Source organism: Phyllobates terribilis, unplaced genomic scaffold (assembly GCF_046119375.1).
Source record: "Phyllobates terribilis strain yellow unplaced genomic scaffold, ASM4611937v1 Scaffold_65__1_contigs__length_7625178, whole genome shotgun sequence".
Lineage (NCBI taxonomy): Eukaryota > Metazoa > Chordata > Amphibia > Anura > Dendrobatidae > Phyllobates > Phyllobates terribilis.
In genome coordinates this window covers 1260-145438 of record NW_027362825.1, presented here as the reverse complement: position 1 = coordinate 145438, position 144179 = coordinate 1260, and the positions used below count along the sequence as shown (strand labels likewise).

At 42.1% G+C, this 144179-nt stretch overlaps 19 non-coding genes across 19 annotated transcripts; all 19 read right to left on the bottom strand.

Annotated features, from left to right (window-relative positions):
* Positions 1-11905: 11905 nt before the first annotated feature.
* TRNAL-CAG (transfer RNA leucine (anticodon CAG)) lies at positions 11906-11988 on the bottom strand. The gene has a single exon. It is a non-coding gene; the product is annotated as a tRNA-Leu (tRNA).
* A 39907-nt stretch (positions 11989-51895) lies between these two features.
* Positions 51896-51969, bottom strand: TRNAF-GAA (transfer RNA phenylalanine (anticodon GAA)). The gene has a single exon. It is a non-coding gene; the product is annotated as a tRNA-Phe (tRNA).
* Positions 51970-52903: 934 nt separating this feature from the next.
* Positions 52904-52986, bottom strand: TRNAL-CAG (transfer RNA leucine (anticodon CAG)). Its single transcript has one exon. It is a non-coding gene; the product is annotated as a tRNA-Leu (tRNA).
* Positions 52987-81291: 28305 nt separating this feature from the next.
* Positions 81292-81364, bottom strand: TRNAF-GAA (transfer RNA phenylalanine (anticodon GAA)). Its single transcript has one exon. It is a non-coding gene; the product is annotated as a tRNA-Phe (tRNA).
* Positions 81365-82255: 891 nt separating this feature from the next.
* Positions 82256-82338, bottom strand: TRNAL-CAG (transfer RNA leucine (anticodon CAG)). Its single transcript has one exon. It is a non-coding gene; the product is annotated as a tRNA-Leu (tRNA).
* Positions 82339-83522: 1184 nt separating this feature from the next.
* Positions 83523-83595, bottom strand: TRNAF-GAA (transfer RNA phenylalanine (anticodon GAA)). Its single transcript has one exon. It is a non-coding gene; the product is annotated as a tRNA-Phe (tRNA).
* Positions 83596-84523: 928 nt separating this feature from the next.
* On the bottom strand, positions 84524-84606 carry TRNAL-CAG (transfer RNA leucine (anticodon CAG)). Its single transcript has one exon. It is a non-coding gene; the product is annotated as a tRNA-Leu (tRNA).
* Positions 84607-85919: 1313 nt separating this feature from the next.
* Positions 85920-86002, bottom strand: TRNAL-CAG (transfer RNA leucine (anticodon CAG)). Its single transcript has one exon. It is a non-coding gene; the product is annotated as a tRNA-Leu (tRNA).
* Positions 86003-87314: 1312 nt separating this feature from the next.
* TRNAL-CAG (transfer RNA leucine (anticodon CAG)) lies at positions 87315-87397 on the bottom strand. The gene has a single exon. It is a non-coding gene; the product is annotated as a tRNA-Leu (tRNA).
* A 1309-nt stretch (positions 87398-88706) lies between these two features.
* On the bottom strand, positions 88707-88789 carry TRNAL-CAG (transfer RNA leucine (anticodon CAG)). Its single transcript has one exon. It is a non-coding gene; the product is annotated as a tRNA-Leu (tRNA).
* A 1313-nt stretch (positions 88790-90102) lies between these two features.
* Positions 90103-90185, bottom strand: TRNAL-CAG (transfer RNA leucine (anticodon CAG)). Its single transcript has one exon. It is a non-coding gene; the product is annotated as a tRNA-Leu (tRNA).
* A 1313-nt stretch (positions 90186-91498) lies between these two features.
* TRNAL-CAG (transfer RNA leucine (anticodon CAG)) lies at positions 91499-91581 on the bottom strand. Its single transcript has one exon. It is a non-coding gene; the product is annotated as a tRNA-Leu (tRNA).
* Positions 91582-92765: 1184 nt separating this feature from the next.
* TRNAF-GAA (transfer RNA phenylalanine (anticodon GAA)) lies at positions 92766-92838 on the bottom strand. The gene has a single exon. It is a non-coding gene; the product is annotated as a tRNA-Phe (tRNA).
* Positions 92839-93774: 936 nt separating this feature from the next.
* On the bottom strand, positions 93775-93857 carry TRNAL-CAG (transfer RNA leucine (anticodon CAG)). Its single transcript has one exon. It is a non-coding gene; the product is annotated as a tRNA-Leu (tRNA).
* Positions 93858-95042: 1185 nt separating this feature from the next.
* On the bottom strand, positions 95043-95115 carry TRNAF-GAA (transfer RNA phenylalanine (anticodon GAA)). The gene has a single exon. It is a non-coding gene; the product is annotated as a tRNA-Phe (tRNA).
* Positions 95116-96050: 935 nt separating this feature from the next.
* TRNAL-CAG (transfer RNA leucine (anticodon CAG)) lies at positions 96051-96133 on the bottom strand. The gene has a single exon. It is a non-coding gene; the product is annotated as a tRNA-Leu (tRNA).
* A 1184-nt stretch (positions 96134-97317) lies between these two features.
* On the bottom strand, positions 97318-97390 carry TRNAF-GAA (transfer RNA phenylalanine (anticodon GAA)). Its single transcript has one exon. It is a non-coding gene; the product is annotated as a tRNA-Phe (tRNA).
* A 910-nt stretch (positions 97391-98300) lies between these two features.
* TRNAL-CAG (transfer RNA leucine (anticodon CAG)) lies at positions 98301-98383 on the bottom strand. Its single transcript has one exon. It is a non-coding gene; the product is annotated as a tRNA-Leu (tRNA).
* A 39167-nt stretch (positions 98384-137550) lies between these two features.
* On the bottom strand, positions 137551-137623 carry TRNAF-GAA (transfer RNA phenylalanine (anticodon GAA)). Its single transcript has one exon. It is a non-coding gene; the product is annotated as a tRNA-Phe (tRNA).
* Between the last annotated feature and the right edge of the window lie 6556 nt (positions 137624-144179).

Here is a 144179-nt window from a genome sequence, read left to right as displayed (position 1 = left end):
TGCGCCTGATCCGGCGAAATTGACTGGATGGAATGTTATGTTTCCATCTGGGGTAATGAGCGCTGGAGAAATCTAAATAACCATTGGTGTCAACTGGTTTAAAATGGGTTTTGCTCTGAATGGTTTGATCTTTAGTAAATAATTCCAAGTCCAGAAAAATAATTCTTTCTCTGGACATATTGCTTGTGAATGAGATTCCCCAGTTGTTCTGATTTAGTTCGTTGATGAAGGAAGACGCTTCCTCTTCTGTACCATTCCATATGAGGAATAAATCGTCGATGTATCGATGATAATAACATATATGTTCGGTATATTTTGGAGATGTAATAGGCGATAGGGACTCGAATCGCCCGATAAAAAGATTTCAAAACTGGGTGCGACCCGAGTCCCCATCGCGGTCCCGAACTGCTGGAGGTACATCTTATCTTGAAAGGAGAAAAGGTTATGCTCCAAAATGAATCTTAGACCTTTCAACAGGAATGTTTTTTGTTCCGGTGGTATATTTTTGTCCCCTGATAGAAAGTGGTCTACTGCATCAAGACCTAAACTGTGTTCTATGTTGGAATATAGAGCACATACATCTAGGGTGAGAAACATATAGTTTTCTCCCCATTGTAGATCCTTTGTCTCCAGAATGAGTTGGGATGAGTCTCTTAAAAAGGATGGTAAGTTAAGGACATAAGTCTGAAGAAAAAGATCAATAAAATGGGATAGAGAGCTAGTGAGAGAGCCTATCCCTGATATGATGGGTCTTCCGGGGGGATTCTTTGTGTCTTTGAGTATTTTTGGTAGGTGGTAAAAGAAAGCTTGATTTGGGCTATTATTTGTTAGATAACGCTTTTCTCTTTTATTCAATATCTTAGCTTGAAAGGCTTCATGTATCAGCTTATTATATTCTTTTTCAAAGACATCAGTGGGGTCAGATGTAATTGGTTTGTAATATTTGGTGTCAGACAGTATGTTATAGGCTTCCTTTATGAAGGCTCTATGAGCAGAAACGCGTTGTGTGATCCTTTTTAAAGACTTCCTTCTCCCTTTCCCTTTTGTACATCCACGTCCCTTATGTGTATTCATGGTTTTATGATTTTTTTAATAAACCTACAAATATTAATCCCTGGATAAAAAAATATGGTGGAATATCCTCCATGTGATTGCACCACAATTGGAAGATTCAACAATTTTTTTTGGTTACTAAACCTTCCATGGGAGCGCCTCCAGAATCCATTTGTCTCAATTAGTAAACATTATCTGTTAATCTTTTTAATTCCATGTAGATTACCATAAATATAAAAGCATCTGAGACCACCCTCTTCATATTCTCTACTTATAGCACATGCTCCAGTGGGATAAACCTGTCAATAAAGACAATACAGAAGTGCCCAACTACCTTGCACTATTGATTTAGTTTTATATTACATAGTTACATAGATTGAAAAAATACTAAGGTCCATCAAGTTCCACCTTTCTCCACCAGTTATACATTCTGTATCACTAGATTATTTATATAGGTGTAGCATGTAATTCGTGGACCCACTATGCCACAAAGCAGATTTGCCCTGGAGGGGCGTAACTATGCAGCTACCTTGATGTTCGCAGGAGCCTGTAGTGGTGAGGTCAGGCTTGCGCGGCTGATAGCTGTAAGGTGACACTTCAGGGCGGCTTTCTGCAGTAGCAGCTGACCCCAAGGGTAAATAACATTAATTCAGATTCTCAACAGGGCAGGACGGCCACTTGGGACAGGTTCAAACTGTTCAGAGAGGACAGCCACTGGGACAGGTTCAAACTGTGCAGACAGGACAGCCACTTGGGACAGGTTCAAACTGTTCAGAGAGGACTGCCACTGGGACAGGTTCAAACTGTGCAGACAGTACAGCCACTGGGACAGGTTCTAACTGTGCAGACAGGACAGCCACTTGGGACAGGTTCAAACTGTGCAGACAGGACAGCTACTGGGACAGGTACAAACTGTTCAGAGAGGACTGCCACTGGGACAGGTTCAAACTGTGCAGACAGGACAGCCACTTGGGACAGGTTCAAACTGTGCAGACAGGACAGCTGCTGGGACAGGTTCTGCTGTGCAGACAGGATGGCCACTGGGACAGGTTCTGCTGTGCAGACAGGACAGCCACTGGGACAGATTCAGACTGCAGACACGATGGCCACTGGGACAGGTTCAGACTGTGCAGACAGGACGGCCACTGGGACATATTCAGACTGTGCAGACAAGATGGCCACTGGGACAGGTTAAGGGTTCAGGCCTGGGTATTGAGCCTTCAGGCCCCAGAGTAGCAGACAGGTACTGCATAGTCATTTTCAGGATATGGACACCGCCGAAGCGGTGACAGGAACACGGACAAACTATACTGGACTAAAGGGACACAGGATACAGGAATAGTTTTAACAGAATAAGGACGAAGGACCTGGCAACATACAGTTACACACACCAAACCACCTACCATAACTATAGGGGTTGCTCAGGCACCTCCCAATTGGGGATGGTGGCTTTTATACAAGATGCCTCTTAGCTAATGGCTGGGAGACACCTTGCAGGTAATCACATTAACTAAATGCCTCCCAGCTGATAGCTGGGGACATTTACGATGTGCGCACGCTGCCTCTTTAAGAGCAGGGGAGCGCATACTAGGTGTGCCTCTGAGACACAGTGCGGCACACACAGAAGCAGGAGCATGCTAGAGTCCATGCTGAGGACCTGGCAGTGATTGAGTCAGCGTCCCTGCATGGAAGGGGAAGGGACACCATGCAGGGAATCTGGCAGTAGCCCTACAACCACAATATTATTTGTACTGAGGGAATCATCCAGCCCTTTTTTAAAAGCTGTTATAGTGTCTGCCATTACTACCTCTTGTGGTCGGCATTCCACATTCTGACTTCTCTAACTGTAAAGAACCCTTTCCTATTTAGCTGCCGGAATTGCCTTTCTTCCACCCTTAATGAGTGCCCCCTGGTCCTTTGTAAGGTTTTTGGAAGGAATAAGTCATGTGCCAGTCCTCTCTATTGACCACAAATGTATTTATACATATAAATGAAATCTCCCCTGAGACGTCTTTTTTCTAAGCAAAACAAGCCCAACTTTTCCAACCTCTCATCATATGAGAGGCCTTCCGTCCCTTGTAATAATCCAGTTGCCCGTCTTTGAACTGACTTTAACTTCTGAATATCCTTTTTAAAATGTGAGGACCAAAACTGGATCCCATATTCTAGATGTGGCCTCACCAGTGATTTATAAAGGGGTAACAATACACTTGGATCGCTGGATTTTCTCTCTCTGTTTATACATCTTAAAATCTTGTTTGCTTTTGCAGCTGCAGCCTGACATTGAGTACTGCTGCTCAGCTTACTTGTAATCAGAATACCCAAGTCCTTGCCCTGTTCTATAGTCCTGAGTATATTTACCTTTAACATATATGCAGCAATAGGATTACTCCGGCCGAGGTACATTACTCTACACTTATCAACATTAAACCTCGTCTGTCAAGTGTTTGCCCATGCAGACATCTTATTCAGTCAGTCTGGTCATCTCATCCATTTCACTGGTGTTTTCAGTCAACTGGGAGATATATCTCTGATGGCATATTTAGAAAAAGAGAAAAACATACTCACATTTTGCCCCCCAGCTAATTCCCAGGTGTAATTGCCATATTGGTAGACCATGCATCGGGACCGCTCTTTGAAATGCATTGCAGAGAAGTTACTCCACCAATCAAACATATTTCCGTCCTTGTCAAAATTCCTTCCTGTTAAATAACAACCATCATTGAGCATAATCCATATACATGATGCTGAGCTTCACTGACTATAACTGTTAGAGCTCATTCAGAGGTCAGAGTTTTTTATCGTATGAAAAAAAACGGTGCAAGTTTCATCAATGATTTTGATCTGTGTTTGATCAGTATTTGGTTAAAGTGTCAGTTTTTGCCATCAGAGTTTCATCAGCTTTTGAAAGTTGTATATAGGCTGTGGATGGGCGTCAGATTCGTGTAGACCAGGCTGGCAAGTCGTCTGGTGAAAGACGTGGGGTTTACAGAGGAGGCTCTTCAGGTGGCAGAGGATTCTTCCATGGTGGTAGAGGACGTGGTGGTGGAGACCGAGGTTATGGAAACAGCAGACACCCGATCAGGTCAAAAAAGTATAGATGCACAAATTCGATAAAAAGATTTTGAAACTTTTATTGAATTATTTTAAAAGAAATTTAAAAAACACACATAAAGGAGAAGTGAACCAATGAAGGTGCCTGCAGTGCTAATAACAAGGGTAATCAATCATTTATTCTGTTTAACAAGACTAACAAAAGGAGATCATATCAATGAACCCAGTGATAAATATATGAAGAATTAAATAAATAAATAAATAAATAAAGGATCAGTATCCAAAATTCATTCATCTAGTAAGCATTAGTGGATTACAAGTACCCACCTTAAAGTATCCAGCATAAAAAATGTAGTCAAAATGTCGTAAAGGTATATATCTATAAATATGTCAATAGGTCATATAGAAAGAAGCCATAAAGCCCACAAATGGTAGAGAAGTGACAATGTAGGGCAAAGTCAATCATGGCCCACAAAATATAGATGGTATCACCAAGCATGGAAATAAACAGATGTTATCATCAGGCATAGAGATAAACAGAATGTAAATAGAGACAATACAACCTTTCAACTGCAGTTAAGGACTGCCCCAATGCGCATTTCGCAATCAGCTTCTTCAGGGACAGTAGTGTTTCTTTTAAAATAATTCAATAAAAGTTTCAAAATCTTTTTATCGAATTTGTGCATCTATACTTTTTTGACCTGATCGGGTGTTTGTTGAATAGAAGTATTGTCCCAAATAGGCTTTTCACTTTTTGGATTAATATGGAAACAGCAGGTTTGACAACAGGAGTGGAGGATATGGTGGTGGATCTTGTGACTACTATGGAAGTGGCAGAAGCCAAGGCAGTTACGGGGATAGGTCCGGAGGCTCATACAGAGACAGCTATGACAGTTATGAATAACGGCTAATTTCTGAATCTAGACCTGTTTGTCCAACGTGACTAACAGAAACTCCTTTGTATCTACCCCTTAGAGCTGGCCTCAAGGATGTGGAAGACTTGTTTTTGTTTTTCTTATTTTTGCAATAAAGTTTCTATAAAAGGAAAAAAAAAACATACAGAACTACTATTTACTTATTCCATAAATGTACCACTGGAACCTCAATGACGTAGTAGTAAAGCATCAGTTACTTCTCATCATTACCATTATCATCAAAGCCGTGAGTGATTTCGTGACCAATGACCATACCGATTCCACCAAAGTTCAATCCTTGCGGCTGTTGTTTGCTGAAAAATGGAGGCTGAAGGATCCCAGCAGGAAATACTGTAAAGCACAGAATAAAATAGTTATTAGCTGTAATTGATCTAATGATATAGACAAGAGATGAATTGGGTGAGTAACATTGGGTTTGGCATACCTGACACTATGGTAACCCAACCAAAACTATAGTTCATCACCAATTTGAACCCTTTTTCTGAGTAACTCACCAATCTGATTGCAATTAGGGGAATAGAAGGCATCAGCCACTGCTGCACCAATTATCCAACTATAAAAGAGTAACACAGGGACAGTTATTACAACAGTAATCTGGAGGTAATCTCTACATTCAGGTGGAAAATTGTGTAAAGTAAATATCATATATTGGGTCAATCAGATGCAAGTTTTGTCACAGCTCCCCCAACCTAACATGTGTCATTCATAATACTTGTGTTTAATGTGTGTAAAAGATGGGTTATTGTGACCATAAACATATATATGCCCTGAAAAGTTAATGGTTGGCATGTCTGTAGATACGCCCTTGGTGGTAGTTGGCCTTGATGTTTTTGTGCTCTTGGTCGTAGTTCACCTTGATGTTTATACACCATTGGAGGTAATTGGCCTTGATATTCATACACCCTTGTTGGTAGCAGTTGACCTTGATGTTTTTATGCCCTTGGTGGTAGTTTGCCTTAGATATTTTTATACCCTTGGCGGTAGTTGGCCTTGATGTTTTTATGCCCTTGGTGGTAGTTGGCCTTAGATATTTTATACCCTTGGTTGCAGTTGGCCTTGATGGTGATACACCCTTGGTGGTAGTTGGCCTTGATGTTTATACGCTCTTAGCTATAGTTGATCTTGATGATTTTGATTATATTTTTCAATGAGTTTTGGTAGAACATTTTTTTCTATTGGTCACTTTTGTGTTTGCCCATGTAGAAAGTAGACATCCATTGACTGATAGAGAAATATTAAAGGGTTTTTCTAATTTTCAATATGCTGTTAGGACATTTCCTGTTATTTGAGGGGAGTCCCTTGCTTGATTCTCATCTATTTGCCAAAGAAAACAGCACCTACAAAACATCTCTAGAAGACGCAATACAATCTGTTTAATACAAATGCAGTCCATTGATGTCAATAGGTGAAAATCTTTAAATGTTCCTTGTGATGACTCTGCAGTAGTGAGGAGCGAGCATGCTCATTTAACGCTTTCGCCGAGCACTCTTGGGTGCTTCCGTGTATCTTTGGCATGCTCGTTTATTAAGTTGCCTGCATGATTTGTGACTGATAATCAGCCTCAACAAGTGAGGATTCCCTAACAAACAGGCAATCTCTGCATGTGGTGAAGCTGACTAACAGCCATAAATCATGCAGACGCCCGGGACTTGAACTTAATATACGAGCTTGCAGAAGATACTAGGTAAGCACCCGAGCGAGCTCGGCGAAAGGGTTAAACGAGCACGCTCACTCATCACTACCCTGCAGTTAAAGTTAAAGGGGTTGTCCGCTACTGAATGAAAACATTTGTCCCAAAATGTGGTGAAACTTTGATGTCAGTATCACATGCGCATTTCAGACTTGTTATACTATGTTCATCTGCTCTTTTAGCTTTTGTTTATTAAGTATATTTATAGTCTATTGATGCCTGAGGTAGAAAAATCTGAAATTGGACATACTGGTAATTCGGTTTCTAGGAATCTTCCACGACAGCACCTTTGGAGGTTCACTCTCTGCCCTAATAGGGACAGAGAACTTATAGAGATGAAATAGTCCCTCCCATTTTCCTATCCACAGTATTTTTCCGATGCCAAAGCAACAACTAACATATGCACAAAGAAACTATTTGATGTTCCCAGAAATCTTTTGTGAAAGCACAAATTCAGGACATTTAAGATTTGCCTCAAGGACCCCAGGAATACTGCCAAAGTGCCAACGTTAGGAATTGGTTTTGCTAAGCCCCATCACTTTTAGTTTTCGATTTGATATTGCCACCAATAGAGTGGAACCCCAACTGATCAGTAACAGGAGTGAAGCTGTACAATTTCTTGAAAGAAAATGCTAATGTCAGAAATGGGATTCGAACCCACGCCTACAGGAGAGACTGTGAACTAAACGCAGCACTTTGGACCGCTCAGCCATCCTGACTTCTTCTGGCTTTTGTAATTTAACTCTTTCTAAGCTAAGCAGTAGAAAGATGAGCATTAGTTGTGATGAAAGGAAATATACAATGATTTCTTTTATTTTAATATTGATTTGTAACCTTTTAGTTACAGCTAATTTTGAGCTTCATGACCAAGCACCATTTTTTAAATCTGACATGTATCACTTTATGTGGCAATAACACTGGAATGCTTAACATATCCCCATGATTCTGATAGTGTTATTTTGTAACACATTGTACTTTATATTAATGGTAAATTTAGGTCAATATATAATTAGTTTTTCTTGTGAAAATATCTAAAGTTGCACAATTTCATTGAAATGCGGTGATGCCCCATAAGTCTTCAGAAACTACTGTTTGGTCACACAGCAGGGCTTTGAAAGTAAGAGCACTATTTGGGTTTTGGGAATGCAGATTTTGCAAGAATATTTTGAGGGTGACATTTGCTTAGTTCCAAAAGTACCAAAACAGCAGAAACCCCTCCAAAGTGATCCCATTTTATAAATTACTCCTCACAATGAATTCATCAACACCGGCAATTACTATTTTTGTCCAACAGGTGTTTTCACTCTGCAACATCCAGAATTGCAAATAAGCCAGTTTAGTGCCCAGCTTGCGCTTATGGAGACAAGCAACCCATACATTTTAAGTGGGCTCTCCTCGCTAGAGAAATGCCAAATCTGTGGATTCTTTGTCTTACCATTAACGTGGAAACCCCTATTTTTAGAATGAAAGATGACGGTCTTGAGTTGGTGCTTGTGTTTTTTGCCTTCCTGGCTTTTTCCCTAAACAGCTTTGTTCCTGGCATATTTTTGAAGCATATTTGTCTCAGTAATGCCACAGCGATTCATAGTCAAACATAAATGGCTGAAATCATTCAGCTAGTGTCTGATACATGCTGCCCGTATTAGCAATCAGGTTTCCTTTAAATTCTAATACAGCTAAGTCAAACTAAAATAAAACAAAGTGATGACGTCCAGAATGAAGGAAAAATTACAAAAAATATTATTTTCCTCAAAAGTTAAAAGTGTTCAGTTCTCAAGTTTCTATCATTTTATTTCCTGTAGATAGTTATAATGATTAGGACTTTTACATTCTCTGTAAACAGTCAGTCCATATGCTTTGTTTATTTTCTGCTGAAAATTTAATGGGTGAAGAAAAAAACTTTTGCCGAAGCCCAGGGACCTTTAGATCTTCAGTCTAACGCTCTCCCAACAGAGCTATTTCGGCATGACACGTTTAGATTCAGGAATGTTCAACACACTGTAGATGTCACAACTGGATGTACTTATTTTTACTTTGACTTGTTTTTGCAAGATTATCTATATTTGAAAGTACCGCTATTTTGCGCACATATTTAAGAACTTACATTAATTCTTTGTGAATGAATAGAAAAAAACAGCAATTCTGCATTTTTTTTACATTTTCAAATTTACTCAATTTGCCAGATTAATTCTGACTGTGTCTCTGTAGGACAGGTGATGATTGAGTATAAAACACAATTTGTAAGCATAATGTTACATCAAGCTTTATTTTTTCATAGGTGCAAACAATTGGAGTGAAGAAAGGAGATGTAAATTTAGAGGAAATATTCTACTGATTGTTAATGTTGAAAGTGAAAACATTTGTCCCAAAATGTGGTGAAACTTTGATGTCAGTATCACATCCGCATTTCAGACTTGTTAAACTATGTTCATCTGCTCTTTTAGCTTTTGTTTATTAAGTATATTTATAGTCTATTGATGCCTGAGGTAGAAAAATCTGAAATCAGACTTACTGGTAATTCGGTTTCTAGGAATCTTCGACGACAGCACCTTAGGAGGTTCACTCTCTGCCCTAATAGGGACAGAGAACACATAGAGATGAAATAGTCCCTCCCATTTTCCTATCAACAGTATTTTTCCGATGCCAAAGCAACAACTAACATATGCACAAAGAAACAATTTGATGTTCCCAGAAGTCTTTTGTGAAAGCACAAATTCAGGACATTAAAGATTTGCCTCAAGGACCCACAGGAATACTGCCAAAGTGCCGACATTGTGAATTGTTTTTGCTAAGCCCCCCATCACTTTTAGTTTTCGATTTGAGATTGCCACCAATAGAGCGGAACCCCAACTGATCAGTAACAGGAGTGAAGCTGAACAATTTCTTGAAAGAAAATGCTAATGTCAGAAGTTGGATTCAAACCCACTCCTTCAGAAGAGACAGTGACCTGAACGCAGCGCCTTAGACAGCTCGATCATCCAGACTTCTCCTGGCTTTTGTAATTTAACTCTTTCTAAGCTAAGCAGTAGAAAGATGAGCATTACTTGTGATGAAAGGAAATATACCATAATTTCATTTATTTTAATATTGATTTGTAACCTATTAGTTACAGCCAATTTTGAGCTTCATGACCACGCACCGTTTTTTAAATCTGACATGTATCACTTTATGTGGCAATAGCACTGGAATCCTTAACATATCCCCGTGATTCTGATAGTGTTATTTTGTAACACATTGTACTTTATATTAATGGTAAATTTAGGTCAATATATATTTAGTTTTTCTTGTGAAAATATCTAAAGTTGCACAATTTCATTGAAATGCGGTGATGCCCCATATGTCTTCAGAAACTACTGTTTGGTCAACAGCAGGGCTTTGAAAGTAAGAGCGCTATTTGGGTTTTGGTAATGCAGATTTTGCAAGAATATTTTGAGGGTGACATTTGCGGAGTTCCAAAAGTACCAAAACAGCAGAAACCGCTCCAAAGTGATCCCATTTTATAAATTACTCCTCACAATGAATTCATCAACACCGGCAATTACTATTTTTGTCCAACAGGTGTTTTCACTCTGCAACATCCAGAATTGCAAATAAGCCAGTTTAGTGCCCAGCTTCCGCGTATGGAGACAAGCACCCCATACATTTTAAGTGGGCTCTTCTCGCTAGAGAAATGCCAAATCTGTGGATTCTTTGTCTTACCATTAACGTGGAAACCCCTTTTTTTAGAATGAAAGATTATGGTCCTGAGTTGGGGCTTGTGTTTTTTTGCCTTCCTGGCTTTTTCCCCAAACAGCTTTGTTCCTGGCATATTTTTGAAGCATATTTGTCTCAGTAATGCCACAGCGTTTCATAGTCAAACATAAATGGCTGAAATCATTCAGCTAGTGTCTGATACATGCTGCCCGTATTAGCTATCAGGTTTCCTTTAAATCCTCATACAGCTAAGTCAAACTAAAATAAAACAAAGTGATGACGTCCAGAATGAAGGAAAAATTACAAAAAAATATTATTTTCCTCAAAAGTTAAAAGTGTTCAGTTCTCAAGTTTCTATCATTTTATTTCCTGTAGATAGTTATAATGATTATGACTTTTACATTCTCTGTAAACAGTCAGTCACTATGCTTTGTTTATTTTCTGCTTAAAATTTAATGGGTGAAGAAAAAAACTTTTGCCAAAACCCAGGATTGACCCTAGGACCTTTAGATCTTCAGGCTAACACTCTCCCAACTGACCTATTTCAGCAGGACACATTTAGATTCAGGAATGTTAAACACACTGTAGATGTCACAACTGGATGTATTTATTTTTACTTTGACTTGTTTTTGCAAGATTATCTATATTTGAAAGTCCCGCTATTTTGCGTACATATTTAAGAACTTACATTAATTCTTTGTGAATGAATAGAAAAAACAGCAATTCTGCATTTTTTTTATATTTTCAAATTTACTCAATTCGCCAGGGTAATTCTGAATGTGTCTTTGTAGGACAGGTGATGATTGAGCATAAAACACAATTTGTAAGCATAATGTTGCATCAAGCTTTATTTTTTCTTAGGTGCAAACAATTGGAGTGAAGAAAGGAGATGCAAATTTAGAGAAAATATTCTACTGATTGTTAATGTTGAAAGTGAAAACATTTGTCCCAAAATGTAGAGAAACTTTGATGTCAGTATCACATGCACATTTCAGACTTCTTAAACTATGTTCATCTGCTCTTTTAGCTTTTGTTTATTAAGTATATTTATAGTCAATTGATGCCTGAGGTAGAAAAATCTGAAATTAGACTTACTGGTAATTCGGTTTCTAGGAATCCTCCACGACAGCACATTAGGAGGTTCACTCTCTGCCCTAATAGGGACAGAGAACACATAGAGATGAAATAGTCCCTCTCATTTTCCTATCCACAGTATTTTTCCAATGCCAAAACAACAACTAATATATGCACAAAAACTATTTGATGTTCCCAGAAGTCTTTTGTGAAAGCACAAATTCAGGACATTAAAGATTTGCCTCAAGGACCCCCAGGAATACTGCCAAAGTGCCAACGTTGAGAATTGGTTTTGCTTAGTCCGATTGCTTTTAGTTTTCGATTTGAGATTGCCACCAATGGAGCGGAACCCCAACTGATCAGTAACAGGAGTGAAGCTGTACAATTTCTTGAAAGAAAATGATAATGTCAGAAGTGAGATTCGAACCCACGCCTCCAGCAGAGACTGCGACCTGAACGCAGCGCCTTAGACCGCTCGGCCATCCTGACTTCTTCTGGCTTTTGTAATTTAACTCTTTCTAAGCTAAGCAGTAGAAAGATGAGCATTACTTGTGATGAAAGGAAATATACCATGATTTCTTTTATTCCAATATTGATTTGTATCCTATAAGTTACAGCCAATTTTGAGCTTCATGACCAAGCACCGTTTTTTAAATCTGACATGTATCACTTTATGTGGCAATAACACTGGAATGCTTAACATATCCCCGTGATTATGATAGTGTTATTTTGTAACACATTGTACTTTATATTAATGGTAAATATAGGTCAATATATATTTAGTTTTTCTTGTGAAAATATCTAAAGTTGCACAATTTCATTGAAAAGCGGTGAAGCCCCATAGGTCTTCAGAAACTACTGTTTGGTCACACAGCAGGGCTTTGAAAGTAAGAGCACTATTTGGGTTTTGGGAATGCAGATTTTGCAAGAATATTTTGAGGCTGACATTTGCGGAGTTCCAAAAGTACCAAAACAGCAGAAACCTCTCCAAAGGGATCCCATTTTATAAATTACTCCTCACAATGAATTCATCAACACCGACAATTACTATTTTTGTCCAACAGGTGTTTTCACTCTGCAACATCCAGAATTGCAAATAAGCCAGTTTAGTGCCCAGCTTGCGCTTATGGAGACAAGCACCCCATACATTTTAAGTGGGCTCTCCTTGCTAGAGAAATGCCAAATCTGTGGATTCTTTGTCTTACCATTAACGTAGAAACCCCTATTTTTAGAATGAAAGATGACGGTCCTGAGTTGGGGCTTGTGTTTTTTGCCTTCCTGGCTTTTTCCCCAAACAGCTTTGTTCCTGGCATATTATTTAAGCATATTTGTCTCAGTAATGCCACAGCGATTCATAGTCAAACATAAATGGCTGAAATCATTCAGCTAGTGTCTGATACATGCTGCCCGTATTAGCTATCAGGTTTCCTTTAAATCCTCATACAGCTAAGTCAAACTAAAATAAAACAAAGTGATGATGTCCAGAATGAAGGAAAAATTACAAAAAATATTATTTTCCTCAAAAGTTAAAAGTGTTCAGTTCTCAAGTTTCTATCATTTTATTTCCTGTAGATAGTTATAATGATTAGGACTTTTACATTCTCTGTAAACAGTCAGTCCATATGCTTTGTTTATTTTCTGCTTATAATTTAATGGGTGAAGAAAAAAACGTTTGCCGAAACCCGGGACCTTTAGATCTTCAGTCTAACGCTCTCCCAACTGAGCTATTTCGGCAGGACATGTTTAGATTCAGGAATGTTCAACACACTGTAAATGTCACAACTGGATGCATTTTTTTTTACTTTGACTTGTTTTTGCAAGATTATCTATATTTGAAAGTACCGCTATTTTGCGCACATATTTAAGAACTTACATTTATTCTTTGTGAATGAATAGAAAAAACAGCAATTCTGCATTTTTTTGACATTTTCAAATTTACTTAATTCGCCAGGGTAATTCTGACTGTGTCTTTGTAGGACAGGTGATGATTAGAGATGAGCGGTGTTCGACTAGAACTGTTCGCCAATCTCAAATTCGAGCTGTTTTGGGCGGTGTTCGAGTTGTTCGACGAACCCGAACGATTTGCAAAAAATTCGGCTGTTCGAGGTTATGTTCGATAACTGTTCGTGCACCAAAAGCTTGTCCTGCATGTCTGGCGCTATTTAGAGCACCAATCATGCAGGGATTGTCTGCCACTCACTGTAATGCCACAGCCATGGTGGTTGTGGCATTACAGTGATTGCCCAAATCGATGGGAACAGTGCCAACAGTGAAACATGAAAAACCGGCAATTCAGCAGCGGCATACACCGGTACCGGACAATTTAGAACAGACAGAATAGAGCTTCACACATAGATTAGATAGATAGAAACATGTCAGTCACATATATACGAAGTACAGTGAAAGTGCTGCTTACTGTACTTGTCATTTAGCGTAAAGGATTTATCAAAAAAAATAATAGTGTTTTCATGCACCGTCTCTTTAAAAAAGCCGGCCGGCAATTCAGCAGGGTACCCGACAATTTATAACAGACAGAATAGAGCATCACACATAGATTAGATAGATAGAAACATGTCAGTCACATATATATGAAGTACAGTGACAGTGTTGATTACTGTACTTGTCATTTAGTGTAAAGGATTTATTAAAAAAAATAATAGTGTTTTCACGCACCGTCTCTTTAAGAAAGCCGGCCGGCAATTCAGCATCTGTACCCGACAATTTATAACAGACAGAATAGAGCTTCACACATAGATTAGATAGATAGAAACATGTCAGTCACATATATATGATGTACAGTGATAGTGTTGGTTACTGTACTTGTCATTTAGTATTAAAATAAAGGATTTATTATTAAAAAAATTGGCGTGGGGTTCCCCTTAATTTTAGGCTCTAGCGGAGGTTAAGCAGACAGCTGGGGCAGATGTTTGAAGCCTGGGAAGGGGGTAATACCCACGGAGCTACCCAGGCTACTAATATCAGCCCCCAGCTGAATACATAGCCTTTACTAGCTATTAAAATGGGGGACCCCCCCAAAAAAAATGACGTGGGGTCCCCCCTAATTTAATAGCTAGCAAAGGCTAGGCAGACAGCTGGGGGCTGATATTAATAGCCCAGGAAGGGAGCCATGAATATTGGCCCCCTCCCAGGCTAGAAACACCAGCCGTCAGCCGCCCCAGAAATGGCGCATTCATAGGATGCGCCAATTCTGGCACTTAGCCTCGCTCTTCCAAGCTGCCCTGGTGCGGTGGCAGGGGGTAATAGAGTTGGGGTTGATGTCAGCTTATAATGCCAGCTGACATCAAGCCCAGGTTAGTAATGGAGAGGCGTCTATAAGACACCCCCATTACTAACCCCATAGTCAAAGTTAAAAAAAACACAAACACCCAGAATAAAGTCCTTTAATTGAAATAAAGACACAATCCTTTATTGTTCTAAATTAAACCATACTTACCGTCACGCCCATTCCAGCTGAAGCCAACGATCTCCTGCAATAAAAGAAAAATAATAAAGCAACCTCATCCTTACCTTTCCATGGTTCCCACGACAGCTTCAGCTCTGCTACATCGAGATGACAGGCTGGACCGCAGCAGAACGCTGCCATCCAGCCTGTCATCCCGCAGACACTGAGAAGCGCAGGCTTGCTTGTGCTGCTCAGCGTCTCTCTGTGACGGCATCCAGATGAGCCGAGTTCATGTCCAATGAACTCGGCTCACCTAATGCACGTCACTGAGAGCGTGGGAAAATTCTCACGCTGAAGCGGTGAGTGCAGGAGAATTCTCCCACGCTGTCAGTGACGTGCATAAGGTGAGCTCATGTCCAATGAACTCAGCTCACCTCCTGCACGTCACTGACAGCGTGGGAGAATTCTCCTGCACTCAGCGCTTCGGCGTGAGAATTCTCCCACGCTGAAGCGCTGAGTGCAGGAGAATTTTCCCACGCTGTCAGTGACGTGCATAAGGTGAGCTCATGTCCAATGAACTCAGCTCACCTCCTGCACGTCACTGACAGAGTGGGAGAATTCTCCTGCACTCAGCGCTTCAGTGTGAGAATTCTCCCACGCTGAAGCGCTGAGTGCAGGAGAATTTTCCCACGCTGTCAGTGACGTGCATGAGGTGAGCCGAGTTCATTGGACATTAACTCGGCTCATCTGGATGCCCTCACAGAGAGACACTGAGGAGCGCAAGCAAGCCTGCGCTTCTCAGTGTCTGCGGGATGACAGGCTGGATGGCAGCGTTCTGCTGCGGTCCAGCCTGTCATCTCGATGTAGCAGAGCTGAAGCTGTCATGGGAACCATGGAAAGGTAAGGATGATGTTGCTTTATTATTTTTCTTTTATTTCAGGAGATCGTTGGCTTCAGCTGGAATGGGCGTGATGGTAAGTATGGTTCAATTTAGAACAATAAAGAATTTTGTGTTTATTTCAATTAAAGGACTTTTTTCTGGGTGTTGTGTTTTTTTTAAATACTTTACTAGAATTTCATGGTGGTCATGTCTAATATTGGCGTGACCCCATGAATTTCGGGCTTAGGGCCAGATGATAATGCCAAGCTGGCCCTAACCCCTTTATTACCCAGTGAGTCACCGCATCAGGGCCCTGGATGAGTTGGGTACAGCGCCAGAAGATGGCGCTTCTATGAACGCGCCATTTTCCGGGGTGGCTGCGGACTGCAATTTGCAGCGGGGGTGGCCCAGAAAGCTTGGGCCTCCCTGCGCTGCGGATTCCAGCACCCAGCTGCCTAGTTGTACCTGGCTGGACACAAAAACAGGGCGAAGCCCCACGTCAATTTTCTTTAAATTATTTCATGAAATAATTAAGAAAAAAAGGGCTTCCCTATATTGTTGTGTCCGTCCAGGTACAAATAGGCAGCTGGTGGTTAGGGGCAGCCCGTTCCTGCCTGCTGCACCTGACTGGACACAAATATAGTGCGAAGCCCCACGTCAATTTTTTTTTAATTATTTCATGAATTTCCTGAAATTATTTAAAAAAATTGAAGTGGGGCATCGCACTATATTTGTGTCCAGCCAGGTACAGCAGGCAGGAACGGGCTGCCCCCAACCACCAGCTGCCTATTTGTACCTGGCCGGACACAACAATATAGGGAAGGCCTTTTTTTCTTAATTATTTCATGAATTTCATGAAATAATTAAAAAAAATTGAAGTGGGGCTTCGCACTATATTTGTGTCCAGCCAGGTACAGCAGGCAGGAACGGGCTGCCCCCAACCACCAGCTGCCTATTTGTACCTGGCCGGACACAACAATATAGGGAAGGCCTTTTTTTCTTAATTATTTCATGAATTTCATGAAATAATTAAAAAAAATTGAAGTGGGGCTTCGCACTATATTTGTGTCCAGCCAGGTACAGCAGGCAGGAACGGGCTGCCCCCAACCACCAGCTGACTATTTGTACCTGGCCGGACACAACAATATAGGGAAGGCCTTTTTTTCTTAATTATTTCATGAATTTCATGAAATAATTAAAAAAAAAATACGTGGGGCTTCGCCCTATTTTTGTGTCCAGCCAGGTACAACTAGGCAGCTGGGGGCTGGAATCTGCAGCGCAGGGAAACCCAAGCTTTCTGGGCGCCCCCCCCCCGCAGCAAATTGCAGTCCGCAGCCACACCGGAAAATGGCGCGTTCATAGAAGCGCCATCTTCTGGCGCTGTACCCAACTCATCCAGGGCCCTGGTGCGGTGGCTCACTGGGTAATAAAGGGGTTAGGGCCAGCTTGGTATTATCAGCTGGCCCCAAGCCCAAAATTCATGGGGTCACGCCAGTATTAGACATGACCGCCATGAATTTCTAGTAAAGTATTTAAAAAAAACACAACACCCAGAATAAAGTCCTTTAATTGAAATAAACACACAATTCTTTATTGTTCTAAATTAAACCATACTTACCATCACGCCCATTCCAGATGAAGCCAACGATCTCCTGTAATAAAAATAAAATAATAAACCAACATCATCCTTACCTTTCCATGGTTTCCAGGACAGCTCCAGCTCTGCTACATCGAGATGACTGGCTGGACCGCAGCAGAACGCTGCCATCCAGCCTGTCATCCCGCGGACACTGAGAAGCGCAGGCATGCTTGCGCTCCTCACTGTCTCGCTGTGACGGCATCCAGATGAGCCGAGGTCATGTCCAATGAACTCGGCTCACCTCATGCACGTCACTGACAGCGTGGGAAAATTCTCACGCTGAAGTGCTGAGTGCAGGAGAATTCTCCCACGCTGTCAGTGACGTGCATGAGGTGAGCTCATGTCCAATGAACTCAGCTCACCTCATGCACCTCACTGACAGCGTGGGAAAATTCTCCTGCACTCAGCGCTTCAGCGTGAGAATTTTCCCACGCTGTCAGTGACATGCATGAGGTGAGCCGAGATCATTGGACATGACCTCGGCTCATCTGGATGCCGTCACAGCGAGACAGTGAGGAGCGCAAGCATGCCTGCGCTTCTCAGTGTCTGCGGGATAACAGGCTGGATGGCAGCGTTCTGCTGCGGTCCAGCCAGTCATCTCGATGTAGCAGAGCTGGAGCTGTCCTGGGAACCATGGAAAGGTCAGGATGATGTTGGTTTATTATTTTATTTTTATTACAGGAGATCGTTGTCTTCAGCTGGAATGGGCGTGACGGTAAGTATGGTTTAATTTAGAACAATAAAGAATTGTGTGTTTATTTCAATTAAAGGACTTTATTCTGGGTGTTTGTGTTTTTTTTAACTTTGACTATGGGGTTAGTAATGGGGGTGTCTTATAGACGCCTCTCCATTACTAACCTGGGCTTGATGTCAGCTGGCATTATAAGCTGACATCAACCCCAGCCCTATTACCCCACTGCCACCGCTACAGGGCAGTGGGAAGAGCGAGGCTAAGTGCCAGAATTGGCGCATCCTATGGATGCGCCATTTCTGGGGCGGCTGACGGCTGGTGTTTCTAGCCTGGGAGGGGGCCAATATTCATGGCACCCTTCCTGGGCTATTAATATCAGCCCCCAGCTGTCTGCCTAGCCTTTGCTAGCTATTAAAATAGGGGGGACCCCACGTCATTTTTTTTGGGGGGTCCCCCATTTTAATAGCTAGTAAAGGCTAAGTATTCAGCTGGGGGCTGATATTAGTAGCCTGGGAAGCTCCGTGGGTATTACCCCATTCCGAGGCTTCAAACATCTGCCCCAGCCGTCTGCTTAACCTCCGCTAGAGCCTAAAATTATGGGGGATCCCATGCCAATTTTTATTTTAATAAATCCTTTATTTTAACACTAAATGACAAGTACAGTAACCAACACTATCACTGTACTTATTATAAATGTGACTGACATGTTTCTATCTATCTAATCTATGTGTGATGCTCTATCTTTCTGTTCTAAATTGTCGGGTACCGCTGCTGAATTGCCGGCCGGCTTTTTTAAAGAGACAGTGCATGAAAACACTATTATTTTTTTAAATAAATCCTTTACACTAAATGACAAGTACAGTAAGCAACACTGTCACTGTACTTATTATATATGTGACTGACATGTTTCTATCTATCTAATCTATGTGTGAAGCTCTCTTCTTTCTGTTCTAAATTGTCGGGTACAGATGCTGAATTGCCGGCCGGCTTTTTTAAAGAGACGGTGCATGAAAACACTAATATTTTTTTTAATAAATCCTTTACACTAAATGACAAGTGCAGTAACCAACACTGTCACTGTGCTTCTTATATGTGTGACTGACATGTTTCTATCTATCTAATCTATGTGTGATGCTCTATTCCTTCTTGTCTAAATTGTCGGGTACCGGTGTATGCCGCTGCTGAATTTGCCGGCCGGCTTTTTTAAAGAGAGTGTCTTCTGAGCAGTTTGTCAGCTTTTGGACACCTTTGCAGGTGTTTTCTATGTGTTTCTATGTGTTTTTGTTTGCCTGCCATTGGTTTTAACGGTGTTCGACGGTGTTCTAAGGTGTTCGACGAACAGTTCGACGAACAGTTCCTCGAACATCCCGGTGTTCGACGAACCGAACCGAACCCGAACACTACGGGGGTGGCTCAACACTAGTGATGATTGAGCATAAAACACAATTTGTAAGCATAATGTTGCATCAAGCTTTATTTTTTCTTAGGTGCAAGCAATTGGAGTGAAGAAAGGAGATGCAAATTTAGCGGAAATATTCTACTGATTGTTAATGTTGAAAGTGAAAACATTTGTCCCAAAATGTGGTGAAACTTTGATGTCAGTATTACATCCGCATTTCAGACTTGTTAAACTATGTTCATCTGCTCTTTTAGCTTTTGTTTATTAAGTATATTTATAGTCTATTGATGCGTGAGGTAGAAAAATCTGAAATCAGACTTACTGGTAATTCGGTTTCTAGGAATCTTCGATGACAGCACCTTAGGAGGTTCACTCTCTTGCCTAATACAGACCGAGAACGCATAGAGATGAAATAGTCCCTCCCATTTTCCTATCCACAGTATTTTTCCAATGTCAAAGCAACAACTAACATATGCACAAAGAAACTATTTGATGTTCCCAGAAGTCTTTTGTGAAAGCACAAATTCAGGACAATTAAGATTTGCCTCAAGGACCCACAGGAATACTGCCAAAGTGCCGACATTGTGAATTGGATTTGCTAAGCCCCCCATCACTTTTAGTTTTCGATTTGAGATTGCCACCAATAGAGCAGAACCCCAACTGATCAGTAACAGGAGTGAAGTTGTACAATTTCTTGAAAGAAAATACTAATGTCAGAAGTGGGATTCGAACCTACGTCTTCAGGAGAAACTGTGAACTGAACGCAGCGCCTTAGTCCGCTCAGCCATCCTGACTTCTTCTGGCTTTTGTAATTTAACTCTTTCTAAGCTAAGCAGTAGAAAGATGAGCATTACTTGTGATGAAAGGAAATATACCATGATTTATTTTATTTTAATATTGATTTGTAACCTATTAGTTACAGACAATTTTGAGCTTCATGACCAAGCACCGTTTTTTAAATCTGACATGTATCACTTTATGTGGCAATAACACTGGAATGCTTAACATATCCCCGTGATTCTGATAGTGTTATTTTGTAACACATTGTACTTTATATTAATGGTAAATTTAGGTCAATATATATTTAGTTTTTCTTGTGAAAATATCTAAAGTTGCACAATTTCATTGAAATGCGGTGATGCCCCATATGTCTTCAGAAACTACTGTTTGGTCACACAGCATAGCTTTGAAAGTAAGAGCGCTATTTGGGTTTTGGGAATGCAGATTTTGCAAGAATATTTTGAGGGTGACATTTGCGGAGTTCCAAAAGTACCAAAACAGCAGAAACCCCTCCAAAGTGATCCCATTTTATAAATTACTCATCACAATGAATTCATCAATAGTGTTGAGCCACCCCCATAGTGTTCGGGTTCGGTTCGGTTCGTCGAACACCGGGATGTTCGAGGAACTGTTCGTCGAACTGTTCGTCGAACACCTTAGAACACCGTCGAACACCGTTAAAACCAATGGCAGGCAAACAAAAACACATAGAAACACATAGAAAACACCTTCAAAGGTGTCCAAAAGCTGACAAACTGCTCAGAAGACGCTTTCTTTAAAAAAGCCGGCCGGCAATTCAGCAGCGGCATACACCGGTACCCGACAATTTAGACAAGAAGGAATAGAGCCTCACACATAGATTAGATAGATAGAAACATGTCAGTCACATATATATGAAGTACAGTGACAATGTTGCTTACTGTACTTGTCATTTAGTGTAAAGGATTTATTAAAAAATATAATAGTGTTTTCATGCACTGTCTCTTTAAAAAAGCCGGCCGGCAATTCAGCATCTGTACCCGACAATTTATAACAGACAGAATAGAGCTTCACACATAGATTAGATAGATAGAAACATGTCAGTCACATATATATGAAGTACAGTGACAGTGTTGATTACTGTACTTGTCATTTAGTATTAAAATAAAGGATTTATTATTAAAAAAAATTGGCGTGGGGTTCCCCTTAATTTTAGTCTCTAGCGGAGGTTAAGCAGACAGCTGGGGCAGATGTTTGAAGCCTGGGAAGGGGGTAATACCCACTGAGCTTCCCAGGCTACTAATATGAGCCCCCAGCTGAATACATAGCCTTTACTAGCTATTAAAATGGGGGACCCCCCCAAAAAAATGACGTGGGGTCCCCCCTAATTTAATAGCTAGCAAAGGCTAGGCAGACAGCTGGGGGCTGATATTAATAGCCCAGGAAGGGTGCCATGAATATTGGCCCCCTCCCAGGCTAGAAACACCAGCCGTCAGCCGCCCCAGAAATGGCGCATTCATAGGATGCGTCAATTCTGGCACTTAGCCTCGCTCTTCCACGCTGCCCTGTAGCGGTGGCAGGGGGTAATAGGGCTGGGGTTGATGTCAGCTTATAATGCCAGCTGACATCAAGCCCAGGTTAGTAATGGAGAGGCGTCTATAAGACACCCCCATTACTAACCCCATAGTCAAAGTTAAAAGAAAACACAAACACCCAGAATAAAGTCCTTTAATTGAAATAAAGACACAATCCTTTATTGTTCTAAATTAAACCATACTTACCGTCACGCCCATTCCAGCTGAAGCCAACGATCTCCTGCAATAAAAGAAAAATAATAAAGCAACCTCATCCTTACCTTTCCATGGTTCCCACGACAGCTTCAGCTCTGCTACATCGAGATGACAGGCTGGACCGCAGCAGAACGCTGCCATCCAGCCTGTCATCCCGCAGACACTGAGAAGCGCAGGCATGCTTGCGCTCTGCAGTGTCTGGCTGTGACGGCATAAAGATGAGACGAGTTCATGTCCAATGAACTCGGCGCACCTCATGCACGTCACTGACAGAGTGGGAAAATTCTCATGCTGAAGCGCTGAGTGCAGGAGAATTCTCCCACGCTGTCAGTGACGTGCATAAGGTGAGCTCATGTCCAATGAACTCAGCTCACCTCCTGCACGTCACTGACAGCGTGGGAGAATTCTCCTGCACTCAGCGCTTCAGCGTGAGAATTCTCCCACGCTGAAGTGCTGAGTGCAGGAGAATTTTCCCACGCTGTCAGTGACGTGCATAAGGTGAGCTCATGTCCAATGAACTCAGCTCACCTCCTGCACGTCACTGACAGCGTGGGAGAATTCTCCTGCACTCAGCGCTTCAGTGTGAGAATTCTCCTACGCTGAAGCGCTGAGTGCAGGAGAATTTTCCCACGCTGTCAGTGACGTGCATGAGATGAGCCGAGTTCATTGGACATTAACTCGGCTCATCTGGATGCCGTCACAGAGAGACACTGAGGAGCGCAAGCATGCCTGCGCTTCTCAGTGTCTGCGGGATGACAGGCTGGATGGCAGCGTTCTGCTGCGGTCCAGCCTGTCATCTCGATGTAGCAGAGCTGAAGCTGTCGTGGGAACCATGGAAAGGTAAGGATGAGGTTGCTTTATTATTTTATTTTTATTACAGGAGATCGTTGGCTTCAGCTGGAATGGGTGTGATGGTAAGTATGGTTTAATTTAGAACAATAAAGAATTGTGTCTTTATTTCAATTAAAGGACTTTATTCTGGGTGTTTGTGTTTTTTTTAACTTTGACTATGGGGTTAGTAATGGGGGTGTCTTATAGACGCCTCTCCATTACTAACCTGGGCTTGATGTCAGCTGGCATTATAAGCTGACATCAACCCCAGCCCTATTACCCCCTGCCACCGCACCAGGGCAGCGTGGAAGAGCGAGGCTAAGTGCCAGAACTGGCGCATCCTATGGATGCGCCATTTCTGGGGCGGCTGACGGCTGGTGTTTCTAGCCTGGGAGGGGGCCAATATTCATGGCTCCCTTCCTGGGCTATTAATATCAGCCCCCAGCTGTCTGCCTAGCCTTTGCTAGCTATTAAATTAGGGGGGACCCCACGTCATTTTTTTTGGGGGGGTCCCCCATTTTAATAGCTAGTAAAGGCTATGTATTCAGCTGGGGGCTGATATTAGTAGCCTGGGAAGCTCCGTGGGTATTACCCCCTTCCCAGGCTTCAAACATCTGCCCCAGCTGTCTGCTTAACCTCCGCTAGAGCCTAAAATTAAGGGGAACCCCACGCCAATTTTTTTAATAATAAATCCTTTATTTTAATACTAAATGACAAGTACAGTAACCAACACTATCACTGTACTTCATATATATGTGACTGACATGTTTCTATCTATCTAATCTATGTGTGAAGCTCTATTCTGTCTGTTATAAATTGTCGGGTACAGATGCAGAATTGCCGGCCGGCTTTTTTAAAAAGACAGTGCATGAAAACACTATTATTTTTTTTAATAAATCCTTTACACTAAATGACAAGTACAGTAAGCAACACTGTCACTGTACTTCATATATATGTGACTGACATGTTTCTATCTATCTAATCTATGTGTGATTCTCTATTCCTTCTATTCTAAATTGTCGGGTACCGCTGCTGAATTGCCGGCCGGCTTTTTTAAAGAGACGGTGCATGAAAACACTATTATTTTTTTTGATAAATCCTTTACGCTAAATGACAAGTACAGTAAGCAACACTGTCACTGTACTTCTTATATATGTGGCTGACATGTTTATATCTATCTAATCTATGTGTGAAGCTCTATTCTTTCGGTTCCAAATTGTCGGGTACCGGTGTATGCCGCTGCTGAATTGCCGGCTTTTCATGTTTCACTGTTGGCACTGTTCCCATCGATTTGGGCAATCACTGTAATGCCACAACCACCATGGCTGTGGCATTACAGTGAGTGGCAGACAATCCCTGCATGATTGGTGCTCTAAATAGCACCAGACATGCAGGACACGCTTTTGGTGCACGAACAGTTATCGAACATAACCTCGAACAGCCGAATTTTTTGCAAATCGTTCGGGTTCGTCGAACAACTCGAACACCGCCCAAAACAGCTCGAATTTGAGATTGGCGAACAGTTCTAGTCGAACAACGCTCATCTCTATTCATCAACACCGACAATTACTATTTTTGTCCAACAGGTGTTTTCACTCTGCAACATCCAGAATTACAAATAAGCCAGTTTAGTGCCCAGCTTGCGCTTATGGAGACAAGCACCAAATACATTTTAAGTGGGCTCTCCTTGCTAGAGAAATGCCAAATCTGTGGATTCTTTGTCTTACCATTAACGTGGAAACCCCTATTTTTAGAATGAAAGATGACGGTCTTGAGTTGGGGCTTGTGTTTTATGACTTCCTGGCTTTTTCCCCAAACAGCTTTGTTCCTGGCATATTTTTGAAGCATATTTGTCTCAGTAATGCCACAGCGATTCATAGTCAAACATAAATGGCTGAAATCATTCAGCTAGTGTCTGATACATGCTGCCCGTATTAGCTATCAGGTTTCCTTTAAATCCTCATACAGCTATGTCAAACTAAAATAAAACAAAGTGATGATGTCCAGAATGAAGGAAAAATTACAAAAAATATTATTTTCCTCAAAAGTTAAAAGTGTTCAGTTCTCAAGTTTCTATCATTTTATTTCCTGTAGATAGTTATAATGATTAGGACTTTTACATTCTCTGTAAACAGTCAGTCCATATGCTTTGTTTATTTTCTGCTTATAATTTAATGGGTGAAGAAAAAAACTTTTGCCGAAACCCGGGACCTTTAGATCTTCAGTCTAACGCTCTCCCAACTGAGCTATTTCGGCAGGACACATTAAGATTCAGGAATGTTCAACACACTGTAGATGTCACAACTGGATGTATTTATTTTTACTTTGACTTGTTTTTGCAAGATTATCTATATTTGAAAGTCCCGCTATTTTGCGTACATATTTAAGAACTTACATTAATTCTTTGTGAATGAATAGAAAAAAACAGCAATTCTGCATTTTTTTTAAGATTTTCAAATTTAATCAATTCGCCAGGGTAATTCTTACTGTGTCTCTGTAGGACAGATGATGATTGAGCATAAAACACAATTTGTAAGCATAATGTTGCATCAAGCTTTATTTTTTCTTAGGTGCAAACAATTGGAGTGAAGAAAGAAGATGCAAATTTAGAGAAAATATTCTACTGATTGTTAATGTTGAAAGTGAAAACATTTGTCCCAAAATGTGGTGAAATTTTGATGTCAGTATCACATGCGGATTTCAGACTTGATAAACTATGTTCATCTGCTCTTTTAGCTTTTGTTTATTAAGTATATTTATAGTCTATTGATGCCTGAGGTAGAAACATCTGAAATTAGACTTATTGGTAATTCGGTTTCTAGGAATCTTCCACGACAGCACCTTAGGAGTAGTGTTGAGCCAACCCCGTAGTGTTCGAGTTCGGTTCGGTTCGTTGAACACCCGTGTGTTCGCCGAACTGTTCATCGAACTGTTCGTCGAACACCTTCGAACACCGTTAAAACCAATGGCAGGCAAACAAAAACACATAGAAGCACATAGAAAACACCTTCAAAGGTGTCCAAAAGCTGACAAACTGCTCAGAAGACACAACTAACACAAGCTTTTATAAGGATCGAGCTCGGCTGTCCACCGCAAGGCATCCTACTGACAGTCCCAGCCCCTATGCCTTGGGGTGCCTCCTGATGCTCTTCACTGAGTATCCCGTTGTCCTGAAGCATTTCCTTTAAAAAAATTAAGTGTCCAAACTACAGGTGGTGTAGCTTGCTTTACAGCTGGGATAATCCGCTGACTAGCAGACACTGCTACTAGGCACAAAGTATTTCCTGGGCTAGATGCAGTTAAAAATTTGTAATTAGATACTCTCGTTGGATGCTGAGAAAGCATTCCATAGAGTCTTCTGGCACGCCATATATGATTCTCTTAAAAAGCTTGGGGTAGGGGTCTAGGGGACCCTTTTATAGCCAAAATCATGGCCCTGTATCACAATACGTCACCTAGGCTGAAGATAAAGGGAACTGTAGCACCCTGAGGGCTCGGTTGCTACAGAGTTATTGCACCTCACCCAGAGGTGTGATATCTCACTCTCAGGTAAAGATGGAGTGTGGATCAGGACCCGACACCTGCATGCATTACACCACATTGCCGTGGGGCAGGGCGACCAATATGCCTCTGAGATGGGCACGACAGTCCCTGTCCCTGGCTGGAGTGGGGGGAGGGAACACTGAGGAAGGGGAACCCTGTAGTGTAGGAGCAGGGAGGAAGCAGTTCCTCGGTACATTGAGAAGGGAGTATAAAAGGTGGGCACCATCTTAGTTCAGTGCAGAGAAGTCTGAGCAGAAGTGGCAGGGAGCAGGGGCTCTGCATGAGCTCTGCTCCGGAGGCGGGCCTAGTAACAGAGGCCCAGGCCTGGAAGAGGGAGAAGGAAGGAAGAGGAGCGGAGAAGGCTCCAGGAACGAGGAATGAAGGGATCACAGGGGTGCGGACGGGCGAGTCGCCACCGCACGCCCGAATCCACCTGCGTGGAGGGGTCAGGCCAAAGGGGGAGACCGGTCCCCGAAACTAGTGGAGGCAGGAAACGACCCTCAGCTAGAAACCGGAGGCTGTGACATTTTATGTGGCGCAGCCCCTCGCTACACCCGCTAGGAAGGCACCACATAGGGTCAGGGAAACTGGCGCCAATTTTACCAAGAGGAGGCCCGAGGCAGCCGGACAGAAGGGTTGGTAAGAAAGGCCAGACAAAGGACACACAAAGGGGGTCCTGTGAAGCGCTCCAAAGTTATCTGGGAGTTGTCTGAGCCCCTCACCTGGTGAGCACAGTACGACGTGGGCAGCCGTTACCTGCAGACGTGGTCTGGATAATAAGAACTGTGAGTAAAGGCCCTGGACTGCATCACTGACTCTGTGTCGTTACTGCTGCTGCCCTGCACCATCACCCCTATCCTCCGCATACATTGCCCTGAGGCTATACTCCTCCTGTGGGGAGTTATGCTACGCTCTGCTGCACCCACAACACCAGCCTCAGCGGTCTGCCCTGCAGCGGCGGTTCACTCTGACCGCAATCCACGGGTGGCGTAGTCGGACATTTAAACATCAAAACCACATAAATAGTTCCGCCACTGGTTTGACCACCCTGAGCCACGGAACCGGGTCGCCGCCACGAAGACTACAACCACCAGCATCCACCAAAAAGGGTCCGGCTCCGGGTGTCCCAAGGCCCAGGGGGTGAATCAGAACATTTTCATCACCTTTCACAATCACCAATGGGACAAGGCAGGGATGTCCTCTGTCCCCTCTCTTATACATCCTAGTGACGGAGCACCTGCTCTCATCAATTAGCCATAACCCCAATATTAGGTGGATTGAGGTGGGAAGCACCGAGTACAAGTGCTCTCTATTTGCTGATGATGTCCTAGTATATATCACTCAATCACATATATCCATCCATGCTGTTATGGCTGAAATAGATCACTTTGTTACATGGTCAAATTTTAAAATCAATGCAGCGAAGTCTGAGGCCCTCGATGTCTCCCTCCCCAAATCCATATAGGATTCCATCCAGTCCAACTTTCCCTTTGCCTGGCCCTCACAGGGTATCAAATACTTAGGAATTCCTATTCATAGAGACCTCTCCCATCTATGTTATCTTAATTTTGGGCCCTTTATTGAACAACTCCATACAGACCACGGTTGGCAAGTTAGAACTGTAAGATTCACTGCGTGAACCACTGGTGTTTTGTGGAAAAGCACATGAACACTGTGCTCCAAATTATTATGCAAAAAGTGTTTAGGAGTGATAAAGGAAGAATTTGTTTGTTTGTCAGTTAAACTCATTGATGGTGATGTGTGTCAGGGCTCTTTATATCACTGTAAGCAATTGCAGACACCTGTGCTAATTAGTTTGGCAGGTGTGTCCAATGAAAGGCAAGACTACTTAAGAAGGCTGTCTCACATTATTAAGCAGCCTACATTTTCTGCCAAAATGGGAAAGAAAAAGGATGTGTCGGCTGCTGAGAAGCAACAAATTGTGGAGTGTTTAGGTCAAGGCATGACTACAATCAACATTGTGCGATGATCAGGATGAAGTGTCTTGGCAATCAAGAAGTATGTAGCTGATTCACAGTACACACGTGTGCGTGCTGATAAGGGCAAATTGAGGACTCTTTCCTACAGGCAATTACGTCAGGTTAAAAGAGCAGCGGCAAAAAAGCCTTGTCATAGCAGCAGACAAGTTTTTGAAGCTGCTGGTGCCTCCAACGTGCCCCGAACAACAAGATGCAGGGTCCTTCAGAGGTTTGCAGCTGTGCATATGCCATCCTGTCGACCTCCTCTATCCACTTCACACAAGCAGAAACGGCTCCAGTGGGCCAAACATTACATGAAGACTGATTTCAAAACTGTTTTGTTCACGGATGAGTGCCGTGCAGCGCTCGATGGTCCAGATGGATGGAGTGGAGAATGGCTGGTTGATGGACACCCCACGCAAACACAGCTACAGCGCCAACAAGGAGGAGGTGGAGTAATGTTTTGGGCTGGAATCATGGGGAGAGAGATTGTCGGCCCCTTTAGGATCCCTGAAGGCGCTAAAGATGAACTCCATAATGTATGTGGATTTTCTCAAACAGCACTTCCTGCCATGGTTCAAGAAGAAGAACCGTGTATTTCACAGCAAGATCATTTTTTTGCATGATAATGCACCATCTCATGCTGCACATAAAACATCTGCATCTCTGGCTGATATGGGCATAAAAGGGGACAAACTTATGGTGTGACCCCCATGCTCCCCTGACCTCTACCCCATTCAGAACCTCTGGAGCATCATCAAAAGGAGTGAATATGATGGCGGGAGGCAGTTCACATCTAAGCAACAGCTCTGGGAGGGTATTCTGTCCTCATGCAAAACAATTGAAGCAGAAACCATCCAAAACCTGACAAATTCAATGGACGAGAGAGTTCAGAAGCTCCTTTCGAACAAGGGGTCCTATGTGAAAATGTAACATCACCTAGAATAAAGTTTTCAGTTGAAAACTGTTTGATTTCAGTTTCTAATAACCTGCTAATGCTTATAATTTCAAAAATGACCATTTTTTTGGTCTTTATTAAAATGAAAAGGTTGATCGAAAAGTTTGGGGGATCTAAGAGTGTGGCAACCCAGTAGTCATGATTACTTCGAATTCTGACAATATGAGGGTCATGTTGCAGGTAGTGCAGCAAGAAGGCACTTATGTTTCTTGCGCATCTCGGAGCCCCAAAATTATTTTCCGGCCTAGATGCAGCTAAAAATTATTATTAATTTTAAATCTGGTGGAGCTTAGTATAGATGGCCTAATAGAATCAGTGCTGCACACTGCTACAAAACCCAAATTATTTTCCAGCCAAGATACAGATAAACATGATTAGTAATTTGAAAGCTTAAAATGGTTGGTAGGGTGATTTTAACCAATCATCAAGCTTTTACTCTCCCCAGGATGACACAGGGGTAGAAAAGTCGTTTCGGATCCATGATTTGTTCATCTTTATGAACGTGAGTCTGTCTACATTATCAGTGGAGAGCCGCGTGCGCTTATCTGTCAGCACACCACCAGCAGCGCTGAACACACGTTCAGACAGAACGCTGGCTGCGGGGCATGACAAGATCTCCAAGGCGTAAGTGGTTAGCTCCGGCCATTTATCCAGATTGGAAGCCCAAAAAGAGCAAGGGTCCAGTGACACAGTCATGGCTTCAATGTTTACTTGGAGATACTCCTGTACCATCGTCTCTAGGCGTTGACTATGTGTCAGACTTCTTGTCTCCTGTGGTCTTGCAAAGGATGGGCTAAAAAAGTGGTGAAATGATTCCGCAAAATTGATGTTACCAGCAGATACTGTGGTTCTGTTACGGTTTGAGTGCTGAACACTTGACTGTCCCACAGTTGGCAAGTTGGAACTGTGAGATTCACTACATGCACCACTGGTGTTTTGTGGAAAAGCACATGTAAGATTCTGCAACAGTCTCTGCTGATACTCCTGCATGCGTGCATCCCTTTCTATGGCAGGAATAATTTCTGCAAATTTACTTTTGTACCGGGGATCTAACAGTGTGGCAACCCAGTAGTCAGGATTATTTCTAATTCTCACAATTTGAGGGTCATGTTGCAGGTAGTGCAGCAAGAAGGCACTCATGTGTGTTGCGCATCCAGGAGCATCAAGTCCCTGTTGTGTTGGTGGCAAGGTAACAATCATGCTTCCTTCCTCTGTCCTCTCCCCCCAACCTCGCACAACAGAAATGTGATCAAGGTCTCCCTCATCTGATGAGTCTTCCATCAGTTCGTCCTCCACTTCTTCCTGGGCTCCTGCACCTTCCTCACTAGTTTGGCTGCTACCATGCGCCCTGGTAAAACCATCTCCCCCACCCTCACATGCCTGCCGCCTTGGTGCTGCCGACCTACTGGACCTTGCAGATGTTAGCCCTTCCGCATACAACTCCTCCTCCTCTACTTCCTCCACCTCCTCTTGTGCCACCACCTGACTCCGAATTCTGTTTAACATGTGCCCAGCATGTAAATCACCGGAATAGTCATGCTGATAATGGCATCGTCAGCACTAAACATCTTCGTCGCCATTTCAAAACTGTGCAGAAGGGTGCATAGGTCCCTGATCTGAGACCACTCCTCCAGCGTGATTTGCCCCACCTCTGGATCTCGTTGGCCCAGGCTATACGTCAGAACGTATTGCACCAGGGCTTGTCGGTGCTGCCACAGTCGCTGCAACATGTGCAGAGTTGAATTCCACCGGGTAGGCACATCGCATTTCAGCCGGTGAAGGGGCAGGCCCAACGACTTCTGTAGAGATGTAAGTTGCTGAGCTGCGGGATGCGAACGGCGGAAGTGAGCACACAGCGACCGTGCCCTCTGCAGAAGGCCATCTAGTCCGGGAGAGTGGGCTAAAAATTGCTGGACAACCAGGTTCAACACGTGAGCCATACAAGGCACGTGTATGACATTGCCCCGGCGAAGGGCCGCACCCAGGTTTGCAGCATTGTCGCACACGGCCTTCCCTGGTTTCAGGTCCAGTGGAGACAACCATTCATGAAATTGGTTCTCCAGAGCTGACCACAACTCCTCAGCTGTGTGACTCACATTTCCCAGACATTTCAAAGTAAAAACCGCCTGATGACGTTGAGCCCTACTGCCAGCATAGTAAGGAGGTGTGCAGGATCCCTTCTGCGCAGTTAGAAAGCTTGTGGCATGACCAGACAGGCTTTGGGTGCAGGTGGAAGACCGAGAGGAGGTTGAGGAGGCAGAAGCATTGGAGGAACTTTGACATAAAGAGGATTGACGCACAACTCGTGGGGACGGCAAGACTTGGACAGCAGCCCCTTGTCCTGCTGTCACCATAGTTACCCAGTGCCCAGTCAGATACATGTAACGCCCCTGTCCATGCCTACTCGTTCAAGTGTCTGTGGTGAAATGCACCCTGTCACACACAGAGTTTCTCAAAGAAGCGGTGATGTTGTGTGCGACATGCTGGTGGAGCGCAGGCACACCTTTCTTTGAGAAGTAGTGCCGACTGGGCATCTGGTACTGGGGCACTGCGACGGACATAAGGTCTCGAAAATCCTCTGTGTCCACCAGGCGGAAAGGCAGCATTTCTGTAGCCAAGAGCTTGCAGATGGTGAAATTCAACCTCTTAGCTTTCTCATGGCTAGGAGGAAATGGTCTTTTACTTGTCCACATCTGAGGGACCGAGGGCTGGCTATTGTGCTTAGACGGGGTTGATAAGGGTGTCCCCGGCAAACTGCCGGTCTGTGAGGAAGATGCAGGCGGACATGTTAGGTTGCCTTGATCCAAAGGTGGTGCTATCGATGTCGGAAAGCGCTCAACACCAGCTGGTGTTACCACCTCCAAAGAAAATGATGACCTGCCAATCACGCTGGCTGTTGCGGGTAAAGAGGTGGCAGGTCTGCGCCCCCAAACAGGTGTGACTGCTGTCCCCCCAGTCACAGAGGATAAAGAGGCCGCGGATGCACAAGATATGGCAGACGGTGGTTGGCCCGGCCGGCTAGGCCGCATTGTAGCACACTGAGCTTCCCACTGCAACTTATGCTTCATGTCCATGCGCCGGTTCATGCATGAAGTACTCAAACTGTGTATTTTTTGGCCTCTACTTAGCTTTTGCTGACAAATGTTACAGATAACACGAGTTGGGTCATCTTTATCGATCTGAAAAAATGCCCAGGCTATGCAAGGCTTAGCACCGATGCGACCTGAAGAGCCACCACGACTTGTGGTGAGAGGCAGAGTTGTGTTTGAGGATGCAGTTGTTGACGTGCTTCCAGTACTACGTCTCTGTCCAGGAAGGCGCAACCTGACCTCGTCGTCACTAGCATCTTCCTCCATCTCCTCTGCTGACCTCATCTCTTCGCTGACTGTGGGTTGACAGTAAGTGGGATCTCCAACCTCATCATCATCACCCGGTGCGTTATCACACCCGTCGTCCTCAGAGCCAACCTGTTCCTGCCCTGACAAAACACTAAAGTTGTCGCTCCAATCAGGTATTTGAGTCTCATCATCGTCTTCCTCATTGTCTCCACCAACAGGAGTTACAGTTTGGGAATGAGGGTCTACATTATGGTCAGAACCTTCTGCGTCTGGTCCTGGATCCGACTCATAAAGATTCTGGGCATCAGTGCGGATCATTTCCAGAAGCGCTGGAGTCGACCTCTGATTCCCAGGCTATAGTATGAGTAAACAGCTCTGCAGACTCAACCATCTGTTCTACCTCATACTCAGACGGGCAGCTGGAGCTTTGGGAGCTGTGAGGAAGCAAGTGCGATTGGGGTGACACCTTTGAGGACTGGAGTATTTGTGATGTTGAAGTTGATGTGGAGGAGAGCCCACTTAAAGGAGCACTTGATATCCATTGAAGCACCTGCTGTTTTTGTGCCTCATCTGGAATTTGTAGCGATTGGCGTGGCCGTAAGAAAGGGATCTTATCACATTGTCCGCTAAAAGAAGTAGACATTTTAGTTTGGCTGGAAGATGGTCTTTCTTCTGCAGATGTTACTGTTGCTTTAACACCTACCCCACGGACACAGCCTTTTTTCCCCTACCCAACACGCCTATTCCCCTTTCCACCAGCAGCAGGCCTTTTTCCACTCATTTTGGTGGTTAACCAATTCACAACTCTGGAGTTGTTTGAACAAAAAAACAATGGATGGGAACCGAGCAGAGCTGAGTGGCCAAACTGTGGTATTAGGCCAAAACTATTGGCTGGGTTAGATGCAGAAAAAAATTATATTCAATTTGCAACCTGATGGAGGTCAGTATAGTTGAACTAATAGAACAAGTCCCACACACAGCTAGAAGCCCAAATATTTTTTCAGAGGTAGATGCAGAAAAAAATTGTATTCAGTTTGCAACCTGATGGAGGTCAGTATAGATGGACTAATAGAGAAAGTCCCACACACCGCTAGAAGGCCAAATATTTTTTCAGAGCTAGATGCAGACAAAAAATTATTTTGAATTTGCAACCTGATGGAGGTCAGTATAGGTGGACTAATAGAACAAGTCCCACACACTGCTAGAAGGCCAAATATTTTTTCAGAGCTAGATGCAGAAAAAAATTATATTCAGTTTGCAACCTGATGGAGGTCAGTATAGATGGACTAATAGAACAAATCTCACACACAGCTAGAAGACCAAATTTTTTTTCAGAGCTAGATGCAGACAAAAAATTATTTTGAATTTGCAACCTGATGGAGGTCAGTATAGATGGACTAATAGAGAAAGCCCCACACACTGCTAGAAGGCCAAATATTTTTCAGAGCTAGATGCAGATAAAAATTATTTTTAATTTGCAACCTGATGGTGGTTAGTATAGATGGACTAATAGAGAAAGTCCCACACACTGCTAGAAGGCCAAATATTTTTTCAGAGCTACATGCAGAAAAAAATTATATTCAGTTTGCAACCTGATGGAGGTCAGTATAGATGGACTAATAGAACAAGTCCCACACACTGCTAGAAGCCCAAATATTTTTTCAGAGCTAGATGCAGAAAAAAATTATATTCAATTTGCAACCTGATGGAGGTCAGTATAGATGGACTAATAGAATGATGCTATGCCCAAAAGATTCTACTTCACTAGGTTCAGTAAAAAAATTGGTATTCTATACACAGGTGGTATATCTTGCAACACAGATAGGCTACTCCACTGACTAACACACTCTGCAATAGGCCAAAAAGGATTCGCTTTGCTAGATTCAGCCAAATGCTGTGAAAAAAACTTGCACAGCACTGGCACAGACCTGCCTGGCAAAAACTGATAGGAACTGATGTAACCTAGTCCTGAAAAGGACTGCAATTACAATTAGTCTTTACTCCCACAATCTATCTATTTAAGAGCACAGACCTGCCTGATAAAAGTCGTAGGAAATGCTGTAACCTAGTCCTTAAAAGGACTGCAATCACAACTATTCCCTACTCCCAAGCTATCTGTAGATTTGTGCTAAAATTGGCTTGAAATTAACAAGGTATAGCGCACACAGCAACAGCGATGCCGTCTAACACGCAGCTGCAGCAGTGAGAAAATGGTGGCGACGGGGAAAATGGCTTGATCTTATAGGGCAAGGACATGTGACATACACTGCCAATGACACATGCCCTTGCTTGTGTGAAAAAAAGCACTTCGCTCCTTGTTTGCGCTGCTGATAGGCTGACAGATTGCACCTCCCCACTGTAAATGCGGGAAAGAGAAAAAAAAATGGAGATCTTCATTATTCCTGCAGAGATCCATCCCCTGCCCTTCCCCCCACCCCGCTGTACACTCAAACTGCGTATTAACATTAATTTTCATCATTAATGAGAAAAAATCCAGTTATGATTTTGGTGCACGAACAGTTATCGAACATAACCTCGAGCAGCCGAATTTTTCTCAAATCGTTCGTGTTCGCCGAACTGCTCGAACACCGCCCAAAACAGCTCGAATTTGAGATTGGCGAACAGTTCGAGTCGAACAACGCTCATCTCTACTTAGGAGGTTCACTCTATGCCCCAATAGGGACAGAGAACACATAGAGATGAAATAGTCCCTCCCATTTACCTATCCACAGTATTTTTCTGATGCCATAGTAACAACTAACATATGCAAAAAGAAACTATTTGATGTTCCCAAAAGTTTTTTGTGAAAGCACAAATTCAGGACATTTAAGATTTGCCTCAAGGACCCCCAGGAATACTGTCAACGTTGAGAATTGGTTTTGCTAAGTCCCATCGCTTTTAGTTTTCGATTTGAGATTGCCACCAATGGAGCGGAACCCCAACTGATCAGTAACAGGAGTGAAGCTGTACAATTTCCTGAAAGAAAATTCTAATGTCAGAAGTGAGACTGCGAACTTAACACAGCGCCTTAGACCGCTCGGCCATCCTGAGGTCTTCTGGCTTTTGTAATTTAACTCTTTCTAAGCTAAGCAGTAGAAAGATGAGCATTACTTGTGATGAAAGGAAATATACCATGATTTATTTTATTTTAATATTGATATGTAACCTATTAGTTACAGCCAATTTTGAGCTTCATGACCAAGCACTGTTTTTTAAATCTGACATGTATCACTTTATGTGGCAATAAAACTGGAATGCCTAACATATCCCCGTGATTCTGATAGTGTTATTTTGTAACACATTGTACTTTATATTAATGGTAAATTCAGGTCAATATATATTTAGTTTTTCTTGTGAAAATATCTAAAGTTGCACAATTTCATTGAAATGCGGTGATGCCCCATATGTCTTCAGAAACTACTGTTTGGTCACACAGCAGGGCTTTGAAAGTAAGAGCGCTATTTGGGTTTTGGGAATGCAGATTTTGCAAGAATATTTTGAGGGTGACATTTGCGGAGCTCCAAAAGTACCAAAACAGCAGAAACCCCTCCAAAGTGATCCCATTTTATAAATTACTCCTCACAATGAATTCATCAACACCGGCAATTACTAATTTTGTCCAACAGGTGTTTTCACTCTGCAACATCCAGAATTGCAAATAAGCCAGTTTAGTGCCCAGCTTGCGCTCATATAGACTAGCACCCCATACATTTTAAGTGGGCTCTCCTCGCTAGAGAAATGCCAAATATGTGGATTCATTGTCTTACCATTAACGTGGCATCCCCTATTTTTAGAATGAAAGATGACGGTCCTGAGTTGGGGCTTGTGTTTTTTGCCTTCCTGGCTTTTTCCCCAAACAGCTTTGTTCCTGGCATATTTTTGAAGCATATTTGTCTCAGTAATGCCACAGCGATTAATAGTCAAACATAAATGGCTGAAATCATTCAGCTAGTGTCTGATACATGCTGCCCGTATTAGCTATCAGGTTTCCTTTAAATCCTCATACAGCTAAGTCAAACTAAAATAAAAAAAAGTGATGACATCCAGAATGAAGGAAAAATTACAAAAAATATTATTTTCCTCAAAAGTTAAAAGTGTTCGGCTCTCAAGTTTCTATCATTTTATTTCCTGTAGATAGTTATAATGATTAGGACTTTCACATTTTCTGTAAAAAGTCAGTCCATATGCTTTGTTTATTTTCTGCTTAAAATTTAATGGGTGAAGAAAAAAACTTTTGCCAAAACCAGGGAACTTTAGATCTTCAGTCTAACACTCTCCCAACTGAGCTATTTCAACTGGACACATTTAGATTCAGGAATGTTCAACACACTGTAGATGTCACAACTGGATGTATTTATTTTTACTTTGACTTGTTTTTGCAAGATTATCTATATTTGAAAGTACCGCTATTTTGCGCACATATTTAAGAACTTACATTAATTCTTTGTGAATGAATAGAAAAAACAGCAATTCTGCATTTTTTTTACATTTTCAAATTTACTCAATTTGCCAAGGTCATTCTGACTGTGCCTCTGTAGGACAGGTGATGATTGAGCATAAAACACAATTTGTAAGCATAATGTTGCATCAAGCTTTGTTTTTTCTTAAGTGCAAACAATTGGAGTGAAGAAAGGAGATGCAAATTTAGAGAAAATATACTACTGATTGTTAATGTTGAAAGTGAAAACATTTGTCCCAAAATGTGGTGAAACTTTGATGTCAGTATCACATGCGCATTTCAGACTTGTTAAACTATGTTCATCTGCTCTTTTAGCTTTTGTTTATTAAGTATATTTATAGTCTATTGATGCCTGAGGTAGAAAAATCTGAAATTAGACATAGTGGTAATTCGGTTTCTAGGAATCTTCCACGGCAGCACCTTAGGAGGTTCACTCTCTGCCCTAATAGGGACAGAGAACACATAGAGATGAAATAGTCCCTCCCATTTTCCTATCCACAGTATTTTTCCGATGCCAAAGCAACAACTAACATATGCACAAAGAAACTATTTGATGTTCCCAGAAGTCTTTTGTGAAAGCACAAATTCAGGACATTTAAGATTTGCCTCAAGGACCCCCAGGAATACTGCCAAAGTGCCAACGTTGAGAATTGGCTTTGCTAAGCCCCATCACTTTTAGTTTTCGATTTGAGATTGCCACCAATGGAGCGGAACCCCAACTGATCAGTAACAGGAGTGAAGCTGTACAATTTCTTGAAAGAAAATGCTAATGTCAGAAGTAGGATTCGAACCCACGCCTCCAGGTGAGGCTGCGAACTGAACGCAGCACCTTAGACCGCTCCGCCATCCTGACTTCTTCTGGCTTTTGTAATTTAACTCTTTCTAAGCTAAGCAGTAGAAAGATGAGCATTACTTGTGTTGAAAGGAAATATACCATGATTTATTTTATTTTAATATTGATTTGTAACCTATTAGTTACAGCCAATTTTGAGCTTCATGACCAAGCACCGTTTTTTAAATCTGACATGTATCACTTTATGTGGCAATAACACTTGAAAGCTTAACATATCCCCGTGATTCTGATAGTGTTATTTTGTAACACATTGTACTTTATATTAATGGTAAATTTAGGTCAATATATATTTAGTTTTTCTTGTGAAAATATCTAAAGTTGCACAATTTCATTGAAATACGGTGATGCTTCATATGTCTTCAGAAACTACTGTTTGGTCACACAGCAGTGCTTTGAAAGTAAGAGTGCTATTTGGGTTTTGTGAATGGAGATTTTGCAAGAATATTTTGAGGGTGACATTTGCGGAGTTCCAAAAGTACCAAAACAGCAGAAACCCCTCCAAAGTGATCCCATTTTATAAATTACTCCTCACAATGAATTCATCAACACCGGCAATTACTATTAATGTCCAACAGGTGTTTTCACTCTGCAACATCCAGAATTGCAAATAAGCCAGTTTAGTGCCCAGCTTGCGCTTATGGAGACAAGCACCCCATACATTTTAAGTGGGTTCTCCTCGCTAGAGAAATGCCAAATCTGTGGATTCTTTGTCTTACCATTAATGTGGAAACCCCTATTTTTAGAATGAAAGATGACGATCATGAGTTGGGGCTTGTGTTTTTTGCCTTCCTAGCTTTTTCCCTAAACAGCTTTGTTCCTGGCATATTTTTGAGGCATATTTGTCTCAGTAATGCCACAGCGATTCATAGTCACACATAAATGGCTGAAATCATTCAGCTAGTGTCTGATACATGCTGCCCGTATTAGCTATCAGGTTTCCTTTAAATCCTTATACAGCTAAGTCAAACTAAAATAAAACAAAGTGATGACGTCCAGAATGAAGGAAAAATTACAAAAAATATTATTTTCCTCAAAAGTTAAAAGTGTTCGGTTCTCAAGTTTCTATCATTTTATTTCCTGTAGATAGTTAAAATGATTAGGATTTTTACATTCCCTGTAAACAGTCAGTCCATATGCTTTGTTTATTTTCTGCTTAAAATTTAATGGGTGAAGAAAAAAACTTTTGCCGAAACCCGGGATTGAACTAGGGACCTTTACATCTTCAGCCTAACACTCTCCCAACTGAGATTTTTCAGCAGGACACATTTAGATTCAGGAATGTTCAACACACTGTAGATGTCACAACTGGATGTATTTATTTTTACTTTGACCTGTTTTTGCAAGATTATCTATATTTGAAAGTCCCGCTATTTTGCGTACATATTTAAGAACTTACATTAATTCTTTGTGAATGAATAGAAAAAAACAGCAATTCTGCATTTTTTTTACATTTTCAAATTTACTCAATTCGCCAGGGTAATTCTGACTGTGTCTCTGTAGGACAGGTGATGATTGAGCATAAAACACAATTTGTAAGCATAATGTTGCATCAAGCTGTATTATTTTCTTAGGTGCAAACAATTGGAGTGAAGAAAGGAGATGCAAATTTAAAGAAAATATTCTACTGATTGTTAATGTTGAAAGTGAAAACATTTGTCCCAAAATGTGGTGAAACTTTGATGTCAGTATCACATGCGCATTTCAGACTTGTTAAACTATGTTCATCTGCTCTTTTAGCTTTTGTTTATTAAGTATATTTAAAGTCTATTGATGCCTGAGGTAAAAAAATCTGAAATTAGACTTAATGGTAGTGTTGAGCCACCCCCGTAGTGTTCGAGTTCTGTTCGGTTCGACGAACACCCGTGTGTTCATCGAACTGTTCGTCGAACACCTTCGAACACCGTTAAAACCAATGGCAGGCAAACAAAAACACATAGAAACACATAGAAAACACCTTCAAAGGTGTCCAAAAGCTGACAAACTGCGCAGAAGACACAACTAACACATGGAAAAGTGACAAGTACATATAGTCATGCGAAAAGAAAAGAGGTGGAGGAGTAAAAGGAGGGGGAGACACAGATATAGGCATGTCATGCCCTTCTAAAATCCAAAAAGTGAGAAGCCGACACGTTCAGTCCGCTCCTGCCCGTGCCACCTCCGTGTCGCCGGGTTTCTGCCAGAGCCGCGGTGAACCCTGACGGCCAGCCCCCCTCTCCCAATACTGGTGCCTGTCCGCTGGTGGGTCGAGCGAGCCCCCCTGTGGTGGAGGCAGCTCTAAGCTTTTTAATTTAAATTGTCTCTCTAATTTGAATGAATACACTTTAAATCCATTTACAAGGATCTATTGGAGGGCAAGTCTCATGCCAGCAGCCGCGTAATTCCAGCTCCAGTAGCGTCCACTAAAGCTGCTGCAGTTAAAAAGCTTTTATAAGGATCGAGCTCGGCTGTCCACCGCAAGGCATCCTACTGCCAGTCCCAGCCCCTATGCCTTGGGGTGCCTCCTGATGCTCTTCACTGAGTATCCCGTGGTCCCGAAGCATTTCCTTTGAAAAAATTAAGTGTCCAAACTACAGGTGGTGTAGCTTGCTTAACAGCCGGGATAATCCGCTGACTAGCAGACACTGCTACTAGGCACAAAGTATTTCCTGGGCTAGATGCAGTTAAAAATTTGTAATTACATACTCTCGTTGGATGCTGAGAAAACATTCCATAGAGTCTCCTGGCACACCATATATTATTCTCTTAAAAAGCTTGGGGTAGGGGTCTAGGGGTCCCTTTTATAGCCAAATCACGGCCCTGTATTGCAATACGTCACCTAGGCTGAAGATAAATGGAACTGTAGCACCCTGAGGGCTCGGTTGCTACAGAGGTATTGCACCTCTCCCAGAGGTGTGATATCTCACTCTCAGGTAAGGATGGAGTGTGGATCAGGACCCGACACCTGCATGCATTACACCACATTGCCGTGGGGCAGGGCGACCAATATGCCCCTGAGATGGGCACGACAGTCCCTGTCTCTGGCTGGAGTGGGGGGAGGGAACACTGAGGACAGGGAACCCTGTAGTGTAGGAGCAGGGAGGAAGCAGTTCATGGGTGCATTGAGAAGGGAGTATAAAAGGTGGGCACCATCTTAGTTCAGTGCAGAGAAGTCTGAGCAGAAGTGGCATGGAGCAGGAGCTCTGCATGAGCTCTGCTCCGGAGGCAGGCCTAGTAACAGAGGCCCAGGCATGGAAGGGGGAGAAGGAAGGAAGAGGAGCGGAGAAGGCTCCAGGAACGAGGAACGAAGGGATCCCAGGGGTGCGGACGTGCGAGTCGCCATTGCACGCCCGAATCCACCTGCGTGGAGGGGTCAGGCCAAAGGGGGAGACCGGTCCCCGAAACTAGTGGAGGCAGGAAACGACCCTCAGCTAGAAACCGGAGGCTGTGACATTTTATGTGGCGCAGCCCCTCGCTACACCCGCTAGGAAGGCACCACATAGGGTCAGGGAAACTGGCGCCAAGTTTACCAAGAGGAGGCCCGAGGCAGTCGGACAGAAGGGTTGGTAAGAAAGGCAAGACAAAGGACACACAAAAGGGGTCCTGTGAAGCGCTCCAAAGTTATCTGGGAGTTGTCTGAGCCCCTCACCTGGTGAGCACAGTACGACGTGGGCAGCCGTTACCTGCAGACATGATCTGGATAATAAGAACTGTGAGTAAAAGCCCTGGACTGCATCACTGACTCTGTGTCGTTACTGCTGCTGCCCTGCACCATCACCCCCATCCTCTGCATACATTGCCCTGAGGCTATACTCCTCCCGTGGGGAGTTATGCTACGCTCTGCTGCACCCACAACACCAGCCTCAGCGGTCTGCCCTGCAGCGGCGGTTCACTCTGACCGCAATCCACGGGTGGCGTAGTCGGACATTTAAACATCAAAACAACATAAATAGTTCCGCCGCTGGTTTGACCGCCCTGAGCCACGGAACCGGTTTGCCGCCATGGAGACTACAACCACCAGCATCCACCAAAAAGGGTCCGGTTCCGGGTGTCCCAAGGCCCAGGGGGTGCATCAGAACATTTTCATCACCTTTCACAATCACCAATGGGACAAGGCAGGGATGTCCTCTGTCCCCTCTCTTATACATCCTAGTGACGGAGCACCTGCTCTCATCAATTCGCCATAACCCCAATATTAGGTGGATTGAGGTGGGAGGCACCGAGTACAAGTGCTCTCTATTTGCTGATGATGTCCTAGTATATATCACTCAATCACATATATCCATCCATGCTGTTATGGCTGAAATAGATCACTTTGTTACATGGTCAAATTTTAAAATCAATGCAGCGAAGTCTGAGGCCCTCGATGTCTCCCTCCCCAAATCCATACAGGATTCCATCCAGTCCAACTTTCCCTTTGTCTGGCCCTCACAGGGTATCAAATACTTAGGAATTCCTATTCATAGAGACCTCTCCCATCTATGTTATCTTCATTTTGGGCCCTTTATTGAACAACTCCATACAGACCACGGATGGCAAGTTAGACCTGTAAGATTCACTACGGGAACCACTGGTGTTTTGTGGAAAAGCACATGTACACTGTGTTCCAAATTATTATGCAAAAAGTGTTTAGGAGTGATAAGGGAAGAATTTATTTGTTTGTCAGTTAAACTCATTGATGGTGATGTGTGTCAGGGCTCTTTATATCACTGTAAGCAATTGCAGACACCTGTGCTAATTGGTTTGACAGGTGTGTCCAATGAAAGGCAAGACTACTTAAGAAGGCTGTCTCACATTATTAAGCAGCCTACATTTTCTGCCAAAATGGGAAAGAAAAAGGATGTGTCGGCTGCTGAGAAGCAACAAATTGTGGAGTGTTTAGGTCAAGGCATGACTACAATCAACATTGTGCGATGATCAGGATGAAGTGTCTTGGCAATCAAGAAGTATGTAGCTGATTCACAGTACACACGTGTGCGTGCTGATAAGGGCAAATTGAGGACTCTTTCCTACAGGCAATTACGTCAGGTTAAAAGAGCAGTGGCAAAAAAGCCTTGTCATAGCAGCAGACAAGTAAGTTTTTGAAGCTTCTGGTGCCTCCAACGTCCCCCGAACAACAAGATGCAGGGTCCTTCAGAGGTTCGCAGCTGTGCATACGCCATCCTATCGACCTCCTCTATCCACTTCACACAAGCAGAAACGGCTCCAGTGGGCCAAACATTACATGAAGACTGATTTCAAAACTGTTTTGTTCACGGATGAGTGCCGTGCAGCGCTCGATGGTCCAGATGGATGGAGTGGAGGATGGCTGGTTGATGGACACCCCACGCAAACACGGCTACAGCGCCAACAAGGAGGAGGTGGAGTAATGTTTTGGGCTAGAATCATGGGGAGAGAGATTGTCGCCCCCTTTCGGATCCCTGAAGGGGTAAAGATGAATTCCATAATGTATGTGGATTTTCTCAAACAGCACTTCCTGCCATGGTTCAAGAAGAAGAACAGTGTATTCCACAGCAAGATCATTTTTATGCATGATAATGCACCATCTCATGCTGCACATAACACATCTTCATCTCTGGCTGATATGGGCATAAAAGGGGACAAACTTATGGTGTGACCCCCATGCTCCCCTGACCTCTACCCCATTCAGAACCTCTGGAGCATCATCAAAAGGAGTGTCTATGATGGCGGGAGGCAGTTCACATCTAAGCAACAGCTCTGGGAGGGTATTCTGTCCTCATGCAAAACAATTGAAGCAGAACCATCCAAAACCTGACAAATTCAATGGACGAGAGAGTTCAGAAGCTCCTTTCGAACAAGGGGTCCTATGTGAAAATGTAACATCACCTAGAATAAAGTTTTGAGTTGAAAACTGTTTGATTTCAGTTTCTAATAACCTGCTAATGCTTATAATTTCAAAAATGACCATTTTTTTGGTCTTTATTAAAATGAAAAGGTTGATCGAAAAGTTTGGGGGATCTAAGAGTGTGGCAACCCAGTAATCATGATTACTTCGAATTCTGACAATATGAGGGTCATGTTGCAGGTAGTGCAGCAAGAAGGCACTTATGTGTCTTGCGCATCTCGGAGCCCCAAAATTATTTTCCGGGCTAGATGCAGCTAAAAATTATTATTAATTTTAAATCTGGTGGAGTTTAGTATAGATGGCCTAATAGGATCAGTGCTGCACACTACTACAAAGCCCAAATTATTTTCCAGCCAAGATACAGATAAACATGATTAGTAATTTTAAATCTGGTGGAGCTTATTATAGATGGCCTAATAGAATCAGTGCTGCACACTGCTACAAAGCCCAAATTATTTTCCAGCCAAGATACAGATAAACATGATTAGTAATTTGAAAGCTTTAAATGGTTGGTGAGGTGATTTTAACCAATCATCAAGCTTTTACTCTCCCCAGGATGACACAGGGGTAGAAAAGTCGTTTCGGATCCATGATTTGTTCATCTTTATGAACGTGAGTCTGTCTACATTATCAGTGGAGAGCCGCGTGCGCTTATCTGTCAGCACACCACCAGCAGCGCTGAACACACGTTCAGACAGTACGCTGGCTGCGGGGCATGACAAGATCTCCAAGGCGTAAGTGGCTAGCTCCGGCCATTTATCCAGATTGGAAGCCCAAAAAGAGCAAGGGTCCAGTGACACAGTCATGGCTTCAATGTTTACTTGGAGATACTCCTGTACCATCGTCTCTAGGCGTTGACTATGTGTCAGACTTCTTGTCTCCTGTGGCCTTGCAAAGGATGGGCTAAAAAAGTGGTGAAATGATTCCGCAAAATTGATGTTACCAGCAGATACTGTGGTTCTGTTACGGTTTGAGTGCTGAACACTTGACGGTCCCACGGTTGGCAAGTTGGAACTGTGAGATTTACTACGTGCACCACTGGTGTTTTGTGGAAAAGCACATGTAAGATTCTGCAACAGTCTCTGCTGATACTCCTGCATGCGTGCATCCCTTTCTATGGCAGGAATAATTTCTGCAAATTTACTTTTGTACCGGGGATCTAACAGTGTGGCAACCCAGTAGTCAGGATTATTTCTAATTCTCACAATTCGAGGGTCATGTTGCAGGTAGTGCAGCAAGAAGGCACTCATGTGTGTTGCGCATCCAGGAGCACCAAGTCCCTGTTGTGTTGGTGGCGAGGTAACAATCATGCTTCCTTCCTCTGTCCTCTCCCCCCAACCTCGCACAACAGAAATGTGATCAAGTTCTCCCTCATCTGATGAGTCTTCCATCAGTTCGTCCTCCACTTCTTCCTGGGCTCCTGCACCTTCCTCACTAGTTTGGCTGCTACCATGCGCCCTGGTAAAACCATCTCCCCCACCCTCACATGCCTGCCGCCTTGGTGCTGCCGACCGTCTGGACCTTGCAGATGTTAGCCCTTCCGCATACAACTCCTCCTCCTCTACTTCCTCCACCTCCTCTTGTGCCACCACCTGACTCCGAATTCTGTTTAACATGTGCTCCAGCATGTAAATCACCGGAATAGTCATGCTGATAATGGCATCGTCAGCACTAAACATCTTCGTCGCCATTTCAAAACTGTGCAGAAGGGTGCATAGGTCCCTGATCTGAGACCACTCCTCCAGCGTGATTTGCCCCACCTCTGGATCCCGTTGGCCCAGGCTATACGTCAGAATGTATTGCACCAGGGCTTGTCGGTGCTGCCACAGTCGCTGCAACATGTGCAGAGTTGAATTCCACCGGGTAGGCACATCGCATTTTAGCCGGTGAAGTGGCAGGCCCAACAACTTCTGTAGAGATGTAAGTCGCTGAGCTGCGGGATGCGAACGGCGGAAGTGAGCACACAGCGACCGTGCCCTCTGCAGAAGGCCATCTAGTCTGGGATAGTGGGCTAAAAATTGCTGGACAACCAGGTTCAACACGTGAGCCATACAAGGCATGTGTGTGACATTGCCCCGGCGAAGGGCCGCACCCAGGTTTGCAGCATTGTCGCACACGGCCTTCCCTGGTTTCAGGTCCAGTGGAGACAACCATTCATGAAATTGGTTCTCCAGAGCTGACCACAACTCCTCAGCTGTGTGACTCACATTTCCCAGACATTTCAAAGTAAAAACCGCCTGATGACGTTGAGCCCTACTGCCAGCATAGTAAGGAGGTGTGCAGGATGCCTTCTGCGCAGTTAGAAAGCTTGTGGCATGACCAGACAGGCTTTGGGTGCAGGTGGAAGACCGAGAGGAGGTTGAGGAGGCAGAAGCAGTGGAGGAACTTTGACATAAAGAGGATTGACGCACAACTCGTGGGGACGGCAAGACTTGGACAGCAGCCCCTTGTCCTGCTGTCACCATAGTTACCCAGTGCCCAGTCAGCGACATGTAACGCCCCTGTCCATGCCTACTCGTCCAAGTGTCTGTGGTGAAATGCACCCTGTCACACACAGAGTTTCTCAAAGAAGCGGTGATGTTGTGTGCGACATGCTGGTGGAGCGCAGGCACACCTTTCTTTGAGAAGTAGTGCCGACTGGGCATCTGGTACTGGGGCACTGCGACGGACATAAGGTTTCGAAAATCCTCTGTGTCCACCAGGCGGAAAGGCAGCATTTCCGTAGCCAAGAGCTTGCAGATGGTGAAATTCAACCTCTTAGCTTTCTCATGGCTAGGAGGAAATGGTCTTTTACTTGTCAACATCTGAGGGACCGAGGGCTGGCTATTTTGCTTAGACGGGGTTGATAAGGGTGTCCCCGTCAAACTGCCGGTCTGTGAGGAAGATGCAGGCGGACATGTTAGGTTGCCTTGATCCAAAGGTGGTGCTATCGATGTCGGACAGCGCTCAACACCAGCTGGTGTTACCATCTCCAAAGAAAATGATGACCTGCCAATCACGCTGGCTGTTGCGGGTAAAGAGGTGGCAGGTCTGCGCCCCAAAACAGGTGTGACTGCTGTCCCCCCAGTCACAGAGGATGAAGAGGCCGCGGATGCACAAGATATGGCAGACGGTGGTTGGCCCGGCCGGCTAGGCCGCATTGTAGCACACTGAGCTTCCCACTGCAACTTATGCTTCATGTCCATGTGCCGGTTCATGCATGAAGTACTCAAACTATGTATTTTTTGGCCTCTACTTAGCTTTTGCTGACAAATGTTACAGATAACACGAGTTGGGTCATCTTTATCGATCTGAAAAAATGCCCAGGCTATGCAAGGCTTAGCACCCATGCGACCTGAAGAGCCACCACGACTTGTGGTGAGAGGCAGAGTTGTGTTTGAGGATGCAGTTGTTGACGTGCTTCCAGTACTACGTCTCTGTCCAGGAAGGCGCAACCTGACCTCGTTGTCACTAGCATCTTCCTCCACCTCTTCTGCTGACCTCATTTCTTGGCTGACTGTGGGTTGACAGTAAGTGGGATCTCCAACCTCATCATCATCACCCTGTGCGTTATCACACCCGTCGTCCTCAGAGCCAACCTGTTCCTGCCCTGACAAAAAAATAAAGTTGTCGCTCCAATCAGGTATTTGAGTCTCATCATCGTCTTCCTCATTGTCTCCACCAACAGGAGTTACAGTTTGGGAATGAGGGTCTACATTATGGTCAGAACCTTCTGCGTCTGGTCTTGGGTCCGACTCATAAAGATTCTGGGCATCAGTGCAGATCATTTCCTCGTCTGGATTCACAGAAGCGCTGGAGTCGACCTCTGATTCCCAGGCTATAGTATGAGTAAACAGCTCTGCAGACTCAACCATCTGTTCTACCTCATATTCAGACGGACAGCTGGAGATTTGGGAGCTGTGAGGAAGCAAGTGCGATTGGGGTGACACCTTTGAGGACTGGAGTATTTGTGATGTTGAAGTTGATGTGGAGGAGAGCCCACTTAAAGGAGCACTTGATATCCGTTGAAGCACCTGCTGTTTTTGTGCCTCATCTGGAATTTGTAGCGATTGGTGTGGCCGTAAGAAAGGGATCTTATCACATTGTCCGCTAAAAGAAGTAGACATTTTAGTTTGGCTGGAAGATGGTCTTTCTTCTGCAGATGTTACTGTTGCTTTAACACCTACCCCACGGACACAACCTTTTTTCCCCTTCCCAACACGCCTATTCCCCTTTCCACCAGCAGCAGGCCTTTTTCCACTCATTTTGGTGGTTAACTAATTCACAACTCTGGAGTTGTTTGCACAAAAAAACAATGGATGGGAACAAAGCAGAGCTGAGTGGCCAAATTGTGGTATTAGGCCAAAACTATTGGCTGGGTTAGATGCAGAAAAAAATTATATTCAATTTGCAACCTGATGGAGGTCAGTATAGATGGACTAATAGAACAAGTCCCACACACAGCTAGAAGCCCAAATATTTTTTCAGAGGTAGATGCAGAAAAAAATTGTATTCAGTTTGCAACCTGATGGAGGTCAGTATAGATGGACTAATAGAACAAGTCCTACACACAGTTAGAAGCCCAAAAATTTTTTCAGAGGTAGATGCAGAAAAAAAATATTTTAATTTGCAGCCTGATGGAGGTCAGTATAGATGGACTAATAGAGAAAGTCCCACACACTGCTAGAAGGCCAAATATTTTTTCAGAGCTAGATGCAGACAAAAAAATATTTTGAATTTGCAACCTGATGGAGGTCAGTATAGATGGACTAATAGAGAAAGTCCCACACACTGCTAGAAGGCCAAATATTTTTTCAGAGCTAGATGCAGACAAAAAATTATTTTAAATTTGCAACCTGATGGAGGTCAGTATAGATGGACTAATAGAGAAAGTCCCACACACTGCTAGAAGGCCAAATATTTTTTCAGAGCTAGATACAGATATAAATTATTTTTAATTTGCAACCTGATGGAGGTCAGTATAGAAGGACTAATAGAGAAAGTCCCACACACTGCTAGAAGGCCAAATATTTTTTCAGAGCTAGATGCAGAAAAAAATTATATTCAGTTTGCAACCTGATGGAGGTCAGTATAGATGGACTAATAGAACAAGTCCCACACACTGCTAGAAGGCCAAATATTTTTTCACAGGTAGATGCAGATAAAAATTATTTTTAATTTGCAGCCTGATGGAGGTCAGTATAAATGGACTAATAGAGAAAGTCCCACACACTGCTAGAAGGCCAAATATTTTTTCAGAGCTAGATGCAGACAAAAAATTATTTTGAATTTGCAACCTGATGGAGGTCAGTATAGATGGAATAATAGAGAAAGTCCCACACACTGCTAGAAGGCCAAATATTTTTTCAGAGCTAGATGCAGACAAAAAATTATTTTTAATTTGCAACCTGATGGAGGTCAGTAAAGATGGACTAATAGAGAAAGTCCCACACACTGCTAGAAGGCCAAATATTTTTTCAGAGCTAGATGCCGATATAAATTATTTTTAATTTGCAACCTGATGGAGGTCAGTATAGATGGACTAATAGAGAAAGTCCCACACACTGCTAGAAGGCCAAATATTTTTTCAGAGCTAGATGCAGAAAAAAATTATATTCAGTTTGCAACCTGATGGAGGTCAGTATAGATGGACTAATAGAACAAGTCCCACACACAGCTAGAAGCCCAAATATTTTTTCAGAGGTAGATGCAGATAAAAATTATTTTTAATTTGCAACCTGATGGAGGTCAATATAGATGGACTAACAGAGAAAGTCCCACACACTGCTAGAAGCCCAAATATTTTTTTCAGAGCTAGATGCAGAAAAATATTATATTCAGTTTGCAACCTGATGGAGGTCAGTATAGATGGACTAATAGAACAAGTCCCACACACTGCTAGAAGCCCAAATATTTTTTCAGAGCTAGATGCAGAAAAAAATTATGTTCAATTTGCAACCTGATGGAGGTCAGTATAGATGGACTAATAGAATGATGCTATGCCCAAAAGATTTTACTTCACTAGGTGCAGTAAAAAAATTGGTATTCTATATACAGGTGGTATATCTTGCAACACCGATAGGCTACTCCACTGACTAACACACTCTGCAGTAGGCCAAAAAGGATTAGCTTTGCTAGATTCAGCCAAATGCTGTGAAAAAAACTTGCACAGCACTGGCACAGACCTGCCTGGCAAAAACTGATAGGAACTGATGTAACCTAGTCCTGAAAAGGACTGCAATTACAATTAGTCTTTACTCCCACAATCTACCTATTTAAGAGCACAGACCTGCCTGATAAAAGTCGCAGGAAATGCTGTAACCTAGTCCTTAAAAGGACTGCAATCACAACTATTCCCTACTCCCAATCTATCTGTAGATTTGTGCGAAAATTGGCTTGAAATTAACAAGGTATAGCGCACACAGCAACAGCGGTGCCGTCTAACACGCAGCTGCAGCAGTGAGAAAATGGTGGCGACGGGGAAAATGGCTTGGTCTTATAGGGCAAGGACATGTGACATACACTGCCAATGACACATGCCCTTGCTTGTGTGAAAAAAAGCACTTCATTCCTTGTGTGCGCTGCTGATAGGCTGACAGATTGCACCTCCCCACTGTAAATGCGGGAAAGAGAAAAAAAAATGGAGATCTTCATTGTTCCTGCAGAGATCCATCCCCTGCCCCTCCCCCCACCCCGCTGTACACTCAAACTGCGTATTAACATTAATTTTCATCATTACTGAGAAAAAATCCAGTTATGATTTTGGTGCACGAACAGTTATCGAACATAACCTCGAACAGCCGAATTTTTCTCAAATTGTTCGTGTTCGCCGAACGGCTCGAACACCGCCCAAAACAGCTCGAATTTGAGATTGGCGAACAGTTCGAGTAGAACAACGCTCATCTCTACTTACTGGTAATTCGGTTTCTAGGAATCTTCCACGACAGCACCTTAGGAGGTTCACTCTCTGCCCTAATAGGGACAGAGAACACATAGAGATGAAATTGTCCCTCCCATTTTCCTATCCACAGTATTTTTCCGATGCCAAAGCAACAACTAACATATGCACAAAGAAACTATTTGATGTTCCCAGACCGCTCGGCCATCCTGACTTCTTCTGGCTTTTGTAATTTAACTCTTTCTAAGCTAAGCAGTAGAAAGATGAGCATTACTTGTGATTAAAGGAAATATACCAGGATTTCTTTTATTTTAATATTGATTTGTAACCTATTAGTTACAGCCAATTTTGAGCTTCATGACCAAGCACCGTAAGAGCGCTATTTGGGTTTTGCGAATGCAGATTTTGCAAGAATATTTTGAGGGTGACATTTGCGGTGTTCCAAAAGTACCAAAACAGGAGAAACCCCTCCAAAGTGATCCCATTTTATAAATTACTCCTCACAATGAATTCATCAACACCAGCAATTACTATTATTGTCCAACAGGTGTTTTCACTCTGCAACATCCAGAATTGCAAATAAGCCAGTTTAGTGCCCAGCTTGCGCTTATGGAGACAAGCACCCCATACATTTTAACTGGGCTTTCCTCGCTAGAGGAATGCCAAATCTGTGGATTCTTTGTCTTACCATTAACGTAGAAACCCCTATTTTTAGAATGAAAGATGACGGTCCTGAGTTGGGGCTTGTGTTTTTTGCCTTCCTGGCTTTTTCCCCAAACAGCTTTGTTCCTGGCATATTTTTGAAGCATATTTGTCTCAGTAATGCCACAGCGATTCATAGTCAAACATAAATGGCTGAAATCATTCAGCTAGTGTCTGATACATGCTGCCCGTTTTAGCTATCAGGTTTCCTTTAAATCCTCATACAGCTAAGTCAAACTAAAATAAAACAAAGTGATGACGTCCAGAATGAAGGAAAAATTACAAAAAATATTATTTTCCTCAAAAGTTAAAAGTGTTCAGTTCTCAAGTTTCTATCATTTTATTTCCTGTAGATAGTTATAATGATTAGGATTTTTACATTTTCTGTAAACAGTCAGTCCATATGCTTTGTTTACTTTCTGCTTAAAATTTAATGGGTGAAGAAAAAAACTTTTGCCAAACCAGGGATTGAACCAGGAATCTTCAGATCTTCAGTCTAACACTCTCCCAACTGAGCTATTTCGACAGGACACATTTAGATTCAGGAATGTTCAACACACTGTAGATGTCACAACTGGATGTTTTTATTTTTACTTTGACTTCTTTTTGCAAGATTATCTATGTTTGAAAGTCCCGCTATTTTGCGTACATATTTAACAACTTACATTAATTCTTTGTGAATGAATAGAAAAAACAGCAATTCAGCATTTTTTTTACATTTTCAAATTTACTCAATTCGCCAGGGTAATTCTGACTGTGTCTCTGTAGGACAGGTGATGATTGAGCATAAAACACAATTTGTAAGCATAATGTTGCATCAAGCTTTATTTTTTTCTTAGGTGCAAACAATTGGAGTGAAGATAGGAGATGCAAATTTAGAGAAAATATTCTACTGATTGTTAATGTTGAAAGTGAAAACATTTGTCCCAAAATGTGGTGAAACTTTGATGTCAGTATCACATGCGCATTTCAGACTTGTTAAACTATGTTCATCTGCTCTTTTAGCTTTTGTTTATTAAGCATATATATAGTCTATTGATGCCTTGAGGTAAAAAAATCTGAAATTAGACTTACTGGTAATTCGGTTTCTAGGAATCTTCCACGACAGCACCTTAGGAGGTTCACTCTCTGCCCTAATAGGGACAGAGAACACATAGAGATGAAATAGTCCCTCCCATTTTCCTATCAAAAGTATTTTTCCGATGCCAAAGCAACAACTAACATATGCACAAAGAAACTATTTGATGTTCCCTGAAGTCTTTTGTGAAAGCACAAATTCCGAACATTTAAGATTTGCCTCAAGGACCCCAAGGAAAACTGCCAAAGTGCCAACGTTGAGAATTGGTTTTGCTAAGCCCCATCACTTTTAGTTATCGATTTGAGATTGCCACCAATAGAGCGGACCCCCAACTAATCAGTAACAGGAGTGAAGCTGTAAAATTTCTTGAAAGAAAATTCTAATGTCAGAAGAGGGATTCGAACCCACGCCTCCAGAAGAGACTGCGACCTGAACGCAGCGCCTTAGACCGCTCGGCCATCCTGACTACTTCTGGCTTTTGTAATTTAACTCTTTCTAAGCTAAGCAGTAGAAAGATGAGCACTACTTGTGATGAAAGGAAATATGCCATGATTTCTTTTATTTTAATATTGATTTGTAACCTATTAGTTACAGCCAATTTTGAGCTTCATGACCAAGCACCGTTTTTTAAATCTGACATGTATCAATTTATGTGGCAATAACACTGGAATGCTTAACATATCCCCGTGATTCTGATAGTGTTATTTTGTAACACATTGTACTTTATATTAATGGTAAATTTAGGTCAATATATATTTAGTTTTTCTTGTGAAAATATCAAAAGTTGCACAATTTCATTGAAATGCGGTGATGCCCCATATGTCTTCAGAAACTACTGTTTGGTCACACAGCAGGGCTTTGATAGTAAGAGCGCTATTTGGGTTTTGGGAATGCAGATTTTGCAAGAATATTTTGAGGGTGACATTTGCGGAGTTCCAAAAGAACCAAAACAGCAGAAACCCCTCCAAAGTGATCCCATTTTATAAATTACTCCTCACAATGAATTCATCAACACCAGCAATTACTATTATTGTCCAACATATGTTTTCACTCTGCAACATCCAGAATTGCAAATAAGCCAGTTTAGTGCCCAGCTTGCGCTTATGGAGACAAGCACCCCATACATTTTAAGTGGGCTCTCCTCGCTAGAGAAATGCCAAATCTGTGGATACTTTGTCTTACCATTAACGTAGAAACCCCTATTTTTAGAATGAAAGATGACGGTCCTGAGTTGGGGCTTGTGTTTTTTGCCTTCCTGGCTTTTTCCCCAAACAGCTTTGTTCCTGGCATATTATTTAAGCATATTTGTCTCAGTAATGCCACAGCGATTCATAGTCAAACATAAATGGCTGAAATCATTCAGCTAGTGTCTGATACATGCTGCCCGTATTAGCTATCAGGTTTCCTTTAAATCCTCATACAGCTAAGTCAAACTAAAATAAAACAAAGTGATGACGTCCAGAATGAAGGAAAAATTACAAAAAATATTATTTTCCTCAAAAGTTAAAAGTGTTCAGTAGTGTTGAGCCACCCCCGTAGTGTTCGAGTTCGGTTCGGTTCATCGAACACCCGTGTGTTCGTCGAACTGTTCGTCGAACACCTTCGAACACCGTTAAAACCAATGGCAGGCAAACAAAAACACATAGAAACACATAGAAAACACCTTCAAAGGTGTCCAAAAGCTGACAAACTGCTCAGAAGACATAACTAACACATGGAAAAGTGACAAGTACATATAGTCATGCGAAAATAAAAGAGATGGAGGAGTAAAAGGAGGGGGAGACACAGATATAGGCATGTCATGCCCTTCTAAAATCCAAAAAGTGAGAAGCCGACACGGCCAGTCCGCTCCTGCCCGTGCCACCTCCGTGTCGCCGGGTTTGTGCCAGAGCCGCGGTGAACCCTGACGGCCAGCCCCCCTCTCCCAATACTGGTGCCTGTCCGCTGGTGGGTCGAGCGAGCCCCCCTGTGGTGGAGTCAGCTCTAAGCTTTTTAATTTAAATTGTCTCTCTAATTTGAATGAATACACTTTAAATCCATTTACAAGGATCTATTGGAGGGCAAGTCTCATGCCAGCAGCCGCGGTAATTCCAGCTCCAGTAGCGTCCACTAACGCTGCTGCAGTTAAAAAGCTTTTATAAGGATCGAGCTCGGCTGTCCACCGCAAGGCATCCTACTGCCAGTCCCAGCCCCTATGCCTTGGGGTGCCTCCTGATGCTCTTCACTAAGTATCCCATGGTCCCGAAGCATTTCCTTTGAAAAAATTAAGTGTCTAAACTACAGGTGGTGCAGCTTGCTTAACAGCCGGGATAATCCGCTGACTAGCAGACACTGCTACTAGGCACAAAGTATTTCCTGGGCTAGATGCAGTTAAAAATTTGTAATTAGATACTCTCGTTGGATGCTGAGAAAGCATTCCATAGAGTCTCCTGGCACGCCATATATGATTCTCTTAAAAAGCTTGGGGTAGGGGTCTAGGGGACCCTTTTATAGCCCAAATCACGGCCCTGTATCGCAGTACGTTACCTAGGCTGAAGATAAATGGAACTGTAGCACCCTGAGGGCTCGGTTGCTACAGACATATTGCACCTCACCCAGAGGTGTGATATCTCACTCTCAGGTAAGGATGGAGTGTGGATCAGGACCCGACACCTGCATGCATTACACCACATTGCCGTGGGGCAGGGCGACCAATATGCCCCTGAGATGGGCACGACAGTCCCTGTCCCTGGCTGGAGTGGGGGGAGGAAACACTGAGGAAGGGGAACCCTGTAGTGCAGGAGCAGGGAGGAAGCAGTTCCTGGGTGCATTGAGAAGGGAGTATAAAAGGTGGGCACCATCTTAGTTCAGTGCAGAGAAGTCTGAGCAGAAGTGGCAGGGAGCAGGGGCTCTGCATGAGCTCTGCTCCGGAGGCGGACCTAGTAACAGAGGCCCAGGCCTGGAAGAGGGAGAAGGAAGGAAGAGGAGCGGAGAAGGCTCCAGGAACGAGGAATGAAGGGATCCCAGGGGTGCGGACGGGCGAGTCGCCACCGCACGCCCGAATCCACCTGCGTGGAGGGGTCAGGCCAAAGGGGGAGACCGGTCCCCGAACTAGTGGAGGCAGGAAACGACCCTCAGCTAGAAACCGGAGGCTCTGACATTTTATGTGGCGCAGCCCCTCGCTACACCCGCTAGGAAGGCACCACATAGGGTCAGGGAAACTGGCGCCAAGTTTACCAAGAGGAGGACCTAGGCAGCCGGACAGAAGTGTTGGTAAGAAAGGCCAGACAAAGGACACACAAAGGGGGTCCTGTGAAGTGCTCCAAAGTTATCTGGGAGTTGTCTGAGCCCCTCACCTGGTGAGCACAGTATGACGTGGGCAGCCGTTACCTGCAGACATGGTCTGGATAATAAGAACTGTGAGTAAAGGCCCTGAACTGCATCACTGACTCCGTGTCGTTACTGCTGCTGCCCTGCACCATCACCACCATCCTCCGCATACACTGCCCTGAGGCTATACTCCTCCCGTGGGGAGTTATGCTACGCTCTGCTGCACCCACAACACCAGCCTCAGCGGTCTGCCCTGTAGCGGCGGTTCACTCTGACCGCAATCCACGGGTGGCGTAGTCGGACATTTAAACATCAAAACCACATAAATAGTTCCGCCACTGGTTTGACCGCCCTGAGCCACGGAACCGGGTCGCCGCCACGAAGACTACAACCACCAGCATCCACCAAAAAGGGTCCGGCTCCTGGTGTCCCAAGGCCAAGGGGATGCGTCAGAACATTTTCATCACCTTTCACAATCACCAATGGGACAAGGCAGGGATGTCCTCTGTCCCCTCTCTTATACATCCTAGTGACGGATCACCTGCTCTCATCAATTCTCCATAACCCCAATATTAGGTGGATTGAGGTGGGAGGCACCGAGTACAAGTGCTCTCTATTTGCTGATGATGTCCTAGTATATATCACTCAATCACATATATCCATCCCTGCTGTTATGGCTGAAATAGATCACTTTGTTACATGGTAAAATTTTAAAATCAATGCAGCGAAGTCTGAGGCCCTCGATGTCTCCCTCCCCAAATCCATATAGGATTCCATCCAGTCCAACTTTCCCTTTGCCTGGCCCTCACAGGGTATCAAATACTTAGGAATTCCTATTCATAGAGACCTCTCCCATCTATGTTATCTTAATTTTGGGCCCTTTATTGAACAATTCCATATAGACCACGGTTGGCAAGTTAGAACTGTAAGATTCACTACGTGAACCGCTGGTGTTTTGTGGAAAAGCACATGTACACCGCGTTCCAAATTATTATGCAAAAAGTGTTTAGGAGTGATAAGGGAAGAATTTGTTTGTTTGTCAGTTAAACTCATTGATGGTGATGTGTGTCAGGGCTCTTTATATCACTGTAAGCAATTGCAGACACCTGTGCTAATTAGTTTGGCAGGTGTGTCCAATGAAAGGCAAGACTACTTAAGAAGGCTCTCTCACATTATTAAGCAGCCTACATTTTCTGCCAAAATGGGAAAGAAAAAGGATGTGTCGGCTGCTGAGAAGCAACAAATTGTGGAGTGTTTAGGTCAAGGCATGACTACAATCAACATTGTGCGATGATCAGGATGAAGTGTCTTGGCAATCAAGAAGTATGTAGCTGATTCACAGTACACACGTGTGCGTGCTGATAAGGGCAAATTGAGGACTCTTTCCTACAGGCAATTACGTCAGGTTGAAAGAGCAGCGGCAAAAAAGCCTTGTCATAGCAGCAGATAAGTTTTTGAAGCTGCTTGTGCCTCCAACGTCCCCCGAACAACAAGATGCAGGGTCCTTCAGAGGTTTGCAGCTGTGCATACGCCATCCTGTCGACCTCCTCTATCCACTTCACACAAGCAGAAACGGCTCCAGTGGGCCAAACATTACATGAAGACTGATTTCAAAACTGTTTTGTTCACGGATGAGTGCCGTGAAGCGCTCGATGGTCCAGATGGATGGAGTGGAGGATGGCTGGTTGATGGACACCCCACGCAAACACGGCTACAGCGCCAACAAGGAGGAGGTGGAGTAATGTTTTGGGCTGGAATCATTGGGAGAGAGATTGTCGGCCCCTTTAGGATCCCTGAAGGCGCTAAAGATGAACTCCATAATGTATGTGGATTTTCTCAAACAGCACTTCCTGCCATGGTTCAAGAAGAAGAACCGTGTATTTCACAGCAAGATCATTTTTTTGCATGATAATGCACCATCTCATGCTGCACATAAAACATCTGCATCTCTGGCTGATATGGGCATAAAAGAGGACAAACTTATGGTGTGACCCCCATGCTCCCCTGACCTCTACCCCATTCAGAACCTTTGGAGCATCATTAAAAGGAGTGTCTATGATGGCGGGAGGCAGTTCACATCTAAGCAACAGCTCTGGGAGGGTATTCTGTCCTCATGCAAAACAATTGAAGCAGAAACCATCCAAAACCTGACAAATTCAATGGACGAGAGAGTTCAGAAGCTCCTTTCGAACAAGGGGTCCTATGTGAAAATGTAACATCACCTAGAATAAAGTTTTGAGTTGAAAACTGTTTGATTTCAGTTTCTAACAACCTGCTAATGCTTATAATTTCAAAAATGACCATTTTTTTGGTCTTTATTAAAATGAAAAGGTTGATCGAAAAGTTTGGGGGATCTAAGAGTGTGGCAACCCAGTAGTCATGATTACTTCGAATTCTGACAATATGAGGGTCATGCTGCAGGTAGTCCAGCAAGAAGGCACTTATGTGTCTTGCGCATCTCGGAGCCCCAAAATTATTTTCCGGGCTAGATGCAGCTAAAAATTATTTTAAATTTTAAATCTGGTGGAGCTTATTATAGATGGCCTAATAGGATCAGTGCTGCACACTGCTACAAAGCTCAAATTATTTTCCAGTCAAGATACAGATAAACATGATTAGTAATTTGAAAGCTTAAAACGTTTGGTAGGGTGATTTTAACCAATGATCAAGCTTTTACTCTCCCCGGGATGACACAGGGGTAGAAAAGTCGTTTCGGATCCATGATTTGTTCATCTTTATGAACGTGAGTCTGTCTACATTATCAGTGGAGAGCCGCGTGCGCTTATCTGTCAGCACACCACCAGCAGCGCTGAACACACGTTCAGACAGAACGCTGGCTGCGGGGCATGACAAGATCTCCAAAGCGTAAGTGGCTAGCTCCGGCCATTTATCCAGATAGGAAGCCCAAAAAGAGCAAGGGTCCAGTGACACAGTCGTGGTTTCATTGTTTACTTGGAGATACTCCTGTTCCATCGTCTCTAGGCGTTGACTATGTGTCAGACTTCTTGTCTCCTGTGGCCTTGCAAAGGATGGGCTAAAAAAGTGGTGAAATGATTCCGCAAAATTGATGTTACCACCAGATACTGTGGTTCTGTTACGGTTTGAGTGCTGAACACTTGACGGTCCCACGGTTGGCAAGTTGGAACTGTGAGATTCACTACGTGCACCACTGGTATTTTGTGGAAAAGCACATGTAAGATTCTGCAACAGTCTCTGCTGATACTCCTGCATGCGTGCATCCCTTTCTATGGCAGGAATAATTTCTGCAAATTTACTTTTGTACCGGGGATCTAACAGTGTGGCAACCCAGTAGTCAGGATTATTTCTAATTCTCACAATTCGAGGGTCATGTTGCAGGTAGTGCAGCAAGAAGGCACTCATGTGTGTTGCGCATCCAGGAGCACCAAGTCCCTGTTGTGTTGGTGGCGAGGTAACAATCATGCTTCCTTCCTCTGTCCTCTCCCCCCAACCTCGCACAACAGAAATGTGATCAAGGTCTCCCTCATCTGATGAGTCTTCCATCAGTTCGTCCTCCACTTCTTCCTGGGCTCCTGCACCTTCCTCAATAGTTTGGCTGCTACCATGCGCCCTGGTAAAACCATCTCCCCCACCCTCACATGCCTGCCGCCTTGGTGCTGCCGACCGTCTGGACCTTGCAGATGTTAGCCCTTCCGCATACAACTCCTCCTCCTCTACTTCCTCCACCTCCTCTTGTGCCACCACCTGACTCCGAATTCTGTTTAACATGTGCTCCAGCATGTAAATCACCGGAATAGTCATGCTGATAATGGCATTGTCAGCACTAAACATCTTCGTCGCCATTAGTGTTGAGCCACCCCCGTAGTGTTCGAGCTCGGTTCGGTTCGTCGAACACCCGTGTGTTCGCCGAACTGTTCGTCGAACTGTTCGTCGAACACCTTCGAACACCGTTAAAACCAATGGCAGGCAAACAAAAACACATAGAAACACATAGAAAACACCTTCAAAGGTGTCCAAAAGCTGACAAACTGCTCAGAAGACACAACTAACACATGGAAAAGTGACAAGTACATATAGTCATGCGAAAAGGAAAGAGGTGGAGGAGTAAAAGGAGGGGGAGACACAGATATAGGCATGTCATGCCCTTCTAAAATCCAAAAAGTGAGAAGCCGACACGGCCAGTCCGCTCCTGCCCGTGCCACCTCCGTGTCGCCGGGTTTGTGCCAGAGCCGCGGTGAACCCTGACGGCCAGCCCCCCTCTCCCAATACTGGTGCCTGTCCGCTGGTGGGTCGAGAGAGCCCCCCTGTGGTGGAGGCAGCTCTAAGCTTTTTAATTTAAATTGTCCCTCTTATTTGAATGAATACACTTTAAATCCATTTACAAGGATCTATTGGAGGGCAAGTCTCATGCCAGCAGCCGCGTAATTCCAGCTCCAGTAGCGTCCACTAAAGCAGCTGCAGTTAAAAAGCTTTTATAAGGATCGAGCTCGGCTGTCCACCGCAAGGCATCCTAGTGCCAGTCCCAGCCCCTATGCCTTGGGGTGCCTCCTGATGCTCTTCACTGAGTATCCCGTGGTCCCGAAGCATTTCCTTTAAAAAAATTAAGTGTCCAAACTACAGGTGGTGTAGCTTGCTTAACAGCCGGGATAATCCGCTGACTAGCAGACACTGCTACTAGGCACAAAGTATTTCCTGGGCTAGATGCAGTTAAAAATTTGTAAGTAGATACTCTCGTTGGATGCTGAGAAAGCATTCCATAGAGTCTCCTGGCACGCCATATATGATTCTCTTAAAAAGCTTGGGGTAGGGGTCTAGGGGACCCTTTAATAGCCAAAATCACGGCCCTGTATCACAATACGTCACCTAGGCTGAAGATAAATGGAACTGTAGCACCGAGGGCTCAGTTGCTACAGACGTATTGCACCTCACCCAGAGGTGTGATATCTCACTCTCAGATAAGGATGGAGTGTGGATCAGGACCCGACACCTGCATGCATTACACCACATTGCCGTGGGGCAGGGCGACCAATATGCCCCTGAGATGGGCACGACAGTCCCTGTCCCTGGCTGGAGTGGGGGGAGGGAACACTGAGGAAGGGGAACCCTGCAGTGCAGGAGCAGGGAGGAAGCAGTTCCTGGGTGCATTGAGAAGGGAGTATAAAAGGTGGGCACCATCTTAGTTCAGTGCAGAGAAGTCTGAGCAGAAGTGGCAGGGAGCAGGGGCTCTGCATGAGCTCTGCTCCGGAGGCGGGCCTAGTAACAGAGGCCCAGGCCTGCAAGAGGGAGAAGGAAGGAAGAGGAGCGGAGAAGGCTCCAGGAACGAGGAATGAAGGGATCCCAGGGGTGCGGACGGGCGAGTCGCCACCGCACGCCCGAATCCACCTGCGTGGAGGGGTCAGGCCAAAGGGGGAGACCGGTCCCCGAACTAGTGGAGGCAGGAAACGACCCTCAGCTAGAAACCGGAGGCTCTGACATTTTATGTGGCGCAGCCCCTTGCTCCACCCGCTAGGAAGGCACCACATAGGGTCAGGGAAACTGGCTCCAAGTTTACCAAGAAGAGGCCCGAGGCAGCCGGACAGAAGTGTTTGTAAGAAAGGCCAGACAAAGGACACACAAAGGGGGTCCTGTGAAGCGCTCCAAAGTTATCTGGGAGTTGTCTGAGCCCCTCACCTGGTGAGCACAGTACGACGTGGGCAGCCGTTACCTGCAGACGTGGTCTGGATAATAAGAACTGTGAGTAAAGGCCCTGAACTGCATCACTGACTCCGTGTCGTTACTGCTGCTGCCCTGCACCATCACCCCCATCCTCCGCATACACTGCCCTGAGGCTATACTCCTCCCGTGGGGAGTTATGCTACGCTCTGCTGCACCCACAACACCAGCCTTAGCGGTCTGCCCTGTAGCGGCGGTTCACTCTGACCGCAATCCACGGGTGGCGTAGTCGGACATTTAAACATCAAAACCACATAAATAGTTCCGCCACTGGTTTGACCGCCCTGAGCCACGGAACCGGATCGCCGCCACGAAGACTACAACCACCAGCATCCACCAAAAAGGGTCCGGCTCCGGGTGTCCCAAGGCCCAGGGGGTGCGTCAGAACATTTTCATCACCTTTCACAATCACCAATGGGACAAGGCAGGGATGTCCTCTGTCCCCTCTCTTATACATCCTAGTGACGGAGCACCTGCTCTTATCAATTCGCCATAACCCCAATATTAGGTGGATTGAGGTGGGAGGCACCGAGTACAAGTGCTCTCTATTTGCTGATGATGTCCTAGTATATATCACTCAATCACATATATCCATCCCTGCTGTTATGGCTGAAATAGATCACTTTGTTACATGGTAAAATTTTAAAATCAATGCAGCGAAGTCTGAGGCCCTCGATGTCTCCCTCCCTAAATCCATATAGGATTCCATCCAGTCCAACTTTCCCTTTGCCTGGCCCTCACAGGGTAACAAATACTTAGGAATTCCTATTCATAGAGACCTCTCCCATCTATGTTATCTTAATTTTGGGCCCTTTATTGAACAATTCCATACAGACCACGGTTGGCAAGTTAGAACTGTAAGATTCACTACGTGAACCACTGGTGTTTTGTGGAAAAACACATGTACACCGCGTTCCAAATTATTATGCAAAAAGTGTTTAGGAGTGATAAGGGAAGAATTTGTTTGTTTGTCAGTTAAACTCATTGATGGTGATGTGTGTCAGGGCTCTTTATATCACTGTAAGCAATTGCAGACACCTGTGCTAATTAGTTTGGCAGGTGTGTCCAATGAAAGGCAAGACTACTTAAGAAGGCTCTCTCACATTATTAAGCAGCCTATATTTTCTGCCAAAATGGGAAAGAAAAAGGATGTGTCGGCTGCTGAGAAGCAACAAATTGTGGAGTGTTTAGGTCAAGGCATGGCTACAATCAACATTGTGCGATGATCAGGATGAAGTGTCTTGGCAATCAAGAAGTATGTAGCTGATTCACAGTACACACGTGTGCGTGCTGATAAGGGCAAATTGAGAACTCTTTCCTACAGGCAATTACGTCAGGTTGAAAGAGCAGCGGCAAAAAAGCCTTGTCATAGCAGCAGACAAGTTTTTGAAGCTGCTTGTGCCTCCAACGTCCCCCGAACAACAAGATGCAGGGTCCTTCAGAGGTTTGCAGCTGTGCATACGCCATCCTGTCGACCTCCTCTATCCACTTCACACAAGCAGAAACGGCTCCAGTGGGCCAAACATTACATGAAGACTGATTTCAAAACTGTTTTGTTCACGGATGAGTGCCGTGCAGCGCTCGATGGTCCAGATGAATGGAGTGGAGGATGGCTGGTTGATGGACACCCCACGCAAACACGGCTACAGCGCCAACAAGGAGGAGGTGGAGTAATGTTTTGGGCTGGAATCATGGGGAGAGAGATTGTCGGCCCCTTTAGGATCCCTGAAGGCGCTAAAGATGAACTCCATAATGTATGTGGATTTTCTCAAACAGCACTTCCTGCCATGGTTCAAGAAGAAGAACCGTGTATTTCACAGCAAGATCATTTTTCTGCATGATAATGCACCATCTCATGCTGCACATAAAACATCTGCATCTCTGGCTGATATGGGCATAAAAGGGGACAAACTTATGGTGTGACCCCCATGCTCCCCTGACCTCTACCCCATTCAGAACCTTTGGAGCATCATTAAAAGGAGTGTCTATGATGGCGGGAGGCAGTTCACATCTAAGCAACAGCTCTGGGAGGGTATTCTGTCCTCATGCAAAACAATTGAAGCAGAAACCATCCAAAACCTGACAAATTCAATGGACGAGAGAGTTCAGAAGCTCCTTTCGAACAAGGGGTCCTATGTGAAAATGTAACATCACCTAGAATAAAGTTTTGAGTTGAAAACTGTTTGATTTCAGTTTCTAACAACCTGCTAATGCTTATAATTTCAAAAATGACCATTTTTTTGGTCTTTATTAAAATGAAAAGGTTGATCGAAAAGTTTGGGGGATCTAAGAGTGTGGCAACCCAGTAGTCATGATTACTTCGAATTCTGACAATATGAGGGTCATGCTGCAGGTAGTGCAGCAAGAAGGCACTTATGTGTCTTGCGCATCTCGGAGCCCCAAAATTATTTTCCGGGCTAGATGCAGCTAAAAATTATTTTTAATTTTAAATCTGGTGAAGCTTATTATAGATGGCCTAATAGGATCAGTGCTGCACACTGCTACAAAGCCCAAATTATTTTCCAGTCAAGATACAGATAAACATGATTAGTAATTTGAAAGCTTAAAACGGTTGGTAGGGTGATTTTAACCAATCATCAAGCTTTTACTCTCCCCAGGATGACACAGGGGTAGAAAAGTCGTTTCGGATCCATGATTTGTTCATCTTTATGAACGTGAGTCTGTCTACATTATCAGTGGAGAGCCGCGTGCGCTTATCTGTCAGCACACCACCAGCAGCGCTGAACACACGTTCAGACAGAACGCTGGCTGTGGGGCATGACAAGATCTCCAAGGCATAAGTGGCTAGCTCCGGCCATTTATCCAGATTGGAAGCCCAAAAAGAGCAAGGGTCCAGTGACACAGTCGTGGCTTCAATGTTTACTTGGAGATACTCCTGTACCATCGTCTCTAGGCGTTGACTATGTGTCAGACTTCTTGTCTCCTGTGGCCTTGCAAAGGATGGGCTAAAAAAGTGGTGAAATGATTCCGCAAAATTGATGTTACCAGCAGATACTGTGGTTCTGTTACGGTTTGAGTGCTGAACACTTGACGGTCCCACGGTTGGCAAGTTGGAACTGTGAGATTCACTACGTGCACCACTGGTATTTTGTGGAAAAGCACATGTAAGATTCTGCAACAGTCTCTGCTGATACTCCTGCATGCGTGCATCCCTTTCTATGGCAGGAATAATTTCTGCAAATTTACTTTTGTACCGGGGATCTAACAGTGTGGCAACCCAGTAGTCAGGATTATTTCTAATTCTCACAATTCGAGGGTCATGTTGCAGGTAGTGCAGCAAGAAGGCACTCATGTGTGTTGCGCATCCAGGAGCACCAAGTCCCTGTTGTGTTGGTGGCGAGGTAACAATCATGCTTCCTTCCTCTGTCCTCTCCCCCCAACCTCGCACAACAGAAATGTGATCAAGGTCTCCCTCATCTGATGAGTCTTCCATCAGTTCGTCCTCCACTTCTTCCTGGGCTCCTGCACCTTCCTCACTAGTTTGGCTGCTACCATGCGCCCTGGTAAAACCATCTCCCCCACCCTCACATGCCTGCCGCCTTGGTGCTGCCGACCTTCTGGACCTTGCAGACGTTAGCCCTTCCGCATACAACTCCTCCTCCTCTACTTCCTCCACCTCCTCTTGTGCCACCACCTGACTCCGAATTCTGTTTATCATGTGCTCCAGCATGTAAATCACCGGAATAGTCATGCTGATAATGGCATCGTCAGCACTAAACATCTTCGTCGCCATTTCAAAACTGTGCAGAAGGGTGCATAGGTCCCTGATCTGAGACCACTCCTCCAGCGTGATTTGCCCCACCTCTGAATCTCGTTGGCCCAGGCTATACGTCAGAACGTATTGCACCAGGGCTTGTCGGTGCTGCCACAGTCGCTGCAACATGTGCAGAGTTGAATTCCACCGGGTAGGCACATCGCATTTTAGCCGGTGAAGTGGCAGGCCCAACGACTTCTGTAGAGATGTAAGTCGCTGAGCTACGGGATGCGAATGGCGGAAGTGAGCACACAGCGACCGTGCCCTCTGCAGAAGGCCATCTAGTCTGGGATAGTGGGCTAAAAATTGCTGGACAACCAGGTTCAACACGTGAGCCATACAAGGCACGTGTGTGACATTGCCCCGGCGAAGGGCCGCACCCAGGTTTGCAGCATTGTCGCACACGGCCTTCCCTGGTTTCAGGTCCAGTGGAGACAACCATTCATGAAATTGGTTCTCCAGAGCTGACCACAACTCCTCAGCTGTGTGACTCACATTTCCCAGACATTTCAATGTAAAAACCGCCTGATGACGTTGAGCCCTACTGCCAGCATAGTAAGGAGGTGTGCAGGATCCCTTCTGCGCAGTTAAAAAGCTTGTGGCATGACCAGACAGGCTTTGGGTGCAGGTGGAAGACCGAGAGGAGGTTGACGAGGCAGAAGCAGTGGAGGAACTTTGACATAAAGAGGATTGACGCACAACTCGTGGGGACGGCAAGACTTGGACAGCAGCCCCTTGTCCTGCTGTCACCATAGTTACCCAGTGCCCAGTCAGCGACATGTAACGCCCCTGTCCATGCCTACTCGTCCAAGTGTCTGTGGTGAAATGCACCCTGTCACACACAGAGTTTCTCAAAGAAGCGGTGATGTTGTGTGCGACATGCTGGTGGAGCGCAGGCACACCTTTCTTTGAGAAGTAGTGCCGACTGGGCATCTGGTACTGGGGCACTGCGACGGACATAAGGTCTCGAAAATCCTCTGTGTCCACCAGGCGGAAAGGCAGCATTTCTGTAGCCAAGAGCTTGCAGATGGTGAAATTCAACCTCTTAGCTTTCTCATGGCTAGGAGGAAATGGTCTTTTACTTGTCCACATCTGAGGGACCGAGGGCTGGCTATTGTGCTTAGACGGGGTTGATAAGGGTGTCCCCGGCAAACTGCCGGTCTGTGAGGAAGATGCAGGCGGACATGTTAGGTTGCCTTGATCCAAAGCTGGTGCTATCGATGTCGGACAGCGCTCAACACCAGCTGGTGTTACCACCTCCAAAGAAAATGATGACCTGCCAATCACGCTGGCTGTTGCGGGTAAAGAGGTGGCAGGTCTGCGCCCCAAAACAGGTGTGACTGCTGTCCCCCCAGTCACAGAGGATGAAGAGGCCGCGGATGCACAAGATATGGCAGACGGTGGTTGGCCCGGCCGGCTAGGCCGCATTGTAGCACACTGAGCTTCCCACTGCAACTTATGCTTCATGTCCATGTGCCGGTTCATGCATGAAGTACTCAAACTATGTATTTTTTGGCCTCTACTTAGCTTTTGCTGACAAATGTTACAGATAACACGAGTTGGGTCATCTTTATCGATCTGAAAAAATGCCCAGGCTATGCAAGGCTTAGCACCCATGCGACCTGAAGAGCCACCACGACTTGTGGTGAGAGGCAGAGTTGTGTTTGAGGATGCAGTTGTTGACGTGCTTCCAGTACTATGTCTCTGTCCAGGAAGGCGCAACCTGACCTCGTCTTCACTAGCATCTTCCTCCACCTCCTCTGCTGACCTCATCTCTTGGCTGACTGTGGGTTGACAGTAAGTGGGATCTCCGACCTCATCATCATCACCCTGTGCGTTATCACACCCGTCGTCCTCAGAGCCAACCTGTTCCTGCCCTGACAAAAAACTAAAGTTGTCGCTCCAATCAGGTATTTGAGTCTTATCATCGTCTTCCTCATTGTCTCCACCAACAGGAGTTACAGTTTGGGAATGAGGGTCTACATAATGGTCAGAACCTTCTGCGTCTGGTCCTGGATCCGACTCATAAAGATTCTGGGCATCAGTGCAGATCATTTCCTCGTCTGGATTCACAGAAGCGCTGGAGTCGACCTCTGATTCCCAGGCTATAGTATGAGTAAACAGCTCTGCAGACTCAACCATCTGTTCTACCTCATACTCAGACGGGCAGCTGGAGATTTGGGAGCTGTGAGGAAGCAAGTGCGACTTGGGTGACACCTTTGAGGACTGGAGTATTTGTGATGTTGAAGTTGATGTGGAGGAGAGCCCACTTAAAGGAGCACTTGATATCCGTTGAAGCACCTGCTGTTTTTGTGCCTCATCTGGAATTTGTAGCGATTGGCGTGGCCGTAAGAAAGGGATCTTATCACATTGTCCGCTAAAAGAAGTAGACATTTTAGTTTGGCTGGAAGATGGTCTTTCTTCTGCACCTACCCCACGGACACAACCTTTTTTCCACTTCCCAACACGCCTATTCCCCTTTCCACCAGCAGCAGGCCTTTTTCCACTCATTTTGGTGGTTAACTAATTCACAACTCTGGAGTTGTTTGCACAAAAAAACAATGGATGGTAACCGAGCAGAGCTGAGTGGCCAAATTGTGGTATTAGGCCAAAACTATTGGCTGGGTTAGATGCAGAAAAAAATTATTTTTAATTTTCAACCTGATGGAGGTCAGTATAGATGGACTAATAGACCAAGTCCCACACACCGCTAGAAGCCCAAATATTTTTTCAGAGCTAGATGCAGAAAATTTTTTTATTCAATTTGCAACCTGATGGAGGTCAGTATAGATGGACTAATAGACCAAGTCCCACACACCGCTAGAAGCCCAAATATTTTTTCAGAGCTAGATGCAGAAAAAAATTAGATTCAGTTTGCAACCTGATGGAGGTCAGTATAGATGGACTAATAGACCAAGTCCCACACACCGCTAGAAGCCCAAATATTTTTTCAGAGCTAGATGCAGAAAATTTTTTTATTCAATTTGCAACCTGATGGAGGTCAGTATAGATGGACTAATAGACCAAGTCCCACACACTGCTAGAAGCCCTAATATTTTTTCAGAGCTAGATGCAGAAAAAAAATATTTTTAATTTGCAACCTGATGGAGGTCAGTATAGATGGACTAATAGACCAAGTCCCACACACCGCTAGAAGCCCAAATATTTTTTCAGAGCTAGATGCAGAAAAAAATTATATTCAATTTGCAACCTGCTGGAGGTCAGTATAGAAGGACTACTAGAACAAGTCCCACACACTGCTAGAAGCCCAAATATTTTTTCAGAGCTAAATGAAGAAAAAAATTATTTTTAATTTGCAACCTGATGGAGGTCAGTATAGATGGACTAATAGACCAAGTCCCACACACTGCTAGAAGCCCAAATATTTTTTCAGAGCTAGATGCAGAAAAAAATTATATTCAGTTTGCAACCTGATGGAGGTCAGTATAGATGGACTAATAGACCAAGTCCCACACACCGCTAGAAGCCCAAATATTTTTTCAGAGCTAGATGCAGAAAATTTTTTTATTCAATTTGCAACCTGATGGAGGTCAGTATAGATGGACTAATAGACCAAGTCCCACACACTGCTAGAAGCCCAAATATTATTTCAGAGCTAGATGCAGAAAAAAATTATTTTTAATTTGCAACCTGATGGAGGTCAGTATAGATGGACTAATAGACCAAGTCCCACACACCGCCAGAAGCGCAAATATTTTTTCAGAGCTAGATGCAGAAATTTTTTTTATTCAATTTGCAACCTGATGGAGGTCAGTATAGATGGACTAATAGACCAAGTCCCACACACTGCTAGAAGCCCAAATATTTTTTCAGAGCTAGATGCAGAAAAAAATTATTTTTAATTTGCAACCTGATGGAGGTCAGTATAGATGGACTAATAGACCAAGTCCCACACACCACTAGAAGCCCAAATATTTTTTCAGAGCTAGATGCAGAAAAAAATTATATTCAATTTGCAACCTGCTGGAGGTCAGTATAGAAGGACTAATAGAACAAGTCCCACACACTGCTAGAAGCCCAAATATTTTTTCAGAGCTAAATGAAGAAAAAAATTATTTTTAATTTGCAACCTGATGGAGGTCAGTATAGATGGACTAATAGACCAAGTCCCACACACCGCTAGAAGCCCAAATATTTTTTCAGAGCTAGATGCAGAAAATTTTTTTATTCAATTTGCAACCTGATGGAGATCAGTATAGATGGACTAATAGACCAAGTCCCACACACTGCTAGAAGCCCAAATATTTTTTCAGAGCTAGATGCAGAAAAAAATTATTTTTAATTTGCAACCTGATGGAGGTCAGTATAGATGGACTAATAGACCGATGGACTAATAGACCAAGTCCCACACACCGCTAGAAGCCCAAATATTTTTTCAGAGCTAGATGCAGAAAAAAATTATATTCAATTTGCAACCTGCTGGAGGTCAGTATAGAAGGACTAATAGAACAAGTCCCACACACTGCTAGAAGCCCAAATATTTTTTCAGAGCTAAATGAAGAAAAAAATTATTTTTAATTTGCAACCTGATGGAGGTCAGTATAGATGGACTAATAGACCAAGTCCCACACACTGCTAGAAGCCCAAATATTTTTTCAGAGCTAGATGCAGAAAAAAATTATATTCAGTTTGCAACCTGATGGAGGTCAGTATAGATGGACTAATAGACCAAGTCCCACACACTGCTAGAAGCCCAAATTTTTTTTCAGAGGTAGATGCAGAAAAAAATTATTTTTAATTTGCAACCTGATGGAGGTCAGTATAGATGGACTAATAGACCAAGTCCCACACACCGCTAGAAGCCCAAATATTTTTTCAGAGCTAGATGCAGAAATTTTTTTTATTCAATTTGCAACCTGATGGAGGTCAGTACAGATGGACTAATAGACCAAGTCCCACACACCGCTAGAAGCCCAAATATTTTTTCAGAGCTAGATGTAGAAAAAAATTATATTCAATTTGCAACCTGCTGGAGGTCAGTATAGAAGGACTAATAGAACAAGTCCCACACACTGCTAGAAGCCCAAATATTTTTTCAGAGCTAAATGAATAAAAAAATTATTTTTAATTTGCAACCTGATGGAGGTCAGTATAGATGGACTAATAGACCAAGTCCCACACACTGCTAGAAGCCCAAATATTTTTTCAGAGCTAGATGCAGAAAAAAATTATATTCAGTTTGCAACCTGATGGAGGTCAGTATAGATGGACTAATAGACCAAGTCCCACACACCGCTAGAAGCCCAAATATTTTTTCAGAGCTAGATGCAGAAATTTTTTTTATTCAATTTGCAACCTGATGGAGGTCAGTATAGATGGACTAATAGACCAAGTCCCACACACTGCTAGAAGCCCAAATATTTTTTCAGAGCTAGATGCAGAAAAAAATTATTTTTAATTTGCAACCTGATGGAGGTCAGTATAGATGGACTAATAGACCAAGTCCCACACACCGCTAGAAGCCCAAATATTTTTTCAGAGCTAGATGCAGAAAAAAATTATATTCAATTTGCAACCTGCTGGAGGTCAGTATAGAAGGACTAATAGAACAAGTCCCACACACTGCTAGAAGCCCAAATATTTTTTCAGAGCTGAATGAAGAAAAAAATTATTTTTAATTTGCAACCTGATGGAGGTCAGTATAGATGGACTAATAGACCAAGTCCCACACACTGCTAGAAGCCCAAATATTTTTTCAGAGCTAGATGCAGAAAAAAATTATATTCAGTTTGCAACCTGATGGAGGTCAGTATAGATGGACTAATAGACCAAGTCCCACACACCGCTAGAAGCCCAAATATTTTTTCAGAGCTAGATGCAGAAAATTTTTTTATTCAATTTGCAACCTGATGGAGGTCAGTATAGATGGACTAATAGACCAAGTCCCACACACTGCTAGAAGCCCAAATACTTTTTCAGAGCTAGATGCAGAAAAAAATTATTTTTAATTTGCAACCTGATGGAGGTCAGTATAGATGGACTAATAGACCAAGTCCCACACACCGCTAGAAGCACAAATATTTTTTCAGAGCTAGATGCAGAAAAAAATTATATTCAATTTGCAACCTGCTGGAGGTCAGTATAGAAGGACTAATAGAACAAGTCCCACACACTGCTAGAAGCCCAAATATTTTTTCAGAGCTAAATGAAGAAAAAAATTATTTTTAATTTGCAACCTGATGGAGGTCAGTATAGATGGACTAATAGAATGATGCTATGCCCAAAAGATTTTACTTCACTAGGTGCAGTAAAAAAATTGGTATTCTATACACAGGTGGTATATCTTGCAACACAGATAGGCTACTCCACTGACTAACACACTCTGCAATAGGCCAAAAAGGATTAGCTTTGCTAGATTCAGCCAAATGCTGTGAAAAAAACTTGCACAGCACTGGCACAGACCTGCCTGGCAAAAACTGATAGGAACTGATGTAACCTAGTCCTGAAAAGGACTCCAATTACAATTAGTCTTTACTCCCACAATCTATCTATTTAAGAGCACAGACCTGCTTGATAAAAGTCGTAGGAAATGCTGTAACCTAGTCCTTAAAAGGACTGCAATCACAACTATTCCCTACTCCCAAGCTATCTGTATATTTGTGCGAAAATTGGCTTGAAATTAACAAGGTATAGCGCACACAGCAACAGCGGTGCCGTCTAACACGCAGCTGCAGCAGTGAGAAAATGGTGGCGACGGGGAAAATGGCTTGGTCTTATAGGGCAAGGACATGTGACATACACTGCCAATCACACATGCCCTTGCTTGTGTGAAAAAAAGCACTTTGCTCCGTGTGTGCGCTGCTGATAGGCTGACAGATTGCACTTCCCCACTGCAAATGCGGGAAAGAGAAAAAAAAATGGAGATCTTCATTGTTCCTGCAGAGATCCATCCCCTGCCCCTCCCCCCGCCCCGCTGTACACTCAAACTGCGTATTAACATTAATTTTCATCATTACTGAGAAAAAATCCAGTTATGATTTTGGTGCACGAACAGTTATCGAACATAACCTCGAACAGCCGAATTTTTCTCAAATTGTTCGTGTTCGCCGACCGGCTCGAACACCGCCCAAAACAGCTCGAATTTGAGATTGGCGAACAGTTCGAGTAGAACAACGCTCATCTCTAGTCGCCATTTCAAAACTGTGCAGAAGGGTGCATAGGTCCCTGATCTGAGACCACTCCTCCAGCGTGATTTGCCCCACCTCTGAATCTCGTTGGCCCAGGCTATACGTCAGAACGTATTGCACCAGGGCTTGTCGGTGCTGCCACAGTCGCTGCAACATGTGCAGAGTTGAATTCCACCGGTTAGGCACATCGCATTTTAGCCGGTGAAGTGGCAGGCCCAACGACTTCTGTAGAGATGTAAGTCGCTGAGCTGCGGGATGCGAACGGCGGAAGTGAGCACACAGCGACCGTGCCCTCTGCAGAAGGCCATCTAGTCTGGGATAGTGGGCTAAAAATTGCTGGACAACCAGGTTCAACACGTGAGCCATACAAGGCACGTGTGTGACATTGCCCCGGCGAAGGGCCGCACCCAGGTTTGCAGCATTGTCGCACACGGCCTTCCCTGGTTTCAGGTCCAGTGGAGACAAGCATTCATGAAATTGGTTCTCCAGAGCTGACCACAACTCCTCAGCTGTGTGACTCACATTTCCCAGACATTTCAATGTAAAAACCGCCTGATGACGTTGAGCCCTACTGCCAGCATAGTAAGGAGGTGTGCAGGATCCCTTCTGCGCAGTTAGAAAGCTTGTGGCATGACCAGACAGGCTTTGGGTGCAGGTGGAAGACCGAGAGGAGGTTGAGGAGGCAGAAGCAGTGGAGGAACTTTGACATAAAGAGGATTGACGCCCAACTCGTGGGGACGGCAAGACTTGGACAGCAGCCCCTTGTCCTGCTGTCACCATAGTTACCCAGTGCCCAGTCAGCGACATGTAACGCCCCTGTCCATGCCTACTCGTCCAAGTGTCTGTGTTGAAATGCACCCTGTCACACACAGAGTTTCTCAAAGAAGCGGTGATGTTGTGTGCGACATGCTGGTGGAGCGCAGGCACACCTTTCTTTGAGAAGTAGTGCCGACTGGGCATCTGGTACTGGGGCACTGCGACGGACATAAGGTCTCGAAAATCCTCTGTGTCCACCAGGCGGAAAGGCAGCATTTCTGTAGCCAAGAGCTTGCAGATGGTGAAATTCAACCTCTTAGCTTTCTCATGGCTAGGAGGAAATGGTCTTTTACTTGTCCACATCTGAGGGACCGAGGGCTGGCTATTGTGCTTAGACGGGGTTGATAAGGGTGTCCCCGGCAAACTGCCGGTCTGTGAGGAAGATGCAGGCGGACATGTTAGGTTGCCTTGATCCAAAGCTGGTGCTATCGATGTCGGACAGCGCTCAACACCAGCTGGTGTTACCACCTCCAAAGAAAATGATGACCTGCCAATCACGCTGGCTGTTGCGGGTAAAGAGGTGGCAGGTCTGCGCCCCAAAACAGGTGTGACTGCTGTCCCCCCAGTCACAGAGGATGAAGAGGCCGCGGATGCACAAGATATGGCAGACTGTGGTTTGCCCGGCCGGATAGGCCGCATTGTAGCACACTGAGCTTCCCACTGCAACTTATGCTTCATGTCCATGTGCCGGTTCATGCATGAAGTACTCAAACTATGTATTTTTTGGGCTCTACTTAGCTTTTGCTGACAAATGTTACAGATAACACGAGTTGGGTCATCTTTATCGATCTGAAAAAATGCCCAGGCTATGCAAGGCTTAGCACCCATGCGACCTGAAGAGCCACCACGACTTGTGGTGAGAGGCAGAGTTGTGTTTGAGGATGCAGTTGTTGACGTGCTTCCAGTACTACGTCTCTGTCCAGGAAGGCGCAGCCTGACCTCGTCGTCACTAGCATCTTCCTCCACCTCCTCTGCTGACCTCATCTCTTGGCTGACTGTGGGTTGACAGTAAGTGGGATCTCCGACCTCATCATCATCACCCTGTGCGTTATCACACCCGTCGTCCTCAGAGCCAACCTGTTCCTGCCCTGACAAAAAACTAAAGTTGTCGCTCCAATCAGGTATTTGAGTCTTATCATCGTCTTCCTCATTGTCTCCACCAACAGGAGTTACAGTTTGGGAATGAGGGTCTACATTATGGTCAGAACCTTCTGCGTCTGGTCCTGGATCCGACTCATAAAGATTCTGGGCATCAGTGCAGATCATTTCCTCGTCTGGATTCACAGAAGCGCTGGAGTCGACCTCTGATTCCCAGGCTATGGTATGAGTAAACAGCTCTGCAGACTCAACCATCTGTTCTACCTCATACTCAGACGGGCAGCTGGAGATTTGGGAGCTGTGAGGAAGCAAGTGCGATTTGGGTGACACCTTTGAGGACTGGAGTATTTGTGATGTTGAAGTTGATGTGGAGGAGAGCCCACTTAAAGGAGCACTTGATATCCGTTGAAGCACCTGCTGTTTTTGTGCCTCATCTGGAATTTGTAGCGATTGGTGTGGCCGTAAGAAAGGGATCTTATCACACTGTCCGCTAAAAGAAGTAGACATTTTAGTTTGGCTGGAAGATGGTCTTTCTTCTGCAGATGTTACTGTTGCTTTAACACCTACCCCACGGACACAAACTTTTTTCCCCTTCCCAACACGCCTATTCCCCTTTCCACCAGCAGCAGGCCTTTTTCCACTCATTTTGGTGGTTAACTAATTCACAACTCTGGAGTTGTTTGCACAAAAAAACAATGGATGGTAACCGAGCAGAGTTGAGTGGCCAAACTGTGGTATTAGGCCAAAACTATTGGCTGGGTTAGATGCAGAAAAAAATTATTTTGAATTTGCAACCTGATGGAGGTCAGTATAGATGGACTAATACAACAAGTCCCACACACAGCTAGAAGCCCAAATATTTTTTCAGAGGTACTGTAGATGCAGATAAAAATTAGTTTTAATTTGCAACCTGATGGAGGTCAGTATAGATGGACTAATAGAGAAAGTCCGACACACTACTAGAAGGCCAAATATTTTTTCAGAGCTAGATGCAGAAAAAAATATATTCAGTTTGCAACCGGATGGAGGTCAGTATAGATGGACTAATGCAACAAGTCCCACACACAGCTAGAATCCCAAATATTTTTTCAGAGGTATTGTAGATGCAGATAAAAAATAGTTTTAATTTGCAACCTGATGGAGGTCAGTATAGATGGACTAATAGAGAAAGTCCGACACACTACTAGAAGGCCAAATATTTTTTCAGAGCTAGATGCAGAAAAAAATTATATTCAGTTTGCAACCTGATGGAGGTCAGTATAGATGGATTAATAGAACAAGACCCACACACAGCTAGAAGCCCAATATTTTTTCAGAGGTAGATGCAGAAAAAAATATATTCAGTTTGCAACCGGATGGAGGTCAGTATAGATGGACTAATACAACAAGTCCCACACACAGCTAGAAGCCCAAATATTTTTTCAGAGGTACTGTAGATGCAGATAAAAATTAGTTTTAATTTGCAACCTGATGGAGGTCAGTATAGATGGACTAATAGAGAAAGTCCGACACACTACTAGAAGGCCAAATATTTTTTCAGAGCTAGATGCAGAAAAAAATTATATTCAGTTTGCAACCTGATGGAGGTCAGTATAGATGGATTAATAGAACAAGACCCACACACAGCTAGAAGCCCAATATTTTTTCAGATGTAGATGCAGAAAAAAATATATTCAGTTTGCAACCGGATGGAGGTCAGTATAGATGGACTAATACAACAAGTCCCACACACAGCTAGAAGCCCAAATATTTTTTCAGAGGTACTGTAGATGCAGATAAAAATTAGTTTTAATTTGCAACCTGATGGAGGTCAGTATAGATGGACTAATAGAGAAAGTCCGACACACTACTAGAAGGCCAAATATTTTTTCAGAGCTAGATGCAGAAAAAAATTATATTCAGTTTGCAACCTGATGGAGGTCAGTATAGATGGATTAATAGAACAAGACCCACACACAGCTAGAAGCCCAATATTTTTTCAGAGGTAGATGCAGAAAAAAATATATTCAGTTTGCAACCGGATGGAGGTCAGTATAGATGGACTAATACAACAAGTCCCACACACAGCTAGAAGCCCAAATATTTTTTCAGAGGTACTGTAGATGCAGATAAAAATTAGTTTTAATTTGCAACCTGATGGAGGTCAGTATAGATGGACTAATAGAGAAAGTCCGACACACTACTAGAAGGCCAAATATTTTTTCAGAGCTAGATGCAGAAAAAAATTATATTCAGTTTGCAACCTGATGGAGGTCAGTATAGATGGATTAATAGAACAAGACCCACACACAGCTAGAAGCCCAATATTTTTTCAGAGGTAGATGCAGAAAAAAATATATTCAGTTTTCAACCGGATGGAGGTCAGTATAGATGGACTAATACAACAAGTCCCACACACAGCTAGAAGCCCAAATATTTTTTCAGAGGTACTGTAGATGCAGATAAAAATTAGTTTTAATTTGCAACCTGATGGAGGTCAGTATAGATGGACTAATAGAGAAAGTCCGACACACTACTAGAAGGCCAAATATTTTTTCAGAGCTAGATGCAGAAAAAAATTATATTCAGTTTGCAACCTGATGGAGGTCAGTATAGATGGATTAATAGAACAAGACCCACACACAGCTAGAAGCCCAATATTTTTTCAGAGGTAGATGCAGAAAAAAATATATTCAGTTTGCAACCGGATGGAGGTCAGTATAGATGGACTAATACAACAAGTCCCACACACAGCTAGAAGCCCAAATATTTTTTCAGAGGTACTGTAGATGCAGATAAAAATTAGTTTTAATTTGCAACCTGATGGAGGTCAGTATAGATGGACTAATAGAGAAAGTCCGACACACTACTAGAAGGCCAAATATTTTTTCAGAGCTAGATGCAGAAAAAAATTATATTCAGTTTGCAACCTGATGGAGGTCAGTATAGATGGATTAATAGAACAAGACCCACACACAGCTAGAAGCCCAATATTTTTTCAGAGGTAGATGCAGAAAAAAATATATTCAGTTTTCAACCGGATGGAGGTCAGTATAGATGGACTAATACAACAAGTCCCACACACAGCTAGAAGCCCAAATATTTTTTCAGAGGTACTGTAGATGCAGATAAAAATTAGTTTTAATTTGCAACCTGATGGAGGTCAGTATAGATGGACTAATAGAGAAAGTCCGACACACTACTAGAAGGCCAAATATTTTTTCAGAGCTAGATGCAGAAAAAAATTATATTCAGTTTGCAACCTGATGGAGGTCAGTATAGATGGATTAATAGAACAAGACCCACACACAGCTAGAAGCCCAATATTTTTTCAGAGGTAGATGCAGAAAAAAATATATTCAGTTTTCAACCGGATGGAGGTCAGTATAGATGGACTAATACAACAAGTCCCACACACAGCTAGAAGCCCAAATATTTTTTCAGAGGTACTGTAGATGCAGATAAAAATTAGTTTTAATTTGCAACCTGATGGAGGTCAGTATAGATGGACTAATAGAGAAAGTCTGACACACTACTAGAAGGCCAAATATTTTTTCAGAGCTAGATGCAGAAAAAAATTATATTCAGTTTGCAACCTGATGGAGGTCAGTATAGATGGATTAATAGAACAAGACCCACACACAGCTAGAAGCCCAATATTTTTTCAGAGGTAGATGCAGAAAAAAATATATTCAGTTTGCAACCTGATGGAGGTCAGTATAGATGGATTAATAGAACAAGACCCACACACAGCTAGAAGCCCAATATTTTTTCCGAGGTAGATGCAGAAAAAAATATATTCAGTTTGCAACCTGATGGAGGTCAGTATAGATGGATTAATAGAACAAGACCCACACACAGCTAGAAGCCCAATATTTTTTCAGAGGTAGATGCAGAAAAAAATATATTCAGTTTGCAACCGGATGGAGGTCAGTATAGATGGACTAATACAACAAGTCCCACACACAGCTAGAAGCCCAAATATTTTTTCAGAGGTACTGTAGATGCAGATAAAAATTAGTTTTAATTTGCAACCTGATGGAGGTCAGAATAGATGGACTAATAGAGAAAGTCCGACACACTACTAGAAAGCCAAATATTTTTTCAGAGCTAGATGCAGAAAAAAATTATATTCAGTTTGCAACCTGATGGAGGTCAGTATAGATGGATTAATACAACAAGTCCCACACACAGCTAGAAGCCCAATATTTTTTCAGAGGTAGATGCAGAAAAAATTATATTCAGTTTGCAACCTGATGTAGGTCAGTATAGATGGATTAATAGAACAAGACCCACACACAGCTAGAAGCCCAACATTTTTTCCGAGGTAGATGCAGAAAAAAATATATTCAGTTTGCAACCTGATGGAGGTCAGTATAGATGGATTAATAGAACAAGACCCACACACAGCTAGAAGCCCAATATTTTTTCAGAGGTAGATGCAAAAAAAAATATATTCAGTTTGCAACCTGATGGAGGTCAGTATAGATGGACTAATAGACTGATGCTATGCCCAAAAGATTTTACTTCACTAGGTGCAGTAAAAAAATTGGTATTCTATACACAGGTGGTATATCTTGCAACACAGATAGGCTACTCCACTGACTAACACACTCTGCAATAGGCCAAAAAGGATTATCTTTGCTAGATTCAGCCAAATGCTGTGAAAAAAACTTGCACAGCACTGGCACAAACCTGCCTGACAAAAACTGATAGGAACTGATGTAACCTAGTCCTGAAAAGGACTCCAATTATAATTAGTCTTTACTCCCACAACCTATCTATTTAAGAGCACAGACCTCCCTGATAAAAGTCGTAGGAAATGCTGTAACCTAGTCCTTAAAAGGACTGCAATCACAACTATTCCCTACTCCCAAGCTATCTGTATATTTGTGTGAAAATTGGCTTGAAATTAACAAGGTATAGCGCACACAGCAACAGCGGTGCCGTCTAACACGCAGCTGCAGCAGTGAGAAAATGGTGGCGACGGGGAAAATGGCTTGGTCTTATAGGGCAAGGACATGTGACATACACTGCAAATGACACATGCCCTTGCTTGTGTGAAAAAAAGCACTTCGCTCCGTGTGTGCGCTGCTGATAGGCTGACAGATTGCACCTCCCCACTGTAAATGCGGGAAAGAGAAAAAAAAATGGAGATCTTCATTGTTCCTGCAGAGATCCATCCCCTGCCCCTCCCCCCACCCCGCTGTACACTCAAACTGCGTATTAACATTAATTTTCATCATTACTGAGAAAAAATCCAGTTATGATTTTGGTGCACGAACAGTTATCGAACATAACCTCGAACAGCCGAATTTTTCTCAAATTGTTCGTGTTCGCCGAACGGCTCGAACACCGCCCAAAACAGCTCGAATTTGAGATTGGCGAACAGTTCGAGTAGAACAATGCTCATCTCTAGTGTTCAGTTCTCAAGTTTCTATCATTTTATTTCCTGTAGATAGTTATAATGATTGTTCCCAGAAGTCTTTTGTGAAAGCACAAATTCAGAACATTTAAGATTTGCCTCAAGGACCCCAAGGAATACTGCCAAAGTGGCAACGTTGAGAATTGGTTTTGCTAAGCCCCATCACTTTTAGTTATCGATTTGAGATTGCCACCAATAGAGCGGACCCCCAACTAATCAGTAACAGGAGTGAAGCTGTAAAATTTCTTGAAAGAAAATTCTAATGTCAGAAGAGGGATTCGAACACACGCCTCCAGAAGAGACTGCAACCTGAACTCAGCGCCTTAGACCGCTCGGCCATCCTGACAACTTCTGACTTCTGTAATTTAACTCTTTCTAAGCTAAGCAGTAGAAAGATGAGCACTACTTGTGATGAAAGGAAATATGCCATGATTTCTTTTATTTTAATATTGATTTGTAACCTATTAGTTACAGCCAATTTTGAGCTTCATGACCAAGCACCGTTTTTTAAATCTGACATGTATCAATTTATGTGGCAATAACACTGGAATGCTTAACATATCCCCGTGATTCTGATAGTGTTATTTTGTAACACATTGTACTTTATATTAATGGTAAATTTAGGTCAATATATATTTAGTTTTTCTTGTGAAAATATCTAAAGTTGCACAATTTCATTGAAATGCGGTGATGCCCCATATGTCTTCAGAAACTACTGTTTGGTCACACAGCAGGGCTTTGAAAGTAAGAGCGCTATTTGGGTTTTGGGAATGCAGATTTTGCAAGAATATTTTGAGGGTGACATTTGCGGAGTTCCAAAAGTACCAAAACAGCAGAAACCCCTCCAAAGTGATCCCATTTTATAAATTACTCCTCACAATGAATTCATCAACACCAGCAATTACTATTATTGTCCAACATATGTTTTCACTCTGCAACATCCAGAATTGCAAATAAGCCAGTTTAGTGCCCAGCTTGTGCTTATGGAGACAAGCACCCCATACATTTTAAGTGGGCTCTCCTCGCTAGAGAAATGCCAAATCTGTGGATTCTTTGTCTTACCATTAACGTAGAAACCCCTATTTTTAGAATGAAAGATGACGGTCCTGAGTTGGGGCTTGTGTTTTTTGCCTTCCTGGCTTTTTCCCCAAACAGCTTTGTTCCTGGCATATTATTTAAGCATATTTGTCTCAGTAATGCCACAGCGATTCATAGTCAAACATAAATGGCTGAAATCATTCAGCTAGTGTCTGATACATGCTGCCCGTATTAGCTATCAGGTTTCCTTTAAATCCTCATACAGCTAAGTCAAACTAAAATAAAACAAAGTGATGACGTCCAGAATGAAGGAAAAATTACAAAAAATATTATTTTCCTCAAAAGTTAAAAGTGTTCAGTTCTCAAGTTTCTATCATTTTATTTCCTGTAGATAGTTATAATGATTAGGATTTTTACATTCTCTGTAAACAGTCAGTCCATATGCTTTGTTTATTTTCTGCTTAAAATTTAATGGGTGAAGAAAAAAACTTTTGCCGAAACCCAGGATTGAACCAGGGATCTTTAGATCTTCAATCTAATGCTCTCCCAACTGAGCTATTTCAGCAGGACACATTTAGATTCAGGAATGTAATGTATTTATTTTTACTTTGACTTGTTTTTGCAAGATTATCAATATTTGAAAGTCCCGCTATTTTGCTTACATATTTAACAACTTACATTAATTCTTTGTGAATGAATAGAAAAAACAGCAATTCTGCATTTTTTTTACATTTTCAAATTTACTCAATTCGCCAGGGTAATTCTGACTGTGTCTCTGTAGGACAGGTGATGATTGAGCATAAAACACAGTTTGTAAGCATTATGTTGCATCAAGCTTTATTTTTTTCTTAGGTGCAAACAATTGGAGTGAAGATAGGAGATGCAAATTTAGAGAAAATATTCTACTGATTGTTAATGTTGAAAGTGAAAACATTTGTCCCAAAATGTGGTGAAACTTTGATGTCAGTATCACATGCGCATTTCAGACTTGTTAAACTATGTTCATCTGCTCTTTTAGCTTTTGTTTATTAAGTATATATATAGTCTATTGATGCCTTGAGGTAAAAAAATCTGAAATTAGACTTACTGGTAATTCAGTTTCTAGGAATCTTCCACGACAGCACCTTAGGAGGTTCACTCTCTGCCCTAATAGGGACAGAGAACACATAGAGATGAAATAGTCCCTCTCATTTTCCTATCAACAGTATTTTTCCGATGCCAAAGCAACAACTAACATATGCACAAAGAAACTATTTGATGTTCCCAGAAGTCTTTTGTGAAAGCACAAATGCAGAACATTTAAGATTTGCCTCAAGGACCCCATGGAATACTGCCAAAGTGCCAACGTTGAGAATTGGTTTTTCTAAGCCCCATCACTTTTAGTTATCGATTTGAGATTGCCACCAATAGAGCGGACAGGAGTGAAGCTGTAAAATTTCTTGAAAGAAAATTCTAATGTCAGAAGAGGGATTCGAACCCACGCCTCCAGAAGAGACTGCGACCTGAACGCAGCGCCTTAGACCGCTCGGCCATCCTGACTACTTCTGGCTTTTGTAATTTAACTCTTTCTAAGCTAAGCAGTAGAAAGATGAGCACTACTTGTGATGAAATGAAATATGCCATGATTTCTTTTATTTTAATATTGATTTGTAACCTATTAGTTACAGCCAATTTTGAGCTTCATGACCAAGCACCGTTTTTTAAATCTGACATGTATCAATTTATGTGGCAATAACACTGGAATGCTTAACATATCCCCGTGATTCTGATAGTGTTATTTTGTAACACATTGTACTTTATATTAATGGTAAATTTAGGTCAATATATATTTAGTTTTTCTTGTGAAAATATCTAAAGTTGCACAATTTCATTGAAATGCGGTGATGCCCCATATGTTTTCAGAAACTACTGTTTGGTCACACAGCAGGGCTTTGAAAGTAAGAGCGCTATTTGGGTTTTGGGAATGCAGATTTTGCAAGAATATTTTGAGGGTGACATTTGCGGAGTTCCAAAAGTACCAAAACAGCAGAAACCCCTCCAAAGTGATCCCATTTTATAAATTACTCCTCACAATGAATTCATCAACACCAGCAATTACTATTATTGTCCAACATATGTTTTCACTCTGCAACATCCAGAATTGCAAATAAGCCAGTTTAGTGCCCAGCTTGCGCTTATAGAGACAAGCACCCCATACATTTTAAGTGGGCTCTCCTCGCTAGAGAAATGCCAAATCTGTGGATTCTTTGTCTTACCATTAACGTAGAAACCCCTATTTTTAGAATGAAAGATGACGGTCCTGAGTTGGGGCTTGTGTTTTTTGCCTTCCTGGCTTTTTCCCCAAACAGCTTTGTTCCTGGCATATTATTTAAGCATATTTGTCTCAGTAATGCCACAGCGATTCATAGTCAAACATAAATGGCTGAAATCATTCAGCTAGTGTCTGATACATGCTGCCCGTATTAGCTATCAGGTTTCCTTTAAATCCTCATACAGCTAAGTCAAACTAAAATAAAACAAAGTGATGATGTCCAGAATGAAGGAAAAATTACAAAAAATATTATTTTCCTCAAAAGTTAAAAGTGTTCAGTTCTCAAGTTTCTATCATTTTATTTCCTGTAAATAGTTATAATGATTAGGATTTTTACATTCTCTGTAAACAGTCAGTCCATATGCTTTGTTAATTTTCTGCTTAAAATTTAATGGGTGAAGAAAAAAACTTTTGCCAAAACCCAGGACTGAACCAGGGACCTTTAGATCTTCAGTCTAACGCTCTCCCAACTGAGCTATTTCGGCAGGACACGTTTAGATTCAGGAATGTTCAACACACTGTAGATGTCACAACTGGATGTATTTATTTTTACTTTGACTTGTTTTTGCAAGATTATCTATATTTGAAAGTCCCGCTATTTTGCCTACATATTTAAGAACTTACATTAATACTTTGTGAATGAATAGAAAAAACAGCAATTCTGCATTTTTTTTTACATTTTCAAATTTACTCAATTCGCCAGGGTAATTCTGACTGTGTCTCTGTAGGACAGGTGATGATTGAGCATAAAACACAATTTGTAAGCATAATGTTGCATCAAGCTTTATTTTTTTCTTAGGTGCAAACAATTGGAGTGAAGAAAGGAGATGCAAATTTAGAGAAAATATTCTACTGATTGTTAATGTTGAAAGTGAAAACATTTGTCCCAAAATGTGGTGAAACTTTGATGTCAGTATCACATGCGCATTTCAGACTTGTTAAACTATGTTCATCTGCTCTTTTAGCTTTTGTTTATTAAGTATATATATAGTCTATTGATGCCTTGAGGTAAAAAAATCTGAAATTAGACTTACTGGTAATTCGGTTTCTAGGAATCTTCCACGACAGCACCTTAGGAGGTTCACTCTCTGCCCTAATAGGGACAGAGAACACATAGAGATGAAATAGTCCCTCCCATTTTCCTATCAACAGTATTTTTCCGATGCCAAAGCAACAACTAACATATGCACAAAGAAACTATTTGATGTTCCCAGAAGTCTTTTGTGAAAGCACAAATTCCGAACATTTAAGATTTGCCTCAAGGACCCCAAGGAATACTGCCAAAGTTGAGAATTGGTTTTGCTAAGCCCCATCACTTTTAGTTATCGATTTGAGATTGCCACCAATAGAGAGGAACCACAACTAATCAGTAACAGGAGTGAAGCTGTAAAATTTCTTGAAAGAAAATTCTAATGTCAGAAGAGGGATTCGAACCCACGCCTCCAGAAGAGACTGCGACCTGAACGCAGCGCCTTAGACCGCTCGGCCATCCTGACAACTTCTGGCTTTTGTAATTTAACTCTTTCTAAGCTAAGCAGTAGAAAGATGAGCACTACTTGTGATGAAAGGAAATATGCCATAATTTCTTTTATTTTAATATTGATTTGTAACCTATTAGTTACAGCCAATTTTGAGCTTCATGACCAAGCACCGTTTTTTAAATCTGACATGTATCAATTTATGTGGCAATAACACTGGAATGCTTAACATATCCCCGTGATTCTGATAGTGTTATTTTGTAACACATTGTACTTTATATTAATGGTAAATTTAGGTCAATATATATTTAGTTTTTCTTGTGAAAATATCTAAAGTTGCACAATTTCATTGAAATGCGGTGATGCCCCATATATCTTCAGAAACTACTGTTTGGTCACACAGCAGGGCTTTGAAAGTAAGAGCGCTATTTGGGTTTTGGGAATGCAGATTTTGCAAGAATATTTTGAGGGTGACATTTGCGGAGTTCCAAAAGTACCAAAACAGCAGAAACCCCTCCAAAGTGATCCCATTTTATAAATTACTCCTCACAATGAATTCATCAACACCAGCAATTACTATTATTGTCCAACATATGTTTTCACTCTGCAACATCCAGAATTGCAAATAAGCCAGTTTAGTGCCCAGCTTGCGCTTATGGAGACAAGCACCCCATACATTTTAAGTGGGCTCTCCTCGCTAGAGAAATGCCAAATCTGTGGATTCTTTGTCTTACCATTAACGTAGAAACCCCTATTTTTAGAATGAAAGATGACGGTCCTGAGTTGGGGCTTCTGTTTTTTGCCTTCCTGGCTTTTTCCCCAAACAGCTTTGTTCCTGGCATATTATTTAAGCATATTTGTCTCAGTAATGCCACAGCGATTCATAGTCAAACATAAATGGCTGAAATCATTCAGCTAGTGTCTGATACATGCTGCCCGTATTAGCTATCAGGTTTCCTTTAAATCCTCATACAGCTAAGTCAAACTAAAATAAAACAAAGTGATGACGTCCAGAATGAAGGAAAAATTACAAAAAATATTATTTTCCTCAAAAGTTAAAAGTGTTCAGTTCTCAAGTTTCTATCATTTTATTTCCTGTAGATAGTTATAATGATTGTTCCCAGAAGTCTTTTGTGAAAGCACAAATTGAGAACATTTAAGATTTGCCTCAAGGACCCCAAGGAATACTGCCAAAGTGCCAACGTTGAGAATTGGTTTTGCTAAGCCCCATCACTTTTAGTTATCGATTTGAGATTGCCACCAATAGAGCGGACCCCCAACTAATCAGTAACAGGAGTGAAGCTGTAAAATTTCTAGAAAGAAAATTCTAATGTCAGAAGAGGGATTCGAACCCACGCCTCCAGAAGAGACTGCGACCTGAACGCAGCGCCTTAGACCGCTCGGCCATCCTGACTACTTCTGGCTTTTGTAATTTAACTCTTTCTAAGCTAAGCAGTAGAAAGATGAGCACTACTTGTGATGAAAGGAAATATGCCATGATTTCTTTTATTTTAATATTGATTTGTAACCTATTAGTTACAGCCAATTTTGAGCTTCATGACCAAGCACCGTTTTTTAAATCTGACATGTATCAATTTATGTGGCAATAACACTGGAATGCTTAACATATCCCCGTGATTCTGATAGTGTTATTTTGTAACACATTGTACTTTATATTAATGGTAAATTTAGGTCAATATATATTTAGTTTTTCTTGTGAAAATATCTAAAGTTGCACAATTTCATTGAAATGCGGTGATGCCCCATATGTCTTCAGAAACTACTGTTTGGTCACACAGCAGGGCTTTGAAAGTAAGAGCGCTATTTGGGTTTTGGGAATGCAGATTTTGCAAGAATATTTTGAGGGTGACATTTGCGGAGTTCCAAAAGTACCAAAACAGCAGAAACCCCTCCAAAGTGATCCCATTTTATAAATTACTCCTCACAATGAATTCATCAACACCAGCAATTACTATTATTGTCCAACATATGTTTTCACTCTGCAACATCCAGAATTGCAAATAAGCCAGTTTAGTGCCCAGCTTGCGCTTATGGAGACAAGCACCCCATACATTTAAGTGGGCTCTCCACGCTAGAGAAATGCCAAATCTGTGGATTCTTTGTCTTACCATTAACGTAGAAACCCAAATTTTTAGAATGAAAGATGACGGTCCTGAGTTGGGGCTTGTGTTTTTTGCCTTCCTGGCTTTTTCCCCAAACAGCTTTGTTCCTGGCATATTATTTAAGCATATTTGTCTCAGTAATGCCACAGCGATTCATAGTCAAACATAAATGGCTGAAATCATTCAGCTAGTGTCTGATACATGCTGCCCGTATTAGCTATCAGGTTTCCTTTAAATCCTCATACAGCCAAGTCAAACTAAAATAAAACAAAGTGATGACGTCCAGAATGAAGGAAAAATTAAAAAAAATATTATTTTCCTCAAAAGTTAAAAGTGTTCAGTTCTCAAGTTTCTATCATTTTATTTCCTGTAGATAGTTATAATGATTGTTCCCAGAAGTCTTTTGTGAAAGCACAAATTCAGAACATTTAAGATTTGCCTCAAGGACCCCAAGGAATACTGCCAAAGTGCCAACGTTGAGAATTGGTTTTGCTAAGCCCCATCACTTTTAGTTATCGATTTGAGATTGCCACCAATAGAGCGGACCCCCAACTAATCAGTAACAGGAGTGAAGCTGTAAAATTTCTTGAAAGAAAATTCTAATGTCAGAAGAGGGATTCGAACCCACGCCTCCAGAAGAGACTGCGACCTGAACGCAGCGCCTTAGACCGCTCGGCCATCCTGACTACTTCTGGCTTTTGTAATTTAACTCTTTCTAAGCTAAGCAGTAGAAAGATGAGCACTACTTGTGATGAAAGGAAATATGCCATGATTTCTTTTATTTTAATATTGATTTGTAACCTATTAGTTACAGCCAATTTTGAGCTTCATGACCAAGCACCGTTTTTTAAATCTGACATGTATCAATTTGTGTGGCAATAACACTGGAATTCTTAACATATCCCCGTGATTCTGATAGTGTTATTTTGTAACACATTGTACTTTATATTAATGGTAAATTTAGGTCAATATATATTTAGTTTTTCTTGTGAAAATATCTAAAGTTGCACAATTTCATTGAAATGCGGTGATGCCCCATATGTCTTCAGAAACTACTGTTTGGTCACACAGCAGGGCTTTGAAAGTAAGAGTATTTGGGTTTTGGGAATGCAGATTTTGCAAGAATATTTTGAGGGTGACATTTGCGGAGTTCCAAAAGTACCAAAACAGCAGAAACCCCTCCAAAGTGATCCCATTTTATAAATTACTCCTCACAATGAATTCATCAACACCAGCAATTACTATTATTGTCCAACATATGTTTTCACTCTGCAACATCCAGAATTGCAAATAAGCCAGTTTAGTGCCCAGCTTGCGCTTATGGAGACAAGCACCCCATACATTTAAGTGGGCTCTCCTCGCTAGAGAAATGCCAAATCTGTGGATTCTTTGTCTTACCATTAACGTAGAAACCCAAATTTTTAGAATGAAAGATGACGGTCCTGAGTTGGGGCTTGTGTTTTTTGCCTTCCTGGCTTTTTCCCCAAACAGCTTTGTTCCTGGCATATTATTTAAGCATATTTGTCTCAGTAATGCCACAGCGATTCATAGTCAAACATAAATGGCTGAAATCATTCAGCTAGTGTCTGATACATGCTGCCCGTATTAGCTATCAGGTTTCCTTTAAATCCTCATACAGCTAAGTCAAACTAAAATAAAACAAAGTGATGACGTCCAGAATGAAGGAAAAATTACAAAAAATATTATTTTCCTCAAAAGTTAAAAGTGTTCAGTTCTCAAGTTTCTATCATTTTATTTCCTGTAGATAGTTATAATGATTGTTCCCAGAAGTCTTTTGTGAAAGCACAAATTCAGAACATTTAAAATTTGCCTCAAGGACCCCAAGGAATACTGCCAAATTGCCAACGTTGAGAATTGGTTTTGCTAAGCCCCATCACTTTTAGTTATCGATTTGAGATTGCCACCAATAGAGCGGACCCCCAACTAATCAGTAACAGGAGTGAAGCTGTAAAATTTCTTGAAAGAAAATTCTAATGTTAGAAGAGGGATTCGAACCCACGCCTCCAGAAGAGACCGCGACCTGAACGCAGCGCCTTAGACCGCTCGGCCATCCTGACTACTTCTGGCTTTTGTAATTTAACTCTTTCTAAGCTAAGCAGTAGAAAGATGAGCACTACTTGTGATGAAAGGAAATATGCCATGATTTCTTTTATTTTAATATTGATTTGTAACCTATTAGTTACAGCCAATTTTGAGCTTCATGACCAAGCACCGTTTTTTAAATCTGACATGTATCAATTTATGTGGCAATAACACTGGAATGCTTAACATATCCCCGTGATTCTGATAGTGTTATTTTGTAACACATTGTACTTTATATTAATGGTAAATTTAGGTCAATATATATTTAGTTTTTCTTGTGAAAATATCTAAAGTTGCACAATTTCATTGAAATGCGGTGATGCCCCATATGTCTTCAGAAACTACTGTTTGGTCACACAGCAGGGCTTTGAAAGTAAGAGCGCTATTTGGGTTTTGGGAATGCAGATTTTGCAAGAATATTTTGAGGGTGACATTTGCGGAGTTCCAAAAGTACCAAAACAGCAGAAACCCCTCCAAAGTGATCCCATTTTATAAATTACTCCTCACAATGAATTCATCAACACCAGCAATTACTATTATTGTCCAACATATGTTTTCACTCTGCAACATCCAGAATTGCAAATAAGCCAGTTTAGTGCCCAGCTTGCGCTTATGGAGACAAGCACCCCATACATTTTAAGTGGGCTCTCCTAGCTAGAGAAATGCCAAATCTGTGGATTCTTTGTCTTACCATTAACGTAGAAACCCCTATTTTTAGAATGAAAGATGATGGTCCTGAGTTGGGGCTTGTGTTTTTTGCCTTCCTGGCTTTTTCCCCAAACAGCTTTGTTCCTGGCATATTATTTAAGCATATTTGTCTCAGTAATGCCACAGCGATTCATAGTCAAACATAAATGGCTGAAATCATTCAGCTAGTGTCTGATACATGCTGCCCGTATTAGCTATCAGGTTTCCTTTAAATCCTCATACAGCTAAGTCAAACTAAAATAAAACAAAGTGATGACGTCCAGAATGAAGGAAAAATTACAAAAAATATTATTTTCCTCAAAAGTTAAAAGTGTTCAGTTCTCAAGTTTCTATCATTTTATTTCCTGTAGATAGTTATAATGATTGTTCCCAGAAGTCTTTTGTGAAAGCACAAATTCAGAACATTTAAGATTTGCCTCAAGGACCCCAAGGAATACTGCCAAAGTGCCAACGTTGAGAATTGGTTTTGCTAAGCCCCATCACTTTAAGTTATCGATTTGAGATTGCCACCAATAGAGCGGACCCCCAACTAATCAGTAACAGGAGTGAAGCTGTAAAATTTCTTGAAAGAAAATTCTAATGTCAGAAGAGGGATTCGAACCCACGCCTCCAGAAGAGACCGCGACCTGAACGCAGCGCCTTAGACCGCTCGGCCATCCTGACTACTTCTGGCTTTTGTAATTTAACTCTTTCTAAGCTAAGCAGTAGAAAGATGAGCACTACTTGTGATGAAAGGAAATATGCCATGATTTCTTTTATTTTAATATTGATTTGTAACCTATTAGTTACAGCCAATTTTGAGCTTCATGACCAAGCACCGTTTTTTAAATCTGACATGTATCAATTTATGTGGCAATAACACTGGAATGCTTAACATATCCCCGTGATTCTGATAGTGTTATTTTGTAACACATTGTACTTTATATTAATGGTAAATTTAGGTCAATATATATTTAGTTTTTCTTGTGAAAATATCTAAAGTTGCACAATTTCATTGAAATGCGGTGATGCCCCATATGTCTTCAGAAACTACTGTTTGGTCACACAGCAGGGCTTTGAAAGTAAGAGCGCTATTTGGGTTTTGGGAATGCAGATTTTGCAAGAATATTTTGAGGGTGACATTTGCGGAGTTCCAAAAGTACCAAAACAGCAGAAACCCCTCCAAAGTGATCCCATTTTATAAATTACTCCTCACAATGAATTCATCAACACCAGCAATTACTATTATTGTCCAACATATGTTTTCACTCTGCAACATCCAGAATTGCAAATAAGCCAGTTTAGTGCCCAGCTTGAGCTTATGGAGACAAGCACCCCATACATTTTAAGTGGGCTCTCCTCGCTAGAGAAATGCCAAATCTGTGGATTCTTTGTCTTACCATTAACGTAGAAACCCCTATTTTTAGAATGAAACATGATGGTCCTGAGTTGGGGCTTGTGTTTTTTGCCTTCCTGGCTTTTTCCCCAAACAGCTTTGTTCCTGGCATATTATTTAAGCATATTTGTCTCAGTAATGCCACAGCGATTCATAGTCAAACATAAATGGCTGAAATCATTCAGCTAGTGTCTGATACATGCTGCCCGTATTAGCTATCAGGTTTCCTTTAAATCCTCATACAGCTAAGTCAAACTAAAATAAAACAAAGTGATGACGTCCAGAATGAAGGAAAAATTACAAAAAATATTATTTTCCTCAAAAGTTAAAAGTGTTCAGTTCTCAAGTTTCTATCATTTTATTTCCTGTAGATAGTTATAATGATTGTTCCCAGAAGTCTTTTGTGAAAGCACAAATTCAGAACATTTAAGATTTGCCTCAAGGACCCCAAGGAATACTGCCAAAGTGCCAACGTTGAGAATTGGTTTTGCTAAGCCCCATCACTTTTAGTTATCGATTTGAGATTGCCACCAATAGAGCGGACCACCAACTAATCAGTAACAGGGGTGAAGCTGTAAAATTTCTTGAAAGAAAATTCTAATGTCAGAAGAGGGATTCGAACCCACGCCTCCAGAAGAGACTGCGACCTGAACGCAGCGCCTTAGACCGCTCGGCCATCCTGACTACTTCTGGCTTTTGTAATTTAACGCTTTCTAAGCTAAGCAGTAGAAAGATGAGCACTACTTGTGATGAAAGGAAATATGCCATGATTTCTTTTATTTTAATATTGATTTGTAACCTATTAGTTACAGCCAATTTTGAGCTTCATGACCAAGCACCGTTTTTTAAATCTGACATGTATCAATTTATGTGGCAATAACACTGGAATGCTTAACATATCCCCGTGATTCTGATAGTGTTATTTTGTAACACATTGTACTTTATATTAATGGTAAATTTAGGTCAATATATATTTAGTTTTTCTTGTGAAAATATCTAAAGTTGCACAATTTCATTGAAATGCGGTGATGCCCCATATGTCTTCAGAAACTACTGTTTGGTCACACAGCAGGGCTTTGAAAGTAAGAGCGCTATTTGGGTTTTGGGAATGCAGATTTTGCAAGAATATTTTGAGGGTGACATTTGCGGAGTTCCAAAAGTACCAAAACAGCAGAAACCCCTCCAAAGTGATCCCATTTTATAAATTACTCCTCACAATGAATTCATCAACACCAGCAATTACTATTATTGTCCAACATATGTTTTCACTCTGCAACATCCAGAATTGCAAATAAGCCAGTTTAGTGCCCAGCTTGCGCTTATGGAGACAAGCACCCCATACATTTTAAGTGGGCTCTCCTCGCTAGAGAAATGCCAAATCTGTGGATTCTTTGTCTTACCATTAACGTAGAAACCCCTATTTTTAGAATGAAAGATGACGGTCCTGAGTTGGGGCTTGTGTTTTTTGCCTTCATGGCTTTTTCCCCAAACAGCTTTGTTCCTGGCATATTATTTAAGCATATTTGTCTCAGTAATGCCACAGCGATTCATAGTCAAACATAAATGGCTGAAATCATTCAGCTAGTGTCTGATACATGCTGCCCGTATTAGCTATCAGGTTTCCTTTAAATCCTCATACAGCTAAGTCAAACTAAAATAAAACAAAGTGATGACGTCCAGAATGAAGGAAAAATTACAAAAAATATTATTTTCCTCAAAAGTTAAAAGTGTTCAGTTCTCAAGTTTCTATCATTTTATTTCCTGTAGATAGTTATAATGATTAGGATTTTTACATTCTCTGTAAACAGTCAGTCCATATGCTTTGTTTATTTTCTGCTTAAAATTTATTGGGTGAAGAAAAAAACTTTTGCCAAAACCCGGGATTGAACCAGGGACCTTTAGATCTTCAGTCTAACGCTCTCCCAACTGAGCTATTTCGGCAGGACACGTTTAGATTCAGGAATGTTCAACACACTGTAGATGTCACAACTGGATGTATTTATTTTTACTTTGACTTGTTTTTGCAAGATTATCAATATTTGAAAGTCCCGCTGTTTTTCGTACATATTTAACAACTTACATTAATTTTTTGTGAATGAATAGAAAAAACAGCAATTCTGCATTTTTTTTACATTTTCAAATTTACTCAATTCGCCAGGGTAATTCTGACTGTGTCTCTGTAGGACAGGTGATGATTGAGCATAAAACACAATTTGTAAGCATAATGTTGCATCAAGCTTTATTTTTTTCTTAGGTGCAAACAATTGGAGTGAAGATAGGAGATGCAAATTTAGAGAAAATATTCTACTGATTGTTAATGTTGAAAGTGAAAACATTTGTCCCAAAATGTGGTGAAACTTTGATGTCAGTATCACATGCGCATTTTCAGACTTGTTAAACTATGTTCATCTGCTCTTTTAGCTTTTGTTTATTAAGTATATATATAGTCTATTGATGCCTTGAGGTAAAAAAATCTGAAATTAGACTTACTGGTAATTCGGTTTCTAGGAATCTTCCACGACAGCACATTAGGAGGTTCACTCTCTGCCCTAATAGGGACAGAGAACACATAGAGATGAAATAGTCCCTCCCATTTTCCTATCAACTGTATTTTTCCGATGCCAAAGCAACAACTAACATATGCACAAAGAAACTATTTGATGTTCCCAGAAGTCTTTTGTGAAAGCACAAATTCAGAACATTTAAGATTTGCCTCAAGGACCCCATGGAATACTGCCAAAGTGCCAACGTTGAGAATTGGTTTTGCTAAGCCCCATCACTTTTAGTTATCGATTTGTGATTGCCACCAATAGAGCGGACCCCCAAGTAATCAGTAACAGGAGTGAAGCTGTAAAATTTCTTGAAAGAAAATTCTAATGTCAGAAGAGGGATTCGAACCCACGCCTCCAGAAGAGACTGCGACCTGAACGGAGCGCCTTAGACCGCTCGGCCATCCTGACTACTTCTGGCTTTTGTAATTTAACTCTTTCTAAGCTAAGCAGTAGAAAGATGAGCACTACTTGTGATGAAAGGAAATATGCCATGATTTCTTTTATTTTAATATTGATTTGTAACCTATTAGTTACAGCCAATTTTGAGCTTCATGACCAAGCACCGTTTTTTAAATCTGACATGTATCAATTTATGTGGCAATAACACTGGAATGCTTAACATATCCCCGTGATTCTGATAGTGTTATTTTGTAACACATTGTACTTTATATTAATGGTAAATTTAGGTCAATATATATTTAGTTTTTCTTGTGAAAATATCTAAAGTTGCACAATTTCATTGAAATGCGGTGATCCCCCATATGTCTTCAGAAACTACTGTTTGGTCACACAGCAGGGCTTTGAAAGTAAGAGCGCTATTTGGGTTTTGGGAATGCAGATTTTGCAAGAATATTTTGAGGGTGACATTTGCGGAGTTCCAAAAGTACCAAAACAGCAGAAACCCCTCCAAAGTGATCCCATTTTATAAATTACTCCTCACAATGAATTCATCAACACCAGCAATTACTATTATTGTCCAACATATGTTTTCACTCTGCAACATCCAGAATTGCAAATAAGCCAGTTTAGTGCCCAGCTTGCGCTTATGGAGACAAGCACCCCATACATTTTAAGTGGGCTCTCCTCGCTAGAGAAATGCCAAATCTGTGGATTCTTTGTCTTACCATTAACGTAGAAACCCCTATTTTTAGAATGAAAGATGACAATCCAGAGTTGGGGCTTGTGTTTTTTTGCCTTCCTGGCTTTTTCCCCAAACAGCTTTGCTCCTGGCATATTATTTAAGCATATTTGTCTCAGTAATGCCACAGCGATTCATAGTCAAACATAAATGGCTGAAATCATTCAGCTAGTGTCTGATACATGCTGCCCGTATTAGCTATCAGGTTTCCTTTAAATCCTCATACAGCTAAGTCAAACTAAAATAAAACAAAGTGATGACGTCCAGAATGAAGGAAAAATTACAAAAAATATTATTTTCCTCAAAAGTTAAAAGTGTTCAGTTCTCAAGTTTCTATCATTTTATTTCCTGTAGATAGTTATAATGATTAGGATTTTTACATTCTCTGTAAACAGTCAGTCCATATGCTTTGTTTATTTTCTGCTTAAAATTTAATGGGTGAAGAAAAAAACTTTTGCCAAAACCCGGGATTGAACCAGGGACCTTTAGATCTTCAGTCTAACGCTCTCCCAACTGAGCTATTTCGGCAGGACACGTTTAGATTCAGGAATGTTCAACACACTGTAGATGTCACAACTGGATGTATTTATTTTTACTTTGACTTGTTTTTGCAAGATTATCAATATTTGAAAGTCCCGCTATTTTGCGTACATATTTAACAACTTACATTAATTCTTTGTGAATGAATAGAAAAAACAGCAATTCTGCATTTTTTTTACATTTTCAAATTTACTCAATTCGCCAGGGTAATTCTGAATGTGTCTCTGTAGGACAGGTGATGATTGAGCATAAAACACAATTTGTAAGCATAATGTTGCATCAAGCTTTATTTTTTTCTTAGGTGCAAACAATTGGAGTGAAGATAGGAGATGCAAATTTAGAGAAAATATTCTACTGATTGTTAATGTTGAAAGTGAAAACATTTGTCCCAAAATGTGGTGAAACTTTGATGTCAGTATCACATGCGCATTTCAGACTTGTTAAACTATGTTCATCTGCTCTTTTAGCTTTTGTTTATTAAGTATATATATAGTCTATTGATGCCTTGAGGTAAAAAAATCTGAAATTAGACTTACTGGTAATTCGGTTTCTAGGAATCTTCCACGACAGCACCTTAGGAGGTTCACTCTCTGCCCTAATAGGGACAGAGAACACATAGAGATGAAATAGTCCCTCCCATTTTCCTATCAACAGTATTTTTCCGATGCCAAAGCAACAACTAACATATGCACAAAGAAACTATTTGATGTTCCCAGAAGTCTTTTGTGAAAGCACAAATTCAGAACATTTAAGATTTGCCTCAAGGACCCCAAGGAATACTGCCAAAGTGCCAATGTTGAGAATTGGTTTTGCTAAGCCCCATCACTTTTAGTTATCGATTTGAGATTGCCACCAATAGAGCGGACCCCCAACTAATCAGTTACAGGAGTGAAGCTGTAAAATTTCTTGAAAGAAAATTCTAATGTCAGAAGAGGGATTCGAACCCATGCCTCCAGAAGAGACTGCGACCTGAACGCAACGCCTTAGACCGCTCGGCCATCCTGACTACTTCTGGCTTTTGTAATTTAACTCTTTCTAAGCTAAGCAGTAGAAAGATGAGCACTACTTGTGATGAAAGGAAATATGCCATGATTTCTTTTATTTTAATATTGATTTGTAACCTATTAGTTACAGCCAATTTTGAGCTTCATGACCAAGCACCGTTTTTTAAATCTGACATGTATCAATTTATGTGGCAATAACACTGGAATGCTTAACATATCCCCGTGATTCTGAAAGTGTTATTTTGTAACACATTGTACTTTATATTAATGGTAAATTTAGGTCAATATATATTTAGTTTTTCTTGTGAAAATATCTAAAGTTGCACAATTTCATTGAAATGCAGTGATGCCCCATATGTCTTCAGAAACTATTGTTTGGTCACACAGCAGGGCTTTGAAAGTAAGAGCGCTATTTGGGTTTTGGGAATGCAGATTTTGCAAGAATATTTTGAGGGTGACATTTGCGGAGTTCTAAAAGTACCAAAACAGCAGAAACCCCTCCAAAGTGATCCCATTTTATAAATTACTCCTCACAATGAATTCATCAACACCAGCAATTACTATTATTGTCCAACATGTGTTTTCACTCTGCAACATCCAGAATTGCAAATAAGCCATTTTAGTGCCCAGCTTGCGCTTATGGAGACAAGCACCCCATACATTTTAAGTGGGCTCTCCTCGCTAGAGAAATGACAAATCTGTGGATGCTTTGTCATACCATTAACGTAGAAACCCCTATTTTTAGAATGTAAGAAGACGGTCCTGAGTTGGGGCTTGTGTTTTTTGCCTTCCTGGCTTTTTCCCCAAACAGCTTTGTTCCTGGCATATTTTTGAAGCATATTTGTCTCAGTAATGCCACAGCGATTCATAGTCAAACATAAATGGCTGAAATCATTCAGCTAGTGTCTGATACATGCTGCCCGTATTAGCTATCAGGTTTCCTTTAAATCCTCATACAGCTAAGTCAAACTAAAATAAATCAAAGTGATGACGTCAGGAATGAAGGAAAAATTACAAAAAATATTATTTTCCTCAAAAGTTAAAAGTGTTCAGTTCTCAAGTTTCTATCATTTTATTTCCTGTAGATAGTTATAATGATTAGGATTTTTACATTCTCTGTAAACAGTCAGTCCATATGCTTTGTTTATTTTCTGCTTAAAATTTAATGGGTGAAGAAAAAAACTTTTGCTGAAACCCGGGATTGAACCAGGGACCTTTAGATCTTCAGTCTAACGCTGTCCCAACTGAGCTATTTCAGCAGGACACAATTAGATTCAGGAATGTAATGTATTTATTTTTACTTTGACTTGTTTTTGCAAGATTATCAATATTTGAAAGTCCCGCTGTTTTTCGTACATATTTAACAACTTACATTAATTCTTTGTGAATGAATAGAAAAAACAGCAATTCTGCATTTTTTTTACATTTTCAAATTTACTCAATTCGCCAGGGTAATTCTGACTGTGTCTCTGTAGGACAGGTGATGATTGAGCATAAAACACAATTTGTAAGCATAATGTTGCATCAAGCTTTATTTTTTTCTTAGGTGCAAACAATTGGAGTGAAGATAGGAGATGCAAATTTAGAGAAAATATTCTACTGATTGTTAATGTTGAAAGTGAAAACATTTGTCCCAAAATGTGGTGAAACTTTGATGTCAGTATCACATGCGCATTTTCAGACTTGTTAAACTATGTTCATCTGCTCTTTTAGCTTTTGTTTATTAAGTATATATATAGTCTATTGATGCCTTGAGGTAAAAAAATCTGAAATTAGACTTACTGGTAATTCGGTTTCTAGGAATCTTCCACGACAGCACATTAGGAGGTTCACTCTCTGCCCTAATAGGGACAGAGAACACATAGAGATGAAATAGTCCCTCCCATTTTCCTATCAACAGTATTTTTCCGATGCCAAAGCAACAACTAACATATGCACAAAGAAACTATTTGATGTTCCCAGAAGTCTTTTGTGAAAGCACAAATTCAGAACATTTAAGATTTGCCTCAAGGACCCCATGGAATACTGCCAAAGTGCCAACGTTGAGAATTGGTTTTGCTAAGCCCCATCACTTTTAGTTATCGATTTGTGATTGCCACCAATAGAGCGGACCCCCAAGTAATCAGTAACAGGAGTGAAGCTGTAAAATTTCTTGAAAGAAAATTCTAATGTCAGAAGAGGGATTCGAACCCACGCCTCCAGAAGAGACTGCGACCTGAACGCAGCGCCTTAGACCGCTCGGCCATCCTGACTACTTCTGGCTTTTGTAATTTAACTCTTTCTAAGCTAAGCAGTAGAAAGATGAGCACTACTTGTGATGAAAGGAAATATGCCATGATTTCTTTTATTTTAATATTGATTTGTAACCTATTAGTTACAGCCAATTTTGAGCTTCATGATAAAGCACCGTTTTTTAAATCTGACATGTATCAATTTATGTGGCAATAACACTGGAATGCTTAACATATCCCCGTGATTCTGATAGTGTTATTTTGTAACACATTGTACTTTATATTAATGGTAAATTTAGGTCAATATATATTTAGTTTTTCTTGTGAAAATATCTAAAGTTGCACAATTTCATTGAAATGCGGTGATGCCCCATATGTCTTCAGAAACTACTGTTTGGTCACACAGCAGGGCTTTGAAAGTAAGAGCGCTATTTGGGTTTTGGGAATGCAGATTTTGCAAGAATATTTTGAGGGTGACATTTGCGGAGTTCCAAAAGTACCAACACAGCAGAAACCCCTCCAAAGTGATCCCATTTTATAAATTACTCCTCACAATGAATTCATCAACACCAGCAATTACTATTATTGTCCAACATATGTTTTCACTCTGCAACATCCAGAATTGCAAATAAGCCAGTTTAGTGCCCAGCTTGCGCTTATGGAGACAAGCACCCCATACATTTTAAGTGGGCTCTCCTCGCTAGAGAAATGCCAAATCTGTGGATTCTTTGTCTTACCATTAACGTAGAAACCCCTATTTTTAGAATGAAAGATGACAATCCAGAGTTGGGGCTTGTGTTTTTTTGCCTTCCTGGCTTTTTCCCCAAACAGCTTTGCTCCTGGCATATTATTTAAGCATATTTGTCTCAGTAATGCCACAGCGATTCATAGTCAAACATAAATGGCTGAAATCATTCAGCTAGTGTCTGATACATGCTGCCCGTATTAGCTATCAGGTTTCCTTTAAATCCTCATACAGCTAAGTCAAACTAAAATAAAACAAAGTGATGATGTCCAGAATGAAGGAAAAATTACAAAAAATATTATTTTCCTCAAAAGTTAAAAGTGTTCAGTTCTCAAGTTTCTATCATTTTATTTCCTGTAGATAGTTATAATGATTAGGATTTTTACATTCTCTGTAAACAGTCAGTCCATATGCTTTGTTTATTTTCTGCTTAAAATTTAATGGGTGAAGAAAAAAACTTATGCTGAAACCCAGGATTGAACCAGGGTTTCAGTCTAACACTCTCCCAACTGAGCTATTTCAGCAGGACACTTTTAGTTTCAGGAATGTTCAACACACTGTAGATGTCACAACTGGATGTATTTATTTTTACTTTGACCTGTTTTTGCAAGATTATCTATATTTGAAAGTCCCGCTATTTTGCATACATATTTAAGAACTTACATTAATTGTTTGTGAATGAATAGAAAAAAACAGCAATTCTGCATTTTTTTTACATTTTCAAATTTACTCAATTCGCCAGGGTAATTCTGACTGTGTCTCTGTAGGACAGGTGATGATTGAGCATAAAACACAATTTGTAAGCATAATGCTGCATCAAGCTTTATTTTTTTCTTAGGTGCAAACAATTGGAGTGAAGAAAGGAGATGCAAATTTAGAGAAAATATTCTACTGATTGTTAATGTTGAAAGTGAAAACATTTGTCCCAAAATGTGGTGAAACTTTGATGTCAGTATCACATGCGCATTTCAGACTTGTTAAACTATGTTCATCTGCTCTTTTAGCTTTTGTTTATTAAGTATATTTTTAGTCTATTGATGCCTGAGGTAAAAAAAATCTGAAATTAGACTTACTGGTAATTTGGTTTCTAGGAATCTTCCACGACAGCACCTTAGGAGGTTCACTCTCTGCCCTAATAGGGACAGAGAACACATAGAGATTTTTCCAATGCCAAAGCAACAACTAACTATTTCTTGAAAGAAAATGCTAATGTCAGAAGTGGGATTCGAACCCAGGCCTCCAGGAGAGACTGCAATCTGAACGCAGCGCCTTAGACAGCTCGGCCAGCCTGACTTCATCTAGCTTTAGTTATGTAACTCTTTCTAAGTAGTAGAAAGATGAGCATTACTTGTGATGAAAGGAAATATACCATGATTTCTTTTATTTTAATATTGATTCGTAACCTATTAGTTACAGCCAATTTTAAGCTTCATGAACAAGCACCGTTTTTTAAATCTGACATGTATCACTTTATGTGGCAATAACACTGGAATGCTTAACATATCCCCATGATTCTGATAGTGTTATTTTGTAACACATTGTACTTTATATTAATGGTAAATTTAGGTCAATAAATATTTCGTTTTTCTTGTGAAAATATCAAAAGTTGCTCAATTTCATTGAAATGCGGTGATGCCCCATATGTCTTCAGAAACTACTGTTTGGTCACACAGCAGGGCTTTGAAAGTAAGAGCGCTATTTGGGTTTTGGGAACGCAGAGTTTGCAAGAATATTTTGAGGGTGACTTTTGCAGAGTTCCAAAAGTACCAAAACAGCAGAAACCCCTCCAAAGTGATCCCATTTTATAAATTACTCCTCACAATGAATTCATCAACACTGGTAATTACTATTTTTGTCCAACAGGTGTTTTCACTCTGCAACATCCAGAATTGCAAATAAGCCAGATATTGCCCAGCTTGAGCTTATGGAGACAAGCACCCCATACATTTTAAGTGGGCTCTCCTCGCTAGAGAAATGCCAAATCTGTGGATTCTTTGTCTTACCATTAACGTGGAAACCACCTATTTTTAGAATGAAAGATGACGGTCCTAAGTTGGGGCTTGTGTTTTTTGCCTTTCTGACTTTTTCCCCAAACAACTTTGGTCATGGCATATTTTTGAAGCATATTTGTCTCAGTAATGCCACAGCGATTCATAGTCAAACATACATGGCTGAAATCATTCAGCTAGTGTCTGATACATGCTGCCCGTATTAGCTATCAGGTTTCCTTTAAATCCTCATACATATAAGTCAAACTAAAATAAAAGAAAATGATGACGTCCAGAATGAAGAAAAAATTTCAAAAAATATTATTTTCCTCAAAAGTTAAAAGTGTTCAGTTCTCAAGTTTCTATCATTTTATTTCCTGTAGATAGTTATAATGATTAGGACTTTTACATTCTCTGTAAACAGTCAGTCCATATTCTTTGTTTATTTTCTGCTTAAAATTTAATGGGTGAAGAAGAAAACTTTTGCCGAAACCTGGGACCTTTAGATCTTCAGTCTAACGCTCTCCCAGCTGAGCTATTTCGGCTGGACACATTTAGCTTCACGAATGTTCAACACACTGTAAATGTCACAACTGGATGTTTTTATTTTTACTTTGACTTGTTTTTGCAAGATGATCTATATTTGAAAATCACGCTATTTTGCGTACATATTTAAGAACTTACATTAACTGTTTGTGAATGAATAGAAAAAAACAGCAATTCTCCATTTTTTTTACATATTTAAATGTACTCAATTCGCCAGGGTAATTCTGACTGTGTCTCTGTAGGAGAGGTGATGATTGAGCATAAAACACAATTTGTAAGCATAATGTTGCATCAAGATTTATTTTTTCTTAGGTGCAAACAATTGGAGTGAAGAAAGGAGATGCAAATTTAGAGAAAATATTCTACTGATTGTTAATGTTGAAAGTGAAAACATTTGTCCCAAAATGTGGTGAAACTTTGATGTCAGTATCACATGCGCATTTCAGACTTGTTAAACTATGTTCATCTGCTCTTTTAGCTTTTGTTTATTAAGTATATTTATAGTCTATTTATGCCTGAGGTAGAAAAATCTGAAATTAGACTTACAGGTAATTAAGTTTCTAGGAATCTTCCACGACAGCACCTTAGGAGGTTCACTCTCTGCCGTAATAGGGACAGAGAACACATAGAGATGAAATAGTCCCTCCCATTTTAATATCCACAGTATTTTTCTTTTGTGAAAGCACATATTCAGGACATTTAACTCAAGGACCCCCAGGAATACTGCCAAAGTGCCAACGTTGATAATTGGTTTTGCTAAGCCCCGTCACTTTTAGTTTTCGGTTTGAGATTGCCGCCAATAAAGCAGACCCCCAACTAATCAGTAACAGGAGTGAAGCTGTACAATTTCTTGAAAGAAAATACTAATGTCAGAAGTGTTATTCGAACCCACGCCTCCAGTTGCGACTGTGAGCTGAACGCAGCGCTTTAGACCGCTCAGCAACCTGACTTCTTCTGGCATTCTGTGATTTAACTCTTTCTAACCTAAGCAGTAGAAAGATGAGCATTACTTGTGATGAAAGGAAATATACCATGATTTCTTTTATTTTAATATTGATTCGTAACCTATTAGTTACAGCTAGTGTTGATCGAGCACTAAAATGTTCGGGTGCTCGAAGCTTGGGCCGAGCTCGCCGTGATACTCGGGTGCTCATCCCGAGCAACGAGCCCAATGTTAGTCTAAGGGAGACCCGAGCATTTTTGGCATCACACCCCCGGCAGTCTTTTAAAAGCCTAACAAGTGCCCAAAACAATAGTGACAGTGCTCAAATGCCATGGGGACAGCATGGGGATCGCCCCAGGAAGCATTTCTGATGCCCAGGTCACTGCTCTCAACAACGTGGTCAGAGGTAGTAAGCCACTTTTAAGGGCTCACAATAAAACATTCAAAAACGAAACTGAAACTGCTTTCCTGTGAAATATGTTAAGGAACTTCCTTTCCAGGGTAAAAACTTGTGTATAAGGTAAAATAAATAACCCCCCCAAAAAAAATACTCCTCCACACCTTGGGCTATGTTCACAAGTATAATTTTTTATGCGTTTTTGCACTTTTGTATTGCTTTCAACCGTGACAAATGCATTCACCGGGAAATGTAATTTTAACATTTTACAACCTTATCTGGCCATGTGCTGTGTGACACATGCATACAGTGCTGAAAAGACATGGGAACAGCATGGGGAAGACCCCTGTAAGCATCTCTTACACCCAGGTCACTGCCTAAAAGTGTGCCCATCAGAAGTCATCCTTACCGCATCAGAAGATGCAGACTTGCAACTATCCCTGTGTGTCCACACTCGGTCCCCAGCCGCCCTGCAGCCGGTTGTCCACACACGATCCCCAGCCGCCTGGGGGCAGCCGGGTGTCCATAAACGGTCCCCAGCCGCCCTTATTTCTCCTTGGAACATCCCCCCACACACTTTTCTTAGCCCGGCCTGCTTTAGAGCAGCATTGGACAAGCCCACCAGAGAACCAGACTACTCCGGTGGGCCCTGGCTTCTCCATCAGGGGAGTTGAGAGTGCCAAGGTGAGGACCATGATGATGATGATACAAGTTAGCATCTGCTTTGTTTTTTTGGAATGCAAACGCATGTATGTAGTAGCGGCTAGGCCTGAGGTGGTCAGCGTTTTGGTGCATATCCTACCTCCTCTGAGGATTGCTGGATGTTTTCCTGCTACTATTCCAGTTCTATGACTCCCTTTAAAACAAAGCTTCAGGTGATAAATGATGGATGAGGTAGTGGCAAAGGAGAAAGAGGAGGAGAAACAGGGACCATTCATATCAATATCAGGCCAGTCAACCACATATGTCTTGTAGGATATGTTTCAGTAACAAAAGGAGCAGTTCGGCTACACAGTTATAGGGCATACAGTGAGTGCAATGCCTACCAAAAATTTTGAGGCACTCCAATGCCCCTTGGAAATGACATGGAGGTCAGAGGGCCCTAACTAAACCATTTTTTCCATTTATAGCAACTGGATGTCCTGTACACTGTTGGCCTAAGCAGTGAATGGAAGGCTTTCCAAAAATTATGAGGAACTGCAATGCCCCATGAAACAGACGTGGATTACAGCTTACTAAAAACCTTCTACCCATTATTGGGGAGTGGGTCTCCCTTAGTTTTCGCCTTTGCATTGAAAAGCAAAAACTGACTAAAATTAGGAGGAAATGCAATGCCCGTTGGAAGAGTCGTGGACGTTAGAGGTAATTAAAAACAACATTTCAATGGCCCTTGGAAGAGCTGTGGAGTTCAGAATGGCTTAATAAGATGATTTTAATGCCCCTTTGAAGAGACGTGGAAGTCACAGTAGCTTAACAAGACGGTTTGAATGCCCCTTGGAAGAGACATGGATGTCACAGAAGCTTAACAAGACGGTTTTAATGCCCCTCGGAAAAGTGGTGGAGGTCGCAGTAGCTTAACAAGAGGGTTTTAATGCCGCTCGGAAAAGACGTGGAGGTCCCAGTAGCTTAACAAGATGGTTTGAATGCCCCTTGGAATAGACGTGGAGGTCACAGTAGCTTAACAAGACACTTATAATGCCCCTTACAAGAGCCATACAGTACAGCATCTTAAAAATATTATTCCCATTATTGGGGAGTGGGTCTCCCACAGTATTTGCTCATGCCTTCCAAGCAAAAGCTTCCAAAAATTAGGACGGAGCAACTTGAAATGCCCCTTACAAGAGCCATGCAGTAGAGCATATTACAAACATAAGTCCCATTATTGGGGAGTCGGTCTCCCATAGTATTTGCTTATGCCTTCCAAGCAAAAGCTTCCAAAAATTAAGACGGAGCAACTTGCAATGCCCCTTACAAGAGCCATGTAGTACAGCATATTACAAACATTATTCCCATTATTGGGGAGTGTGTCTCCCATAGTTTTTGCTTATGCCTTCCAAGCAAAAGCTTCCAAAAATTAGGATGGAGCAACTTGCAATGCCCCTTACAAGAGCCATGCAGTACAGCATATTACAAACATAAGTCCCATTATTTGGGAGTGGGTCTCCCATAGTATTTGCATAGTATTTGCTTATGCCTTCCAAGCAAAAGATTCCAAAAATTAAGACGGAGCAACTTGCAATGCCCCTTACAAAAGCCATGCAGTACAGCATATTACAAACATAAGTCCCATTATTCTGGAGTGGGTCTCCCATAGTATTTGCTTATGCCTTCCAAGCAAAAGCTTCAAAAAATTAAGACGGAGCAACTTGCAATGCCCCTTACAAGAGCCATGCAGTACAGCATATTAAAAACATAAGTCCCATTATTGGGGAGTGGGTCTCCCATAGTATTTGCTTATGCCTTCCAAGCAAAAGCTTCAAAAAATTAGGAGGAAATGCAATGCCCGTTCGAAGACTCGTGGAGGTCCCAGTAGCTTAACAAGACGGTTTTAATGCCCCTTACAAAAGACGTGGAGGTCAGAGTGGTATAACAAGACGCTTTTAATGCCCCTCAGAAGAGACGTGGAGGTCAGAGTGGTATAACAAGACAGTTTTAATGCTGCATACAAGAGATGTGGAGGTCAGAGTGGTATAACAAGATGCTTTTAATGCCCCTTACAAGAGACATGGAGGTCAGAGTGGTATAGCAAGACGCTTTTAATGCCCCTTACAAGAGATGTGGAGGTCAGAGTGGTATAACAAGATACTTTTAATGCCCCTTACAACAGACGTGGAGTTCAGAGTGGTATAACAAGATGCTTTTAATGCCCCTTGCAAGAGACGTGGAGGTCAGAGTGGTATAACAAGATGCTTTTAATGCCCATTAAAAGAGACGTGGAGGTCAGAGTAGTATAACAAGATGCTTTTAATGCCCCTCAGAAGAGACGTGGAGGTCAGAGTGGTATAACAAGACGGTTTTAATGCCCCTCAGAAGAGATGTGGAGGTTAGAATGGTTTAACAAGATGCTTTTAATGCCCTTTACAAGAGACGTGGAGGTCAGAGTGGTATAACAAGACGGTTTTAATGCCCCTCAGAAGAGACGTGGAGGTCAGAGGCGTATAACAAGACAGTTTTAATGCCCCTTACAAGAGCCACACAGTACAGCATCTTAAAAATATTATTCCCATTATTGGGGAGTGGGTCTCCCACAGTCTTTGCTTATGCCTTCCAAGCAAAAGCTGACAAAAATAAGGACGGAGGAACTTTCAATAATGGCAACATGGACCACGGTCACCCTGGTGGTATAGTGGTGGTGGAGGCTGACGATAAGGAGAAGAACATAAAACAGCCGAAATGAAGAAGCCTATACCCATGTGTGGGTGTGAAGCGGTGCATATGAATACACCTCCCGAAATAACAGAGTGGATTTGACTTTATGTTACTCTGTTGTCATTTGGTGGTGATGAGAAGTCTGGCCCAATCCAGCCCTTGTTCATTTTGATAAGGGTCAGCTTGTCAGCATTGTCAGTTGACAGGTGAGTGCACTTATCAGTTATAATTCCCCCAGCGGCACTAAAAACACGCTCCGATAACACGCTAGCAGCAGGGCAGGCCAGGACCTCCAAGGCGTACAGAGCGAGTTCATTCCAAGTGTCCAGCTTGGATTCCCAATAATTAAAAGGCACAGAGGAATCACGGAGGACGCTGGTACGGTCGGCAAGGTACTCCCTAACCATCTTTTGAAACTTTCCACTCTATGTGAGAGTACCCAGCACCTCAGGGTCTGTCCGAAGGGAGGGTCTGAGAAAACTGTCCCAGAACATTGACAGTGTTCCACTGCCTCTGCTGGATTGGAGTTGCCTCTCTCTCGCTTGTACGCTTTGGTTGGTCAACGAACTGTGACCTCTGCCGCTAGCGTGTTCAGATGGGAATTTTTTTAACAGTTCTGCAGCAAGGCCCTTCTGGTACTGGCCCATTTTTGTAGACCTCTCCACCTCAGGAATAAGAGAGTGAAGGTTCTCCTTGTAGCGGGGGTCTACAAGTGTCACCAACCAGTAATAAATGTCACCCAACATTTTAACGACGCGAGGGTCACGGTTAAGGCAGCGTAACATAAAGTCAGCTATGCATGCCAAACTGGTAACGGGCAAGATTTCCGTGTCCTCACCAAGATGACGACTGACCATGCTCTCCTCCTCCTCCCCCCTGTCCTCAGGCCACCCACGCTGAACCGACAGTATGATACTTGTACAGGTACTACCGTCTACTGCGCATGATAACTGCTCCTGTTCTCTCTCCTCCTCTCCCTCATTGTCCCCCAATGCACATTGGGATGAGAAGAGGCTGGGCTGTGTGTAATCGCCCACTATGGCTTCTTGATCCATCTCATCATACTCTGGCTGCAATGCCTCCTCTTTAATTCTCTGCAGAGAGCGTTGCAAAAGACAGACAAGTGGGATGCTGACACTAATGATGGCGTCATCGCCACTCACCATCTTGGTGGCCTCCTCAATGTTTGTCAGGATGGTACATATGTCAGACATCCAGGTCCACTCATGAGGTCTTATGTGTGAAGTCTGACCTGAATATCGACGGCCTTGTTGCAGCTGGTACTCCACAACTGCTCTCTTCTGCTCACAAATCCTTTGCAACATGTGGAGGGTAGAGTTCCAATGTGTGGGGACATCACACACCAGTCGGTGTGCCGGAAGCTGCAAACTCTGCTGCAACACAGCAAGGGCGGCGGAAGCTGTAGCCGATTTGCGAAAATGAGCTGACAGGCGGCGTACTTTGACGAGCAGATCTGGCAACTCAGGGTACGATTTAAGAAACCGCTGAACGAGGAGGTTAAGCACATGAGCCAGGTATGGTACGTGTGTGATCTCGCCTCGCCTCAGAGCCGCCACCTGGTTACGGCCATTGTCACACACGACCATGCCTGGATGTAGGTTCAGCGGTCTCAGCCACAGATCTGCCTTCTCTTTCACAGCTGTCCACAGCTCACAAGAAGAGATGAGCGGTGTTCGAATCGAACTGTTTGCCAATCTCAAATTCGAGTTGTTTTGGGCGGTGTTCGAGCCGTTCGACGAACCCGAACGATTTGAAAAAAATCAGGCTGTTCGAGGTTATGTTCGATAACTGTTAGTGCACCAAAATCGTAACTGGATTTTTTCACAGTAATGCTGATAATAAATGTTAATACACAGTTTGAGCGTACAGCGGTGCGGAGGGAGGGGCATGGGATGGATCTCTGCAGAAATAATGAAGATCTTCATTTTTTTTCTCTTTCCCGCATTTACAGTGGGGAGCTGCAGTCTGTCAGCCTATCAGTGCTTTTTTTCACACAAGCAAGGGCATGTGTCATTGGCTGTGTATGTCACATGTCCTTGCCCTATAAGACCCAGCCATTTTCCACATCTCCACCATTTTCTCACTGCTGCAGCTGAGTGTTAGACGGCACCGCTGCTGCTGTGGGTGCTATATTTTGTAACTGTGTGAATTGCAAGCGAATTTGCTCTTAAATAGACAGATAGTTTTAGGGAGTAGGAACTAGTTCTAATTGCAGTCCTTTGAGGGCTAGGTTCCAGCATTTCCTACGACTTTTAGCAGGCAGGTCTGTGCTCTTAAATAGACAGATAGGTTGGGAGTAGTGACTAGTTGTAATTGCAGCCCTTTTGAGGGCTAGGTTACATCAGTTCCTATCACTTTTTTGCCAGGCAGGTCTGTTTAAGTGCTGTGCAAGTGTTTTTCACAGCATTTGGCTAAATCTAGCTAAGCAAATCCTTCTGGGCCTCTTGCAGTGTGTGTTAGTCAGTGGAGTAGCCTATCTGTGTTGCAAGCTACACCACCTGTGTATGTAATACAAATTTTTTACTGCACTTAGCCAAGTAAAACCTTTTGGGCATATTAGCAGTGTGTGGTACTCATTCTATTAGGCCATCTATACTAAGCTCCAACAGCTTTGAAATTAATAATAATTTTTAGCTGCATCTTGCCTGTAAAATAATTTTGGGCATAGTAGCAGTGTGTGGTACTCATTGTATAAGGCCATCTATACTAAGCTCCACCAGCTTTCAAACCACTAATAATTTTTAGCTGCATTCAGCCCGGAAAATAATTTTGGGCTTAGTAGCAGTGTGTGGTACTCATTGTATTAGGCCATCTATACCAAGCTCCACCAGCTTTGAAATTAATAATAATTTTTAGCTGCATGTAGCCCGGAAAATAATTTTGGTCATAGTAGCAGTGTGTGGTACTCATTGTTTTAGGCCATCTATACCAAGCTCCACCAGCTTTCAAATTACTAATAATTTTTAGCTGCACCTTGACTGGAAAATAATTTTGGGCATAAAAGCAGTGTGTGGTAGTCATTCTATTAGGACATCTATACTAAGCTCCACCAGCTTTCAAATTACTAATAATTTTTAGCTGCATCTAGCCCGGAAAATAATTTTGGGCATATTAGCAGTGTGTGGTACTCATTCTATTAGGCCATCTATACCAAGCTCCACCAGCTTTCAAATTACTAATAATTTTTAGCTGCATCTAGCCCGGAAAATAATTTTGGGCATAGTAGCAGTGTGTGGTACTCATTGTATTAGGCCATCTATACCAAGCTCCACCAGCTTTGAAATTAATAATAATTTTTAGCTGCATCTTACCTGGAAAATAATTTTGGGCATAGTAGCAGTGTGTGGTACTCATTCTATTAGGCCATCTATACTAAGCTCCACCAGCTTTCAAATTACTAATAATTTTTAGCTGCATCTTGCCTGGAAAATAATTTTGGGCATATTAGCAGTGTGTGGTACTCATTCTATTAGGCCATCTATACTAAGCTCCACCAACTTTCAAATTACTAATAATTTTTAGCTGCACATGTTAAACAGAATTCGGAGTCAGGTGGTGGGACAAGAGGAGGTGGAGGAAGTAGAGGAGAAGGAGTTGTATGCGGAAGGGCTAACATCTGCAAGGTCCAGATGGTCGGCAGCACCAAGGCAGCAGGCATGGTATGGTGGGGGAGAGGGATTAACCACGGCGCAAGGTAGCAGCCAAACTAGTGAGGAAGGTGCAGAAACCCAGGAAGAAGTGGAGGACGAACTGGCGATGGGCATGGAAGACTCATCAGATGAGGGAGACCTTGATCACATTTCTGTTGTGCGAGGTTGGGGGGAGAGGGCAGAGTAAGGAAGCATGATTCTTACCCCGCCACCAACACAACAGGGACTTGGTGCTCCTGGATGCGCAAGACACATGAGTGCCTTCTTGCTGCACTACCTGCAACATGACCCTCGAATTGTCAGAATTCGAAATAATCCTGACTACTGGGTTGCCACACTCTTAGATCCCCGGTACAAAAGTAAATTTGCCAAAATAATTCCTGCCATAGAAAGGGATTCACGCATGCAGGAGTATCAGCAGAGACTGTTGCAGAATCTTACATGTGCTTTTCCACAAAATACCAGTGGTGCACGTAGTGAATCTCACAGTTCTCACTTGCCAAACGTGAGACTGTCGAGTGTTCAGCACTCAAACCGTAACAGAAACACAGTATCTGCTGGTAACAGCAATTTTGCGGAATCCTTTCACCACTTTTTTAGCCCATCCTTTGCAAGGCCACAGGAGACAAGAAGTCAGACACATAGTCAGCTCCTAGAGACAATGGTACAGGAGTATCTCCAAGTGAACATCGAAGCCTTGACTGTGTCACTGGACCCTTGCTCTTTTTGGGCTTCCAATCTGGATAAATGGCCGGAGCTCGCCACTCACGCCTTTGAGATCTTGTCATGACCCGCAGCCAGCGTTCTCTCTGAATGTGTGTTCAGCGCTGCTGGTGGTTTGCTAACAAATATGCGCACGTGGCTGTCCACTGACAATGTAGACAGACTCACTTTCATAAAGATGAACAAATCATGGATCCGCAAGGACTTTTCTACCCCTGTGTCATCCTGGGGAGAGTAAAAGCTTGAGGGTTTGTTAAAATCACCTCACCAACCATTTTAAGCTTTGAAATTAATAATAAGTTTTAGCTGTATCTAACCTGGAAAATAATTTTGGGCCTGTATCAGTGTGTGGTACTCATTCTGTAATGCCATTTATACTAAGCTCCACCAGCTTTCAAATTACTAATAATTTTTAGCTGCATCTTGCCTGGAAAATAATTTTGGGCATAGTAGCAGTGTGTGGTACTCATTCTATTAGGCCATCTATACTAAGCTCCACCAGCTTTCAAATTAATAATAATTTTTGTTCTCTCTGAACGTGTGTTCAGCGCTGCTGGAGGTGTGCTGACAGATAAGTGGACGCGGCTGTCCACTGACAATGTAGACAGACTCACGTTGATAAAGATGAACAAATCAAGGATCCGCAAGGACTTTTCTACCCTTGTGTCATCCTGGGGAGACTAAAAGCTTGAGGATTTGGTAAAATCACCTCACCAACCATTTTAAGCAACTCTGGGACAATTGATGCCACTTAAGTGGTGTCTGTGCCACAATTTTGGGAAAAAATGGAGACTCTTTTTGGAGTCCCCTTGCTGAGTTTTACGTGATGTTGGCATCGACAATTACAGGTGGGTTGGTCCCCCCCCCCTTTTTAACCGTAAGAAACTACATACACTATGGCTTGGGGTAACACAGATGGTTGAGTCTGAAGAGCTGTTTACTCAGAGGTCTGCTCCAAAGCTTCAGTGTCTGCTAGTCAGCATAGTAACCCAGCTGCGAAGCAAGCTGCACCGCCTGTGTATCTAATAATGATTTTTAACTGCATCTAGCCTAGGCAGACTGTGGTGACCCCCAACCAAACCCAGACGCTCAGCCCCCTTCCGCCCCCCTTTCATTGACAATACAATCATGTAACTCTTACAACTGGATAGGTGAGGATCGGTCACAGCTTTATTAACTGTTTATACTCATTACATTAGAAAGACATTTTATTTCTAAAATTATTCAGCTTGTTGCAGCATGCCCTGTGTCTCCAGCCTCCACAACAGCAAGTTGGCCAACAAGTGTAACTCTCCAACATGTCCTTTCTATTTCCAGGCCACGGAGGATCCTGCATACTCGTATGCAGGACTCTGACCCCCATCCATCACTCTTAACGCTTGTTCCACTCCGTCCTGGAGTCCTGACAGGAATATGTCCAGTCCAATATCCATTAAGTGAACACAGTCGGGCAGTATGAGGCCTGCTTTATCTCCTTCCAGTTGTCCGCCTCTGTCTCTTATAAATTTTGGCATCCAAATATTTATTAGCCGCCTTGTCCGTTCGATGGCCGTGATGTCTCGGGCACCTTGCCATACCGCTCTCGGCACAATCTCTGACTATTTTTGTGAAAAATTTTCTGAAGCGCTTAGTGTCTAGTTTCATTATTGCCATTAGTTATGCGCTCTTGTGATGACCTAGGTCGTTTCCCCCGGCCTGTATAACTAAGATGACCGGACCTCTTGCCTCTCTCCCTACCTTTATTACCTCCATTAGTACATGTGGCCATTGCAGGCCTCTATTACCTCTCCTGTTCAAATATGTGTTATGAAACTCAAATTTCCTCCCTCCTGGGCAGATTTTCGCCCTTTTTTCTGCACAATATATATACGAGTGGCCTATCACCCACACTGTTAGCTTAGCGTCACTTGTAAATGAAACAAACAACGTTAGGATAACAAGTCCGGTGTTATGTATCTCGCCAAACACGTGGATCGACATCTCCCTATCCTCTGAACTTCCGTTTCTGACAGTCCTGCTCTTGCTGCTTCCGTGGCCGCGCCTATGCGGAATGAGTGTGTCCCATAATCTTTGGGGTGGTTCCCTGCCGATGTTATGCATTTATTAAATATAGCTTGGAACTGTTATCTTGATAATGGCGTTCCATCAATGTGTGATAGGAAGAAATTACTTTGTGATCTGATGGTTATATATGTTTTTACTATTGTTACCAGATTCAGCGTACCATTTGTGGGTTGTAGAAGTACCCAAGTGCCCCTGCCCGCTGGAACCGTTTTCAATTGGCGTATGCGTAGACGTATTGCATTATTGGCTATGACAACATCCTGGTGTAATAAGCCTCCACTGGTGTTAATTTTGGATTGAGGGACTAATTCGCTTATGCATAGCGCCCCAAAGAAGGCGATCGCAAATACAGTAGACAGTAGTGTTGCTTCGAATTGTGAGTATCATGTTAATGGTGTTAGGGATATGATGTGAGAAATCAGTTTTAGTGACACGGGATGGGACGTCTACACTCCTGGCTTGGCTGACCCTTTTTCCACCCTTTTATGAATTGTCTGATGATGAATCTCTTTGTCACATATCCCCAATTCAGTAGCTGGAAGTGAAATGCTACTCTGGTCAGCCACGGCTGCGTTGACGCCCCTGATATGCCCCTCATCATTAGCTGGTGGAGAAATTCTATGGTGACTTGTAATCTGGCTTGTTCAAATTGGTCAACCCGTCTGCCTGCTACTAATCGTGTCCACTGTTCCCATGCCTTACTGTATGCTTGCCACATTGACGGGGCAACTGACGCTCTGATTAATGGCATCAACTATTCTCCACTAGATCCCATAGGGAGGCTGGGCAACTGTTGCCCGATGGGTTGGTGTTGGGGAGGAGCTCTGTGAAAATCTGCCAATTGAATTTTGATAAAGCGTTAGCAGCAGCGTTAGACCCCTCAGCATCGTGGCTAGCGCAGACCCATACATTGTGTTTTAGGCACAGGAATGCTAGCGGGCATAGTAGGCCTAGCACTGGGAGAGACGATGATGCCATATTATTAATGCAGTGCGCTAGGCGGGTGTTTTTTGTTATGAAGAGTATATTTTTGTTAGCCAGACGCGCACCCAATATTTCTATTGCTACCACTATAGGAAACAGTTGCAAGACTGTCTGATTTTTTGTCAGCACTTGTTCTGCCCAATACGGAGGCCATAAGCTTGTGCACCATTGGTTACTTAGTATCGCTGCATATCCGCCTGATTCTGCCGCCCCGGTGAATAATCTTAGTTGAATGTTAGACTGTTGAATGATTATAAGAAGGTTTTCCACACCTCTAAGTCCGCCCGTAGTTGCCTGCTGATTCTGATTGTATGACTCGGTTTAGATGCCCCTTTTGTTGCGGGCGATAAATGAAGAGAAAAAACCCTTCCGACTGGCATCACCCGGTTCGCAAACACGAGGAGACCTAGTAATACTTGCATCTGCTGTAGTGTTACTTTCCATACTGCGCAAAAAACCTAGATCAGGTGTAATGTTTTGGTATTTTTTCCCATGGGAGGCGGAACAACCTTACTGTGGTGTCGATTTCGATGCCTAAGAACGATTTTTTTTAGTTGTGGGGCCTATGTTTTTGGTTGGGCATAATGGGACTCCAAACCGACAGGAGATGTTTGTGAATTCGTTGAGTAAGGGGCAGCGAAAGTGGATGACCAATCGCCACATGGTAGAAAAAAAAGGAAAAAAATCAGCTCACCCACCTAGAAGATCAACAGCACGGAGCTAGGAGTGCTACAAGATGAACATGAGGAACTAGGAAGATCCAGCTGAACAAATCTTCTAAAATCCACTTTTTATTGGGTCATACAAAAAATATTTTAAAAGTCCACCTTGGAGAAGAACAGCAAACGCGTTTCGAACTAAAGGTTCTTAATCATTGCATTGCAAAAAAACAGCAAGGAAGTGGTATTTATATGTCATGTCCTGCTATGCACCTGTTCAAGGCTGAGTTAATCAGAAATGTAAACACACATACCATGTTAAAATCGTATAGCATAGAAACAATGCATATAAATGTAAATAATCGAAAAGAAAAAGAAAAGAAGAAAAAAGGAACATATATAATAATAATAATAATCTATAAATGATCATTCATAATGATACTTCAAATCATGTCTGATGTTTAAACCCGCTGGTACACATGTATTTAAAGTATAAATCCACCAACTTTCTCTATTAAGGAGCTTTCTCCTCTAATCATCCACCAAATCTCCACCAATCGCCACGGCCCATGGAGGGGCCACCACAGTCAGTGAATCCTTCCTTATTTAGTATAGAGTCTACCAATACTTTGGGCGTATTAGCCCAGCTGCGAAGCAAGCTGCACCGCCTGTGTATTTAATAATAATTTTTAGCTGCATCTAGCCTAGGCAGACTGTGAGGACCCCCAACCAACCCAGACGCTCTGAATCTAACCCTGCCAATCATTTGATAGTATTGCTAGTAGCAGAGTCGCATGGGCTCTAAACCTTGCATAGCCTGTGCATTTTTCAGATCGATAAGGATGACCCAACTCGTCTTATCTGTAACATTTGTCAACAAAAGCTAAATAGAGGCCAAAAAATCCATAGTTTGAGTACTTCATGCATGAACCGTCACATGGATATGAAGCATAAGTTGCAGTGCGAAGCTCACTGTGCTACAATGCGGCCTAGCGGGCTGGGACAACCACCATCTGCCCCACCTGTGTCATTCTGGGGAGACTAAAAGCTTGAGGATTTTGGAAAATGACCTCACCAACCATTTTAAGCAACTCTGGGACAATTGATGCCACTTAAGTGGTGTCTGTGCCACAATTTTGGGAAAAAATGGAAACTCTTTTTGGAGTCCCCTTTGCTGTGTTTTACATGACGTTGCCATCGTCAATTCCAGGTGGGTCGGGTCTCCCCCTCCCTTTTAACCGCAAGAAACTACATACACTATGGCTTGGGGTAACACAGATGGTTGAGTCTGAAGAGCTGTTTACTCATACTATAGCCTGGGAATCAGAGGTCTGCTCCAAAGCTTCAGTGTCTGCTAGTCAGCGGAGTAGCCACCGCCTGTAGATCTAATTACAATTTTTTTTTCAAATTAAATTTTTTTTTTATTTTTGTGTTGAAAAAGTACAAGAAAATACAATATACATAGTAAAATGGGTAGTATAACTATAAATCTATGCATAACGACAGTACATTGGGGGGTACAGGGAGGGTTTTCCATCAATATCCAGATCAATCATGTATTTTTCCATATGAAAGATAGAGAGAGAGGGAGCGGACCACGACAGACCACCAATCAATAGAGTGTGATTATGATCATTGTTGTGCCGACATCATGGATAACTTTAGTTGGGGGCTAGATGGTAGGCGTCAGAGTTTTGCAAATCAATCCAATCCCTCCAAATCACACAGTATCTATCAACATCAGCCTACAGTGGGTGGGTCTCTGCTTTTCCAGTGTCGTGGAATGACATTCTTAGCCGCCTGTATTAGGTAGCCTATTGATGACCTTTTATAGCTACATTTACTTATTGGTAACATTGAGAAAAGGAGGACTTCTGGCGTATTAGGGATAGTCAAACCAGTTATTTTCTCAATCATGGGAACCACCTTTGCCCAAAATGCATTTATTATATGGCATGCCCACCATATGTGTGACATTGTCCCTTCCCCCTCCCCACATCTCCAACATCTATCTGAGACCAATGGATACCATCTATGAAGGACTGCTGGTACCCGGTACCATCTAGAGATAATTTTGAAGGAGGTTTCCTGAGCTTTAGACCCTTTTGAGGTTTTATGTTTTAGGAATAAACATTTATCCCATTGTGAGTCAGAGAAGGACTTCCCCAGTTCCCTTTCCCATGCACCGCAGTCCTGGCCTATTGTCAGTTACCTGGGCAATGAGGAGATTATACAGTAGGGAGATGGAGTGTGTAGGGGGTGACAATGATAGGCTCAATTTTTCAAAGTTTGTGAGATCTCTATGAAGATGTGTGCGCTTCTTCACAGTTGAATAGAAGTGTTGCAACTGGCTATATTCAAAATTAGCCTTCGGGGAAGTGGCTCTTCCCTGTAACAAGTCATTGAGGGGGAGCAGCGAAGTATTGGAGATGACATGAGAAAATAATATCGGATGGGATTTATTGGAACCGAGAAATCTATTTGCAGAAAGTCCTGGTGGGAAATCTGGATTATCTGAAATCGGGAGCAAGGGGCCCTGGGGGTCGATTGAGGATAAGCTTTTTTCTGGGATCTCAAAGCCAAAGCAGTGGCATAAGTAATATATGACTAGTGTTGAGCCACCCCCGTAGTGTTCGGGTTCGGTTCGTCGAACACCGGGATGTTCGAGGAACTGTTCGTCGAACTGTTCGTCGAACACCTTAGAACACCGTCGAACACCGTTAAAACCAATGGCAGGCAAACAAAAACACATAGAAACACATAGAAAACACCTTCAAAGGTGTCCAAAAGCTGACAAACTGCTCAGAAGACGCTTTCTTTAAAAAAGCCGGCCGGCAACTCAGCAGCGGCATACACAGGTACCCGACAATTTAGACAAGAAGGAATAGAGCCTCACACATAGATTAGATAGATAGAAACATGTCAGTCACATATATATGAAGTACAGTGACAGTGTTGCTTACTGTACTTGTCATTTAGTGTAAAGGATTTATTAAAAAATATAATAGTGTTTTCATGCACTGTCTCTTTAAAAAAGCCGGCCGGCAATTCAGCATCTGTACCCGACAATTTATAACAGACAGAATAGAGCTTCACACATAGATTAGATAGATAGAAACATGTCAGTCACATATATATGAAGTACAGTGACAGTGTTGTTTACTGTACTTGTCATTTAGTGTAAAGGATTTATTAAAAAAAATAATAGTGTTTTCATGCACTGTCTCTTTAAAAAAGCCGGCCGGCAATTCAGCATCTGTACCCGACAATTTATAACAGACAGAATAGAGCTTCACACATAGATTAGATAGATAGAAACATGTCAGTCACATATATATGAAGTACAGTGATAGTGTTGGTTACTGTACTTGTCATTTAGTATTAAAATAAAGGATTTATTATTAAAAAAAATTGGCGTGGGGTTCCCCTTAATTTTAGTCTCTAGCGGAGGTTAAGCAGACAGCTGGGGCAGATGTTTGAAGCCTGGGAAGGGGGTAATACCCACGGAGCTTCCCAGGCTACTAATATCAGCCCCCAGCTGAATACATAGCCTTTACTAGCTATTAAAATGGGGGACCCTGCCAAAAAAATGACGTGGGGTCCCCCCTAATTTAATAGCTAGCAAAGGCTAGGCAGACAGCTGGGGGCTGATATTAATAGCCCAGGAAGGGAGCCATGAATATTGGCCCCCTCCCAGGCTAGAAACACCAGCCGTCAGCCGCCCCAGAAATGGCGCATTCATAGGATGCGCCAATTCTGGCACTTAGCCTCGCTCTTCCACGCTGCCCTGGTGTGGTGGCAGTGGGGTAATAGGGTTGGGGTTGATGTCAGCTCCCCACAGTATCCGCATGGTGTTACAAAGATCCGGACATTTGTGTTAAAAATCGCTTATCATCTCGATGTAGCAGAGCTGAAGCTGTCGTGGGAACCATGGAAAGGTAAGGATGAGGTTGCTTTATTATTTTTCTTTTATTGCAGGAGATCGTTGGCTTCAGCTGGAATGGGCGTGACGGTAAGTATGGTTTAATTTAGAACAATAAAGGATTGTGTCTTTATTTCAATTAAAGGACTTTATTCTGGGTGTTTGTGTTTTTTTTAACTTTGACTATGGGGTTAGTAATGGGGGTGTCTTATAGACGCCTCTCCATTACTAACCTGGGCTTGATGTCAGCTGGCATTATAAGCTGACATCAACCCCAACCCTATTACCCCCTGCCACCGCACCAGGGCAGCGTAGAAGAGCGAGGCTAAGTGCCAGAATTGGCGCATCCTATGAATGCGCCATTTCTGGGGCGGCTGACGGCTGGTGTTTCTAGCCTGGGAGGGGGCCAATATTCATGGCTCCCTTCCTGGGCTATTAATATCAGCTCCCAGCTGTCTGCCTAGCCTTTGCTAGCTATTAAATTAGGGGGGACCCCACGTCATTTTTTTGGGGGGGTCCCCCATTTTAATAGCTAGTAAAGGCTATGTATTCAGCTGGGGGCTGATATTAGTAGCCTGGGAAGCTCCGTGGGTATTACCCCCTTCCCAGGCTTCAAACATCTGCCCCAGCCGTCTGCTTAACCTCCGCTAGAGCCTAAAATTAAGGGGAACCCCACGCCAATTTTTTTAATAATAAATCCTTTATTTTAATACTAAATGACAAGTACAGTAACCAACACTATCACTGTACTTCATATATATGTGACTGACATGTTTCTATCTATCTAATCTATGTGTGAAGCTCTATTCTGTCTGTTATAAATTGTCGGGTACAGATGCTGAATTGCCGGCCGGCTTTCTTAAAGAGACGGTGCATGAAAACACTATTATTTTTTTTAATAAATCCTTTACACTAAATGACAAGTACAGTAAGCAACACTGTGACTGTACTTCATATATATGTGACTGACATGTTTCTATCTATCTAATCTATGTGTGATTCTCTATTCCTTCTATTCTAAATTGTTGGGTACAGATGCTGAATTGCCGGCCGGCTTTTTTAAAGAGACGGTGCATGAAAACACTATTATTTTTTTTAATAAATCCTTTACACTAAATGACAAGTACAGTAATCAACACTGTCACTGTACTTCATATATATGTGACTGACATGTTTCTATCTATCTAATCTATGTGTGAAGCTCTATTCTGTCTGTTATAAATTGTCGGGTACCCTGCTGAATTGCCGGCCGGCTTTTTTAAAGAGACAGTGCATGAAAACACTATTATTTTTTTTGATAAATCCTTTACGCTAAATGACAAGTACAGTAAGCAGCACTTTCACTGTACTTCGTATATATGTGGCTGACATGTTTATATCTATCTAATCTATGTGTGAAGCTCTATTCTTTCGGTTCTAAATTGTCGGGTACCGGTGTATGCCGCTGCTGAATTGCCAGCTTTTCATGTTTCACTGTTGGCACTGTTCCCATCGATTTGGGCAATCACTGTAATGCCACAACCACCATGGCTGTGGCATTACAGTGAGTGGCAGACAATCCCTGCATGATTGGTGCTCTAAATAGCGCCAGACATGCAGGACACGCTTTTGGTGCACGAACAGTTATCGAACATAACCTCGAACAGCCGAATTTTTTGCAAATCGTTCGGGTTCGTCGAACAACTCGAACACCACCCAAAACAGCTCGAATTTGAGATTGGCGAACAGTTCTAGTCGAACACCGCTCATCTCTATATATGACATGAGACCAAGAGAGGGGACAATTAAATGGGCGCACCATGGGAGAGTGGTAAGAGCTTTAGGACAAATGGATTGAGCTATTTTGAAGCACAATTTCCCCTCCGAATGATGGAAGAAGTCCAGGATTCTACTTCTTACTTACTGCTACCATGTAATACCTTCTACAATCCGGAAGGCTAAGGCCCCCCTTTTGTTTGTGTCTGATCAGAACGTCCCCCCGAATGCGTGGACGCCCACTTGCCCAGATAAATCTGCAAAAGCTACTGTGTAGTCTTTTCCAAAAATTTGAGGGAATTGCCACGGGAATGGTTTGGAAGAGGTATAAGAGTTTAGGTAGGACGTTCATTTCTAGTATATTTATTCTGCCGAACGAGGAAAAATCCTTCAACGTTCAAGAAGTAAGATCTCTATGGAGTTGTTCAATAAAGGGCCCAAAATTAAGATTAAATAGACGGGAGAGGTCTCTATGAATACGAATCCCTAAGTATTTGATACCCTGTGAGGGCCAGGCAAAGAGAAAGTTGGATTGGATGGAATCCTGTATGGATTTGGGGAGGGAGACATCGAGGGCCTCAGACTTCGCTGCATTGATTTTAAAATTTGACCATGTACCAAAGTGATCTATTTCAGCCATAACAGCAGTGATGGATATATGTGGTTGAGTGATATATACTAGGACATCATCAGCAAATGCAGAGCACTTGTACTTGGTGCTTCCCACCTCAATCCCCCTAATATTGGGGTTATCGTGAATTGATGAGAGCAGGTGCTCCATCACTAGGATGTATAAGAGAGGGGACAGAGGACATCCCTGCCTTGTCCCATTGGTGATTATGAAAGGTGATGAAAATGTTCCATTTATCTTCAGCCTAGCTGACGGATTGCGATACAGGGCCATGATTTTGGCTATAACAGGGTCCCCAACCCCAAGCTTTTTAAGAGAATAATATATGGCGTGCCAGGAGACTCTATGGAATGCTTTCTCAGCATCCAACGAGAGTATCTAATTACAAATTTTTAACTGCATGTAGCCCAAGCAATACTTTGTGCCTAGTAGCAGTGTCTGCTAGTCAGCGGATTAACCCAGCTGTTAAGCAAGCTACACCACCTGTAGCTTGGACACTTAATTTTTTAAAGGGAAATGGTTCTGGCCCCCGGGACACTCAGTGAAGAGCATCGGGGAGGCACCCCAAGGCACAGGGGCTGGGACTGGCGGTAGGACACCTTGCGGTGGTCCGCCAAGCTCGATCCTTATAAAAGCTTTTTAACTGCAGCAGCTTTAGTGGACGCTACTGGAGCTGGAATTACCACGGCTGCTGGCATGAGACTTGCCCTCGAATAGATCCTTGTAAAAGGATTTAAAGTGTACTCATTCAAATTAGAGAGACAATTTAAATTAAAAAGATTAGACCTGCCTCCACCGCAGGGGGGCTCGCTCGACCCACCAGCGGACAGGCATCAGTATTGGGAGAGGGGGGCTGGCCGTCAGGGTCCACCGCAGCTCTGGCACAAACCCGGCGACACGGAGGTGGCACGGGCAGGAACGGACTGGCCGTGTCGGCTTCGCACTTTTTTGGTTTTAGAATGGCATGACATGCCTATATCTGTGTCTCCCCCTCCTTTTACTCCTCCACCTCTTTTCTTTTCGCATGACTATATGTACTTGTCATTTTTCCATTTGTTAGTTGTGTCTTCTGAGCAGTTTGTCGGCTTTTGGACACCTTTGAAGTGTTTTCTATGTGTTTTCTATGTGTTTCTATGTGTTTTTGTTTGCCTGCCATTGGTTTTAACGGTGTTCGAAGGTGTTCGATGAACAGTTCGACGAACAGTTCGGCGAACATACGGGTGTTCGACGAACCGAACCGAACTCGAACACTACCGAGGTGGCTCAAAACTACTCACAAGCAGTGTGAGGTTTATCACCTAAGCTTATGAGTTTCAGCACAGCCTGTTGCCGCTTGGCGGAGGCAGTACTGCAGTGCTTCCAGCTTGTAACTGATGTTGTGATATCTGAGATGGAGGCTGAACATGAGGAGGAGGATGATGCGCAGGAGCTGTACACTGTGGGGGCAACTCTGACTGACATAGGGCCCGCAATCCTCGGTGTGGGGAGGATGTGTTCCGTCCCAAGGTCCGACTGGGTCCTGGCTTCCGCTATGTTTACCCAGTGTGCCGTCAGGGAGATGTACCGTCACTGGCCACAAGCACTTGTCCACGTGTCCGTTGTGAGGTGGACTCTCCCAGTAACTGCGTTGTTGAGGGCAACGCAGATGTTTTGTGACACATGCTTGTGTAGTGCGGGGATGGCACACCTGGCCAAATAGTGTAGGCTGGGGACCGAGTACCGAGGGACGGCCACCGCCATAAGGTTGCGGAAGGATTCCGTCTCCACCAGCCTAAAAGGCAGCATTTCCATTTCAAGCAGTCTTGAAATGTGCGAATTTAGGACTGTGGCCTGTGGGGCATTAGCTGCAAATTTCCGCTTTCGTTCAAAGGTCTGGGATATGGACAATTCAATGCTGCGGTGGGACATGGACGTGGACGTTAATGCTTTTTCTTGAGAAACTGCCATAACAAGTGAAGACTGAGAGGAGGGGGCATCTTTACATGCAGTATGGACAGGGGATTGCCTTGCACACACAACAGGGGGTTCTATTGCATGCACAACAGCGGAAGAAGCAGTGGTGACACCCGCTGACACTGGTCGTGGTGCTTTGCTGCCATGTGCCTGATCATGCTGGTGGTGGTCAGGCGGGTAGTTTTGTCACCCCTGCTGATGCTGACATGGCAGGTGGTACAAATGGCCTTTTTGGGGTTATCAGCAGAGTCTTTAAAAAAATTCCTGACTCTGGAAGACCTACCGCTTGTACTGGCAACATCCCTCGTGTTGGTGTTATAGGGAACGGTTGCACGCCTTCTGTCTGCGGCCACCACACTGCTTCTTCCTGCCTGTTGGGGTACTCTGCCTCCTTCCCCCTGTGTGCTGCTGGCCTCACTCTGCATGTCCTACTGCCACATTGGGTCAGTTACTAGATCATCCACCACCTCCTCCACTTCCACTTGCTCACCACGATGCTCCTCCTCACTTCCTGGCAATTGTGTCTCGTCATCGTCCACCTCTTGTGACAAATTGCCAGCGTCAACTTACTGTGGCCGTGGCTGTTCAAATATTTGGGCATCACTACATGGGATCTCCTCTTCCACCACTTCAAGCGTAGCAGGCGAGGGGCACAAATATGGAAATGGACCAGTGTACAGCTCTTCAGAGTGTCCAAGTGTGGGATCAATTGCTGGCTGACGACACTCGGCATGATGGGAGGAAGGAGCATCAGGGTGAGGAGGAGTATGCGGTCGAGACTCACAGCTACTAAGAGTTGACCGTGTGGAAGACAGACCGGAGGTGGTGGTGCCCAGGTAACTGGAAGTATTATCTGCTATCCAATTAATAACCTGTTCACACTGATCAGTTCGCAATACTGGTGTTGTTCTGTGCTTACCTAGTAATTCGGTCAAGAAGTGGGAGCGAGAAGATGTGGCTGTTGGTTGTGGCACATTTTCACCTTAGCCACGGCCCCGTCCGCTGCACGTACCATCACCAGAATGTCCAGTTCCACAAACCTTGCCACGCGCCTTGCCCATTGTAAAGGAAATAAAATAGCTTACACTTGCACTATCAATGGAAAAAGGGTAATAAAAAGTAGATTAGAACCGTGGAAGAGGAAAACCATAGTTCTATTTCTCTGGCCTACACCCGACTCTTTTAAATAATCAGAACAATCAGGGAGAAACTATTACTGTTTTTCCTTACGGAAAAAATACCAAAACCTTAATAATAGAGATTTTTTACCGTGGAATGGCAAAACCACAGTTATTGTTTACCAGACTTTTTAAAATATATAGATTTGCGGCTGAACAGTGAGTGACACACTCAAACTGTTTTTATTTTTAGATACCAAAGGCCCAAAACTGGATACTACAGAGATTTTACCCGTGGAACTGCAAAACCACACTGGGATTTGTCAGGCGTTCACCAGACTATTTTTGTAAAGGACATATTGATACTCAAGCTAGAGAAACTCCATTTTGTCTACTCGCTTTAAAATCATGTTATTATCACTTCTTGCATAACATACATTCTTTCTTTCTCTTCGCATAGAACTTATCTCACACTAACTTTTTCTCAAGAGAACATTTTGTCAGACACTGTTATCTAACTTGTTTAGGCCAGGTTTGACCTTGTAAAATTTCCATAGTGCTTCAAACTAACAATGATAATATGACCATATATGTGTTTCCGTAATAATTGTACTCACATCAGTTAGCCTATAGTATTGTAGTATGGCTGTAGAGTTGATTGGCTATTTGATATACTCAAAACAATATAAAATGCTTAGCAAAATAAATGGGATCAGAGATTCTTTGAAACCTCCCAATACAGAACATTGTTTCCGTTTGGTTTTCTGTGGATTGCAATCAACATAATAATTTAATAATTTGACACTCACTTGGTCAACCGTGAAGGGTTATTGCCCTCCCTTAACAGTTGGTGCCGTGACTCGGATCCCTAACCAGGGACGTCCCTCCACCTCTGGACGTCCACAAAGAGAGACCTGCCTTCAGCCTCCCCCACTGGAATTGGGACTGATCATCCCCCACAAAAGCCATGGTAAGTGCACAAGTTTTTTACTAGTGACACTGACCGTTTGGCGTGGTTTCCACGTGGTGTGTGGTTGTTTGCAGTATCTCCGGATGTCCTCTTTGGATGTAGTCAAAGGTGAGACTATAAGGGGTGAAGTCCCATTAGGAGTCTGATATTATTTAACTTCAAAGCAGTATCACCTCGGATTGACAAGTGAATATTGTGTGAATCTTTCTCAGCTTCTGACAAAAATTCTTAGGAGAGACTGAACATTGTTAGCTTCAGTTGCGGTAGGTGATCGAAGATTGGGTAGGACACGCAAGTAGATATATGTATATCGAGTGTCCGGAGCGCTGCTAAGTTGCTAAGAGCTGCAAAGCTGATGCAAAAGGCGCTCCTCCTTTCATTGTTCTGTGAAAGAATTCCCCCAATGGGAGGGGTGAGTTGTTAATAGTGGAACAGCTGAGAGCTCTGGCCAGACTTTGCTGTGCACAAATTAAGGATCTTTTTGTCAGTTGTAGTGAATAATCAATGTTTCTGTGGAGCAGAAAGAATTTGTCTCTCCAGGAGGAGAGAGAGAGACGGGAGGGAGAGAATGTGAAGAATATCATGATCAGTCGAGAAGGGAAAAGATCATTTAAGCACGCGCCAAAAGTGTTTAAAGTGTTACATTTTCCTGTGGAGGGGAGGCTTCAGCCTGTGTTGTGGGACGAAGGAATTCGCCACAATAGAGGAAAATTAGTTGACTGTGGATTGTTGGAAGATGCTGAAAACTTTAGGAAAGTGGCACATGAGATTTGTGATGAAGGATATGTTGAAAAAGTACAGGAGGAAGTAGCCCCCCCCCCTTCCCAAATTATGTGTCCACAATCCAAATCTAAAACCCCTAAAGAAGCATCTCCCACAAATGTAGCAGTACCCCAGCCCCTGAATCCGGAAACTGAGCAATTTATACCTTATGAAATTAAATACCCTGCACTTCCCACTGAGAGTCAGCCACCATCATATAACCCAGACGGTTGGCTCTGTAATGTGTGTTGGGTCACTAATTCAGGATGGCGCAAGACGTGCTATAATTGTGGAGCATGTAAACCCGGTGTTATAGCACCAACCTGCCCATTACTTAACGTAGACGGGGGGTATTATAAACCACCACCCCCACCTGCCCCTGCCATGGTCCATACTCCATTCAGAGAGACCCAGGGTCCTCTGAACTCTTCCCTATTCACCCTCTCCCAAACTGGGGAAATAGAACATGGACACGAGTATCAGGAAGTGGCATCTGTTTTACTGAATAGTCATTCAAATTTCTCCACTATACTGAGAATAGGCATGGGGAGTATACCACAACAGCAGGTTGGGATCATTGTAAACGCAGCAAATGCGAAACTGCAGCATGGGTGGGGGCTAGCTGCACAGATATGTCATATTGGGGGACCTACAATACAAGCTGCATCTAATGATTACATCCGTGACCATGGACCATTAAGAGAAGGAGAGGTGGTGGCTACAAGAGCCGGAAAGCTATCATGTCAGTTTGTTATACATGCGGTTGGACCAAAATATGATCCCCTGGATTTACCCAGGTCACAACACCTGCTTAAAGAAACAATCCAAAACACCCTGGCATACGCATCACAGCTTCATGCGGCCCCAACCCTAGCCCTGCCATTCATTTCCACTGGTATCTTTGGATGCCCAAAAGAGGTTGCGGCCAATATAATAGTCGGAGCAATAAAGCAGTGTATTGCCATGCATCTAACTAAATTGAGAGAGATAAGACTCTTGGCCATCGACAGGGATCTTGTTGATTATGCTGCTCAATTAATCAAACCCACAATCAAACCCGAAATCTGGTCTCCTCCAGTATTCCCCTACCTCCAAGATCTCCCCACAATCAGTACAATGGTAATTGCTGCACCCGCAGTACCCATAGCACAGTATCCCCCCTTGCTCCCCCGGTATCCTCCTCCTCCCTTACAGCCCCACTATTACCTCATGGTGGTACCTGATCAGCAAGTAATGTATCCCGAGAGAAGACCAATAGTGAATTCACATCTTCAGTACTGGAGGTGTGGCCGAGCAGGACACTTCCAAAGAGACTGTCACACCCCTGCTGGTCAGTGCACCACGCAAGTCCCCGTATTCAGAAATAGGACACCCGGCCCACGGGACTTGCCATGACAAAATGTTCCCCAGGACCGCCCGTTCTGAAAGGAAGGCCAACCAGAGTCTGCCATCGTGATGCTGCCCGTAATCACCCCCGAGCTCTGTTCATCTGTAGTTCTCCCAGTGGGAGGGAATGAGGGAATCCATCCGGTTAAGTTCATGGTAGACACTGGGGCGGCCAACTCCATTTTAAAATCAATCCACTGAACTGACCCAGTCCAATTTTCTAACGATAATCTAATATTGATCGGTGTAGATGGCAGATCTAACAAACACACTTTCACCAAACCTATTCCAATTGGCCTATTTCCAGAAGTAATGGCATATTCCCGATCTGCCAGGTAAATCTTTTATGAGCAGCCCTCTTGTCTAAATTCCAATCCAGAATCCAATTCCAGGACAATGGTCAGATGATCCTTACTTTAAAAGATCCAAACTCTGATGCACACATAGAGGAGGTCTGCATCTTAGGGGCACTACCCACGGTTATGAGTAACATATCAGATACCAATGGAATGTTGAAATATTGGAAAGTAGTGAATACATGTGAGGAAAGGTTGCACTGAGTTTGTTGACCGAAGGAAAAAGTATGTAGATATGTGGAGGAACTTAAATGGTTAACTGAAATATGCGCACTGCCAGATAAGCGCCCAGTTACAGCTGCTAGCATAGCAGAACGGCCTTGGCTTCATACAGAGCAGAGAGGGAAAAAAGGTGAATGGAGGAAGAAAATACAGAAAATAAGGGAAAGACGCTATGTTATGTGTATTACAAAGATACTGCTCTCCGATAATGGCGGAGTAATGAATTGGTGGAAATGTTCTAATTGTGGCCAGCAGAATCCATTGTCAGCAGATTATTGTGTTGCATGGCACGTGCCCCGTCCAGGAGACACACCCCTTGCCACTACCCAAGTCACTCCTAGTTCTCCTATCCTCATCTGTTATACCTATGTCCGCCCAAAGTTCCAACCCTTCCTGTAGCGGCCATGTTGCTACACCCATTGCATCACCTCCAGCCTCTGACCACATGTCCCTTTGGCGGTGGCCATCTTGGTGCACCCTTCCTGTAGTATGCTTCCTTCTGGTGGTAGCCATCTTAGCACACCCGAAATACAGGCCGCAATACACACTACACCCAGAATCCCAGAATGTGTATGAGAAAGATCATCATGATCAGTGTGTGACAGAGCAAAATATGTGTTTATGTAAATTAATTTTCTAGATGGTCATATATCCTTAAGCATCTAATAGATGCACGTACACGTTGTCTGTTTTTTTTTTTGTTTTGTTTTTTTATTAGCATTCCACTACACAAAGACTGTCAGTTTCTGTTTGCATTTACATATTACATTTACACGGAGCAAGTGTCCATCAGGGCCAGTGTTAGCCTCCTCAAGCATCTGGCAAATCTGAATTGTCAAGTCTCAGCCTCGAAGCTTCAGTTTTGCCTTTGTCAAGTGGTCTTCTTAGGCCATTGCCTTACTCAGGGTGCCAGACATCTCACAGAAGAAAGGAAGATGGCCATCTACCTGCTACCATTCCCAAAAGATTCCATAGAGCTGCAACAGTTTTTCGGACTATGTACACATTGAAGGCAATGGATCCCAGACGCCTCACGTCTAATGCAGCCCCTGTATGATGCATTAAGAGAAGACAATCTGGCTGATGAAAACAACAAGGAGCACCAAGAACTGTTGCAACAATCCCAGCTGTCTACGAGCGGTTCACGCCACACAGCAACCACCTAAACATCTGTCTACACAGAGACACCTGTGGCTGCAATTTTCGTTGATTTTGCCAGAAAATGTGAAGTTACACCGGTGGTTCACCACCATCAACCCACCCACCCTGCTACCAGCACCTGAAGGAGAGGGGAAAGAGGCTCCACCGCATGATTGTCCGGAACAAATTACTGCGGAGTCAACTCCACTTGCTCTAGTGGGGGAAGTACCCTTGGATGACCCAGAACTTGCGTTGTATACGGATGGATGATCCAGATATGCTGACACCTCTGGCAGGTTTCATACTGGATATGCTGTCACAACTGAAGATACATTGGTAGAGGATGCAGTCTTACCTCCCAGTATGTCAGCACAGGAAGCAGAGCTCAAAGCTCTGACTGCAGGTTCTCCTGTGAAAAATGCTGAAAGCGTCAGACAATTGATGGAAGCGGTGAAACTACCAAGACAGTTGGCTGTCGCTCCACACGCTCTATGCTCTAAATAAGAATGCCAGTCGTGGAAGGAGGCGGGTGCTAAGTTGATAGATGGGCTATGGAAGAAGAAACAACTGTACTGTTTGCCTCGACTCCTGTATCCAGCCGTTGCAGCCTCCTGGCCCCATGGACTGCTCAGTGGTAGTGGATATGTTTTCCAGTTGGCCAGAAGCATTCCAAACATGACTGCCAAGACTACCACCAAGAAGCTGGTCTCTGAAGTTGTTTGCCGGTATGGAGTCCCAGAAGTTATCAAAAGTGATCAAGGACCAGCCTTTCCCTCATGCGTATATCAAGAAATATGCACCATGATCAGATCAACAGTGACGATACATACTCCTTACCATCCACAGTCAAGTGGCAAGGTGGAGAGATTGAATGGCACACTAAAAGGGCAGTGAACCAAAATGATGCAGGAGACTACGGCCCAGTGGCCTGAGCTCCTTCCCATTGCACTATATCACATATGCACCACACCCATAGGGAAACACAAACTGTCACCCTATGACATACTGTTTGGGTCACAACCAGCCATAGCTAGATTTACCCCACAACAATTATCAGAAGAAACAGATTATGTTGTGCAATATGTGATTCAGCTTACCAAAGCCTTAACTAACACCCATGCATTAGTATCATCTTCTATTCCAGATCCAGCTGATGCAGAAGGTTGTCTTACCTTCAGGCCTGGAGATTATGTGTATGTGAAGAGGCATGTTCGGAAACATGGACTAGAACCATTGTATGACGGACCATACCAAGTGCTCCTGACAATCCCAAAAGCTGAGATGTTTTATGATAATATATATGGTTAAACTAGTCAATACCTGGAAAAGCCTACAACAGAGTACTGACCCCTTTAATAATAAGTTCATTACTCACCATCAGATTTTGGTACAAGAATTAAGACAATTGGAAAACAACCAGATCAGTGACTGTTGGATATGTACTCACTCACCAGTTTCAGCCGCTAGTATGCCCTTTCCAGACTGTCATTATTGGAAAGATATATTCATAATCATTCATGGGTACATACAAATCTGTTTATAAAAGGCACCAATGACATGTTATAAAATATCTGGTAACGTCCCTTGTAATGAATTTTCTGAATATAAGCCTAGTAATCCAACATGTGGCAATCCAAATGTTGGATATTGATATTGTAACCCCCTGGGACAAATGCCTTCATGATGTATGTTTTCAAATAACACCATTTTTATCGATTTGGTACATAAATTAGTATTACAGCACTCTGCTTTATGGGATTTACCATCAGCCACATATTGGGTCTGTGGGAATAATGCGTATAAATGGCTCCCAGTCGGAGTAGGGGGGACTTGTACGTTGGCCCGGCTAACTTCAGCCACTTATCTTATTCCCCATAGTAATGTAGAGTTGAGAACCATCCCTCTTCATACCATCTATAAACGTGCCAAAGACAACACCCCACGCACATCAGGAAGACCTCATTTAGTACAAATGAGTATACGTATACCCAATAAGATAGCCAGTATTGTCTTCCTCTACCCTATGGTAATACAAATGTGAGACAAATTAGTGGAGGTCACTAATTACTTAGATGACCAGATTTAGAGTGTATTGGAAGTAATTAATACTACTGTTGCGGTGCAGAATCAGCTTATCATAGTGGCTAATCAACATACTTTAGTGCTGGACTAAAGACCAAAGAGTGTTGCATATTGTTGCTTGTTTTTAATATGTTTTACTAAAACTAGTCTTTTATTGTATTCCATTTTACATGAGGAAAGCCTGCCAGTCATCAGAGAGCAAGGAGGACGCTGCCAACCAACATCCATGCTACTATACACGGACTATACACGGACCTCCCAGATGTAACCAGCATTGAGGACATGGATGACAAGGGAATGATGAACTTTACCCGCTTTCCCCGACCAACCTCAGATCTGAGCTTATGATTATATCAACTAACAAGGGGGAATAGACATGCCACGACAGCCTCAATTGGTAACAAGGGCACTAATTGAGTGAAGACCAATGTCCCTCAGCCTCAGAGCATGACCCTGGGATAGCACCTCTATTGTTGATAATAACATAATTTTTAGGGGGGAATGCAAAGGACATATTGATACTCATGCTAGAGAAACTCCATTTTGTCTACTCGCTTTAAAATCATGTTATTATCACTTCTTGCATAACATACATTCTTTCGTTCTCTTCCCATAGAACTGTGCTTCCCTAGAAATTCGGTCAAGAAGTGGGAGCGAGAAGATGTGGCTGTTGGTTGTGGCACATTTTCACCTTGGCCACGGCCCCGTCCTCTGCACGCATCATCACCAGAATGTCCAGTTCCACGTACCTTGCCACGTGCCTTGCCCATTGTAAAGGAAATAAAATAGCTTACACTCGCACTATCAATGGAAAAAGAGTAATAGAAAGTAGATTAGAACCGTGGAAGAGGAAAACCACAGTTCTATTTCTCTGGCCTTCACCCGACTCTTTTAAACAATCAGAACAATCAGGGAGAAACTATTACTGTTTTTCCTTATGGAAAAAATACCAAAGCCTGAATAAGAGAGATTTTTTACCGTGTAATGGCAAACCACACTGGGATTTGTCAGGCGTACACCAGACTATTTTCAACAGATATATTTTTGTGTCAGAACAGTCAGGAGACGCTACTGTTTTCTTTTACTGCAAAAAATGCAAAAAGCAGGATAATAGAGATTTTTTACTGTGTAATGGCAAAACCACAGTTATTGTTTACTGGTGTATACCACACTTTTTAAAATATATAGATTTGCGGCTGAACAGTGAGCGACACACTCAAACTGTTTTTTTTTTAGATACCAAAGGCCCAAAACTGGATACTACAGAGATTTTACCCGTAGAACTGCAAAACCACACTGGGATTTGTCAGGCGTACACCAGACTATTTTCAACATATATATTTTTGAGTCAGAACACTCAGGAGACACTACTGTTTTTTTTTACTGCAAAAAATGTGAAAAGCAGGATAATATAGATTTTTTACCGTGAAATGGCAAACCACAGTTTTAATTTACTGGTGTATACCACACTTTTTAAAATATATAGATTTGCAGCTGAACAGTGAGTGACACACTCAAACTGTTTTTTTTTAGATACCAAAGGCCCAAAACTGGATACTACAGAGATTTTACCCGTAGAACTGCAAAACCACACTGGGATTTGTCAGGCGTACACCAGACTATTTTCAACAGATATATTTTTGTGTCAGAACAGTCAGGAGACACTACTGTTTTTTTTTACTGCAAAAAATGCGAGAAGCAGGATAATAGAGCTTTTTTAACGTGGAACAGCAAAACCACAGTATTAATTTACTGGTGTATACCACACTTTTTAAAATATATAGATTTGCGGCTGAACAGTGAGCGACACACTCAAACTGATTTTTTTTAGATACCAAAGGCCCAAAACTGGATACTACAGAGATTTTACCCGTAGAACTGCAAAACCACACTGGGATTTGTCAGGCGTGCACCAGACTATTTTCAACAGATATATTTTTGTGTCAGAACAGTCAGTAGACACTACTGTTTTTTTTTGCTGCAAAAAATGCGAAAAGCAGGATAATAGAGATTTTTTACCGTGGAATGGCAACACCACAGTCATTGTTTACTGGTGTATACCACACTTTTAAAATATATAGATTTGCGGCTGAACAGTGAGCAACACACTCAAACTGTTTTTTTTAGATACCAAAGGCCTAAAACTGGATACTACATAGATTTTACCCGTAGAACTGCAAAACCACACTGGGATTTGTCAGGCGTACACCAGACTATTTTCAACAGATATATTTTTGTGTCAGAACACTCAGGAGACACTACTGTTTTTTTTTACTGCAAAAAATGCGAAAAGAAGGATAATAGAGATTTTTTACCGTGGAACAGCAAAACCACAGTTTTAATTTACTGGTGTATACCACACTTTTTAAAATATATAGATTTGCGGCAGAACAGTGAGCTACACACTCAAACTGTTTTTTTTTAGATACCAAAGGCCCAAGACTGGATACTACAGAGATTTTACCCGTAGAACTACAAAACCACACTGGGATTTGTCAGGCGTACACCAGACTATTTTCAACAGATATATTTTTGTGTCAGAACAGTCAGTAGACACTACTGTTTTTTTTTACTGCAAAAAATGTGAAAAGCAGGATAATAGAGATTTTTTACCGTGAAATGGCAAAACCACAGTTAATGTTTACTGGTGTATACCACACTTTTTAAAATATATAGATTTGCGACTGAACAGTGAGCAACACACTCAACTTGTTTTTTTTATAGATACCAAAGTCCCAAAACTGGATACTACAGAGATTTTACCCGTGGAATTGCAAAACCACACTTCTGTTTCAGTGGCCTATACCAGACTATTTTCAACAGATATGTTTGTGTCTGAAAAATCAGAGACACACTTTTTTTTGGGGGGGGGGAGGGACACCAATAGGTTATTTAAACGGGTGTTTGTGCAGTGTGTAGGAGGAAAAAAAAAGAGGATTTAGATAAAAAAAAGGATTTTTACTGGCCCCCGAGACCTGCAGCTAAGTCCAGCAATTTCAGAAAGTGGAGCACACAGGACTGTAATGCAGCATTTGCTGGTATTACCACTGCATCTCCTATACAGCTTGCCTGCCTGCCTGTCTGATATCTGGAATGGATATTAGTCCTTAGAAGGACTGTTTGTTTGTTCTGGCAGCCTTTACAGACCCTACACTAACTATTTCACAGGAAAAATCTCTCCCTAGCTCAGCAGCGCTGTCCCTACACTGTCTGATCTGGAGCGTCTGTGTCCAAGATGGCGGCGCCCGGTTTTAAATACTCGAGGTGACGCTGTGCAGCCAACCAATCACTGTAATGCCTACAAACAACAAGGCTGCGGCATTACAGTGACTGGCTGGCAATCCCTGCATGTTCATTGGCTCTGTAAAGAGAGCCAAACATGTAGGGCGGAGACCCGAGCTCCGGCCCAAGTAACCCAGAAATGCTCGGTGCTCGCCGAACATCCCGAGTAGCGTGATGCACGGGCGAGTACCGAGCAGTGTCGAGCATGCTCGCTCAACACTAGTTGCAGCCAATTTTGAGCTTGATGACCAAGCACCGTTTTTTAAATCTGACATGTATCACTTTATGTGGCAATGCTTAACATATCCCCATGATTCTGATAGTGTTATTTTGTAACACATTGTACTTTATATTAATGGTAAATTTAGGTCAATATATATTTTGTTTTTCTTGTGAAAATATCTAAAGTTGCACAATTTCATTGAAATGCGGTGATGCCCCATATGTCTTCAGAAACTACTGTTTGGTCACACAGCAGGGCTTTGAAAGTAAGAGCACTATTTGGGTTTTGGGAATGCAGATTTTGCAAGAATATTTTGAGGGTGACATTTGCGGAGTTCCAAAAGTACCAAAAGAGCAGAAACCTCTCCAAAGTGATCCCATTTTATAAATTACTCCTCACAATGAATTCATCAACACCGGCAATTACTATTTTTGTCCAACAGGTGTTTTCACTCTGCAACATCCAGAATTGCAAATGAGCCAGTTTAGTGCCCAGCTTGCGCTTATGGAGACAAGCACCCAATACATTTTAAGTGGGCTCTCCTTGCTAGAGAAATGCCAAATCTGTGGATTCTTTGTCTTACCATTAACGTGGAAACCCCTATTTTTAGAATGAAAGATGACGGTCTTGAGTTGGGGCTTGTGTTTTTTGACTTCCTGGCTTTTTCCCCAAACAGCTTTGTTCCTGGCATATTTTTGAAGCATATTTGTCTCAGTAATGCCACAGCGATTCATAGTCAAACATAAATGGCTGAAATCATTCAGTTAGTGTCTGATACATGCTGCCCGTATTAGCTATCAGGTTTCCTTTAAATCCTCATACAGCTAAGTCAAACTAAAATAAAACAAATTGATGATGTCCAGAATGAAGGAAAAATTACAAAAAATATTATTTTCCTCGAAAGTTAAAAGTGTTCAGTACTCAAGTTTCTATCATTTTATTTCCTGTAGATAGTTATAATGATTAGGACTTTTACATTCTCTGTAAACAGTCAGTCCATATGCTTTGTTTATTTTCTGCTTAAAATTTAATGGGTGAAGAAAAAAAGTTTTGCCGAAACCCGGGACCTTTAGATCTTCAGTCTAACGCTCTCCCAACTGAGCTATTTCAGCAGGACATGTTTAGATTCAGGAATGTTCAACACACTGTAGATGTCACAACTGGATGCATTTATTTTTACTTTGACTTGTTTATGCAAGATTATCTATATTTGAAAGTACAGCTATTTTGCGCACATATTTAAGAACTTACATTAATTCTTTGTGAATGAATAGAAAAAAACAGCAATTCTGCATTTTTTTTACATTTTCAAATTTACTCAATTCGCCGGGGTAATTCTGACTGTGTCTTTGTAGGACAGGTGATGATTGAGCATAAAACACAATTTGTAAGCATAATGTTGCATCAAGCTTTATTTTTTCTTAGGTGCAAACAATTGAAGTGAAGAAAGGAGATGCAAATTTAGAGGAAATATTCTACTGATTGTTAATGTTGAAAGTGAAAACATTTGTCCCAAAATATGGTGAAACTTTGATGTCAGTATTACATGCGCATTTCAGACTTGTTAAACTATGTTCATCTGCTCTTTTAGCTTTTGTTTATTAAGTATATATATAGTCTATTGATGCCTGAGGTAAACAAATCTGAAATTAGACTTACTGGTAATTAGTTTTCAAGGAATCTTCCACGACAGCACCTTAGGAGGTTCACTCTCTGCCCTAATAGGGACAGAGAACACATAGAGATGAAATAGTCCCTCCCATTTTCCTATCCACAGTATTTTTCCGATGCCAAAGCAACAACTAACATATGCACAAAGAAACTATGTGATGTTCCCAGAAGTCTTTTGTGAAAGCACAAATTCAGAACATTTAAGATTTGCCTCAAGGACCCCCAGGAATACTGCCAAAGTGCCAACGTTGAGAATTGGTTTGGCTAAGCCCCATCACTTTTAGTTTTCAATTGGAGCAGAACCCCAACAGATCAGTAGCAGGAGTGAAGGTGTACAATTTCTTGAAAGAAAATGCTAATGTCAGAAGTGGGATTCAAACCCACGCCTGCAGGAGAGACTGCTACCTGAACGCAGCGCCTTAGACAGCTCAGCCACCCTGAATTCTTCTGGATTTTGTAATTTAACTCTTTCTAAGCTAAGCAGTAGACAGATGAGCATTACTTGTGATGAAAGGAAATATACCATGAGTTCTTTTAGTTTAATATTGATTTGTAACTTATTAGTTACAGCCAATTTTGAGCTTCATGACCAAGCACCGTTTTTTAAATCTGACATGTATCACTTTATGTGGCAATAACACTGGAATGCTTAACATATCCCCGTGATTCTGATAGTGTTATTTTGTAACACATTGTACTTTATATTAATGGTAAATTTAGGTCAATAAATATTTAGTTTTTCTTGTGAAAATATCTAAAGTTGCACAATTTCATTGAAATACGGTGATGCCCCATATGTCTTCAGAAACTACTGTTTGGTCACACAGCAGGGCTTTGAAAGTAAGAGCGCTATTTGGGTTTTGGGAATGGAGATTTTGCAAGAATATTTTGAGGGTGACATTTGCGGAGTTCAAAAAGTACCAAAACAGCAAAAACCCCTCCAAAGTGATCCCATTTTATAAATTATTCCTCACAATGAATTCATCAACACCGGCAATTACTATTTTTGTCCAACAGGTGTTTTCACTCTGCAACATCCAGAATTGCCAATAAGCCAGTTTATTGCCCAGCTTGCGCTTATGGAGACAAGCACCCCATACATTTTAAGTGGGCTCTCCTCGCTAGAGAAATGCCAAATCTGTGGATTCTTTGTCTTACCATTAACGTGGAAACCCCTTTTTTTAGAATGAAAGATGACGGTCCTGAGTTGGGGCTTGTGTTTTTTGCCTTCCTGGCTTTTTTCCCAAATAGTTTTGTTCCTGGCATATTTTTTAAGCATATTTGTCTCAGTAATGCCACAGCAATTCATAGTCAAACATAAATGGCTGAAATCATTCAGCTAGTGTCTGATACATGCTGCCCGTATTAGCTATCAGGTTTCCTTTAAATCCTCATACAGCTAAGTCAAACTAAATTAAAACAAAGTGATGACGTCCAGAATGAAGGAAAAATTACAAAAAATATTATTTTCCTCAAAAGTTAAAAGTGTTCAGTTCTCAAGTTTCTATCATTTTATTTCCTGTAGATAGTTATAATGATTAGGACTTTTACATTCTCTGTAAACAGTCAGTCCATATGCTTTGTTTATTTTCTGCTTAAAATTTAATGGGTGAATAAAAAAACTTTTGCCAAAACCCAAGATTGAACCAGGGACCTTTAGATCTTCAGTCTAACACTCTCCCAACTGAGTTATTTCGGCAGGACACATTTAGATTCAGCAATGTTCAACACACTGTAGATGTCACAACTGGATGTATTTATTTTTACTTTGACTTGTTTTTGAAAGATTATCTATATTTGAAAGTCCCACTATTTTGCGTACATATTTAAGAACTTACATTAATTCTTTGTGAATGAATAGAAAAAAATAGCAATTCTGCATTTTTTTTACATTTTCAAATTTACTCAATTCGCCAGGGTAATTCTGACTGTGTCTCTGTAGGACAGGTGATGATTGAGCATAAAACACAATTTGTAAACATAATGTTGCATCAAGCTTTATTTTTTTATTAGGTGCAAACAATTGGAGTGAAGAAAGGAGATGCAAATTTAGAGAAAATATTCTACTGATTGTTAATGTTGAAAGTGAAAACATTTGTCCCAAAATGTGGTGAAACTTTGATGTCAGTATCACATGCGCATTTCAGACTTGTTAAACTATGTTCATCTGCTCTTTTAGCTTTTGTTTATTAAGTATATTTATAGTCTATTGATGCCTGAGGTAAAAAAATCTGAAATGAGACTTACTGGTAATTCGGTTTTTTAGGAATCTTCCACGACAGCACGTTAGCAGGTTCACTTTCTGCCCTAATAAGGACAGAGAACACATAGAGATGAAATATTCCCTCCCATTTTCCTATCCACAGTATTTTTCCGATGCCAAAGCAACAACTAACATATGCACAAAGAAACTATTTGATGTTCCCAGAAGTCTTTTGTGAAAGCACAAATTCAGGACATTTAAGATTTGCCTCAAGGACCCCCAGGAATACTGCCAAAGTGCCAGTGTTGAGAATTGGTTTTGCTAAGCCCCATCACTTTTAGTTTTTGATTTGAGATTGCCAACCATAGAGTGGAACCCCAACTGATCAGTAACAGGAGTGAAGCTGTACAATTTCTTGAAAGAAAATGTTAATATCAGAAGTGGGATTCAAACCCACACCTCAATAAGAGACAATGAGCTGAATGCATCGCCTTAGACCTCTCGGCCATCCTGACTTCTTCTGCCTTTTGTAACTTAACTCTTTCTAAGCTAAGCAGTAGAAAGATGAGCATTACTTGTGATGAAAGGAAATATACCATGATTTCATTTATTATAATATTGATTTGTAACCTATTAGTTACAGCCAATTTTGAGCTTCATGACCAAGCACCGTTTTTTAAATCTGACATGTATCACTTTATGTGGCAATAACACTGGAATACTTAACATATCCCCGTGATTCTGATAGTGTAATTTTGTAACACATTGTACTTTATATTAATGGTAAATTCAGGTCAATATATATTTAATTTTTCATGTGAAAATATCTAAAGTTGCACAATTTCATTGAAATGCGGTGATGCCCCATATGTCTTCAGAAACTACTGTTTGGTCACACAGCAGGGTTTGAAAGTAAGAGCGCTATTTGGGTTTTGGGAATGCAGATTTTGCAAGAATATTTTGAGGGTGACATTTGCGGAGTTCCAAAAGTACCAAAACAGCAGAAACCCCTCCAAAGTGATCCCATTTTATAAATTACTCCTCACAATGAATTCATCAACACCGGCAATTACTAATTTTGTCCAACAGGTGTTTTCACTCTGCAACATGCAGAATTGCAAATAAGCCAGTTTATTGCCCAGCTTGCGCTTATATAGACTAGCACCCCATACATTTTAAGTGGGCTCTCCTCGCTAGAGAAATGCCAAATATGTGGATTCATTGTCTTACCATTAACGTGGCATCCCCTATTTTTAGAATGAAAGATAACGGTCCTGAGTTGGGGCTTGTGTTTTTTGCCTTCCTGGCTTTTTCCCCAAACAGCTTTGTTGCTGGCATATTTTTGAAGCATATTTGTCTCAGTAATGCCACAGCAATTCATAGTCAAACATAAATGGCTGAAATCATTCAGCTAGTGTCTGATACATGCTGCCCGTATTAGCTATCAGGTTTCCTTTAAATCCTCATACAGCTAAGTCAAACTAAAATAAAACAAAGTGATGACGTCCAGAATGAAGGAAAAATTACAAAAAATATTATTTTCCTCAAAAGTTAAAAGTGTTCAGTTCTCAAGTTTCTATCATTTTATTTCCTGTAGATAGTTATAATGATTAGGACTTTCACATTTTCTGTAAAAAGTCAGTCCATATGCTTTGTTTATTTTCTGCTTAAAATTTAATGGGTGAAGAAAAAAAATTTTGCTGAAAACCGGGATTGAACCAGGGACCTTCATATCTTCAATCTAACGCTCTCCCAAATGAGCAATTTTGGCAGGACACATTTAGATTCAAGAATGTTCAACACACTGTAGATGTCACAACTGGATGTATTTATTTTTACTTTGACTTGTTTTTGCAAGATTATCTATATTTGAAAGTCCTGCTATTTTGCGTAAATATTTAAGAACATACATTAATTCTTTTTGAATGAATAGAAAAAAACAGCAATTCTGCATTTTTTTTACATTTTCAAATTTACTCAATTCGCCAGGGTAATTCTGACTGTGTCTCTGTAGGACAGGTGATGATTGAGCATAAAACACAATTTGTAAGCATAATGTTGCATCAAGCTTTATTTTTTCTTAGGTGGAAACAATTGGAGTGAAGAAAGGAGATGTAAATTTAGAGAAAATATTCTACTGATTGTTAATGTTGAAAGTGAAAACATTTGTCCCAAAATGTGGTGAAACTTTGATGTCAGTATCACATGTGCATTTCAGACTTGTTAAACTATGTTCATCTGCTCTTTTAGCTTTTGTTTATTAAGTATATTTATAGTCCATTGATTCCTGAGGTAGAAAAATCTGAAATTAGACTTACTGGTAATTCGGTTTCTAGGAATCTTCCTCGACAACACCTTAGGAGGTTCACTCTCTGCCCTAATAGGGACAGAGGACACATAGAGATGAAATAGTCCCTCTCATTTTCCTATCCACAGTATTTTTCCGATGCCAAAACAACAAATAACATATGCACAAAGAAACTATTTGATGTTCCCAGAAGTCTTTTGTGAAAGCACAAATTCAGGACATTTAAGATTTGCCTCAAGGACCCACAGAAACACTGCCAAAGTGCCAACTTTGAGAATTGGTTTTGCTAAGCCCCATCACTTTTAGTTTTCGATTTGAGATTGACACCAATAGAGCGGAACCCCAACTGATCAGTAACAGGAGTGAAGCTGTACAATTTCTTGAAAGAAAATGTTAATGTCAGAAGTGGGAGTCGAACCCACACCTCCAGGAGAGACTGTGAAATGAATGCAGCGCCTTAGACCGCTCAACCATCCTGACTTCTTTTGGCTTTTGTAATTTAACTCTTTCTAAGCTAAGCAGTAGAAAGATGAGCATTACTTGTGATGAAAGGAAATATACCATGATTTCTTTTAGTTTAATATTGATTTGTAACCTATTAGTTACAGCCAATTTTGAGCTTCATGACCAAGCACCGTTTTTTAAATCTGACATGTATCAATTTATGTGGCAATAACACTGAAATGCTTATCATATCCCCATGATTCTGATAATGTTATTTTGTAACACATTGTACTTTATATTAATGGTAAATTTAGGTCAATATATATTTAGTTTTTCTTGTGAAAATATCTAGAGTTGCACAATTTCTTTGAAATGCGGTGATGCCACATATGCCTTCAGAAACTACTGTTTGGTCACACAGCAGGGCTTTGAAAGTAAGAGCGCTATTTGGGTTTTGGGAATGCAGATTTTGCAAGAATATTTTGAGGGTGACATTTGCGGAGTTCCAAAAGTACCAAAACAGCAGAAACCCCTCCAAAGTGATCCCATTTTATAAATTACTCCTCACAATAAATTCATCAACACCGGCAATTACTATTTTTGTCCAACAGGTGTTTTCACTCTGCAACATCCAGAATTGCAAATAAGCCAGTTTAGTGCCCAGCTTGCGCTTATGGAGACAAGCACCCCATACATTTTAAGTGGGCTCTCCTCTCTAGAGAAATGCTAAATCTGTAGATTCTTTGTCTTACCATTAACGTGGAAACCCCTATTTTTAGAATGAAAGATGACGGTCCTGAATTGGGGCTTTTGTTTTTTGCCTTCCTGGCTTTTTCCCCAAACAGCTTTGTTCCTGCCATATTTTTGAAGCATATTTGTCTCAGTAATGCCACAGCGATTCATAGTCAAACATAAATGGCTGAAATCATTCAGCTAGTGTCTGATACATGCTGCCCGTATTAGCTATCAGGTTTCCTTTAAATCCTCATACAGCTAAGTCAAAACTAAAATTAAACAAAGTGATGACATCCAGAATGAAGGAAAAATTACAAAAAATATTATTTTCCTCAAAAGTTAAAAATGTTCATTCCTCAAGTTTCTATCATTTTATTTCCTGTAGATAGTTATAATGATTAGGACTTTTACATTCTCTGTAAACAGTCAGTCCATATGCTTTGTTTATTTTCTGCTTAAAATTTAATGCGTGAAGAAAAAAGCTTTTGCTGAAAACCGGGATTGAACCAGGGACCTTCAGATCTTCAATCAAACGCTCTCCCAAATGAGCAATTATAGCAGGACACATTTAGATTCAAGAATGTTCAACACACTGTAGATGTCACAACTGGATGTATTTATTTTTACTATGACTTGTTTTTGCAAGATTATCTATATTTGAAAGTCCTGCTATTTTGCGTAAATATTTAAGAACATACATTAATTCTTTTTGAATGAATAGAAAAAAACAGCAATTCTGCATTTTTTTTACATTTTCAAATTTACTCAATTCGCCAGGGTAATTCTGACTGTGTCTCTGTAGGACAGGTGATGATTGAGCATAAAACACAATTTGTAAGCATAATGTTGCATCAAGCTTTATTTTTTCTTAGGTGCAAACAATTGGAGTGAAGAAAGGAGATGTAAATTTAGAGAAAATATTCTACTGATTGTTAATGTTGAAAGTGAAAACATTTGTCCCAAAATGTGGTGAAACTTTGATGTCAGTATCACATGCGCATTTCAGACTTGTTAAACTATGCTCATCTGCTCTTTTAGCTTTTGTTTATTAAGTATATTTATAGTCTATTGATGCCTGAGGTAGAAAAATCTGAAATTAGACTTACTGGTAATTCGGTTTCTAGGAATCTTCCACAAAAGCACATTAGGAGGTTCACTCTCTGCCCTAATAGGGACCGAGAACACATAGAGATGAAATAGTCCCTCCCATTTTCCTATCCACAGTATTTTTCAGATGCCAAAGCAACAACTAACATATGCACAAAGAAACTATTTGATGTTCCCAGAAGTCTTTTGTGAAAGCACAAATTCAGGACATTTAAGATTTGCCTCAAGGACCCCCAGGAATACTGCCAAAAGTGCCAACATTGATAACTGGTTTTGCTAAGCCCCATAACTTTTAGTTTTAGATTTGAGATTGCCATCAATAGAGCGGAACCCCAACTGATCAGTAACAGGAGTGAAGCTGTACAATTTCTTGAAAGAAAATGTTAATGTTAGAAGTGGGATTCGAACCCACACCTCCAGGAGAAACTGTGAAATAAACGCAGCGCCTTAGACCGCTCGGCCATCGTGACTTCTACTGGCTTTTGTAATTTAACTCTTTCTAAGCTAAGCAGTAGAAAGATGAGCATTACTTGTGATGAAAGGAAATATAGCATGATTTCTTTCATTTTAATATTGATTTGTAACCTATTAGTTACAGCCAGTTTTGAGCTTCATGATCAAGCACCGTTTTTTAAATCTGACATGTATCACTTTATGTGGCAATAATACTGGAATGCTTAACATATCCCCGTGATTCTGATAGTGTTATATGGTAACACATTGTACTTTATATTAATGGTAAATTTAGGTCAATATATATTTAGTTTTTCTTGTGAAAATATCTAAAGTTGCACAATTTCATTGAAATGCGGTGATGCCCCATATGTCTTCAGAAACTACTGTTTTGTCACACAGCAGGACTTTGAAAGTAAGAGCGCTATTTGGGTTTTGGGAATGCAGATTTTGCACGAATATTTTGAGGGTAACATTTGCGGAGTTCCAAAAGTACGAAAACAGCAGAGACCCCTCCAAAGTGATCCCATTTTATAAATTACTCCTCACAATGAATTCATCAACACCGGCAATTACTATTATTTTCCAACAGGAGTTTTCACTCTGCAACATCCAGAATTGCAAATAAGCCAGTTTAGTGCCCAGCTTGCGCTTATGGAGACAAGCACCCCATACATTTTAAGTGGGCTCTCCTCGCTAGAGAAATGCCAAATCTGTGGATTCTTTGTCTTACCATTAACGTGGAAACCCCTATTTTTAGAATGAAAGATGACTTTCCTGGGTTGGGGCTTTTTTTTTTTGCCTTCCTGGCTTTTTCCCCAAACAGCTTTGTTCCTGCCATATTTTTGAAGCATATTTGTCTTAGTAATGCCACAGCGATTCATAGTCAAACATAAATGGCTGAAATCATTCAGCTAGTGTCTGATACATGCTGCCCGTATTAGCTATCAGGTTTCCTTTAAATCCTCATACAGCTAAGTCAAACTAAAATAAAACAAAGTGATG